At 48.3% G+C, this 106,621-nt stretch overlaps 4 protein-coding genes across 7 annotated transcripts; 3 read left to right on the top strand and 1 right to left on the bottom strand.

The window, feature by feature from the left end:
* Positions 1-5,402: 5,402 nt before the first annotated feature.
* On the top strand, positions 5,403-37,176 carry LOC117397439 (B-cell CLL/lymphoma 9-like protein). 4 transcript variants are annotated; one of them, XM_059009903.1, is made up of 9 exons: positions 5,403-6,311; positions 24,426-24,495; positions 25,099-25,489; positions 28,022-28,159; positions 28,805-28,982; positions 29,481-29,565; positions 30,168-32,697; positions 33,384-33,710; positions 34,174-37,176. In XM_059009903.1, the coding sequence occupies exons 3-9, from the start codon at positions 25,189-25,191 to the stop codon at positions 35,298-35,300; spliced, it is 4,686 nt and encodes a 1,561-aa protein (XP_058865886.1). In that variant the 5' UTR covers positions 5,403-6,311; positions 24,426-24,495; positions 25,099-25,188; the 3' UTR covers positions 35,301-37,176. The 4 variants fall into 4 exon arrangements, with proteins under 4 accessions (XP_058865886.1, XP_058865887.1, XP_058865884.1 ...); XM_059009904.1 differs by having other exon boundaries at positions 28,019-28,159; positions 33,384-33,617; XM_059009901.1 differs by having other exon boundaries at positions 28,019-28,159.
* An 882-nt stretch (positions 37,177-38,058) lies between these two features.
* On the bottom strand, positions 38,059-44,583 carry LOC131708040 (C-X-C chemokine receptor type 5-like). Its single transcript, XM_059009905.1, has 2 exons — positions 44,443-44,583; positions 38,059-39,974 (listed from the first exon to the last, which is right to left on the bottom strand). The coding sequence occupies exons 1-2, from the start codon at positions 44,476-44,478 to the stop codon at positions 38,865-38,867; spliced, it is 1,146 nt and encodes a 381-aa protein (XP_058865888.1). The 5' UTR covers positions 44,479-44,583; the 3' UTR covers positions 38,059-38,864.
* A 7,138-nt stretch (positions 44,584-51,721) lies between these two features.
* On the top strand, positions 51,722-64,952 carry LOC117397431 (probable ATP-dependent RNA helicase ddx6). Its single transcript, XM_033996298.3, has 14 exons — positions 51,722-51,833; positions 54,386-54,976; positions 55,630-55,693; positions 55,968-56,072; positions 56,789-56,918; positions 57,381-57,527; positions 58,893-58,987; positions 59,327-59,449; positions 59,584-59,712; positions 59,948-60,064; positions 60,182-60,245; positions 60,992-61,093; positions 61,275-61,460; positions 61,807-64,952. Exons 2-13 carry the CDS (start codon positions 54,774-54,776, stop codon positions 61,448-61,450), a joined length of 1,455 nt encoding a protein of 484 aa, XP_033852189.1. The 5' UTR covers positions 51,722-51,833; positions 54,386-54,773; the 3' UTR covers positions 61,451-61,460; positions 61,807-64,952.
* A 3,791-nt stretch (positions 64,953-68,743) lies between these two features.
* LOC117968883 (trehalase-like) lies at positions 68,744-86,179 on the top strand. Its single transcript, XM_059010222.1, has 15 exons — positions 68,744-69,081; positions 70,417-70,517; positions 76,535-76,682; positions 77,282-77,369; positions 77,456-77,556; positions 77,725-77,817; positions 78,963-79,079; positions 79,590-79,712; positions 79,896-79,945; positions 80,475-80,675; positions 80,952-81,169; positions 82,506-82,617; positions 82,849-82,961; positions 85,317-85,370; positions 85,691-86,179. The coding sequence occupies exons 1-15, from the start codon at positions 68,999-69,001 to the stop codon at positions 85,826-85,828; spliced, it is 1,740 nt and encodes a 579-aa protein (XP_058866205.1). The 5' UTR covers positions 68,744-68,998; the 3' UTR covers positions 85,829-86,179.
* The last annotated feature ends 20,442 nt before the right edge of the window (positions 86,180-106,621 follow it).

The following is a 106,621-nucleotide window of genomic DNA, read 5'->3' as shown; positions in this document are numbered from 1 at the left end:
CTTGGTAAAGCACGGTGAAGCATAGTAAAGCACAATGAAGCATGGTAAAGCTTGGTAAAGCACAGTGAAGCATGGTAAAGCACAGTGAAGCATGGTAAAACACACTGAAGCTTACTAAAGCACAGTGAAGCATGGTAAAGCACAGTGAAGCATGGGAAAGCACAGTGAAGCATGGGAAAGCTTGGTAAAGCACAGTGAAGCTTAGTAAAGCACAGTGAAGCATGGTAAAGCTTGGTAAAGCACAGTGAAGCATGGTAAAGTACAGTGAAGCATGGTAAAGCACAGTGAAGCATGGTAAAGCTTGGTAAAGCACAATGAAGCATGGTAAAACACAGTGAAGCTTAGTAAAGCACAGTGAAGCATGGTAAAGCTTAGTAAAGCACAGTGAAGCATGGTAAAGCTTGGTAAAGCACAGTGAAGCATGGTAAAGCTTGGTAAAGCACAGTGAAGCATGGTAAAGCTTGGTAAAGCACAGTGAAGCATGGTAAAGCTTGGTAAAGCACAGTGAAGCATGGTAAAGCTTGGTAAAGCATAGTGAAGCATGGTAAAGCACAGTGAAGCATGGTAAAGCTTGGTAAAGCACAGTGAAGCATGGTAAAGCACAGTGAAGCATGGTAAAGCTTGGTAAAGCACAGTGAAGCATGGGAAAGCACAGTGAAGCATGGTAAAGCACAGTGAAGCATGGTAAAGCTTGGTAAAGCACAGTGAAGCATGGTAAAGCTTGGTAAAGCATAGTGAAGCATGGTAAAGCACAGTGAAACATGGTAAAGCTTGGTAAAGCACATTGAAGCTTGGTAAAGCTTGGTAAAGCATAGTGAAGCATGGTAAAGCATGGTAAAGCATGGAAAAGCTTGGTAAAGCACAGTGAAGCATGGTAAAGCATACTGAAGCATGGTAAAGCACAGTGAAGCATGGTAAAGCTTGGTAAAGAACAGTGAAGCTTGGTAAAGCACAGTGAAGCATGGTAAAGCTTGGTAAAGCACAGTGAAGCATGGTAAAGCTTGGTAAAGCACAGTGAAGCATGGTAAAGCTTGGTAAAGCACATTGAAGCATGGTAAAGCTTGGTAAAGCATAGTGAAGCATGGTAAAGCACAGTGAAGCATGGTAAAGCTTGGTAAAGCACAGTGAAGCATGGGAAAGCACAGTGAAGCATGGTAAAGCACAGTGAAGCATGGTAAAGCTTGGTAAAGCACAGTGAAGCATGGTAAAGCTTGGTAAAGCATAGTGAAGCATGGTAAAGCATGGTAAAGCATGGAAAAGCTTGGTAAAGCACAGTGAAGCATGGTAAAGCATACTGAAGCATGGTAAAGCACAGAGAAGCATGGTAAAGCACAGTGAAGCATGGTAAAGCTTGGAAAAGCACAGTGAAGCATGGTAAAGCACAGTGAAGCATTGTAAAGCTTGGTAAAGCACAGTGAAGCATGGTAAAGCTTGGAAAAGCACAGTGAAGCATGGTAAAGCTTGGTAAAGCACAGTGAAGCATGGTAAAGCATACTGAAGCATGGTAAAGCTTGGTAAAGCACAGTGAAGCATGGAAAAGCTTGGTAAAGCACAGTGAAGCATGGTAAAGCATACTGAAGCATGGTAAAGCACAGTGAAGCATGGTAAAGCTTGGTAAAGAACAGTGAAGCTTGGTAAAGCACAGTGAAGCATGGTAAAGCACAGAGAAGCATTGTAAAGCTTGGTAAAGCACAGTGAAGCATGGTAAAGCTTGGAAAAGCACAGTGAAGCATGGTAAAGCTTGGTAAAGCATACTGAAGCATGGTAAAGCACAGTGAAGCATGGTAAAGCTTGGTAAAGCACAGTGAAGCTTGGTAAAGCACAGTGAAGCATGGTAAAGCACAGAGAAGCATTGTAAAGCTTGGTAAAGCACAGTGAAGCATGGTAAAGCTTGGTAAAGCACAGTGAAGCTTGGTAAAGCACAGTGAAGAATGGTAAAGCACAGTGAAGCATTGTAAAGCTTGGTAAAGCACAGTGAAGCATGGTAAAGCTTGGTAAAGCACAATGAAGCATGGTAAAGCTTGGTAAAGCATAGTGAAGCATGGTAAAGCACAGTGAAGCATGGTAAAGCACAGTGAAGCATGGTAAAGCTTGGTAAAGCGCAGTGAAGCATGGTAAAGCTTGGTAAAGCACAGTGAAGCATGGTAAAGCACAGTGAAGCATGGTAGAGCTTGGTAAAGCACAGTGAAGCATGGTAAAGCTTGGTAAAGCACAATGAAGCATGGTAAAGCTTAGTAAAGCATAGTGAAGCATGGTAAAGCACAGTGAAGCATGGTAAAGCACAGTGAAGCATGGTAAAGCTTGGTAAAGCACAGTGAAGCTGGAAGTAACGGGGAGCTGCTGAGACAAAGCTCAGACAGATTCCAGTGAGCGCTCCTGTAAACTAAAACGTACTCAACTTTAGCAGAGCAATTCAGGATTGGTTGTGTTTGTTTTCTTGTTAAAGAGTGTTGGTGTTCAGAGTCAACACTGTTTAGATCATTTAAACAGACCTTGTCAGGTTAGTTCAAGGCCTCCATCGTACGTCTTAATCTGTTCAACTACATGAAGGTTTGAAAGTGATGTGTGGGCAAGCATTGTGAAGCATTGTAAAGCATGGTAAATTGTGGTAAAGCATGGTGAAGCATGGTAAAGTACAGTGAAGCATGATAAAGCATAGTAAAGCATAGTAATGCTTGGTAAAGCTTGGTAAAGCATTGTGAGGCATAGTAAAGCATAGTAAAACTTTGTAAAGTGTGGTAAAGCATGGTGGAGTGTGGTAAAGCACAGTGAAGCATGGTAAAGCTTAGTAAAGCACAGTGAAGCATGGTAAAGCATGGTAAAGCACAGTGAAGCATGGTAAAGCATGGTAAAGCACAGTGAAGCTTGGTAAAGCTTGGTAAAGCACAGTGAAGCATGGTAAAGTACAGTGAAGCATGGTAAAGCACAGTGAAGCATGGTAAAACACACTGAAGCTTACTAAAGCACAGTGAAGCATGGTAAAGCACAGTGAAGCATGGGAAAGCACAGTGAAGCATGGTGAAGCATGGTAAAGCACAGTGAAGCTTAGTAAAGCACAGTGAAGCATGGTAAAGCTTGGTAAAGCACAGTGAAGCATGGTAAAGTACAGTGAAGCATGGGAAAGCACAGTGAAGCATGGTGAAGCATGGTAAAGCACAGTGAAGCATGGTAAAACACAGTGAAGCTTAGTAAAGCACAGTGAAGCATGGTAAAGCTTGGTAAAGCACAGTGAAGCATGGTAAAGCTTGGTAAAGCACAGTGAAGCATGGTAAAGCTTGGTAAAGCATAGTGAAGCATGGTAAAGCACAGTGAAGCATGGTAAAGCTTGGTAAAGCACAGTGAAGCATGGGAAAGCACAGTGAAGCATGGTAAAGCACAGTGAAGCATGGTAAAGCTTGGTAAAGCACAGTGAAGCATGGTAAAGCTTGGTAAAGCATAGTGAAGCATGGTAAAGCATGGTAAAGCATGGAAAAGCTTGGTAAAGCACAGTGAAGCATGGTAAAGCATACTGAAGCATGGTAAAGCACAGAGAAGCATGGTAAAGCACAGTGAAGCATGGTAAAGCTTGGAAAAGCACAGTGAAGCATGGTAAAGCACAGTGAAGCATTGTAAAGCTTGGTAAAGCACAGTGAAGCATGGTAAAGCTTGGAAAAGCACAGTGAAGCATGGTAAAGCTTGGTAAAGCACAGTGAAGCATGGTAAAGCATACTGAAGCATGGTAAAGCTTGGTAAAGCACAGTGAAGCATGGAAAAGCTTGGTAAAGCACAGTGAAGCATGGTAAAGCATACTGAAGCATGGTAAAGCACAGTGAAGCATGGTAAAGCTTGGTAAAGAACAGTGAAGCTTGGTAAAGCACAGTGAAGCATGGTAAAGCACAGAGAAGCATTGTAAAGCTTGGTAAAGCACAGTGAAGCATGGTAAAGCTTGGAAAAGCACAGTGAAGCATGGTAAAGCTTGGTAAAGCATACTGAAGCATGGTAAAGCACAGTGAAGCATGGTAAAGCTTGGTAAAGCACAGTGAAGCTTGGTAAAGCACAGTGAAGCATGGTAAAGCACAGAGAAGCATTGTAAAGCTTGGTAAAGCACAGTGAAGCATGGTAAAGCTTGGTAAAGCACAGTGAAGCTTGGTAAAGCACAGTGAAGAATGGTAAAGCACAGTGAAGCATTGTAAAGCTTGGTAAAGCACAGTGAAGCATGGTAAAGCTTGGTAAAGCATAGTGAAGCATGGTAAAGCACAGTGAAGCATGGTAAAGCACAGTGAAGCATGGTAAAGCTTGGTAAAGCACAGTGAAGCATGGTAAAGCTTGGTAAAGCACAGTGAAGCATGGTAAAGCACAGTGAAGCATGGTAAAGCTTGGTAAAGCACAGTGAAGCATGGTAAAGCTTGGTAAAGCACAGTGAAGCTTGGTAAAGCACAGAAGCATGGTAAAGCTTGGTAAAGCATAGTGACGCATGGTAAAGTACAGTGAAGCATGGTAAAGCTTGGTAAAGCACAGTGAAGCATGGTAAAACACAGTAACACTATGCTTTACAGAGCAACAGCATGCACCAGGGCAACCATTTCCTAATGCATGAAGAAATAAGTACATTACAAACCCATTATCTAATGTGTATCTCTCTGCCTCTCCTCTCTCCCTCTCCCCATCCCTATCTCATTCCCTCCCTCTCTCTGAAGGTGTGTGGATTAGAGAGGTGAGCACTCCATTCATGGCAAGTTATAGAACAGTATTAGGTGAGCCCTTATACCAGTTACCAAAGTATTTCTGCTCTATTCCCATGGTTATACCATGCATCTCTTACAGTTTTCCATGGTTATACCATGCATCTCTTATAGTTTACCATGGTTACACCATGCATCTCTTACAGTTTACCATGGTTATACCATGCATCTCTTACAGTTTACCATGGTTATACCATGCATCTCTTACAGTTTACCATGGTTATACCATGCATCTCTTACAGTTTACCATGGTTATACCATGCATCTCTTACAGTTTACCATGGTTATGCATGTTTTTTAAAATATGCTTTACCATACTTTGCTATAATTTACCATGCTTACCTGTGCTTTACCATGTTTTCACTGTGAAACTTTTATAAGGGTGCGCTAAACATGAGCGAATTGATCATATACTGACATGAGGCACAACGACCCGTCATAAAAATCAAAAAGGGTATTTCTGACTCGTAGAAAACACGTAGAAAATCGAATCATTGAATAATCTGAAATATTTTATTTAGAACATCTAATGATTGGTTGTGTTTAAAGTTATGGAACAATAAGCAGAGGGATGGGAATACACTTTACATATTTGTTAAGCGATATCTTAATGTCCACAATGCTAGAACCAACATCTAAAAAATAATTAAGACTGCTGCTAATTCCCTGTCGGGCCGCAGGGAGGCTGGTCTGGTTTGCGCTGCGCTGTGCAGGGAACAGAGCAAGCAGGGCCGTGGCGTTAACGAGACTGCCACGGGGGGAGGAAGGGAGGGAGGGAGCGAGGTAATACCCCGGCTCTTATTGTGACATGGCGGTTTCGTGCTAGCATGAAGACAAGCTGAATGATCCCGTTTCTCTAAATGATTATCCAGAGTAGCCGAAGCAAGAGAAACAGAAAGATTAGGTAGAGGGTGTATGTGGCCGGCTATTTAACAGCAGTGCCCACTGCGCGGCACCGATCCTTATTATCGCAGGAATTCAAAAAGGCGCAGGTCCGACACGGAAGAACAACACAGGGGATCATTTGTTCTTATAATTACATATTGCACGATAAGATTACCGACCGAGCACGGGGAGAGTCCTGCAACACCAATAACTGCAAAAGCAACAAAACACACGGCTGGTAATTTAAAAAAAACAACAGCCTTTTTCTTCTGAATGTGTGTGTGTGAAGATCGTTCAAGGAGGAGCGGTGTTTCTTCATTGCTCGGCTGGATGTTTTAAGTGAAAGTGAGTGCGGACAGTGTGGGTCTGTGTTGTAGGTTCAGCTGGTTCCCTCATTGAAAATGCTCTTCCCTTTGCCGTGAGCAGCCACTTTGCTGCCGTCGCTACTGGTACCCGCTTGGAAAGTCATGAGCACCAGGGACCGGTCTTCCATTCCGACCCGCACACAGCAGCACAAACACCGCCTAACCAGCAGCACCAGCACCGCGACCTGCCCGGGCCGAGCGGCGCCCCGCTCGGAGTAACACTCGCCCGGCGCCAGGCGCCTAAACAGGGGGGGGAACAGACAACGCAGCAGCGGTGACTGCGAGGGATGCCAGTGAATTCGTGCAGGCACTTCTGACACCGGCCTCAAACAGACATGAGGTGAGATTGTAAGAAGCGATATGGAACAGTTTGTATAATGGTGTGCGTTTCTGATTTCGGGTGCATGTGTGAGGTGTACGCGTGTGCGTTATTTAATATTACTGTGGTTAGTTCTTTCTTGTCAACCCCCCTTTGCCTTGCCTGCATTACTTCTATATGTGTGTGTGTGTGTTTGAATTGCAGTTGGTAATGTTTGAAGGAATTATGCAATACTGTACCTTATTTAATCATTTGGGGTCATTTGGCAGTGTTAGTTTGCAGTATATTTTATACTCATTAGATATCATAGGGTAATAATGTTGCATATTGTGTGTGTGTGTGTGTGTGTGTGTATATATAATATATATATATATGTGTGTGTGTGTGTTTATATATATATATATATAATATATATATATATGTGTGTGTGTGTGTTTATATATATATATATATAATATATATATATATGTGTGTGTGTGTGTTTATATATATATATATATAATATATATATATGTGTGTGTGTGTGTGTGTTTATATATATATATATATAATATATATATATGTGTGTGTGTATATATATATATATATATATATATATATATATATATATATATATATATTGAACACACACACAATGATGGAGGTAAATTAATTATATAATTGGAAACTTTCTTTGATAAACTGGAATATAGTACAGTATTTGGGGTAATAAAGTTTATTTTGTTATTAAATATGTTTATTGCATGTGAATGGGCCCTAGTATTAAGTTGTTAAGTTAAATAGGGTTTTAGTGTGTGTATGTGTGTGTGTATATATAAATAAATATAAATATTAGTGTGTGTAGGAGATGGACTGGTTGCTTGGAATAGAAATGGTTTCTCGCTTTGTATAACGGTGAAGACATTGCAATGCTAAAGCAATCTTGCACTACACGACTACACAGAGCACAGCCAGCCCTAAAACACAGTGTTTCGGACCCCTGTATCATGATCCTGCGCCTGTGAAAACCAGTCTCTCTGAATCAAGGCAGTGTTTCCTTTTCTTTTAAAGTGATCGTAGCTACAGCACCAGATTCTTTATATCGCTTTGAGTTTGATTACGGTTGACACAATTCACTCGACATAACTTGACCAACCAGGGACCGGGTTCCCCCTGATTGACTGCGGGCTTGCCCTGTAATGATGGGGTGTGGGCGGGGCTTCCCGCTTCAGGTTGGTGTGAGCCGAAGCTGGCCGAAGGTAATCGGTAGTCGCCGTCACTGCGGGCTGTGCGCTTTTAATACTGTCGTGCTAAAAGGACAGAATATCACTCTTTGTTTTGAACTGTGTTAATTGAAAATAGCCCCCGCCTTAGCATTAGTTAAAATTAAGCTTTCCCTACATACCAGAAAAAGTTCAGAAAATGTCTGTCTATCCCTTCAATGTAGTTCGAGAGAGCAACTGTAATTGTAGCTGGCATTCATTTACAGACTCGGTTTTAGCATTTGAATTTTGGCGAGAAGAGCGTATTTTCTGATATTTCGTCCCGGAGGACGGGTTACAGTCAGACAGGCCTGCGCTACAGTCACCCGCTCAAATAGAAACACAACGCAGCTCGATATTCAGGAAACGCTTCAGGACGGATCTGTGTGATCTGAAGTTTCACCAATCCCCAACATTGTTTTGTTCATGCAATCCAGATCGTTGTGCAACAGGATCAGACACACGCACTTTGTGAAAAGGGTTTTTCTGTGTGTAGTTCAGCCTAGTATATAGTGGATCTGAGAGCCAGCACATTCAATACAGTACAGTATAGAGAACTCAGTGCTGTGGATCTGAGAGCCAGCACATTCAATACAGTACAGTATAGAGAACTCAGCGCTGTGGATCTGAGAGCCAGCACATTCAATACAGTACAGTATAGAGAACTCAGCGCTGTGGATCTGAGAGCCAGCACATTCAATACAGTACAGTATAGAGAACTCAGCGCTGTGGATCTGAGAGCCAGCACATTCAATACAGTACAGTATAGAGAACTCAGTGCTGTGGATCTGAGAGCCAGCACATTCAATACAGTACAGTATAGAGAACTCAGCGCTGTGGATCTGAGAGCCAGCACATTCAATACAGTACAGTATAGAGAACTCAGTGCTGTGGATCTGAGAGCCAGCACATTCAATACAGTACAGTATAGAGAACTCAGCGCTGTGGATCTGAGAGCCAGCACATTCAATACAGTACAGTATAGAGAACTCAGTGCTGTGGATCTGAGAGCCAGCACATTCAATACAGTACAGTATAGAGAACTCAGTGCTGTGGATCTGAGAGCCAGCACATTCAATACAGTACAGTATAGAGAACTCAGTGCTGTGGATCTGAGAGCCAGCACATTCAATACAGTACAGTATAGAGAACTCAGCGCTGTGGATCTGAGAGCCAGCACATTCAATACAGTACAGTATAGAGAACTCAGTGCTGTGGATCTGAGAGCCAGCACATTCAATACAGTACAGTATAGAGAACTCAGCGCTGTGGATCTGAGAGCCAGCACATTCAATACAGTACAGTATAGAGAACTCAGCGCTGTGGATCTGAGAGCCAGCACATTCAATACAGTACAGTATAGAGAACTCAGCGCTGTGGATCTGAGAGCCAGCACATTCAATACAGTACAGTATAGAGAACTCAGCGCTGTGGATCTGAGAGCCAGCACATTCAATACAGTACAGTATAGAGAACTCAGTGCTGTGGATCTGAGAGCCAGCACATTCAATACAGTACAGTATAGAGAACTCAGCGCTGTGGATCTGAGAGCCAGCACATTCAATACAGTACAGTATAGAGAACTCAGCGCTGTGGATCTGAGAGCCAGCACATTCAATACAGTACAGTATAGAGAACTCAGCGCTGTGGATCTGAGAGCCACCACATTCAATACAGTACAGTATAGAGAACTCAGCGCTGTGGATCTGAGAGCCAGCACATTCAATACAGTACAGTATAGAGAACTCAGCGCTGTGGATCTGAGAGCCAGCACATTCAATAGAGTACAGTATAGAGAACTAAGCGCTCTGGATCTGAGAGCCAGCACATTCAATAGAGTACAGTATAGAGAACTCAGCGCTGTGGATCTGAGAGCCAGCACATTCAATTCAATACAGTACAGTATAGAGAACTCAGCGCTGTGGATCTGAGAGCCAGCACATTCAATACAGTACAGTATAGAGAACTCAGCGCTGTGGATCTGAGAGCCAGCACATTCAATACAGTACAGTATAGAGAACTCAGCGCTGTGGATCTGAGAGCCAGCACATTCAATACAGTACAGTATAGAGAACTCAGCGCTGTGGATCTGAGAGCCAGCACATTCAATACAGTGCAGTATAGAGAACTCAGCGCTGTGGATCTGAGAGCCAGCACATTCAATACAGTGCAGTATAGAGAACTCAGCGCTGTGTATCTGAGAGCCAGCACATTCAATACAGTACAGTATAGAGAACTCAGCGCTGTGGATCTGAGAGCCAGCACATTCAATACAGTACAGTATAGAGAACTCAGCGCTGTGGATCTGAGAGCCAGCACATTCAATACAGTACAGTATAGAGAACTCAGCGCTGTGGATCTGAGAGCCAGCACATTCAATAGAGTACAGTATAGAGAACTCAGCGCTGTGGATCTGAGAGCCAGCACATTCAATACAGTACAGTATAGAGAACTCAGCGCTGTGGATCTGAGAGCCAGCACATTCAATACAGTACAGTATAGAGAACTCAGTGCTGTGGATCTGAGAGCCAGCACATTCAATACAGTACAGGAGTGAGGGAGTGTGGCTGCAGTGGAGAGACAGGCCACTGGGACTGAGGGAGTGTGGCTGCAGTGGAGAGACAGGGCACTGGGAGTGAGGGAGTGTGGCTGCAGTGGAGAGACAGGGCACTGGGAGTGAGGGAGTGTGGCTGCAGTGGAGAGACAGGGCACTGGGAGTGAGGGAGTGTGGCTGCATTGGAGAGACAGGGCACTGGGAGTGAGGGACTGTGGCTGCAGTGGAGAGACAGGCCACTGGGAGTGAGGGAGTGTGGCTGCAGTGGAGAGACAGGGCACTGGGAGTGAGGGAGTGTGGCTGCAGTGGAGAGACAGGGCACTGGGAGTGAGGGAGTGTGGCTGCAGTGGAGAGACAGGGCACTGGGAGTGAGGGAGTGTGGCTGCAGTGGAGAGACAGGGCACTGGGAGTGAGGGAGTGTGGCTGCAGTGGAGAGACAGGGCACTGGGAGTGAGGGAGTGTGGCTGCAGTGGAGAGACAGGGCACTGGGAGTGAGGGAGTGTGGCTGCAGTGGAGAGACAGGGCACTGGGAGTGAGGGAGTGTGGCTGCAGTGGAGAGACACGGGGCACTGGGAGTGAGGGAGTGTGGCTGCAGTGGAGAGACGGGGGTCTGGGAGTGTGGTTAAGTCTCTTCAGCCCATTCTCTCTCTCTCTCTGTTTACCATTTTGCTCTAGTTGGCGCCCTTCCCAGAATGCTTTGGAAAAGCTGTGATCTTCGACCCTGAGCGCAAACTGATCCCCACTCGTGGGCAGGGTGTACATGCTGTCACATGCAGTGCAAATTAACCCTTTATTATTATTATTATTTATTTATTTAACCTAATTTACAGAGAAAGGTGCCAGGGTGGTCGTGCGTTTCCTGCCGAGCGAATGCTTTGTGAATACAGCTGCCTCTGTGTCGCTGTACCGCACGGTGCAGGCTGCCCAGTCCCCCTGCACCAAGGCTCTCATTGAGAGGAGACGCGACTCTCCACTCATGATTTCAGTTTGACGTTTTGAAAAAGTGACGCTCGTAAAGTTTAGCTCGGATTTCTGTGTCTCGGTCTCTCAGCCTGTGACTTTTACTCCTGTATAAAGATAGCACAGCTTTCTTTATATTTCCGAGAGAGGATGAAAGGAAAACCTGATCGTTCACTTCATTGTGCCCTTTTAAAATAATAATTTTTGTGTTTTTCTGTAGTGTTGAAACATTAGCCAGATTGATATGAATTCAGAAGGGTGGCCAATGTGAATACAGCCATCATTTTATTAAAGAAGGGATCTAACAGCGTCTGCAGGGTGGGAATAAGACTCCTGTTGCATAGCAGTTTCACCCATTCCAGGTTTTGCTATGAGCTTGTCTAGCTACAGTGTACAGGTCACAAGTTCAGGTGTGTCTCATTAAAACCAGGAGTGGATCAAACCACTATGCAGTGGGAGTCTTGCTTCCACCCCTGGTCTGCGTGTCACTTTAGGGTTGGAGCCTATTTATGGAACAGTTCCAAGGTGGACTGTATTGTTCTAAGGATCCCTGCCAGGATGAAATCCTCTGCAAAGGGGTTGTATTGGAGGCAATCGTCTGTAAATGCAGATCTCGCAGGTCACTCCCCTCTCCATGCAGCATGTCTGGGAATCACTAATCCAGCTGTCATGAAACATGGTATTAATTTAATACTTCGATCCTCCACTTTTTAGATAGGCCTAAATGAAATGAGATTCCTCTCCCTCTTTCCCTCGCTCCCTCCCAGCCCGGTAAACGCTCTTTGGAACTGATCATGTTTGCAGAAGCCTGTGTGATTGTTTTGTTCCCATGACAACCCCCCCTCCCTTTCAAAACACACACAAGCAGGATACTTCATGGAGCATGAGGACACACTGCCTCCCAGTCCCTCACCTCTAACCACTAGACCACACTGCCTCCCTCCCTCCCAGTCCCTCAGCTCTAACCACTAGACCACACTGCCTCCCTCCCTCCCAGTCCCTCAGCTCTAACCACTAGATCACACTGCCTCCCTCCCTCCCTCCCAGTCTCTCAGCTCTAACCACTAGACCACACTGCCTCCCTCCCTCCCAGTCCCTCAACTCTAACCACTAGCCCACACTGCCTCTCTCCCTCCCAGTCCCTCAGCTCTAACCACTAGACCGCCTCCCTCCCTCCCAGTCCCTCAGCTCTAACCACTAGACCACACTGCCTCCCTCCCTCCCAGTCTCTCAGCTCTAACCACTAGACCACCCCGCCTCCACTAGACATCAGTACACATTACAAGATCTTCAGATTTTGTCTCTGTGTGTTTTCTTGTTGTTTTTCAGCTGAAGAAACAGATTAATTGTTTTACACACTCACTCACGCACACACTCACACACACACACACACACTCGCACGCACACTAACTCCTGATGTAGAGAACAGGCCCTGGCAGGATGGAGCTGACCTGTAGTAACCTTTTGTTCTGAGTGAGTCCATCTCTCTCCCCTGCGACTTAGTGGAGAGATAAACAAGAGACTGACTTCGAGAGAAGGAGTGAGGGAGCAGGAGGACTGAGAAGGAGGGAAAGAAGGATAAGAGGAAAAGTGAAAGTGGTAGCTTTCTCACCCCCCTGCTCCTCTCCCCTCTGCTCCGGTCCCTCTCTCCCCCCTGCTCCTCTCCCCTCCCCTCTGCTCCGGTCCCTCTCTCCCCCCTGCTCCTCTCCCCTCCCCTCCCCTTCCCTCTGCTCCGGTCCCTCTCTCCCCCCTGCTCCTATCTCTCTCTCTCCTCTCTCTCCAATATATTTCCAGCGCTCTGTTCTGTTCGCAGTGTGCTGCTCTCGTGTGTCTCTTTTAGGAACTTGAGCAGATGGTTGGAGGTTTAAGAAGAGTAGTGGAGGGGAGGGGGGTTCGGAGTGAGTGAGGGAGGGGAAGGGGGGACTGGGATATTTATAGACTGGATTAACCCCTCGACTCCCCAGCTCCTGCACCGACTCAGCTGTGCTCTCCACTCCCTGCCCCCTCCCCCCCAATACTAAACTAATATTAAACACGTTTCTAGGTAGTGGACATGTTTTTAACTCCTCAGAAAAGCCATTGTAAGCTACCCTCCATCACATGTGCGTCCTCAATTGCTGCAGCATGTATTGGAGTGTAAGGCAGTGTGCTCACAGCATCCGATTGTAGACATGGCAGAGAAATATTGAACATGAACTCCATTGTCTCGCGTGGTACACTCACTGCTGTGCAAACACATCAAGGGTTGTAAGAACATAACAATACGTGACGCCGCGGCACATGAGAAACTCAAAGACGTCGCAGCCAGGATCGGGGGCCGCGCCTGGTTTTCAGTTTGTTCAGCTGCTTTAATTTTGAAGTCAGTTTTAACGGAGTAACAGCGACTTCAATTGAAGTAATGTGTTGCCACTGTGAGAATCCACTCCCTGCTCTAGCAAGCAGACTGTCTTCCTCAAAGAATCGCAGGCATGCTGCAACAAGACGGGGTGCATTCCTCCACCCTCTCTCCTCCACTCTTTCACTCGTCCACTCCCTCCCTCCCTCCCTCCCTGTCTGACAAAAGACTGAGAGTCAGGGACGCATCGGGCAACTGAAGCAAACTCATTGTGTTCCTAACTTGGCAAGTTCAGCTACATTTTCACAATACCACCCTCCCTCTCCTTCGTCTCCTCCCTTTCTCTCTCTCTCAGTGATTCTCTCTAAAAAACAGCTCAACCTCCTTGCCTCTCCTTCTGTCCTTCCTGAACACCAGCCTTCCCCCCCCCCCTCTCTCTCTCTCTCTCTCTCTCTCTCTCTCTCTCTCATAATTTCTTGTCTTCTGTTTCATCAGCTAGTGTTGCATTACAGTAGCAGTGTGGTTTTGTGTGTAACAAAACTACCCCAGTTGAACTTCCTTTGGGGGTGAGTTTTCAAAGTGGGTGTGTGTGTCTCCTTGGTGGGGTATATACTGTGGGTGTGAGCGAGGGAGGTCACCGACACAAACGGGCAAGGTGGGACGTCCTGGAAAGCCTTGTCGATTTGTCACAATCCGCATCAGAGCTTTAGAAGCTTCGAAACAGTTCAGTGACTCCTCTTTTTTTTTTTTCCTGTTCAGTTTCTTTTATTTCTAGTTGATCTGCTTTATCAAGCTGAAGTCCAGCGTTGCGTCCCTGAGTGGGAGCGAGGGTGGAGCCGGGAGAGCGGTGTAGTCTTACATTATTCTATCGGAGAGGCAGGGAGGGAGTGTCGCTGCGTCAGCCAGGCAGCCTCTCTGAGGCCCTTGTTTGTTTCTCGTTGTCCCGCTGGCGTGTTAAGGTTTTAAAGGTGAGGCTGTGGTCACGTGACGCAGTGACACCAGCCTTCCTGTATTGTTCCGCCTGGGTGTAACCTTTGTACCCTGTCGTGTTATGGGATGGATTGGTAGAAGCAGACTTTAAGGGGACCTGTGCTAGTCTGTCTGCTGAAGCCTTGGTTTGCAGTAGTATGAAGTAAGGGGGAGTCGTTGTCTAATTGCTCTAGCTGCAGCCTCACGCTCACCACATGGGGAAACTCTCTAGTTTTACTACTCCATCTCTTTCCCTCGGGAAACTACCGGGCTATAAATATCAGCCAGCTCTAAAAATAAGTAGCTGGTGCCGTAGCGAGCTACGTGATTTATTGCTAGAGTGCGGAGAGAGAGAGAGGCACACTGAGTCCCTCCCTTTCTCGCTGGCTCTCTCTCTCTCTCGCTGTGTGGTGTGTATGTGGTGGAAACTCTGGACATGCAGAGGCACACTGAGTCCTCTTTATCTCTCTCTCTCTCGCTGTCTCTCTGTGGAGTGGAGACTCTGCACATGCAGGGGCACAGTGAGTCCCCTCTCTCTCTCTCTCTGTGGAGTGGAGACTCTGCACATGCAGGGGCACAGTGAGTTCCCTCTCTCTCTCTCTCTCTCTGTGGAGTGGAGACTCTGGATATGCAGGGGCACAGTGAGTCCTCTTTCTCTCTCTCTCTCTGTGGAGTGGAGACTCTGGATATGCAGGGGCACAGTGAGTTCCCTCTCTCTCTCTCTCTGTGGAGTGGAGACTCTGGATATGCAGGGGCACAGTGAGTCCCCTCTCTCTCTCTCTCTGTGGAGTGGAGACTCTGCACATGCAGGGGCACAGTGAGTCCCCTCTCTCTCTCTCTCTGTGGAGTGGAGACTCTGGATATGCAGGGGCACACCGAGTCCCCTCTCCCTCTGGAAACAGATTTAAACATGTTTGTAACACATTGACACAGACAGGCACGGTGACACACAGACTGAGACGCACACAATGTGTCACGGGGAAGCACGAATGAGTCAGTGGTGTGCAGCTGGGCCAGCGTTTGCTAGCCAGGGAGTGGAGGAGTGGGAGGATAGAAAGACAGACATTACACCAGCTTCTGAGAGGCCCCTATGAGGTGCTCAAGGCCGGCGAGTTTAGTTTCGTTTCATTTAGAGGTGCACCGATAAGATTTTCTTGGCTGATACCGATAGCCGATGATTATCTACCGTTATCACCCATACCGATAATAAATAGACAGTGCAGGTAAACTAACAGAACAATTTAGGGCCTATATTTAAGCTGTTTTATAATTATGCATGTTAAACAATTAACAGATATCGTTTATTTGTTGTATTTGACAAAAACGAACAGGTGTTGCATTTACTTCAGAAAGTAAACACAGAGTAATGTAGTATTATACTGTGTTCTGGACAGCAATTTATAGATTTATTTTACGACATAGTCACACAAAAATAGCACTTTGCGTTGGCACTGATAAAAACACTTCTGTAGAAAAAATATATAACATGACCTTTTTTTTTATAGACTTGCTGTCAAGTGTTGCGTATTATAACTTCGACCTATACGGTACAGTAGAAAAAAAAAGGATTAAGACATGTCAACTACAACAGCGTTCATTAGATTCTTATTTAGCACACACTGCTTAAAAATGCAGGCCAACCTCAACTGTTCACGTAATCAAAAACATGAAACTATCCGGTTACGAAATTCAGTCAAACTTGAATTTCTTTTACTAAACAAGACGGCACTGTAATTAAGTCCAGCTTCAAAATGCTGCCTAATACACCCCCAACCAAAGCGGATTAAGATCAACGCACCGAGCAAGATAAAACAAGAATACCAAACGTAATTCCCACTTCACGTCTAGAGGGCCCGCAACTCCGTGGAAGTTAGGGAGGTTTGTCGTCGTTGCTGTTGTAGTCTTGGTTTTAAAAAAGTGCTTTTCAGCGAAACTGTTTGCGTTCAAGGATTTAATGGTGAGCTACGGAGCAGGACCTGAGGGGATGCCAAGCTGCCAGAGAGAGAGAGACGGAGCAGAGGCAGAATTGTAACTAACCGCGCATCGATGCTGCATTTGAACAATAATTTGCCTGGTTAATACTATTTTCTTACGAATAAGAAATACCCCTGTATTTATTACAGTTTTGTCAGCCTGAAACCAACTACAAAGCATTACTTAGGGTGAATGTTAGTCTGGTAACTGTATAGACTGCATTGTCCTGCTGTGAGAGCTGCGGTCATGTCCTGCTCTGAGAGCTGCTGTCATGTCCTGCTCTGAGAGCTGCGGTCATGTCCTGATCAGAGCTGCTGTTATGTCCTGCTCTGAGAGCTGCGGTCATGTCCTGCTCTGAGAGCTGCGGTCATGTCCTGATCAGAGCTGCTGTCATGTCCTGCTCTGAGAGCTGCGGTCATGTCCTGCTCTGATAGCTGCGGTCATGTCCTGCTCTGAGAGGTGTGCAGTGAGAGCTGCTGTCATGTCTTGCTCTGAGAGGTGTGCAGTGAGAGCTGCTGTCATGTCCTGCTCTGAGAGCTGCTGTCATGTCCTGCTCTGATAGCTGCGGTCATGTCCTGCTCTGAGAGCTGCTGTCATGTCCTGATCAGAGCTGCTGTCATGTCCTGATCAGAGCTGCGGTCATGTCCTGCTCTGAGAGGTGTGCAGTGAGAGCTGCTGTCATGTCTTGCTCTGAGAGGTGTGCAGTGAGAGCTGCTGTCATGTCCTGCTCTGAGAGCTGCTGTCATGTCCTGCTCTGATAGCTGCGGTCATGTCCTGCTCTGAGAGCTGCTGTCATGTCCTGATCAGAGCTGCTGTCATGTCCTGCTCTGAGAGCTGCGGTCATGTCCTGATCAGAGCTGCTGTCATGTCCTGATCAGAGCTGCTGTCATGTCCTGCTCTGAGAGCTGCGGTCATGTCCTGCTGTGAGAGGTGTGCAGTGAGAGCTGCTGTCATGTCCTGCTCTGAGAGGTGTGCAGTGAGAGCTGCTGTCATGTCCTGCTCTGAGAGCTGCTGTCATGTCCTGCTGTGAGAGCTGCGGTCATGTCCTGCTCTGAGAGGTGTGCAGTGAGAGCTGCTGTCATGTCCGGCTCTGAGAGGTGTGCAGTGAGAGCTGCGGTCATGTCCTGCTCTGAGAGGTGTGCAGTGAGAGCTGCGGTCATGTCCTGCTCTGAGAGCTGCTGTCATGTCCTGCTCTGAGAGCTGCGGTCATGTCCTGATCAGAGCTGCTGTCATGTCCTGATCAGAGCTGCTGTCATGTCCTGCTCTGAGAGCTGCGGTCATGTCCTGCTCTGATAGCTGCGGTCATGTCCTGCTCTGAGAGGTGTGCAGTGAGAGCTGCTGTCATGTCTTGCTCTGAGAGGTGTGCAGTGAGAGCTGCTGTCATGTCCTGCTCTGAGAGCTGCGGTCATGTCCTGCTCTGATAGCTGCGGTCATGTCCTGCTCTGAGAGCTGCTGTCATGTCCTGATCAGAGCTGCTGTCATGTCCTGCTCTGAGAGCTGCGGTCATGTCCTGATCAGAGCTGCTGTCATGTCCTGATCAGAGCTGCTGTCATGTCCTGCTCTGAGAGCTGCGGTTATGTCCTGATCAGAGCTGCTGTCATGTCCTGCTCTGAGAGCTGCGGTCATGTCCTGCTGTGAGAGGTGTGCAGTGAGAGCTGCTGTCATGTCCTGCTCTGAGAGGTGTGCAGTGAGAGCTGCTGTCATGTCCTGCTCTGAGAGCTGCTGTCATGTCCTGCTCTGAGAGCTGCTGTCATGTCCGGCTCTGAGAGGTGTGCAGTGAGAGCTGCGGTCATGTCCTGCTCTGAGAGGTGTGCAGTGAGAGCTGCGGTCATGTCCTGCTCTGAGAGCTGCTGTCATGTCCTGCTCTGAGAGCTGCGGTCATGTCCTGCTCTGAGAGCTGCGGTCATGTCCTGCTCTGAGAGCTGCGGTCATGTCCTGCTCTGAGAGGTGTGCAGTGAGAGCTGCTGTCATGTCCTGCTCTGAGAGGTGTGCAGTGAGAGCTGCTGTCATGTCCTGCTGTGAGAGCTGCGGTCATGTCTTGCTCTGAGAGCTGCTGTCATGTCCTGCTCTGAGAGCTGCGGTCATGTCCTGCTCTGAGAGGTGTGCTTTGAGAGCTGCTGTCATGTCCTGCTCTGAGAGGTGTGCAGTGAGAGCTGCGGTCATGTCCTGCTGTGAGAGGTGTGCAGTGAGAGCTGCTTTGTTTCAGCTTGATGGTTGAACCTGAAGGACAGGTTTGAGAGCTGCAGTGTGTGGGTGGATGTGTGAGAGAGAGGAGAGGGGGGAGGAGAGGAGTAGACAGATGACATCTCTTTTAAACTTGTGCCCTATTATTCTATAATATATGTTCGGGGGCTGAAGTAGAAATATGACCCCATTGACTTGTAGTTTATAAAGGATAATTTAAAACCTAAAGCTGCCCATGTCTCCAACCCCAACCCAAGCTCCAACCTTAACCCCAACCCTAACTCAAACCTTAACCCCAACCCTAACTCAAACCTTAACCCCAACCCAAGCTCCAACCTTAACCCCAACCCTAACTCGAACCTTAACCCCAACCCAAGCTCCAACCTTAACCCCAACCCTAACTCGAACCTTAACCACTTTGGTCCTATTTTAGTGGACTTTTAGACCCCAGGATTTCATTTTGTGGAAGCCAGCGAATGTCTCTCAGGGCCTCGTTGTGAACCAGCCGTCCCTGTGTCGACTGGTTGATTTAATTCAGCTTTCACTGTAGATGTATGAATAGCCGTTCTGAACCGTGTGCTGCCTGTAACCTGACTCCCAGTGACGCAGTCTGGGGGAGGGGGTTTCATGTTCAGGTTTGTGAGTCTCCGGCTCTGACCTGACTCAACATGCGCCACTTCCTGTGAGGAGGGGCCAGGGGTGTGGCCTCAGCTCTCCAGCGCTGTCATTACCAGCACCTTAATAATAATGAGCACTAGTCTAAACACTCCATTCTCAGCTCTCCAGCGCTGTCATTACCAGCACCTTAATAATAATGAGCACTAGTCTAAACACTCCATTCTCAGCTCTCCACACTGTCATTACCAGCACCTTAATAATAATGAGCACGAGTCTAAACACTCCATTCTCAGCTCTCCAGCGCTGTCATTACCAGCACCTTAATAATAATGAGCACGAGTCTAAACACTCCATTCTCAGCTCTCCACACTGTCATTACCAGCACCTTAATAATAATGAGCACGAGTCTAAACACTCCATTCTCAGCTCTCCAGCGCTGTCATTACCAGCACCTTAATAATAATGAGCACTAGTCTAAACACTCCATTCTCAGCTCTCCAGCGCTGTCATTACCAGCACCTTAATAATAATGAGCACGAGTCTAAACACTCCATTCTCAGCTCTCCACACTGTCATTACCAGCACCTTAATAATAATGAGCACGAGTCTAAACACTCCATTCTCAGCTCTCCAGCGCTGTCATTACCAGCACCTTAATAATAATGAGCACTAGTCTAAACACTCCATTCTCAGCTCTCCAGCGCTGTCATTACCAGCAACTTAATAATAATGAGCACTAGAAGTTGCAGTAATAAAAACTGAAACAGCCACATTATAAAACACCAGATTTCTTTCTTTCTTTCTTTCTCTCTCCTCTTTCTTTCTCTCCTCTTTCTTTCTTTCTCTCTCCTCCACTCTCTCCCTCTCTCTGTCTCTATCTCCCTCTCTGTCTCTCTCTTTCTCCTGCCTCTCCTCTCTCTCTCCTCTCTCACTCTCTCCCTCTCCCTCCCCCCTCACTCTCTCTCTCTGTTCCTCTCATCTCTCTCTCTCTCTCTCTTGTTTACCCTGACGGGTGCAATTAGCAGTCCGCTCTAAATTGCCTCCCTTCAGCTGCAGACAGGCTGGTCCCTGCAGTATAATTGAATACTGACCCCCTGCACTGGCAGACTCACCCCTGCCGGCTAATTCACTCTCCGGGGGAGCGGCACTGTGGCGGGGTTCTCCACGGCACAGAGAGAGGGAGCGGTGTGTGTCAGACTGTGTTTACAGCGGAGTGTCAGGGAGGACAGATTTGGGACTGTAGTTTTATAATTCTACAGTTCAGTCAACAAAGTTTGACATCAGGGTAGTCAATCCAGCGAATTCAGCAGGAAGGGGGTGAGCAGGGGGTGCAAAACTACATTCAAAAGAGAAATTGTGGGGCTCCAGTGCAAAAATATCTGTGTGTGTTCGAAAAAAACAAACCGTGGAATATCAAAGTAACTGCCCAGAGCAGGACTGCATTGCCAAGGACATGTTGTGTGTCTGTCCCTGTGCTGGACCCCAGCACGGTCCCACTCCTAAAGGACCGTTGGCAGCTGTTCAGTAGGAAAAAAAAATTAAACAGGTGAGGAAAGGGTTAAAGTTCGGAGCCCAGAGAGAGAGAGAGAATGAAAGCAGACTCCAGGAATGTAATTGAGTTCCTGTGGTTTGAGGCTCCAACACAGCCGATTGGCTCCTGTCTGAGGGGGAGGGGCCTGGAGTCCTGGGAACAGAGACTGTGATCACATGACTCCCGCTCGCCCCGCCCCCAGCTTCTATTCACAGATCTGTGCGGAATGGTGGAGGCGTTCTTATTTCATCAGCAGGGTACGGTGAGGAACAGGTAGGCTCAAGATGCTGTACTGAAACATAATACGAGCGAGAGGAGGCCACTCAGCCAATCGGTCTCGTCCGGTTCCTAGTTGCTGATCGGTCTCGACACTGTCAGCTCGGGTCTTAAAGGATCCCAGTGATTCAGCAACAGCAGTGTGGCCAGGTAACCCTACCCTCACCCCTGTCCCTCTGTCCAGAGTCAATCTGCATTTCATTTCCACACTGTGTGTCCTCTGTGCCTTGGTTTCTGTGCTGTGCTTAAAATATTGGTTAGGCTTAACTGTGCCAACTCCTTGTATGATCTGAAAGACTTCAGTCAAGTCTCCCCTAATTCTTCTTGGTTCGACTGCCTCGCCTCTCTTCTGTATTCAGAGTGCAGCGCAGTGTTGTGAGAGCTGCCTCGCCTCTTCTGTGTTCACAGAGTGCAGTGCAGTGTCGTGAGGGCTGCCTCGCCTCTCTTCTGTATTCACAGAGTGCAGCGCAGTGTTGTGAGGGCTGCCTCGCCTCTCTTCTGTATTCAGAGTGCAGTGCAGTGTTGTGAGGGCTGCCTCGCCTCTCTTCTGTATTCAGAGTGCAGTGCAGTGTTGTGAGGGCTGCCTCGCCTCTCTTCTGTATTCAGAGTGCAGCGCAGTGTTGTGAGGGCTGCCTCGCCTCTCTTCTGTATTCAGAGTGCAGCGCAGTGTTGTGAGGGCTGCCTCGCCTCTCTTCTGTATTCACAGAGTGCAGTGCAGTGTTGTGAGGGCTGCCTCGCCTCTCTTCTGTATTCAGAGTGCAGTGCCGTGTTCTGAGGGCTGCCTCGCCTCTCTTCTGTATTCACAGAGTGCAGCACAGTGTTGTGAGGGCTGCCTCGCCTCTCTCCTGTATTCACAGAGTGCAGTGCAGTGTTGTGAGGGCTGCCTCGCCTCTCTTCTGTATTCAGAGTGCAGTGCAGTGTTGTGAGGGCTGCCTCACCTCTCTTCTGTATTCAGAGTGCAGTGCAGTGTTGTGAGAGCTGCCTCGCCTCTCTTCTGTATTCAGAGTGCAACGCAGTGTTGTGAGGGCTGCCTCGCCTCTCTTCTGTATTCACAGAGTGCAGTGCAGTGTTGTGAGGGCTGCCTCGCCTCTCTTCTGTATTCAGAGTGCAGCGCAGTGTTGTGAGGGCTGCCTCGCCTCTCTTCTGTATTCAGAGTGCAGCGCAGTGTTGTGAGGGCTGCCTCGCCTCTCTTCTGTACAGCCTGATGATAATTGCTGTCCCACTGCTGCTGTTAACGTTACCACCGTTCTGATCTTTATGGCATTTTGTCGTGGATTCTATTGCTGTGCCTTTTAGTTCCTCGTTCTTTTAGACAGAAACAAACTGTTTTTGCGGCTTTTTAGGGTTTGTCCCTTCTTGTTTCAAAATTGTCAAAACTTTTAATAATTGAACAAAGGTAAGGTTTGTGTAAGACTTTGTGCTTCACTGGGACCCCTAACATTGCCTCTGAGATCTTTGAGAGTCCTGGATCCTCAATGGGAAAGGTTTTGGAGAGCTCTGCTCTGTTGAGTAGCTGCAGAATTGTGGTACAAGCGGGCTTTAGTGTCAAGTGAGAAACGAGTCCTTGTGACGGGCTGGGGTGAGTCTAGTGTGCTGTACAGCAGGCAGAGCAGTCCATGGCTCTTGAGCTTACTGTATGTGAGGCTTGTGATTTCGAGGTGCGGTATCGCAGGCAAGGCTGTTAATGGACTTGAAAAGACTGCAGGCTTTTGTATCGGGCTTTGGCAGAAGCAGTTCCAGTCAAAATAGCAAACTGAAGTGTTTTATAAGAGCAAAACATACGCAGAGTGTCTGCCATGGTGTAAACCCTGTTGTATTTTTGTCTGCTTTTGGTTTGTGAGCGGTTTGTGTTCGCCTCTCTTTCAGAAGTTCTTGCTGGTTGGTGTGGCTGGGTTAGTCAGACATGTTGGGCAGCTCTGTTTCACTGTGTGGTGTTTGCCACTCAGCGTCTCATGCAGCGTCGCAGCGTTTTTGTTAGACAGCCTGGGCCCTGGTTGGATGTCTTTGTAAATGTAATCGTGCAGCTAAGAAATGGATTGCTCTGTACAGAAAAGCAGCACACGTGTGAAGGAAGCCTTGGGAATTTGGTGTCACTATCAGATATGTTAATCCCTGGGAAAAGTTTGTGAGGCAGTGCGAGGGTTAACTAGGAATTCAGTCTGCAGTCGCTGTGCTGCCACCCCGTGGCCAACACTGGTATCGCATGACAAGTCAAACCACATGTAAAAAAAATAAATAATCTTTTACAGTTTAGTAAAGAACCGCGTTTCACAAAAGAGAAATTTAAATAAAACAAAATCCTTGTAATAGTGTCTACAAAATAGAGCCTGAAACAGGAAGTAAGGACGTTTTGAGATGTGTGCCCTTCTATGCCTAGGTCAGGCTGGTTTGATTTCGTTCTCAATAAGGTCCTATCCGTAAACATTTGGCAGTGATTTCTGGCACTCTGAGTTACAGCAGATCCTGACCTTGCAGTGCTTGTATCCCGCTGGTCTATTAAGGGGACTCTGGGTTTGTACCAGGTGTGTTTACTGCATCGAATTCACACATCAACGCAAAGCATTGCCTCCTAATGACTCATAGACTCCTCAACACCAGGGGCAGGGGCAGCGCCTGTGTTTCAATTTCAACTCCTTTAAGAGAAGCAGGACTGCAAGGACCAGAATGCACTGCGACGTGGGGAGTTAATGACTACAAGTACCACAGTACACTGCGGCATGGGGGCGTTTTGAAGTTTCAAAGTTAAAGCGCTATACAAACTCTGAACATTCAGAATTGAAACGTTATCAGAAGCATGCTTGAGGAATGTTGTCCTTGGTGTTTATGCTGCAGTAACTCTGGCGCTGTTTCATATTCTGTGTTTAATCCTAGTCATTAGTGTGGCTCACATGCAGCCTTGTGCACATTAATATTGGATTGTCATTCACTTTGATCTCTATGGGAGGGCTTCTGTTTAAGAGTTAAACACACCAACTGTGTTAAAGTAAAAAAATAACATTTACAAAGAGTTTTTAAAGTTTTTTGCATCTCTCTCTCCCTCTCTCCCTCTCTTCTTCTCTCCTCTGTCTGTGTCTGTCTCTTTCGCTGTCTCTCTCTCGCTCTCTTCTCTCTTGCTCTGTCTGTCTCTCTTCCTCTCCTCTCTCTGTCTGTCTCTCTCTCTCTCTCTCGCTGTCTCTCTCTCGCTCTCTTCTCTCTTGCTCTGTCTGTCTCTCTTCCTCTCCTCTCTCTGTCTGTCTCTCTTCCTCTCCTCTCTCTGTCTGTGTCTCTCTCTCTCTCGCTGTCTCTCTCTCGCTCTCTTCTCTCTTGCTCTGTCTGTCTCTCTTCCTCTCTCCTCTCTCTGTCTCTCTCGCTCTCGCTCTCTTCTCTCTCTTGCTCTGTCTGTCTCTCGCTCTCTCTCTCACTCTCTTCTCTCTCGCTCTGTCTGTCTGTCTGTCTGTCTGTCTGTCTGTCTCGCTCTGTCTCTCTCTCACTCACTTCTCTCTCTCTCTTTCAGAACGGAGGAATAGCAATGAAAGGCGTTGGCTGCCGGTATGCTTCAGAGTCTGTTTAAAGAGCCCATCGCAGTGAGTCTGGTTGTTACTCTTCCTTTTTATTCATCCCAAACATTTGTTACAAAAGTGCCCTGGACTAACCCAGGCTTCTGATTGGCTGAAAAGTACCAGAGTTCTGGAGAGCTGAGAATGGAGTGTTTAGACTCGTGCTCATTATTATTAAGGTGCTGGTAATGACAGCGCTGGAGAGCTGAGAATGGAGCGTTTAGACTCATGCTCATTATTATTGAGGTGCTGGTAATGACAGCGCTGGAGAGCTGAGAATGGAATGTGTAGACTAGTGCTCATTATTATTAAGGTGCTGGTAATGACAGCGCTGGAGAGCTGAGAATGGAGTGTTTAGACTCGTGCTCATTATTATTAAGGTGCTGGTGATGACAGCGCTGGAGAGCTGAGAATGGAGTGTTTAGACTCGTGCTCATTATTATTAAGGTGCTGGTGATGACAGCGCTGGAGAGCTGAGAATGGAGTGTTTAGACTCGTGCTCATTATTATTAAGGTGCTGGTGATGACAGCGCTGGAGAGCTGAGGACTGAGAATGAGGTGGCTGCAATATATTGGCATGTTATTCTCTCTCTCTCTCTCTCTCTCTCTCCTCCCTCCTCCCTCTCGCAGGTGATTTGAGACTCGTAGCGGAGACCGCAGAGCACGGTGGAAATCCGGCTCGCACCCCTCCACCCCCCTCCCCAAGTCCCAGCCAATCAAATGCACCCGGACAGTAAACTGACCAATCATGGCAAGCAAGTGAACAGCAGCGCCCAATCACAGCACCAGAATGTAAGCCAGGGGCCCGCCGGCAGCCTGGGGTCGAAGGGCGCGGGGGCGGGGAATCATGGTGGCGGAGGAGGAGGCAAAGCCAATCAGATCTCTCCGGGGAACTCGGGGCTCAAGAGCCAGGCAGGGGGGGGCGTTGGGCCCCTGAAGGGGAAGAGGGAGCGCAGCGTCTCCATCGACTCCGGGGAGCAGAGAGAGGCCCTGACCCCCAGCCTCGAACCCGACTCCAAAGGTAGGTCATTCAATCATGAAATCATTCAGCAAAAAACAGCAAAGCTACTGTTTGTTACCAGTCAGCATGAAAAACGTTTTGCAGAAGATTGGTTTCAGGTACACAGGGTCTAGAGATGTGACTGCGTCCTTCCTTTGACTGTCTATATATAATCCTGCCGCGATCGTCCCTGAGAGATTCTTTCATCCTTTTATTAGCAGCGCTAATGAGCTCAAACCCTGCTGACCGGACGTTCAGTAAATCTGTGATACTAATTGTGTGTGTGTGTGTGTGTGTGTGTGTAATTATGACTGCATAGCCTAAGTTGAAATACAAAAGAAAAGGAGATTTTTCTGCTATGGAAATTGACAAGGGTGAGGACAGTTACCCAAAGTCCACTTGCTGTACCAACTTTCCAAAGCAACCCCCCCCTGTGTAGATCAGGGGGGTCCAGTCACGGTCCTGGAGGGCCGTTCCACTCCAGCTTTAAGCTTTGCCCCCCCCAGTACAGATTGTGAATTATACATGCCAGGCAGAACTTGTTCAGCTAACTTGCCACATGCCCCAGCGAACAGGCTGACTCTCATGAAACGAATCCAGTACTGTTGCATTTGTAAAAAAAGTTGTTTTTGTTTTTTTAAAACCTGCAACACAGTGATTATGAAAAGTATTAAAATCAAGGGGCTGGTGCGGTATCTCCAGTTTCGTATCGCTTTTTCAATTTGAATTGTAATTGCATGAGTAAAAAAGCTCAGAGAATCTGGCCCACGCTGCAGACTTCAATATTATTAATATCGTAAGTTTTAATCTAACCATTCGGGGGGAGGGAGAGGAGGGGGAGGAGGGGGGGGGAGAGAGACGCATCTTTTTCTAATTCTGAGTGGAGAATAGGAGGGTTCTATGAAGCCAGGAAGAGTGCAGAGGTAGTTTTAATGCGCTGCTGCCGGGCAGCGCTGCGGAGTTTCAGTAAACGGTCGCTTTCTGATGCGCTGCGTTGGCTGCTGCTCAGCTGAGAAACTCCTACGCGCTCTCGGTGAAACAGTCAGCCACGTGCTTTCAGCAAAGTCAGCCGCGCACTCTGAGCTTCCTGCCGAGGAAGCGAGCGCACAGCTGCTCCAGACTCCTCGAGCTCTCTACAGCAGTGTAGCAGACTGTGTCATGAAAACAGCATTGTGAACCGGGCCCCAGAGCTGTCAACTACACTTTTTAAACTACAATCAAAAAGAATTACCCTTAAACTGTATAGTGTGTTAGTTTTTTGTTACTTTTTAATTTTTCTGTGTGAATAAAAGTAAGTGAATCAGTCGGTGAGATTCATAACAATGTCATAGTAAAAGCAGAGCTTTCTAAATACTGAGTTTCTCTGCCTCGCTATTAAACACAGAATAATGCGGGCAGTGGAAACACGGGGAACCTTCTGAATACACAGAAACAGCACTGATAGTTCCCGAACCTCAAATAAAAACCACACACACGCACCCCTGTTGTAGAGTGTGTACGTTATTAGAATTAGCGATTGTTATAATAACCAGTTAAAGTGTGCTGTAATGCAGGCCCTGCGAAATTCATGGGAGAATTAGAACAGGACTGATCTGCAGTTCAATCCTAAACCTCCAGATGTCTGTGTAGCCGCTCCAGCTAAACTGATCTAAACAGTAATTAAGGCATCAACCTAATTAGAAAACACCCCCTAATTACCAGGGACACTTATTGCCATTCTAGAAATAGCTTATTGTGAGAAATAAATAGATGCACCAACAAACTCAAACCGCATTTCTTTGAGAGATCGCACGCAGCAGTATCACCTGGTGTCTGCACTCTCCCTGATTGCAACGCGTGGTAAGGGACTAGTGGATCTGATGCAGTGGTTTGAAAAGCCGTAAAATTAGAGTGCATCAAACATATAATAAAGTTGCAGAATTAATAAATTCATACCCAGTACAGATGCCAGAATAAACAAACAGTGTGTGAAGACTTTCCACAAACTGTGAACAACCCTGATCAATTTTAGACCCACAATAATCTGTAGTTTGGATAAAGAACGCCTCCCGTTGGATTCTATTCCAGGGTTTGATGCACACTGTAAATCAGAAATGAAGGGATATCCGCGATATGCAAAAGGAATTTCTTTGACCAAATTTTGGAGAAATGCAGAATAACTATTTCCCATTTTAGCAAGAAAGGCTAATCGATATTTGTCAGTTCTGTGAATGCTGAAAGAAGTGTCTCTTCATATGTCCTCGTGTTCACAGAGTAACGTCAGTCCGTGAAAGAAAGCCGGCTGAACTAACGATGACGATGCTGAAGTTTAATAGCAAACAGAATCTATCAAAGATTCCAGTACATTGTTACATTATCTGTACTGTTCAGGGAAACAGGAAATCCATCAAAATAAACATCTCCCCTTCTGTTAACGAATTACATGCCATTTATTTTTTTTATGAAATGATTTGTGTAAAAAAATGCCTAATGGAAATGTGTGTCATTTGACTTTATTTGGGGCATTTGAATTTATTTGGGGAACACGGTGTGTTCTCTCCTCCTGTCCAGTAGAGGGCGTGATGCGCAGTAAGCGCCGCTGCGTTCTGGAGAAGAAGCAGCCCTACAGCGGGGACGAGTGGTGCTCGGGAGCGGAGAGCGAGGAGGAGGAGGACAAGCCAATCACAGCTGCCCCTGGCCCTGCCAAGCACCGTGAGTGCATTCTGGGATACTACTGGGGGACTGAAGGTGTAGATTTTAAAAAGAAAGCAGGTCAGGTGTATAAAGAAGTGAAATATGCCACATAAAGCTAGTCTCACTATTGAAGAAGGTCCCAGACTGCATTGAAAGAGACGCAGGAGGTGCTGGCTTCCTCTTGGGTTAGCTCACCTGCAAGCAGGCAGGCAGACCTGCAATTCCCCAGCCTTGTAGCACCACCTAGTGACGGACACTGGTATTGACGGGTGAGGGGAATCCTTGCTGTGCAGAGGCACTGGCTGGTGCTGCTGTCATTCAGCTTGGTACGTTGCAGCTTAATAAAATGTAATTTCAGTTTCTACAGTAAATTGGCCAAGTAGATAAAAAAAAAATAGGGCTCAAATAGGGTCTATTGTGATGCTTAAAGCACTGGCGGGTCTTGGTGCCCCTGCAGTGATTTCACCCCTGTCTGTGTTTCTTATTAATTGACCCCCATAACTGATATTCAGACAGTGGTGAATGCGCTGTGAAAAGATGCATTTCTTTTATAGTTGTTAAGAGTTAATTGAGTCTAATAGTTTACATCTCCCCCCCCCCCCCTCTCTCTCTCTCTCTCTCTCTCTCTCTCTCTCTCGCGCTCTCTCTCTCTCTCTCTCTCAGGAGGGGATCACTCGAGGGCAGGCCCCCCCCAGCCGCCCCCTGGTTCGAACCCGCTCTCCTCGCTCTGTGAATCAGCTTCCTCGGTGGTGCCGCTGGGCATGGGAGCAGGGCTTCGCGCTGAGCTGGGCTCCGGCCCCAAACCCCTGGTCTACGTCTTTACCACCAACCTCGCCAACAGGTCAGTGAGCAAGTCACTTCAGGAGTGCAGAAACAAGAGTGTGTATCGAGGAGGTCCTGGTACTGTACTGCTCTCTGTGTATCGAGGAGGTCCTGGTACTGTACTGCTCTCTGTGCATCGTGTATCGAGGAGGTCCTGGTACTGTACTGCTCTCTGTGCATCGTGTATCGAGGAGGTCCTGGTACTGTACTGCTCTCTGTGCATCGTGTATCGAGGAGGTCCTGGTACTGTACTGCTCTCTGTGCATCGTGTATCGAGGAGGTCCTGGTACTGTACTGCTCTCTGTGCATCGTGTATCGAGGAGGTCCTGGTACTGTACTGCTCTCTGTGTATCGAGGAGGTCCTGGTACTGTACTGCTCTCTGTGCATCGTGTATCGAGGAGGTCCTGGTACTGTACTGCTCTCTGTGTATCGAGGAGGTCCTGGTACTGTACTGCTCTCTGTGCATCGTGTATCGAGGAGGTCATGGTTCTGTACTGACCTGCTTTCTCTCCGCAGTGCTGCCGAGGCGGTGATGCAGGGCCGGGCGGATTCCATCGTGGTGTTTCACCAGCAAACCGTCCCGCGCACCAAACTGGACAAGGTCAGTCTCTGCACCCTCGCACTCTCGTACTGTCTGTCTGTCTGTCTGTCAGTCTGTCTCTCTGCTTCCCCCCCTCTCCCCCTCCCTCTCTCCCTCTCCCTCGCTCTCTCGATTTTGTTTCTTGCTTCCTGTTTCATTTGTTTTATCAATGGAAGCGTTTCATCTCTTAAACTGGGTTACAGCCAGCTATTTCAAGCTTCTTGTTTTACAGAACTGTGAAATGCACGGAGGACCGGTTACAACTAATCAAAGATGCATCTTCAGATGTGTAAAACAGGTCACAGCAATCGCAAACTTGAAATGCTTTATAACGTGAAATTTTCATTGCTTTACAACACAGCATGAAACTTTACACTAGTAATGCATTAGGAAAATATAATTGTAGCAAACAGTTTGCCTGGTTAATAATTCATCCACACCCCTCCCACGCGTCCCTTGACATTACTCTCTCAAGCATGTACAGTGATGTTTTTCCAATTATTGTCTGTATATATAGTGATACGTATTGTATTTTTACTTGACTCTCACAAATCTCTCTCTCTCTCTCTCTCTCTCTCTCTCTCTCTCTCTCTCTCTCTCTCTCTCTCTCTCTCTCTCCACAGTGCCTCCCGCCTCCCTCCAAGGTCCTTGGCCTTCCTGATCAGCTCCACGCTGCCACCCCTCCAGGCGGGACCCCCAAATCGCAGAGCGGCACCCCCAGACCTTCCTCGAGCGGGCAGCTGAACCCAGCCGGCACCCCCTCTTCCGTGGGACCCCCAGAAGGAGCGACAGACGAGCCCCCAGATGCCCTGACTCTGCCCTCGTCTTCGGGGGGCAACAAGAAAAGCAGCAGCACTAACAATCACAGCAACAACAGCCTCCCCCCGTCCGGGGGCAGTGCGACCAACAGCAGCTCCTCAAAACCACTTCCAGGATTGGTAGAGCCTCCCAGCGTCCCGCCCACCCCTCCTCCCCCTGCCCCTGCCCAGCAAGGAGATTCGGACCCTGGGAACGTGCCAGCCCAGAGGGGCGGGAACACAGAGGGTCTCTCCAAGCAGCAGCTGGAGCACAGGGAGCGCTCCTTGCAGACCCTGAGAGACATTGAGCGCTTGCTGCTCCGCAGTGGTGGGGGGGGTGGCGTAGTCGGTCCAGGAGGAGATCCCAGTACTAATAACAACAACAACAACGGGAGCTTGGGGCCAAACTGCAGTAATAACGGACCCAACAGCAGCCCCCAAGCCCCCCCTCCTCCTGCCCTGGGAGGGAACCCAAACCAGCAGCAGCAAGTCAAGAAATACGAAGAGCCTCTGCAGTCTATTATCTCCCAGACACAAAGCCTGGTTGGCGGGCTGGATGAGCCCGCCATGTCCCAAGGGGGTTGTGGGGGTCCTCCTCCTCCGCATCTCCAACACCCCCACCCTCCTCACTCCCACATGCACCCCTCCCACCACGGCCTGCCCCCCCACTCCTCCCCGTCCTCCCTGGACATGTGCCTGCTGATGAACCAGCAGGACGGGCTGACACCCGAGCAGATGGCCTGGCGCAAGCTGCAGGAGGAGTACTACCAGGAGAAGCGTAGGAAGCAGGAGCAGATTGGGCTGCACCCCCACCCGCACCCCAGGATGATGGGAGACGGGGGCCCCGAAATGGGCATGACTGGGATGATTAGGGGCCCTCCGCCTCCTTATCACAGCAAAGCCGGGGAGCCGCTGCCACCCCAGCAGCAGCAGTGGCTCCCAGGAATGGCAGGGGGTGGGGGCAACGGAGGCAGAATGCTAGAGATGCACCTTGAGGGAGGGGGTCCAAGGGGGCCTCGCTTCCATCCTGGCATGCAGAGGCTGGGGCCCGGGCCTGGGGGCGGGGGGTACCCTGGAGGGGGCAACCCTGGAGGAATGATGGGCCTGGATCCAATGGGCCCCATGAACCCCATGCAGAGGCCTCCGGGCCGGCCCAGTATGGGCTGGCTGGAGGACATGCCCCCGATGGGAGGAGGAGGAGGTGGTGGTGGCCCCCCAGTTGGTTTTGGGGGGTATCCACCCATGCAGCACCTGCAGGGGGACCCCGAAAGAATGCTGAACCCCAGGGCTAGGGAGGAGATGTTCCGCATGATGGAGAAGAGGCAGATACAAGGAATGCAGAGGCAGGCAGCCATGAACCAGGCGATGGAGATGGAGAGGATGCAGCAGCAGCAGCAGGGGGGAGGCAACGGGCCAAGGATGATGGAGCAAGCTGGGGGTCCAGGAGGGGGGTTCGCTAACTCAGTGGGGGACCCCATGGATTTTCCAGGGTCCCGGGCCATGATGGGGTCTCCGATGGGGGGTGTGGGGTGCGGAGGGGGTCACCAGCAGCCCCCCATGAGAGAATTGGTTGAGCATCAAATGGGGAACCTGAACATGAACATGAACGTGAATATGAACATGAACCTCAATCTGCAGATGAACCAGCAGCAGCAGCAGATGCTCATGACCCAGAAAATGAGGCTAGCGGGGGGTCCCCTCAACGAGCTTCTGCACCAGGAGGAGATGGCCCGATCCCGAGCACAGAACGGAGGGGGGATGGCCGGGAACAAGATGATGATGCCGGGTGGCGGACCCTTCCCTAATCAAGGACCCTTCCCTGGGGGCCCAGGAGGCTACCTGCCCCAGGACATGGGCAACCCCCAAACCCCGCAAGAAATGTTCAGCCCCGACCAGCAAGGGCCGCCCATGGGGGGCACCTCCAGACTGAGCCACATGCCCCGCAGTGGTGGGGGAGTTCTGGGGGGGCGCAGACCCTCTGACCTCACCATCAACGTTCACCCCATGAACTCCCCCGGCATGCCTCCCCACCACCTGAAATCCCCCACCGTCAACCAGGTGCACTCCCCCATGCTTCCCTCCCCCTCGCCGGCCGGCCTCAAGTCTCCCCAGCTGTCCTCGCTAGGGGGACCCCCCAATCCCGGCCCCCCGCCCTCCTCTTCCATGAAATCGTCCCCGCAGGTGCTCGGACCCTCATCTCTGGGGGTGCGCTCTCCCACAGGGGGGTCCCCCAGTAGGCTCAAGTCTCCCTCGGTGCCCGTCCCCTCCCCTGGTGCTTGGGCCCCCTCCCCAAAGACTGCACTACCCAGCCCGGGGGTGCCTCAGGGGGGTAAGGGCGGGAACGCCATGGACTCAGGTGAGAAGGCAGGGTTTTGGTATTGCGGTTCTAAATCTGTGGTCCTGAAAGCTTCTCACAAGGTCCATGAGAGGACTATGAGAACTATTCTCAAATTTAAATGGAAGTTATTTCAGTAAAAGTTATCAAATGGCCCAATAGCAGAGACTGAGAGCTCAGAGCAGTGCATTGTTAAGGCTTTCGTTCTTATGAACATGTGAAGCACTAACAAAATATAGCATTTTAAAATAAATTGTCCTGCGCTGGAGACTAACCACTGTGTAAACCAAGGCCTGCGTAAGCATGTGGTTAACATTCAAACTGTGCTCTCTTGTCACCCCTCATCGCAGTGCCTTCAAGGTCTATAGATGTGACTGCGTTGTATTAACTTACAAAGTACATTTAAAAAATATATATATTTAACAACAATTATAAACCAGTTAGAAGTAATATCGGAATTGTGTGTGTGTTTTTGTGTAATATTATTTAGTTTGAATGTCTTCTGTTTCAGTGTTCGGTGGCTCCCTCTAATCAAGCTGACAGCGTATTTTCTCTTGATCTCTGTTTGATAGCCCCTCTCGTGCCTGACACTGCAAGAAACGCATGCAACTGAACACTTAAACGTACAACGTCTTGACCATACCTCTATAAAGTGTTGGGTTTTGAACTAATCCCGTTTCTCTCTGCCCCCCTCCCCTCAACCACAGGCCCCCACCCCCCACGGAGCAACACCTGCGGAGGCATCAATCCCAGCATGCCGTTCACCTCCTCCCCGGGAGGCGCTCCTTCCCAGAACCCCCTGTCCCTCATCATGTCCCAGATGTCGAAGTACGCCATGCCCAGCTCCACACCCCTCTACCACGACGCCATCAAGACCATCGCCACCTCGGACGACGAGCTCCTGCCAGACCGCCCCCTGCTGCCCGGAGGGAACATGGCAGGTGAGAGCAGAGGGGCGCGGGTAGTGATCCTAGACAGGCAGGGCTGTCTAGTCATGGTCCTGGAGAGCTGTGATTCCACTCCAGGTTTAACAGGTGAAATGAGATCATGAACCAATTCAGGGGCTGGACAGAGGTTTCATTTGGTTCAGTTTAGAACAGGGTTGGAACAAAGACCAGGACTGGAAGGGCCACAGGGACCGACTGGAGACTTCATATAGTCGGTCATATGAGACCAGAGGGAAGTGGAGGTTTTCACATAGCCTTCAAAAGAGCGTTGAGGAACGCACGGCGCTGCCCCAGGAACTGGGGATTTGACCCAGCAATCGGAATGCAGACAGACACTAGTTAAGATTTCATTCAGCCTTCAGAGCAGTGCAGTGTAGCAAATAGAACTTAAAATGCAAAGGTTTCTAAGTATGTAGTGAAGATCAGGACTGGGAGAAAGACTCGCATGTGCCTAGAGGTTGAACACTTTTGTAATTTCTTGATGTATGTCGATGGATTTATATACATTCTCTCTCTCTCTCTCTCTCTCTCTCTTCTCTCCAACCCCCAGGTGTCGGGGGTAACCACCAGCCCCCTCCGATGCACAGCCCCATGGGAATGGTCCTGCCAGGGCAGCAGCCCCCTCTATCCCACGATCCCTCTGGGCCAATGCTACACTCCCCAAACCCTATGAACATGCCCAGCATGCACGGCGGTGGGGGGAACCCCATGCTCATGGCGGGGGGCCCTCAGGATCACATGGGCCCCCGGAACGGCTCCCCCATGCTGCCCCAAAACCAAATGGGTGGGGGTGTAACCGGAGGAGGGTTTCCCAGACTGCAACCCCCTCCCCACGGACCCATGCACTCCCCTGGGATGGGAATGGGAGCGGGGCTGCCTCAAGCCTACCCCCCCGGCATGACTCTGCCCCCTCCGGATGAGGTCATGGTGCCTCATCCAGGACAGATGCACCTCCTGAAGGGCTTGTCCCACCAGCAGCAGCAGCAGCAGCAGCAGCACAGGCCCCCCTCAGCCTCCTATCTGGGGGACGCAGACCTGAGCGATGTGATCCGCTCCACTCCGACGGGCATCCCCGAGTTCGACCTCTCTCGGATCATCCCGTCGGAGAAGCCCAGCAGCACCCTGCAGTACTTTCCCAAGAGCAATGAGTCCCTGCAGCAACAGCAGCCTCACCACAAGCAGCAGCAGCCTCCATCCTCCTCCTCCTCCAACCCCCATCTCATCAACCTGCAGAACATGATGGCAGAGCAGCAGCTGCCCGTCCAGCCCCCTCCCGGCCGCCCCCCCATGGGGGGTCCCAGATCCATGGGGGGGATGGGGGGCATGCAGATGTGCCACCCAGGCCATATGATGGGCAGGACAGCCATGCCCCCTCCCCAGCAGGGCATGATGGTGAACAACATGCACCCCCACCCGGGTGTCATGTCTCCCTCCCAGCACAGCCTCCTGGCCCAGCAGAACCTCATGATGATGCAGGCCAAGCAGCAGCGAAGCATGTCCGTCTCGGGAGACATGTACGGCCAGCAGGGGCATTTAATGTCCCCCCAGGGGGCTCTGATGGGCCCGCCGAACCTGCAGCAAGGCATGATGGTCCCAGCGCAGATGAGACAGCGGAGTATATCTCTGGATGGGCCTATGGGATACGGACCGGGCAGTATGGCTAACCTGCCCTTTTAACAAAAAAAAAAAATAATGCATAAAAAAAAACGGTTGTGAAAGACAAACGTTTAAAAAAAATATATATATATTGTGTTTTTTTTCATTTTTTTCTGTTTGGTCAATCCTGATCGTAATGATGGTATTTTAATTTTTTCAGAAAATAAAAATGTAAAAAAAATAACAGGGACGCCTTTTTAAAACCAGGATTTTAAAGACTCTTTGGGGGTGGGACGGGACTTGTACGGTTTTAAAACGAAATCATAAAAATAAAAATGAAGCCATTTCTTTTAACAGTTAACCGAGGGGCAGGGAGACAGAACTACCCCAATTCTTTTTTTTTTTTTATTATTATTCTTTTTTTTTTGGCTACCGCACTGTTGTGCAAGGGATTAGAAAAAAAAGTGCTGTAAATAACATGCTGCAATTTGTGATCGTTTTCAACTGTTCTGTATTCCTGTGTTTTAATAGAAGCCTAAAAAAAAAACTGTGTCAGAAATCCAATGAGTTGCGTGTGCACTTTCTTCATAGCGAATGGGATGAGAGGGGGAGTGAAACTGTGTGCTCCACTTCAAAGGGTTTTCAAATATGTATTTTACATTGTTAGTGCTACAGGACCCCAAATTAATATCAAGATCTCAGTGTAGACAAGCTATGTCATAAACGGTGGCTACTTCATTGAACAATTTAACTCTTCCAAAATGATATATATAATTATAGCTATCTGTTTCTTTGCCAAATGATGCAACTCATTTTGATTTAAATTAATTAAAAAAAACTATTTACTTATTTTTTTTAATAATTTCAATCAAATGCGTCCTCATGTTGTGTCCAAGTTTTCAAAGCTGGGGGGGAGTGGCCTCAATTCTGAGCTGGCACTGCTTACTTTCTCTGAGTTAACCAACTCCATGCTGGGGGATCGGGAAGCAGTGATACCTTTTAAAATCTTAACAGCAGTTCAGAAATCCTGGAGAGTGCTTCCAGCGCAGAACAGAGATTGGGAGCGGAGGATGCAGCTCGAAATGAAGGCAGGACAGGTTTAGGACAGAGTTACGTCTTCACAGAGTGGCTAGGGTATGGCGTGGGAGTCCTGTTATTGATGCTGACTCGCTGGGATACTTCAAGACTCGGCTTTGTACACCACAGTATATTTATTCTAATACCATATATAGTTTAGTAATATCAAATGGAGCTCCCTGTTGGATATGCTGTGAATATGCTATAGCTGATATTTCACCTCCTGGTCCTGAGCTGTGATTACTGAAGGAGCAGTTGAGAGAGAGACAGAGAAGACGATTTAGAGACATGATGCCAAGAAGGCAAGCTGTGAGCACTGGGGAGGAACAGGGGTTGTATGGGGGAAACAGCTGTGTGACTAATGTTTTATTCACATCACTCCATACCATGCTAAGTGTGCATGCGGTCTTCATATTTACATACCTGCCTGTGTGCATGTGCTGCGAGTGTGCCTGTGTGCAGAGGCTTGACACAGTAAGTAAATGTACACCTAGGGTTGAAACCACACCTGTCTATTTTGGAACCAAGCATTGCACTGGCAGAACGTAGAGTGGGCGTACTGCTGTGTGGCGCAGGGCAGCGACGCGCTGACTCGTGAGGGCGAGATCAGGAAGCCTGGTGTGCCGGATTGCAGCCCGTTCCTGGCACCGGATCTGTATGAGGGAGTCCCGGGAAGTGGGTTTACCGGGACGCTGGGATCGGTCGAGGACAGCCCTCGCGTGCTCCGCTGGGTTTATGTCCTGTGATTGGCCAGTGCAGAGTTGTGACACCCTGTTTTTCTTTCCATCTTTGCATTGCACGGGCAGTGGGAGCTTGATTCAAAACAGGCTCAAAGTGTTTACTGATCTGAGACGTTCTCATAAAGAAAAAAAAAATTTGTCAGGAACTGGGGTTCCAGCTGAATGCACTGTCTGCAGTACTGGTGTTCTGAAAATAACCTGCTCACATATTTACATTTTTTAATGGTAATGATTAAAAATAAAAATGTTCACAACTCACAGCTGTTTTAGGTTTCAGTGATAAAGAAGAACAAATACAGCATCTTATGACTAATATCCCTTTTGGAATTAACCAAGTAAGATCTTTTGGGGTTTTTTTATTTGACCACAAATGCATTTCTTCTCCTTTTCCTTCGCCTGTCCCTTGTTTCATGATTAACGCCTCTAACTGCTGTTTCTATGATTTCTTTTGAAATAATAAAGGGTGCTGTTTACGCCTAATTCTCACCACAGACGGGGGAAATACACGACTCGCTGTATAAAAACACCATAAAGCAAATTAAAAAAAACACTGGCAACCAGCGTTTCCAGACTAGACTGTCTAATGTGCATGTGTAAGGACAGCGTTGTGTGATGCAGTGCTGTTAGGAGGTGATGAGGTTAAACGCTGCAGAACCACGAAGGCAGACCGCACCCAGCTCCTTCGCACAGGTCTTGCATTGCTGCAGGGAAGGAATAATATAAAACAGCTTCTAGCGAGCAGGAACCACCTGCAAGGAGGAGTTTGATCAATCACTGCAGCCACGCTTTACGCGATGACCAATCTTCATATCAATTACCGACTTTAAAATATTTACTTTAACTCCATTACTTGTACGATGAATCACATTTTAAATCCATTAAAAAAAATAATATATCCGACCCTCCATTAAATCAAGCTTTCAAATGTTTCTCCCCATCGTAGTGCTTGTGATGTATTAAGAGTGTTAAATTTATTCATTTATATCAGAACACAAACACGTACACACGCGAACTGCAAGTAAGCATTCAATATTTATTCAAAAAGGATTAACATGAATCCAACACAAGGACTAATGTGTTGTTAAATAAGGGATGCAGCATTGCACCGAACACTAATCATGTGGATTCTAACCACACTGCAACCACAGGCATTCAGAACTGGCATGCAGGACGTTGGGTATTTGTTATAAGACCAAGTGATTCTAAATATGTTAATGAAGTTTTAAAGGACAAGATGAGAATTTTTCACCCAGTAATTTAATTCTGTTCCACGCTGTTATTTTTTCACATTAAAATAATTAAGAAAAAAAAAACGATTTTAAGTTGTACATGTGGGCCAACGTTGCATTTGGTACACATGGGGAAAGTAAGATTGTGGCAGCAGACAAGTTAATTTCTGCAAATGCATGGTCGTTCCATCAAAGGTGAGACCTCTAATATTAGAGAATTCTTTTTTTTGGTTGCCACTTATAGGCAAACATTTCCATCTACAGTCCCTATTGCAAGCCTCTATTTGCTGCAGCTAAGCCCCTATTGCAAGCCTCTGTTATGATATTTGCTGCAGGTAAGCTAGCTTCTACAGGAGCTGCCACAGCTAAAGACTATCCCGTCATCATCCTATTGAATCAACTTGAGCACTGACACATCTAAACATCTGTTTCTGATGTATAATGATCTCAACTGAAGAAATAACTAATATATCAATCTGAATTGTGTATGGAGCATATTTGTACAGTTTTTGTATTTTTTGTTTTCCAGCATGTAACACAGGACTCGTGTAGTTCTGCAAGCCTGGTAGTTTCTCTATACAACCCCCCACACCCCCTTCCTAAAAGTTGTATCCTGCGGTGGTGCTGGTGCTCGCTCCCTCGGAGTAGGACATGCGCGTCCGTCCCAGCTGGCTCAGTGACTCGGCCCGCTCCGCTCTCAGGCAGCCCACATCCCTGAGCAGTCTGAGCAGGTCCTGGCGGAACCTCACTCCCACGAAGGCGTAGAGGATGGGGTTGAGACAGCAGTGCATGTACCCGACGCTCTCCGTCACCGTCACTGCGTGGCTCAGCGCGTCGCGGAAGGAGCAGCTCTTCTCCTGAACCACGTCCAGCATCACCAGGGTCTGCAGGAACAGGGCGACGTTGTAGGGCAGCCAGCAGAGGCCGAAGACCCCGGTGACGAGCAGCGCCAGCCGGATGGCGCGGTGCTTGTCGAAGCTCTGCTGGCTGCGGCACAGCGTCGCCACGATGGCGGAGTAGCAGTACACCATGGCGGCCAGGGGCAGGAAGAAGCCCAAGATGTGGGCCAGGAATCGGCTGGCGATGTCCCAGTTGTAGCCGTGGGTGCCGTAGCTGGTGAAGCTGCAGGATAGCTGGTCGCTGCTGTTGTTGTAGCCCGCGGGGGAGACCGAGAGGAAAGCTGCATTGGGCACGGAGAAGCAGAAGCAGAGCAGCCAGACCGCGCCGCAGATCAGGTGCACAGTGTGAGCCTGCCGCCCACGGCACCTCTTCACAGCGTGCACCACGGCCAGGTAGCGGTCGAACCCGATGCAGCCCAGCAGCAGGCCACCGCAGTAGAAGTTGAGCTTGTAGACCACGCCCACAACCTTGCACAGGAAGGGGCCGAAGACCCAGCCCCCCAGGGCCTGGACCAGGGAGAAGGGGAACGCCAGCAGGAGCAGGAGGTCTGCCAGAGCCAGGTGAAGGAGGTAGAGCTCGGTGACGCCCAGGGAGCGCCTGTTACGCTTCAGGATGACCAGCACCAGCCCGTTCCCGCACACCCCTGTCAGGAAGACGATGGTATTGACCACAGGTAGGAAGATGGTGCGGAAGCGCTCAATGCTGGCAAGGCCGAGGGGGGAGTCGTCCTCGCATGTGTACTCTGCATCCGGGTAGGACCCCGAAGCATATGTGTCGTTATACTCGTCAAACATGAGCAGATCAGAAACCTGTAGACGAGGGAACAAAGGATTGTCAGGGGTTGCTGATTGTAGAAGGGGTTAGTTTTGAATCTTTAATCCAGTTTCACTTAACTCTTTAATGTGAATGTAACAGGGCAAGGAGCCAGGTACAGTTATGATTTGTTTATTTTGAGAACTGGGTCTCCCCCTCCGCCCCTGTGCAAGTTATTGTTTTGTATTTATTTGTTTTTGTGTTTATGTATTTATATGACGGCGAAGTGCCGCTGGCTTTGTTGTTGTTTCGTTTTTATTTTTAAAACGTGTTCTGGCAGAGGCGAGATTGGTGCTCGTCCTCTGCCAGGAATAATTTAAAAACCTTGTGCAGAAGATGGTCACCTCCATAAAAGCCTGCAGCTCTCTGCACTCGGGGTGGGTGTTAGGCGTGAGAGCGAGAGGAGCGAAACAGAAACGAAACGAAACTTCATCTAAAATTAAACCTAGGGGAACAGTGGAGGCTATTGCTCAGCCTGACCTGGGTTTGTTTATTTTTGTGTTTGTGATTTTGTTTTGTTTAAAGCTTTTATTTCGCTCTGTGAGCAAGTCTTTTTGTTAAAACCTTATTTATTTTTGTATTTTTTAAATCAAACGGCGCACGCCGTGTCATTTTTTTTGAACTGCATTACTTACTTGGTGTCAGTGTTTTTCCCTTCCTGCTTCTGGCCTGATGTCACAGTGAACCTCAAATGAATCAGCTTTGACTCTAGCACGATGTGATGAGTAATTCCTTTTACAGAAGCGTTTTGTAGCAAAAGTTTTGCTTTTGTAGATGAGGAAAAAAAGGTACAGGAAATAGATGTCTACAATTATTTATTTCAGTAATTTTTTTTGCAAAACTTCAAAAATGCTAATTCATACTCTGACAAAGAAAATGAAATTACTAGCTAGTTGAGGCACCAAAGATTCTCAATCGGATTTAGATGGGGACTTTGACTAGACCATTCCAGAACCTTGATTTTAATCTTCTTTAACCATTCTGAAGTAGATTTTGATGTGTGCTTTGAATCGTTGTCCTGTTGGGACGTCCAGTTGCGCTTTAAACCAAGTTTTGTAGCGGAGGGTTTCAGATGATTGGCCAGTATCTTTTGGTATGCTATAGAATCCATTTTACCATGTACTGGAACTACATTTCCTGTGCCATTAGAGGAGAAACAGCCCCCATAGAAGGGTATTACCACCTCCATGCTTGACAGTAGGTATGGTGTTCTTTTCTTTGTACGCCTCACCAGACTTTCTCCAAACAGAACGACTATCAGCGTGACCAAATAGCTCGATTTTTGTTTCATCACTCCACAAAACCTTTGACCAGAACTCGAATCCATCATTCATATTGCATTTTGCAAACTTTAAGCGATTGTCCTTGTGACGTTTTCCTAAGAGTGGCTTTTTCCTTGGCCTGCGACCATTGTGACCTTCACCATGCAATACTCGACCTATGGTTGAAATGGAAACCCCAGTCCCACTTGCAGCCAATTCACTTTGAATATCTTTGACAGTCAATCTCAGATTGTTATTAACCTTCCTCACAATTCTTCTACTTGTTCTTGGTGAAAGCACCTTCTTTCTTCCAGACCGAGGGAGTGTTGTGACAGTACCATGATTCTTGTACTTCTTGATAATAGAAACGATAGTTGAAATTGGGATACTCAAATGCTTGGAAATCTTCTTGTATCCTTCTGATAGGTCTTCAGATAGCTCTTTACTTTTTTCCCATATTGGTTTATTGGTAATGACAGAAATCATCCTATTTCTAACCCTTTTATACTTTCTAAGAATGTACACCTACAATCCAGCATGTTCTAGGCTTTTCTAGAATTAGGTTCTGCATGATCATATTGAAATTTCTAGCACCTTATCATAGCATCAAAGGTATGAATACATTTGAATTAGCATTTTTGGAGTTTTGCAACTTTCTTTCCTCATCCACAAAAGCAAAACTTTTGCTACAAAAAATTGCTTGTTTTAGAGAAATTTCTAGAAATGATAAATTTCCGTTGGGGGTGTGTAGACTTTTGACTACAGCTGTATATATAAATGCTCATTTATTTTAAGGAATGCAGATGTAGTTTGTGTCAGCGTGCTCTTGTCATTCTGAGATGAGACATGCCCGTCCCCTCCCTTGTGTATAGCACTATGACCACAGCGGAAACTCACAATGACGCGCTGAATCCCTTTCACTGGGACAGCTGTTCCTGCAACCCCTGCACACGCACCTGGGAGCTGCCCAAGAGCCTCCCTCTATATTTCGCTCTGCATGTGAGGTTGTGTGTGGTACAGAGAAGAGGGGTTTACAAGTCAGTTCTGAAGTCGTAAAATAGCTTGCGCTGTTAATGTGTTCAGTAAAGCTGTGATGACAGTAATCTTTATTATTTAAGCAAGGATACTGATAAGAGGTGTTTTTTTTCTGCAATTGCAGGCAGAGTTCTAAACAAGGAAGTCTCTGACTAAGTTTGCAAAGCTGCTTGCTGTTCCTTGTGTTCGGCCTTGCTGTGCTTTGCTGTTTCACACCTTGTTGTGAGAGGGCTGCAGATTCACTCAGAGAGGCGCAGCGAGGTGTGAGGAGAGAAGCCAGGAGAACTGTCTCCATTTTCATAACTTCTGATCCACCCGTAAGAAAAAAACAACCATGTTACACCTATCAGACAGACAGACAGACAGACAGACAGACAGGCAGATAGGCAGACAGACAGACAGACAGACAGACAGACAGACAGACAGACAGGCAGGCAGGCAGGCAGGCAGGCAGGCAGGCAGACAGACAGACAGACAGACAGACAGGCAGGCAGGCAGGCAGGCAGGCAGGCAGGCAGGCAGGCAGTAGATTTGATCTCTTATTAAGGAGCCAGGAAGAATTGAAACTTACTGTATTGATACCTTTAAATTAGTTTAAACAAAAAATCAACGCAGCTGAGACATGTTTTTGTTTTGGCCGAGGCTTCTAAAGTGTTATTATGTTTTTGTAATTTGATTAACATGTTTGTATTGGTTGTTTTCATTTGAATGCGGGTTTTTTGTGTCTGGTATGCCACTTTCGTGACCAGGTCTTCCTTGAAAAGAGTGATTTCTAACCTCAGTGGAACTTTCCTGCTTAATTAAAGGCTCAATAAAAAAAAAAACACACAGCTGTACTTTTGAGGCTCACAGTAGCAGAACGCCTCCTCATCGCCTCCTTCACACCGAGTGCTTCAGTTAACGAATCTGTCCTGATCTGGAAACCAGATAACAATTTAATCAGCAGCTGCTGCTCCGATTCTGATTCGATAAGCTCCAGCTGCATGCATTTCTTCAGTCAAAGCAGATTTATTTGTCCGTGCCAATCCCAATAATAGTAAGAACAGACGTCACCCTATTTATCAATTAACTGCGATAAAAAATCGCTCTCTGTCAAGACCTCCACTGTTTCGTCTTCAGAGAGAGGGAGGTGAGGGCACAGAAGCAGCTGGTATTGATTGCATCTGCACGGGCAGGAATAATAAACCTAAGCAATAATTAATACATCCAAATCAGTATTTTTTATAATACATTTTTGTGTAAATTATAGATTGCTGAAAAATCTACTTTGAATGCAGTATCTAAGCCACAGAGCCACCTCTGTGTATGCAAATCTAGTATCATAACTGAATAAGCACTTCTCTGGGTAGATCTGAAAACTGACACAAGGACAGACAGACAGACAGACAGACAGCCAGACAGCCCACCCACGCTGTATAACTTGAGCTAATGGAGCCTCTCAATTAGTTTCATCGCCATGGTACAAGCAGCTCTCTAGATGTAAGCAAAACTCTAGAATTACATAGATGGACCCAAGATTCATATAACCCAAGACAGATTCTAATAGATTTTGTGCTAAAAAAATGTCCAAGTTTCATCACAACTAAATAAGCAGTTCTTTCTCTCTCTATACAAATGCAAATCTGTGCAACTCTAAAATGGCAATCCAACAGACAGACAGACACATTATAAGTTAAAGCAGGTTAGCAAGCTTTTTGTAAATTTGAGCAAGTGCTTCTCCAGGCTAGTTGCAAGCTTCCGTACGTGCGCCTGCAAAATAAAGGATTAATACAAGAGACCAGCACACTGCAATGATAATACCATCAGCACTATCTCTCTAGTTGCAAGCTTCCGTACGTGTGCCTGCAAAATAAAGGATTAATACAAGAGACCAGCACACTGCAATGATAATACCATCAGCACTATCTCTCTGAAAGCAGGCACAGCTCGGATACAGAACACAAGGTTTGCCTATTGAAATGTGGTCCATTTGCCCTGTAGTTTTGCAGTTGCCTGTGTTTTATGCTGTACAGTGCACTGCATGCATGGCATAAGCACAATACATTTCCATGCTTTTAATCTAGTCTGATACCCCTTTAATAGAATGATAACCACAGTGAACATGCAAACACATTGATTAACCTCTCCACACTGAGAGGGTTCCAAATAAGCCAATGGTCGCACTTACATCTAACGTGATTTTGGTTGTGTCGTATCCGTCCATCGCCTCGTCTCCTTTGTCCAGTCTTCTTTTGACCCCAGAAGTGAAGCCCTGTGCCCCTGAGTGTCTGGCAGCTCTGTGGCTCAGTCTGATCTGTTTGTTACAGTGTTGTTCAAACCCAGCCGTGTGACAGCGAGCACAAGATGTTTCCTGTTCAGCTGAGGAAGGGGAGGGAGGATTTTATTTATGAATTTTTTGATGTTTTTAGGAGGGGGGGTGTTGACTTGGTAGATAATGTAATGGAGAGTATGATAAACCAGGTAGAGCTTCCAAGCCTGCCCTGCCCTGGAGGGAGCACCCTTTCACTTAGAGGGGCGAGAGAGGGAGGGAGGGAGCAGTTCAGTCTCCATACCTCAAGCCTGGCCTGCCCTGGAGGGAGCACCATTTCTCTTAGAGGGGCGAGGGAGGGAAGGAGGGAGCAGTTCAGTCTCCATACCTCAAGCCTGGCCTGCCCTGGAGGGAGCACCCTTTCTCTTAGAGGGGCGAGAGAGGGAAGGAGGGAGCAGTTCAGTCTCCATACCTCAAGCCTGGCCTGCCCTGGAGGGAGCACCATTTCTCTTAGAGGGGCGAGGGAGGGAAGGAGGGAGCAGTTCAGTCTCCATGCCTCAAGCCCACCCTGGACTGGAGGGAGCACCCTTTCACTTAGAGGGGTGGGGAGGGAGAGAGCAGTTCAGTCTCCATGCCTCAAGCCTGCCCTGGACTGGAGGGAGCACCCTTTCTCTTAGAGGGGTGAGAGAGGGAGGGAGGGAGCAGTTCAGTATCCAAACAAAGACTTTAACCAAATAGTTTTTTTTTCAGAATCTGCTTTTCACAGACTTGTATACGTCAAATGCACAGAGTGGAGGTGAAACTGGGATGTCATTTTGGTAAAATAAATAAAAAAAACAAAGAAATAAATAACATATGAACTCAACAGGGGAGGACCAATCAGGAGTTTACTTTTAGTTCTTGAAAGATGTCACAGTGTGTGCTTCTGCAAATCACGTTCAAAAGCAAGGTCCGCTAACGTAACCCTTTCATGCATGGGACGGAGACCTCATATGGGGACAGAAAAAAAAAACGAAATCGTCTTGTCTTTATACAGGGACATAAGGAAGACGCAAATGCATGACAGCCTCATATGATGATGCGGTATTCCCCCCCTTTGGAGAGTGGTAGCCCGTGTTTCATCTCAGCATTTGGAAAACATAATTCCAGAAAGCTTCGAGCTTGCAGATATGATGATGGGAATAAAATGAAATATAAAATATAAACTTTCACATGAAAATAAGTGAGTTAGGTAGTGTGCTGGACCGAGCTGCATCACAGGGATAGCATGTGCAGAAATACACAGGAGAATATTGTCTACTGGACTAAAAAGCACTGCGGTCAAGCTATCGGACCCTTTCAAATTCGCGGTCAAGCTGTCAGTGCTAAAAAAAACAATTTAGACAGTAGACACCCCCCCCCCCCCCCCCCTCCCTCTATACTGTCATTATTTAGAGTTGCAAGATACGTTACTGTAGAATTCTGGAGAAATTACATCCCAAACTTGGCTCAGAAAACAGCACTTGGTGAATTGGAGAATCTGTCATTATGGAGATGCAATAATAAATAAATTGTCCGTGAGAAATAAAACTGTGCACATATATTACACTTACCTGACTAGCATTATTATGAATTTCAAGAGAAATCACTGTAGAATTTTGGAGTAATGATGAATCAAAATCGGGCCTGACAAAGAAAATGCACAACTGATGAATCTGTCATTATGGAGACGCAATAAATCAGAATGGCCCCATTGTCCATCAAAAATAAAAAAGAAATACACTTACTCCACTAGCATTAATCTGAATTTCAAGATATAATACTGTACAATTTTGCAGGAATGAGGCACCAAAATCGGCTCAGACAGAAAAAAAAACACTGACGCAATAGATTATTATTATTATTTGTTTCTTAGCAGACACCCTTATCCAGGGCGACTTACAATTGTTACAAGGTATCACATTATTTCTTTTTTTACATACAGTTACCCATTTATACAGTTGGGTGTTTTACTAAAGCAATCTAGGTAAAGTACCTTGCTCAAGGGTACAACAGCAGTGTCCCCCACCTGGGATTGAACCCACGACCCTCTGGGCAAGAGTCCAGAGCCCTAACCACTACTCCACACTGCTGCCCTATGAATTGATAAATGGATCTTTCACCACACATTTGCAAGAAGGTAAAGGACAAGACTCGCTTCAAAAAAAACACCTGGTTCAACTAGTTTTCTGGACTCGTTCTGAAGCAGATTTGATATTGTTCAAAGAATATATCAACGATTCTAATTCTCATTTAAAATGTACTATGGAGTACAGAAGACCAAAATGAATGTTTTGGACTTGGTTCTCTCCATTGATAGTGAAGGACATTTCAACACGTCCATTTGACCTTTTGACTGATAGAAATACACTGTCTAGACGGCCATAAGGGGTGTAAGTTTTGAGAGAAAATGTTTCGTGAGAAAAAGTCCCTAGCTCTTGCCTAGTCTATGAAAATTCGAGGTGTTGCTGCTTCACAGAAAAGGTGTTAAAAGAAAAGACAGCGATAGTTCTGCTTTTACAGAAAGTGGTGCAGTGACCAGAAAGGATCGGTTTGTTTTCAATTGTCGAAAATGCAGTATGCAACTGTACTGTATGAGAAAAACTATCTATCAACAAGCAAGCAAGCTCTTCTCTTCAGGTCAAGAGGGACCGCATCTTTTTCTGTTCTCCTCTTCACCCTCAAACAGCAAGGCTGGTCCCAGCTTCCCAGTCAGCTCCCTGCACTGCAGGCATGCCATGCTTCCCATGGCTCTCCAGTCAGCTCCCTACACTGCAGGCATGCCATGCTTCCCATGGCTCTCCAGTCAGCTCCCTACACTGCAGGCATGCCATGCTTCCCATGGCTCTCCAGTCAGCTCCCTACACTGCAGGCATGCCATGCTTCCCATGGCTCTCCAGTCAGCTCCCTACACTGCAGGCATGCCATGCTTCCCATGGCTCTCCAGTCAGCTCCCTGCACTGCAGGCATGCCATGCTTCCCATGGCTCTCCAGTCAGCTCCCTGCACTGCAGGCATGCCATGCTTCCCATGGCTCTCCAGTCAGCTCCCTACACTGCAGGCACGCCATGCTTCCCATGGCTCTCCAGTCAGCTCCCTGCACTGCAGGCACGCCATGCTTCCCATGGCTCTCCAGTCAGCTCCCTACACTGCAGGCATGCCATGCTTCCCATGGCTCTCCAGTCAGCTCCCTACACTGCAGGCACGCCATGCTTCCCATGGCTCTCAAGTCAGCTCCCTACACTGCAGGCACGCCATGCTTCCCATGGCTCTCCAGTCAGCTCCCTGCACTGCAGGCACGCCATGCTTCCCATGGCTCTCCAGTCAGCTCCCTACACTGCAGGCATGCCATGCTTCCCATGGCTCTCCAGTCAGCTCCCTACACTGCAGGCACGCCATGCTTCCCATGGCTCTCCAGTCAGCTCCCCACACTGCAGGCACGCCATGCTTCCCATGGCTCTCCAGTCGGCTCCCCACACTGCAGGCATGCCATGCTTCCCATGGCTCCCCAGTCGGCTCCCTACACTGCAGGCACGCCATGCTTCCCATGGCTCTCCAGTCGGCTCCCTACACTGCAGGCATGCCATGCTTCCCATGGCTCTCCAGTCAGCTCCCCACACTGCAGGCACGCCATGCTTCCCATGGCTCTCCAGTCGGCTCCCCACACTGCAGGCATGCCATGCTTCCCATGGCTCTCCAGTCAGCTCCCTACACTGCAGGCATGCCATGCTTCCCATGGCTCTCCAGTCAGCTCCCTGCACTGCAGGCATGCCATGCTTCCCATTGGTCCCCAGTCTGTGCTGTTTTCACAGTCAGCGGGTATTAACCAGGGTTATGATAACGTGTTCTTTAGTAATGTATATATATTTAACTAAAACTTATTTCTTTTTATTTAGATTTTATAATTCAGTGTTAAGTGAATTCATAACTGTTGCATTCTTACCTCTGAGAAATAAAACCATTTGAGCTGTTGCCAATTTTAATACAATGTGTTTTTAACAATAGGTTGGATTTTTCCATTAGTAGCCCATGATTCTTATTAATGGACCATAAAAAGTGGTTGGCTAAGGATATATCAAGTCTAGAGGATTTTTAATAGGCTAGTATGTATTTTAAGATTACATGCCTAGAGTAAGATCGTTGCTGCTTGTAAATTTATAGTTGAGTAATGTGAGCATTTATCAACTATAATTGGGGCAGCAGTGTGGAGTAGTGGTTAGGGCTCTGGACTCTTGACTGGAGGGTCATGGGTTCAATCCCAGGTGGGGGGGACACTGCTGCTGTACCCTTGAGCAAGGTACTTTACCTAGATTGCTCCAGTAAAAACCCAACTGTATAAATGGGTAATTGTGTGTAAAAATAATGTGATATCTTGTAACAATTGTAAGTTTCCCTGGATAAGGGCGTCTGCTAAGAAATCAATAATAATAGATTAGACAAGGAGGCTACCTGAACTACCTCCACACCTCGCCAATCAAGGGTTTAGATCAACTCCGTGACATTACCAAACAAAAGTTTAGGCTCAATCTACCAAATTCTTGAATCCATCCATCTATTCTACCAAATTATTATTTTTTTTGAATGAACTCTATTAAGTTCACCTGACTAATGGTTTGTCCCAACCTGGAATCTTTGAAAAGCTTGAGGAGTTGATGTTATGTAAGGATATATTCTTCAGATTCCGAAGTATCTCCGGTTTGTTCTGAAGGCTTCATGCGTGCTCACTGTGGTTTACAACGATCTGGAGATATGACCTAAAACTGGCACTGCTGCATATACCTGTATCTCACACAAACACACAGGGAAAGAAAAACAAGCTCTGCAGATTTATTACAGCACTGGAGGCTGCCAACCTGGAAAAAAACAGTTGACTAAAATAATGCTGATCTAAACTTACTGAGCTATATTATTAGTCAACAACACTGTAGCACCCGCTTCTTTACATATTGCACCTCAAGACTGCTGCTGTAGCGAAAGCGATTTCTTATCGTATCTAATCCAATATACGTTATCTTCAAATCTTCTGTTATAACTCAGGTGACCTAATTACTGGTGATCCAATTCGCTTCATGCAGCAGCTGCTACTGTAGGTGTAGGTGATGAAAGGTGTTAACCACATGGCGTGCTTTTCTGTATGGAGCCAGAGAATTAGCTCCGTTATAAATCGGAATTTGCGATTCAGGATTTGCATAAACTTGTTGTTCCAAACTAAAGCCGCCAAAAGAATCGCACATGACCACAAAAAGCCTTGCACATGCATGTACCGCAGTGCAACAGTTTGTGAATGGGGAATGTCATTAAAATCGGGCTATTTAAAATGAACTTCATCACAAGATGTGATGCAGACAGGCCCACCGAGAGGGCGGGGATGACGGGGAAATTACCCCGGGCCCAACGCCTCGAAGGGGGGCCCTGATAAAGGGGGAACTTTTTATTTATTTATTTATATATATAAAATATTTTAAAACAACTAGCCCTGCACAAGACCCTTTGCGTTCCCCACCACCACATTAAAATGAAACACTCCCGTCCTGCACACCGAGCCGACGTGCTTCTGTGGTGTAATGATTGTGTATCCAAGCGCCGTCAAACACAGTCAGTGATTTGAACTTTCGCATTTCATATTTTACTACACCAAAAAGCTGAAAAAAAGGCACAGCAGTTTTATGTATTTTTTTTAAAGACTTTTAAAAACTTTAAAAGAACCCTAAAGTCGCACAATATATACCACAGTATGAATTATTCTATTATTAAGATCTATAATTTGCTCAAAACAACGTGACGCAGCAGTTTGTTAGAAAAATGGTATTGTGTAAACTAAAGTACTTTCTTCAGCTGGTGGTAAACACAATTGGAGAATGATTTGTATTGCTTAAAATACAAATCTATTTACCAGACAGGCTATTAGTTAAGAGCAGAGATGAGTGCTTTATTTTTTGCACGGGATAAATAAAATAGCAACACCATTAAAATGTAGTTTATGCTAAAAACGTTTGATGTTAAGTAAGCTTCCGATTAATGACTATTACACGTGGAGTTTGTACAAAAAATATATTTAATCACTTACCTAAAAAAAAGTTTGAATACTGTAAATAACTTAAACATAACTGCTTTGAGAAAGAGTAAACTATCCTGCTGCAGATTTTAATGGAGATATTGAAACTAATACGCGTCGTTGACAGTTTCCTTCAAACCCATTATGAATTTTTAACATGCACAGCAACGACATAAAGTTACAAACGGAATTTAAATGAAAAAGTGAAAAATTGGTTATATATATATATATATATATATATATATATATATATATATATATATATATATATGAAGACATAAAATAAAAAGATAAGATGAAAATAATAATAATAATAGACAAACAAACAAAAAAATGAAAAAAATGAAACCCTGCTTACTGGATGGTTCTAAACATCAATCTCCTTCACAGCAATTTCAATTTAAACATGCAAGCTTTCACACGGTCGGGGCTGTCATCTGGTATGATGAGGTTTTCAAGGGCGTTTGAATAGTGCCATGTATTTAAACCACCTTTGCTCATATTTTTCAAGTTTGTTAACCATCTTAAAGGAAAGCCCTTCATAGGCTGCAGTATTACTCAAATGCAGCTTCCATTCTTGCACAGAAGGAGCACCGGCAGACCTGCACCCCTCCACTGGAGGTTTCCTCCCAGTCTAGAGCCGGGCAGTCTGGATCCATTCTGCATCCTGAGGAGGAACATGGTCCAGTCTAGAAGGATCCTCTACGGGAGGATCTTGAGCAGTCTCCTTTTGTTGTGGCTTGCTTGTGCAGTGTTCTGACTTTTTAAAAAAAGTGTAAACCGTGGTTAGCAATGAAGTTTGGCAAACATTTTAAATCTGCCTCTTGAAATTCAAGCTTAAGCACAAACTGCGTAACACACAGCCTTGGAAAAATGTCACAGTTACGTCGTTAAATTAAAAAAAAACAGCTAACTGGTTAATAATGAAGGCGTGGCTACATTTAAAAAATGTGGATAAACAAACAAAAAAAATTAATTAAAATGCCTGCTGATAGTGTTAATTTTTTTTGGCTTTATGAGAGAATTTGAGAACACCGAAATGGACTTTGTAAAGGTTGAGGTCATTTTAAATGTATTGATTATTATAATTAAGCGGTGGTCAGCTGACTGAACGGGGAGGGTTTAAATCAGGAAGGAAGCCATCTTGAAGTTTCAGTTTATAGAAAATAAAACAGACACGAAAATAAAAAACTGAATGAAAACCTAAAGAAATACGACAACTATCGCAGAAATCCGCGGTAAGGACGCTTTAGTCGCACCTTGGAGACGTTTCTGGTGCTCGGGCTGACTTTTGTTAGGTGAAATTCAAGTGTTTATAATATATATATATTTATATATTTTTTCTTGGTGTGACGTTGTTGGACGTTGTCATCGTTTTCGGTTACGATGTTTAAACAGTGTTTAAATGTATTTTACTAAGCTGCCGGTGATGTGCCTATGCAATGTTTATGCAGTTTGAGACGTATTTAAATGTTTTGGTCTTTGGTTTTAAACCTGAAGACGTGTTTTTTTTTTCCCGATATGGTGACATTTCAAAGATATGTCGGTATGTGTTTAGTTTTGAATTTCCTACGACACCAGGCTGGATTTCATGTTATGATTTATTTAATATATATTTTAAATCGTCATCGGCTGATTGTTTTCTTTTTACAGCGGTTCAATATTTTTCTGTTATAGTTTACACTTGTTTCAGTTTGACCCTGTCGCTAAGAAATTACTAAAAACTCAATGTATCATGGATTTTATAATTCAGTGGCTTAACTTGGCGTTTTATAAACACGTTAAATTGTCCTGTATAACATTTAACTGTATAACACAGTCTGTTACATGTTGACCAATCGTACGTTGTTTTTTGCAGTATGTCTATTTACAGAAAACAATAGAAACGTCAATATTGCTTTCGAGAAGTAACAACTTATTAACTGTACTGTAAAATTGCAATATACACAAAACGACGCCTGGTTTGAATTGAAAGCGCTTGCCCGCCCCCTCACTCCAGTCCTTCCGCAGTCTTCGTCATGGATTTCAAAACGTTAGGTTTTTTGTTTTGCATCGGGTCAATTCGATGCCTTTACAGTTAATTTGTATTATTAGAGGGCTCTTGTATTCAAATAAAGCCCTTGCAAGATTAAAACATTGTTTTACTTTTTAAACTATTAAATATTATGAATTTATTTTATTTTTTCCCCCCCCATGTGGTCCCTTTTGCAAGTCCAGTCTCCACCATAACATAGACAATAGTGGGTTAGGCCTTAGTTTTGCTTTTTAATATGCAGGAAGAAAGGGGTTTTATTGTGATTTGACATGAGCAACGAAGACAGGTTAAAAATAATTGAATCTCTTAGAATAAGGAAGGGAAAGGAGACTTGATTTGAAGTCTTTAAAATCATAAATGGTCTAGATAGTTAACCGGAAAATCTACTTCAAGTTTAGCACAGAGAGAGCAAGAGTGCATAAGGAATCCGTCTAAGTGTAGAAGAGAAGGTAGGACTAGGACACTGTTACAGTTATAAATGCATGAAATGCAATTGCCTGATGCATGAAATGCAATTGCCTGATCAGCTAGGCTCTTCACCGTCGGGTGCCGAGCCTAGCTGATCAGGCAGTGCTTCTGAAGGAGCCTCCTGCAATCTGTAATCCTGTTTATCATTGATCCCAGACGGGATTACCCCCTTGGCTGTTGACTACAGTCTTCCACAGATCTGCCGTTCAGTGAGCTCTCCTTGTGGGGTTCACTCACGGCTGTGTCACAGTGTGGTCTTGCCAGAGCAGTCTTGTATTGGTGAACTAGCTGGAAGCGGTTTCTATCGCCATGCGTCAGTGTTGCTGGGATGCTTTTGGAGGGTGAAGTTTAGGGGAAGCATGATGGGATGGCATCAGATAAGGGCCTTGCTCTGGTACAGTACCCTGTAGATCAGCGGTCACAACCCCAAATCTGACCACGGGCCACCATGGCAGCCTGCTGAGGGTGAATGGACAGCCACCAGGAAATCACACTTCACTTGAATAGTAGGACTAGATTAACAAACATGTAACTACAAGGTATTCAGGAGTTCAATATTAATGTATTTTATTAACAAAAAATCCTGTGTTCAACTGTAACAGCAATTTATTTCGGCAAGTTTGTGCATTAATTTGGGGACCTGCTTGCAAAACAGTAGACCTACTGATTTTTAGAAGTGCTTGAATTAGGAACATTAGCATAAGGAATGTGAGATTCAGCTGGGAGTGGATCTTCAGAGCTGCTGTCAAATCTGTCTGCACAATCCTTTATGTACTGAATTATCAAAATCCACCCTGCAACAAGCGAGTCACAGTGCCACTCGTAGCGGGAGAACAGAAATAAATATAATAGCTGTTAATTGATCAATAAAACAATAGACAATGCTCCCGGGTCCCAAGCTCTGCCCTACTCTGGCACTGACTGACTGCTTGCTGTGCCTGTAAGCAGTGCTGAACTGGGAGGGAGCTGCGTGGCATTACTGGTTGTGAACAGTATGATCTAGCCCAGCATGGGGAACGTGAAGTCATTTTACAGCACAGCCGGAGAAACTGACGCTCCAGAAACGGAGAATGAAAGGGACACGGCTGGCAGACACTCGTGCAAGAGAAGTAGTTCAGTCTATATATAGAGATGTGTATTGTATACACACTGCTCTGTCATGTTGGAGTTTTGTGCCCCCTGGTCACCCTGTGCTGTGCACTGCGCTGCTTCATGCCAATCTCATGCAATCTCTCTTGCTGAAGTTGCCCCTCCACCCCCTTATTTTATTTATTTTTGCCCTTGCAGGTTGAAGAGAACAGTGGCAAACCGCCAGAGGCTAGAGCAGCGAGACGAGAGTGGATTTTAACACCCCAGTGATTTGTTCTGACTTCACAGAAGCTGGGCCGTTTGACTCTCGGACTGCTTCACAGAGAGAGACTGTAACAGGTGCTGGCCTGCATCGCAATATTGGGGACTCAAACTTCTATTGAGCGACAATTTAAAACGAGAGATCATTCAAAGGAAAAATCTCGACAAAAAACTACTACAGAAATCTCTTTTTGGAGAATTGTATACATATACATACATATAAATATATATAAAATAAGATTGCAGGTTTTTTTATGCTGCAGACTTTTGGAATTAAAACGTTGTATTAAAGATTTTGTAAAAACAGAGACTCTATTGTATAAGGATGAGCACTGCGAGAATGGAGACGCCAGTGATTCTGGGTTTGTCCAATCAGAATGGGCAGCTTCGAGGCCCCGTGAAGCCCCCAGGGGGCCCAGGGGGGGGTGGCGGAGGGGTGACCCCCACGCAACAGACCAACCAGATCAAGAACGCCAGCGTGAACAATGGGAACCCCTATCCGGCACAGACCCCCAACAGCACCATCAAGTGAGTAGTGAGCGAGGAGACTGGACTGGACTGACTCCCCTCTTCTCTCTCCAGGGAAAACTGAGGGGGGTGCGGAATGCTGTGTAGAGGCTGTTGGAAATCTGGACTCCTTGGTTCTTAACCTTGGTCCTCACGTACTCCCCCTATTAGTCCAGGTGTTTGTCTCTTCCAGGATTTTGATTTGTTTTAATCAGGCATTGCTTTCCTGTGCACATTTAAAAAGACCGCACTTGCAGACGGCCTGTGAGACTTTAACTAGAGTGCCGCTACAGTGATTGCTCTAGTCTGTGCTCCTCACCCCAGAATATAAACTGGTGTAACACCTGGTTGAAACTACTGAAGTAGCCATTCAAGCACCTCTAGATTTGAATGGGTTAGCAAGAACAGATTTGTCTACAGCTGCAGTGAAGTTAGACTATTTAGAAATACTACATTTCAGTAGCAAATGACTTTGTCAATGTTTTATTGAATTGAATTTTATTTTGGTGCTTCTGAAGCAGAAATCCCATGTTTTTAAATTTGATTGTTGTGTGGGCCTCTTGAAGCGCTGTTTTGAAATGGGTTTGAATGTAACTTTGTTTTCAATGCGTTTTGTAAATTTGTGTTTGAGTTCTCCACCAACATGCTGCCTGTCCCTCTCCCCTCCCCTCCAGGCCAGGTGATGACTGGAAGAAGAATTTGCAAGTCCCAACCAAGGATATGAGAATGAAAACTTCGGTAAGAGAAACTAACTTAGAAGCCATTCCCCCCCTAGGAAACCTCTTTTCACTTTGACGTTAAATACTAAACTTTTACTAAGAACACGTTTGCAGTCTCAGCTTAACATGAAGTTATTGATCTGATCTAAGAGGGAACGGGGATGGCGTGCGGCTGTACTGCAGTCTGCTGTACCTGAATAATTGAACAGTAGTGTGTTTTTTAAAAGCGACTCTCTGGTGGAATTGATACCTTAGCCCACAATCACAACTCTCACGCCTGCCTTGTGTTTCAGGATGTGACGGCGACAAAAGGCAACGAGTTTGAAGATTACTGCCTGAAGCGGGAGCTGCTGATGGGAATATTTGAAATGGGCTGGGAGAAGCCATCGCCCATCCAGGTGAGGGGCAGCACCGGGTGGGTTGTGGAAACCAGAATATGCTGGAGTTCGGGGCAGCAGTGTGGAGTAGTGGTTAGGGCTCTGGACTCTTGACCGGAGGGTTGTGGGTTCAATCCCCAGTGGGGGACACTGCTGCTGTACGCTTGAGCAAGGTACTTTACCTAGATTGCTCCAGTAAAAACCCAACTGTATAAATGGGTAATTGTATGTAAAAATAATGTGATACCTGTATAATGTGAAATAATGTATAATGTGATATCTTGTAACAATTGTAAGTCGCCCTGGATAAGGGCGTCTGCTAAGAAATAATAATAATAATAATAATAATAATAATAATTGCAACTCCAGCTCAAGGGTGTAGCCAGTCCACGTTTTACAGTTAACCAGAGCGTCTTTTTTTAAAGAGTTAAAATAAGGTATACAGTGCATTTAACTTATTTTAAAGTAGAATTTAAAACAGCAACACACAGATATACAATGCTGGAGGCTGTGAATGCTATTATGGGCATAACTGGGGAAGAGATTCAGATTTCGGTCCTGGTTAAAACAAAAACCTGGATTGTTTTACTGGAACAAAGTGCTCCAGAGAAGGGAGGAGTTTATGTTGCTCGGTTCAGCACATGGATAAGATCCTTGGGTTCTCCCGTATTTGCCAGTGTGCATGCTGGTGCACAGCCAGCACCGCCCCGTGGTAACTTGAGTGTGTGTTCCTGCAGGAGGAGAGCATTCCCATTGCACTGTCTGGTAGGGATATTCTGGCCAGAGCCAAGAACGGCACAGGAAAGAGTGGAGCCTACCTCATCCCCTTACTGGAACGCATAGACCTGAAGAAGGACTGCATACAAGGTGAGGAGACTCGGTGACGTTTTCACTGAAGCGTTTGAGTCAAGCGTTGAGTTCAGAAGCGAGAGCTGGAAAAGCGTGCGTTAACCCTGGCTGAAACACGTTTAAGCATTATTTGTGTAAGCAGGATTCAGCTCCTTATGTTGAGGATAAAGGACATGTTTTTTTCTGTCTCCTGTTTGACTGGCTGAGGTTTTGCTTCTATCATGGGAACGACTTGACTGAATTTGCATTCTACAGTGAATTGTATTCTACCAAGTGGTCGATTTTTAATAAATGTGACTTGGTTATGATGAATACACTTGAGTTTCGTCTTGTAATAGAAGGAAACCTGGTTACAGCGCATTCTTTGATGTAGGCTGTCTCTCCTCTCGTGAGCTGGGGATTGTGTGGGGTATCACTGCTAGTCTGAAGAGTGGGGGTAGGATACAGTGTCTCTGACCTCCTGCCACTTTCTGTCCGCAGCTTTGGTCGTGGTCCCCACCAGGGAGCTGGCGCTGCAGGTCAGCCAGATCTCCATCCAGGTCAGCAAGCACATGGGCGGAGTCAAGGTGATGGCTACCACGGGAGGCACCAACCTGCGCGATGACATCATGAGGCTGGACGAGACTGGTCAGTCCTGCTGGAGATGCAAAACTGATTCTTCACATGAACTGCTAACTAGCTTTGTAGCACAAACCACTTTGTTTTCTTGTCTTGCCCCACCAAAAGGTGCCAGTCATGCTTCAGATCTTGATGGGGATTTGATTTTATTTGCACCCTGAAGTTGTAACATTTGTTGAACCCTGAAAGGAGCTGGTGAATGAATTGAATTCAAGAAGGGTCCCTCTCACCAGTGCTGTGTAGTGCACGTGCAGTCCTGACTCTCTCAGTTCACACTGTCGCTCCTCCTCCTTGTTTCGTAGTGCACGTGCAGTCCTGACTCTCTCAGTTCACACTGTCGCTCCTCCTCCTTGTTTCGTAGTGCACGTGCAGTCCTGACTCTCTCAGTTCACACTGTCGCTCCTCCTCCTTGTTTCGTAGTGCACGTGCAGTCCTGACTCTCTCAGTTCACACTGTCGCTCCTCCTCCTTGTTTCGTAGTGCACGTGCAGTCCTGACTCTCTCGGTTCACACTGTCGCTCCTCCTCCTTGTTTCGTAGTGCACGTGCAGTCCTGACTCTCTCAGTTCACACTGTCGCTCCTCCTCCTTGTTTCGTAGTGCACGTGCAGTCCTGACTCTCTCAGTTCACACTGTCGCTCCTCCTCCTTGTTTCGTAGTGCATGTGCAGTCCTGACTCTCTGTTCACACTGTCGCTCCTCCTCCTCCTTGTTTCGTAGTGCACGTGCAGTCCTGACTCTCTCAGTTGACACTGTCGCTCCTCCTCCTTGTTTCGTAGTGCACGTGCAGTCCTGACTCTCTCAGTTCACACTGTCGCTCCTCCTCCTTGTTTCGTAGTGCACGTGCAGTCCTGACTCTCTCGGTTCACACTGTCGCTCCTCCTCCTTGTTTCGTAGTGCACGTGCAGTCCTGACTCTCTCGGTTCACACAGCTCCTCCTCCTCCTTGTTTCGTAGTGCACGTGCAGTCCTGACTCTCTCAGTTCACACTGTCCCTCCTCCTCCTTGTTTCGTAGTGCACGTGCAGTCCTGACTCTCTCAGTTCACACTGTCGCTCCTCCTCCTTGTTTCGTAGTGCACGTGCAGTCCTGACTCTGTCTCAGTTCACACAGCTCCTCCTCCTCCTTGTTTCGTAGTGCACGTGCAGTCCTGACTCTCTCGGTTCACACTGTCGCTCCTCCTCCTCCTTGTTTCGTAGTGCACGTGCAGTCCCGACTCTCTCAGGTCACACTGTCGCTCCTCCTCCTTGTTTCGTAGTGCACGTGCAGTCCTGACCTGTCTCAGTTCACACTGTCGCTCCTCCTCCTTGTTTCGTAGTGCACGTGCAGTCCTGACTCTGTCTCAGTTCACACTGTCGCTCCTCCTTGTTTGTTCTGCAGTGCACGTGGTGATCGCAACACCGGGCCGCATCCTGGATCTCATTAAGAAGGGGGTGGCCAAGGTTAGCAAAGTGCAGATGATTGTACTGGATGAGGTGAGTTACAAATACCGCAAGCTGTTTGTGATCATCTAACCACTATACCCCAAAGTTCATTGTTCCAGCTGCAGCCCAAGATCAGGGTTTTATTTTTTGTCCCGGTTTTAAACTGTTGATGCTAGATTACTTTCAGAAAATGTTTATTTTGTAGGAACTGTTCTGTTCCAACCAAGTTGCACCTAAATAAAATAAGATGCTTTTATGTTTTAATGCATGATAAAACTGCAGCCTCTATTCTGTGCGTTTCTTTGTGAAAACGGAATGTGTTCTGTGTGTCGGGACAGCGCAGTTTTGATATCCGTGTAATCCAGCCTCCCTCCTCTCCCTCTCTATCAGGCAGACAAGCTGCTCTCCCAAGACTTTGTGCAGATAATGGAGGAGATCATCGGCACTCTGGCCAAGAACAGACAGGTCCTGCTGTACTCCGCCACCTTCCCCACCAGTGTACAGAAATTCATGGTAAGACTGGCTCAGCTCCTCAGGCTTGTTGCTCCCCTTGTAGCTGCTGTAACTTTACATGATTTATGGGGGGGTGGGGGGGGTGACCACTGTGTGACCAGCCCCTCACTGCGCTCCCTTCTCTCCACCCCCAGAGCACGCACCTGCAGAAGCCCTATGAGATTAACCTGATGGAGGAGCTGACCCTGAAGGGGGTCACGCAGTACTATGCCTACGTGACGGAGAGGCAGAAGGTGCACTGTCTCAACACCCTGTTCTCACGGGTGAGTCTGCGGGGGAACCCGAGCGAGCAACATGAAGCGTGTCTTACAGAAAACCAGGAGCCAGTGCCGACGCTTCTAGGCTGAACAAAAAAAATTGTTCAGGTCCTGTGTAAAGAAAACTGTTTATTTATCAAACTTCAAGCTCCTGATCTAAGCCATGAACGCCGGTGGTCTTCAGATTTTAATTGTGTTTTATTGTTTTAACATGTAATTCCTCCTGCCCTCTGCCTCTCAGCTCCAGATAAACCAGTCTATAATCTTCTGTAACTCGTCCCAGCGGGTAGAGCTGCTGGCTAAAAAGATTTCCCAGCTGGGCTACTCCTGTTTCTACATCCACGCTAAAATGAGGCAGGTAAGAACGGAGCGGCGAGGGGATCTCTCCCTCGGAGGACCGGGTTTTTAACTGTTCATTAAGACGCTGGGTTCTGTACTGGCTGGGGATTCATTCTTTTCATGTGTTTTTTTTCAGGAGCATCGTAACCGTGTGTTCCACGACTTCAGGAATGGCCTGTGTCGCAATCTCGTTTGCACTGGTGAGTTTCTCAAACTTCTAGGACTGTTTTGAAGGTTCGTTCGCTAGCCAGGAATTCGACGGAGGTTCGTCGGGTGGCATTCACGCACTGTCAAAAAAAACAAAAAAAACACACAAACCAGAATTGGAAGGTCATCGCACAGAGGCAGGCACCTCTACAGTGTCCAAGAAACAGGCTCAGAAAGACAGAAACCTCTCCTTTTTATCTACAGTTTGCAGAAAGACATTCACCCAGTCCTAAGTATTTCGTTGAGCTGTGTTTCGTTTCAGACAATGAGCATTTATCTAACAGACTAGGATGGGACCAGGGGACTCGGTGTTACACAGATACATCGGGGTACCCTGCTGCATTGAGCAAAACAAGTTGTATAAAGGTTGCAACCCTACATTTTTGGGTTCATAAATAAATTGGCGTGAGCTGTATGAAGATCCCACCCTGTTCTACAGCTGGAATTTAAATCCCAGTTTAGAACTTGTATGAACTGGAAAGCATTTTTATTTTAACAAAATGTACACAAGCAGAGATTTCAAAACCAGTGTATTTTAATTCTGTTCTTTCACCAGTAAGTCTGTGTAGCAGTGTTCCAGATTGTCAGCTGCAGTCCTCGACAGGGCTTGGAGGATCACTGGCCTGGGTTTCTCCAACGCACAGTTCATCTTGCGTGTGTTTTGTAATGCAGTGAGGACTCTCCTCTGTGCAGTTCATATTGCGTGTTTGTAAAGTGAGGTCTCTCCTCTGCTCCACAGACCTGTTTACTCGTGGTATTGACATCCAGGCTGTGAACGTGGTGATCAACTTCGACTTCCCCAAGCTGGCGGAGACGTACCTGCACCGCATCGGCAGATCCGGTACGCAAGAGAATGTGCAGTTTAGTTTTTGGTTTTGAACCACATCAGAATATCATTGACGCGCATTATAAAATAACATGCTGTGAACAGGTTGTAAGGTAGTGCACAGGTTTACTGATATTAGCCCTGTGGGGGATTCCTGTGTTGGTGGTTTGTGTCACTCTGCCCTGTCTCTGCTCAGGCCGGTTCGGGCACCTGGGTCTGGCCATTAATCTGATCACCTACGACGACCGGTTCAACCTGAAGGGCATCGAGGAGCAGCTGGGCACGGAGATCAAGCCCATTCCCGGCAGCATCGACAAGAGCCTGTATGTGGCGGAGTACCACAGCGAGACCGGGGAGGAGGACAAGCTGTGAGGAGCCCCAGGTAAGGGACCGGACTGGGGGCACGGGGAGCTGGGAACCCTGCAGACTTGAGCGATGGGACTGGCTGCTGCTGTTCCGTTTGGAACGGGATGCGCGGGCGGGTAGAAAACTACAGTTTGGGTGCCGTATATTCTGGAGAGAAAGGAACAACGGTAAAACATGGCCCCGTTCTATTGCATAGTGTTCTATACATTGTACAGTTCTCAGCCATGTCAGCTGGCAGTCTCTTTAAATAAAGGACTAAGTAAATTGAGCTAAAAGGCCAACAGTGATTTAGAAGGCTCGTTTTCAGTGTTCAGAGTGTAGATGCTTCTGAATTACAGAAACCTGTATTTGTTTTATTTCAGGAGTACATCGCCATCTGATGAACTGAATTTTTTTTTTTTTTGTTTTGTTTTTGAGCTCGTGTTTGACACCATTTTCTTGGGGATATTGTTCTTCACTTCTCTTTTGGACTTGTAAAAGAGGAAACGCATCATTTCATTTTTTTTTTTTTTTTTTTGCTGGGAGATTGAGCATAAAGAGGCATACTGTGGAACTTGCCTTCTCTCTCACTTCGCTCCACACTGCGTGCATCAGGCCGAGGTCTCAGAAGCACGAACAGAACCAGACTGTTGAGCAAAAGCACTTGGAGGAGCAAGGAAGGAAGGGAAGGAGGATGGGACTTGAAAGCAATTCTGCAGCAGAGTACAGAAACCTGCTAGACTCTTAGTGAAACCTCTCCTTACCCTTCATTTACATGTGAGCGTTGTCATACCAATGCAGCCAATCTGAACTTCTCCCAACCCCTCCCTCATTTTTTTTTTTTTATTTTTTATTTGAAGGCTTTTAGCTATTTGTATGAAGTGCCTTACGAAGCAACAGAACCACTGAATAAGAACCCTGCCTGCTCACTTCGCTGCCCTGCTGATGCCCAATCTTCCCACCCCAGCAGTTAATTTTGTATTATTTTACATCAAACGTGCATCTAGGGCAGGCTGGAACTTTTTAAATAGAAAAACCAGTAACAGGAGAGGTTGAAATTGAACTACCAATAGAAGCTTGCTTGCCATCTGTGTGTGTTGCAAAAATACTGCACGCGCATCTGACGGGTTTCTGAAGAAACGGCTAGGGCTAAATATTCATGATTTGTTTGCAGAAGTTTATTTTATATTTAAAAAAAAAAAAAAATTGGCACACTAAAACAACTCATTTTTTGATGCTCAGTTGAAACACTAACAGGAAATATCTTTTCAGCTGCAACATTAAATAAGATTACGAGCGATGGCGATTTGTAAAGTAATCTGTGTTGAAGTCCCTGTGCTTTCTCATGCCCCTGGAATCTGTGTCACACGGTGTAAACTTTGTAAATGGTGTTTCGTTTTTGTTTTTTGTGTGTTTTTGGTTAGGTTTTATATTTGAACACAAGTTGCCAAGGCTGGAGCATTTGCTGTGAGAGTTGGTTGCATGCCCAATTTGGGGATGAAATAATTCTTACAAGCAGAGAGAACACTACATTTACTATCTTCACCTAAAACAAGTGAAATACACTCTGTCCTTCGTTTCCGAAATGGTCTGACCGCATTTAAACCAGAGAAACTTGCCCACCCCACCCTGCCTTCTGCAGTAGAAATAACATTTAATATAGCTGGAATAGATCACTTTCAGTCTTGACCAATGGGGTGTCCTGTGACCTTTTTGGACGTATTAAAAAAATAAACCAGTTCTCTGGAGTCGTGCAATTAAGATGCCTTTTACAGTAGCCAAGTAAACTACCTAAATTAAAATATTTAATATATACCTTAATGTAAAGTCCTGCTGGCTGGGAAGTGTGTTTTATCCTGGTAAGAATGTACTCTTTGAACAGACATTGTGGCACATCCAGTATTTGGCTGCTGAGCTTTTTTCAGTCAAATACAGTAGTATGGGTGGAATAACTAGGAAGCATCTAAATAGATTCTCTTTCTCTCCTTTTACAGCTAAGAAATAAGACATATTGGGGAGAGGAGACTTGGTGGAGAGTGATACTGTCTTTGCTTGCCAAGTTGAGTTTCTTTGCCTCGTTTTAATCAGTTTTTTATTAATATTTCACCCCATTCAGTGTTGGCTTGCAGCCTTGTCCCTCACAGCATGCTTGATTGGCCTGATCGATATTAATATGAAGAGATTTGTTTTGTGTGTTTTTTTTTCTCCCCAGCCTTGGCTCTTTAAGCACTGGCTGCTTAAGAGGCCCCTGTATCCTGCAGGCTTTCTCTTCCATGGCTTTCTATACAGATCTCAAGCTGCTGTCGCTGCCCACCTAGAAATATGAGACTTGCAAGGGCTACTTAAACCCCAAAGTCTTGTAAGCATTCAAACACATGACTGTGTGCAATATCTAAATCTATGAAATCTAATCGAGTGTTGGGCTAAGCAGTCGCGCCTGTAAGAAGCTAGTGCACTTGTGTGCTGGATTTGGGACTCTGAAGTGTACGCTGGTGCCTCTTGGGTGAGCTTTCTAAAGATAGGATTTTTTATTTTTTTTTTTCATGTGCAAATGTATTTGAGTTTACAAACATGCTGCACAAAACAACTGCAGTTTGTAGCTGCATCAAAGTACAGACAAGCGGGAAAGGGCAGCAATGTTCAGACTGCCGACTGAATTGGGGCATGGAACCCCTGTGTCTGGGGTTTGGGGTTTGGGGGGTGGGGTGGGGGGGGGGGGGTTGAACTAATCTGTACCCTGTACTGCAGCGGAGCTGTGACTACAGAGGGGTCGCCACTGTGAGTATTGGAACACGATCTTTTGTAAATATGTACGTCTGAGAAACGGAGGAAACAGCTTGTGTGTGTTTGCACGCCTGGCGAACAGGAGCTGCAAAATCAATAAGGGAGAGAGACTAAAGCCGTCGGGCTCGCTGTGCAGACTCTAATAGACTTTAGATCGGTACAATGCTTCACAGACCCTCAAACTTGGCTCTTACAAAAGAAAATGTGGGGGAGGGAGGGAGGGGGAGGGCAGTAATAATAATAAACTAAAGTATTATTGTGCAAGCTTATCCCTCCAGCACAGTCTCACCACCCAACGACTCCCTTCCCCCTCTATTTGGGGTCTGTGCTAGTCTAGCTAGGGTGTGAGGCTCTGAGCGGAGGGTAGCTCATTTATCTGGGTATTAATAAAGAAGTGTCCTTTTTTTGTTTTTAAAAGGTGCTTCTGAAGTCTGGATGCTGTAAAGGTTTTGGAGTGGTGCAGTGTGTCAAACGAAACATGAGAGCCAGCAGGAAGGTCTAGACCTCGCCATGAGATCATGCAACTCCCACCCCGGCACGCAACACTCCAAACCTTTACAGCATCTCCACACTGGAAGGGTTAACCCTGTTTCTCCCTCCGGAGTTTGAGCCCTGACACTCGAGACATTTCCACTGGAGTTTATTGAGGGGGGTTAAAAAAAAAAAAAGAAACTAGTGGACATTTCTGAGCATGTTGAGGGAGAAAAAGGGGTTAAAATAATCTGCGCAAGATAGCAGGTGAGGGTTTTTTTTTTTTTTATAGTTTGGTGGGGTAGGGCATCTAAGTTTTAAATGAGTCAATTTGGATGGAGGGAGGTGGGTTAATTTTTTTGTGGTTTTGTTTGGGGGGGGGGAATGAGATGGAGAGACTTTTTTTTTTTTTTTTTTCCCCCTCTAGATTCATCTTGGGATGACTTCTCATTCTTTTGAACTTTTTTTTTGGGGGGGTGGGGGTGGGGGTGGGGGTGGGGAGATGATCACGAACCTGCAATAAAGAAATAATTTTAAAACTATTGACGTCAGGAATGACTAGCCCAGCTGCTTCGTTGCACCTGACTGTGTAACCTGAAAAACATTTCCTTGTGAAACTCTCCACAGCTACGAATTTAAGCATGTGTGTGAGATCCCTTTAAAACTACAGCAGCACTGAGACTACAGCTGGGGTAATCATTTGGAGTGGTGTGGACATGGTTTTATTTTAATTTTTGGGGATTTGGGAGGGAGGGGGTCTGGTGTTGAAGTGACTGGTCATTATTGGTGTTTTTATAGTGATAAGCAATGACGTTTCTGCATCATGACCATATGGGGGTGGGGGGGTGGACAACAATACAGAATGACCCCTGAGAATAGAGGTGCTTTTCAGATTATCACTTCATGGTTTTATGTTGGTATGCCCCAGAATTGGCTACTGGCAGCGACTCGAGTCAAATCAGACTGCAGGCTGCCGTTCAAACAGCTCTCTTGAGTCTTTCTTTTTTTTAATTTGCTCTTAATGTCACTTATTGGGAAGAAAACCTTCCAGAAAAATAAACCAACAAAACCTTTTTTTTGTTTTAAATAAATAAACAGAAGAAATTTAAAATCTGGCCAGTCCTTTAGAGATTTAGAATTGGGCAAGCTTTTTTTTTTTTTTTTCCAGTGAAGCATTTTTTAAGTTATTTTTCCTTTTTAAGAAAAAAAGTCAAATGTGAAATGTAAGATGATGGTTTAAAAATACGAAGAAACAGTCCTAATAAAAGAAATGTTAAGATCTGAAATGAAGAAGAAATGTGAAGGTTTTTGTTTTTGTTAAATAAAAGCTTACTGGAATCCTATCTGCTGTGTGTGAGAATGCTTTTTGCTTGAATTGGTTTTTACAGGTCAGGACAGCATGACTGCACGAGAGGTCACTCACACTGCTGACCTGTAGAGAAGCTTGTGGGTACAGATACCGCATGCTTCACTCACTCGACACTCTCGTGACGTGTGGACACACTGAGGGCACACTGGCGCGCTCAGTGCGAGCTGGTTCGGTAACTCGCGAGCGATTTGATGTGCCGAAGTCACGATCTGTGCGGAAACACAACCTCCGACCAAGAAATACAGACCCTTTTTGGTTATTTCCTGGTGGTACCCAGGGAATTCTGCTATCTCCAAATGCATTGAGTCAGTTACTGTCAGGTAATGTATTAAAGTCTCCCCCAGGAAAGAAATGGGATCAAATAATTATTTTAAGCAACTTCCATACTAAATTCTGTGCTCCCTCTCTTAATTGGTCTTTCATTCCTCTGCTTCATGTTGATCATTTGACTTCATCATGCAGGTTTACCTGTCTTGAAGGATGATCACCCGATCTGAAAGAACGTGGTGCTGGGTCATTGTGACAAATCACCCAACACGTTACACCCTATCCTCTCCAATTTACACCAGCCTTGCTTCCAATAAAAGGGCTCCTCCCTCAAGTCTGTAGCACAGAGTGTTTTTGAGCTCCAGGTTGGTTAATGTTAAGGGCGGGTTCCATCAGCCACATTTTGACTTCTCTAACATTTGACCCCTTTACCTGATCAGTCTGAAAATGCTTGGAACAACTCCAAGAACCAAGTTTGGTGTAAATCGGAGACAGTAGGATTTAAAATCCAACTTTTTGGGGGTGATTTGTCATGGAATGACCCAGTGATCAGTAATACACATTGCTGGCTGCGCTGCCCTTAAACACGGTAGATGCGGCCCAGTGCTTTATCAAACCCACCACCCTCCACACTGCAGCCCAGTGCTTTATCAAACACACCACCCTCTACACTGCAGCCCAGTGCTTTATCAAACACACCACCCTCCACACTCCAGCCCAGTGCTTTATCAAACACACCACCCTCTACACTGCAGCCCAGTGCTTTATCAAACACACCACCCTCCACACTCCAGCCCAGTGCTTTATCAAACACACCACCCTCTACACTGCAGCCCAGTGCTTTATCAAACACACCACCCTCTACACTGCAGCCCAGTGCTTTATCAAACCCACCACCCTCCACACTGCAGCCCAGTGCTTTATCAAACCTGCCACCCTCCACACTGCAGCCCAGTGCTTTATCAAACCCACCACCCTCCACACTGCAGCCCAGTGCTTTATCAAACACACCACCCTCCACACTGCAGCCCAGTGCTTTATCAAACCCACCACCCTCCACACTGCAGCCCAGTGCTTTATCAAACCCACCACCCTCCACACTGCAGCCCAGTGCTTTATCAAACCCACCACCCTCCACACTGCAGCCCAGTGCTTTATCAAACCCACCACCCTCCACACTGCAGCCCAGTGCTTTATCAAACCCACCACCCTCCACACTGCAGCCCAGTGCTTTATCAAACCCACCACCCTCCACACTGCAGCCCAGTGCTTTATCAAACACACCACCCTCCACACTGCAGCCCAGTGCTTTATCAAACCCACCACCCTCCACACTGCAGCCCAGTGCTTTATCAAACCCACCACCCTCCACACTGCAGCCCAGTGCTTTATCAAACACACCACCCTCCACACTGCAGCCCAGTGCTTTATCAAACACACCACCCTCCACACTGCAGCCCAGTGCTTTATCAAACCCACCACCTTCCACACTGCAGCCCAGTGCTTTATCAAACACACCACCCTCCACACTGCAGCCCAGTGCTTTATCAAACACATCACCCTCCACACTGCAGCCCAGTGCTTTATCAAACCCACCACCCTCCACACTGCAGCCCAGTGCTTTATCAAACACACCACCCTCCACACTGCAGCCCAGTGCCTTATCAAACCCACCACCCTCCACACTGCAGCCCAGTGCTTTATCAAACCCACCACCCTCCACACTGCAGCCCAGTGCTTTATCAAACCCACCACCCTCCACACTGCAGCCCAGTGCTTTATCAAACACACCACCCTCCACACTGCAGCCCAGTGCTTTATCAAACACACCACCCTCCACACTGCAGCCCAGTGCTTTATCAAACCCACCACCTTCCACACTGCAGCCCAGTGCTTTATCAAACCCACCACCCTCCACACTGCAGCCCAGTGCTTTATCAAACCCACCACCCTCCACACTGCAGCCCAGTGCTTTATCAAACACACCACCCTCCACACTGCAGCCCAGTGCTTTATCAAACCCACCACCCTCCACACTGCAGCCCAGTGCTTTATCAAACCCGCCACCTTCCACACTGCAGCCCAGTGCTTTATCAAACCCACCACCCTCCACACTGCAGCCCAGTGCTTTATCAAACACACCACCCTCCACACTGCAGCCCAGTGCTTTATCAAACCCTCCACCCTCCACACTGCAGCCCAGTGCTTTATCAAACCCACCACCCTCCACACTGCAGCCCAGTGCTTTATCAAACACACCACCCTCCACACTGCAGCCCAGTGCTTTCTCAAACCCTCCACACTGCAGCCAAACACTTTTTTTTTTGTCTAACCACTGGGCTACTGAAACCCTCTTCCCTCCACCCACAGCAGACTGGAGCATTAGCCAGCGTGCTGCCCCAGTCCAATGCAGAGGTTTCCTACAAGGGCAGATGACAAGACCGCTCTGTTGAGAGGAGCTCGACATGCAGTAACCGAAACGAATGCCAGGCCGTGTTTATCTGTGCAAACCACATGAGCAACACAGACTCCTATTGGTTGTGTTGCGTCTCGTTATTGTTTTTGCCACCCTATTTAATAGCTCGGAGACCTTGGTGGTTTAACCCAAGATAAAGCAATACAGCTGCGTGTCTGCTTGCAGTGACCGTGTGAGTCCTCGCTCTCTGTGTGTGTGTGCGCGCAGTATGGCTGTGTTTCAGATCTGGATACCTGTCCTGCTGCCCCTGCTATTGGAGACCACATGTGCGCTCCCTCCACCTTGCCACAGGTAACACGGAATCGCCTTCGCTGTGCGCTTTGTGGTAAAACACTAATATAATTAGGCGTAGTTAAGTGTTTTGCAATGTAGCTTTGCGGTGCAGTATAGTGCACCCTGATATTAACCGCTTGAGACGGCTGTGTCGTATGGAAATGACGTTGCGTTAGAATGAGCTGCAGTGTTTAATTGTTCTTATAAACGCAAGTGGAGTGGATACCAGCTTGTAACGAGACCTTCGCTATCCAAACTAATTGGAGCCAGCGGAGTGGTTAAGAAATTCAGTTGAATTGAATTATTTATACGTCTGCAGTTATGTACTGTACTCTAAACGGGAGAGAGAGAGAGAGAGAGAGAGAGAGAGAGAGAGAGAGAGAGAGAGAGAGAGAGAGAGAGAGAGAGAGGGGGGGCTGGTTCTGTGTTTACAAAGTAGACAAAGCGCTGAGAAAAGCGCTCTGTTTAAGTGGGGTTCAGTAATGGTGTGGCACGCATTGTGTGAGATCGAGGCTGTTTTTAATCATGCTCTTTAACAGGCTTTGTTTTTGCTAACTCATAAACAGCACTAGTTGTCTGGACTTTGTGCTCTGAAGAACTGTTTGAGTTATCTATTATTACAACAGTCTATGATACCGGGCCGCTTATCGTGTTATTGAAATAATAAATAAAATAGCTATATTCAGCTAAAAATCCTGATGCTGTATCTTGCACCCTGTAAAGCTAGTCTAGATACTGAACAACAACCACTGGAGGATTAAGATCTATTTTGATAGCACTGGTCTGTCTGCATTGCTATTGCAGTGCCCCTGTCTGTCTGCATTGCCATCGCAGTGCCCCTGTCTGTCTGCATTGCTATCGCAGTGTCCCTGTGTGTCTGCATTGCTATTGCAGTGCCCCTGTCTGTCTGCATTGCTATTGCAGTGCCCCTGTCTGTCTGCATTGCCATCGCAGTGCCCCTGTCTGTCTGCATTGCTATCGCAGTGTCCCTGTGTGTCTGCATTGCTATTGCAGTGCCCCTGTCTGTCTGCATTGCTATCGCAGTGCCCCTGTCTGTCTGCATTGCTATCGCAGTGCCCCTGTCTGTCTGCATTGCTATTGCAGTGCCCCTGTGTGTCTGCATTGCTATTGCAGTGCCCCTGTCTGTCTGCATTGCTATCGCAGTGCCCCTGTCTGTCTGCATTGCTATCGCAGTGCCCCTGTCTGTCTGCATTGCTATCGCAGTGCCCCTGTCTGTCTGCATTGCTATTGCAGTGCCCGTCTGTCTGCATTGCTATTGTAGTGCCCCTGTCTGTCTGTATTGCTATTGCAATGCCCCTGGCTGTCTGCATTGTTTCTCTCTCTGCCTCTCAGTCCCATCTACTGCAGTGGAGCCCTCCTGAAGCAGGTCCAGCTGGCCAAGCTGTTTGATGATGACAAGCACTTTGTGGATATGAAGTTAAAGGAGCCTCCGGGTGAGTGCTGTGTAGTGGCTTCTAGCTTAGATGTGTGTTTGTTTGTTTGTTTGTTTGTTTGTTTGTTTGTTTGTTTGTTTCCTCGACGTTGTGTCTCAGTAGATCTGGGGTAAGACTCTTCTGTAGAACTGTAGAAGGTGTAATTGATGAAAGATGAAAGGTTTTATTTCCAGTACTGCATCCACACAAACACTCAGTCCAGTGACTCCCGGTGTCTCCCGCTCCCCTGCCCTGCCCGCTATTTAGAAAGCAAGCCAGCCAAGCAGCAGGCAGGTTCATGTCTGTGCCCTTTGGCCCTCATGTGGCAGATCATTGCTACCATTGAAGGTGAAAAGATGAACCATTTTATTTCCTATTTCAAACTCTTTTTTTTTATTAATATGACACATCAAACAACAGACCCACAGTTCCCAATGATTTTGGCTAGAAGCGCCATACCGATCACTTATAGAAGCGCCATACCGATCACTTACAGAAGCGCCATACCGATCACTTACAGAAGCACCATACCGATCACTTACAGAAGCGCCATACCGATCACTTACAGAAGCGCCATACCGATCACTTACAGAAGCGCCATACCGATCACTTACAGAAGCGCCATACCGATCACTTACAGAAGCGCCATACCGATCACTTACAGAAGCGCCATACCGATCACTTACAGAAGCGCCATACCGATCACTCACAGAAGCGCCATACCGATCACTCACAGAAGCGCAATACCGATCACTTACAGAAGCGCCATACCGATCACTCACAGAAGCGCCATACCGATCACTACAGAAGCGCCATACCGATCACTTACAGAAGCGCCATACCGATCACTTACAGAAGCGCCATACCGATCACTTATAGAAGCACCATACCGATCACTTACAGAAGCGCCATACCGATCACTTACAGAAGCGCCATACCGATCACTTACAGAAGCGCCATACCGATCACTTACAGAAGCGCCATACCGATCACTTACAGAAGCACCATACCGATCACTTACAGAAGCGCCATACCGATCACTTACAGAAGCGCCATACCGATCACTTACAGAAGCGCCATACCGATCACTTACAGAAGCGCCATACCGATCACTTACAGAAGCGCCATACCGATCACTTATAGAAGCACCATACCGATCACTTACAGAAGCGCCATACCGATCACTTACAGAAGCGCCATACCGATCACTTACAGAAGCGCCATACCGATCACTTACAGAAGCGCCATACCGATCACTTACAGAAGCGCCATACCGATCACTTACAGAAGCGCCATACCGATCACTTACAGAAGCACCATACCGATCACTTACACCATACCGATCACTTACAGAAGCGCAATACCGATCACTTACAGAAGCGCCATACCGATCACTCACAGAAGCGCCATACCGATCACTACAGAAGCGCCATACCGATCACTTACAGAAGCGCCATACCGATCACTTACAGAAGCGCCATACCGATCACTTATAGAAGCACCATACCGATCACTTACAGAAGCGCCATACCGATCACTTACAGAAGCGCCATACCGATCACTTACAGAAGCGCCATACCGATCACTTACAGAAGCGCCATACCGATCACTTACAGAAGCGCCATACCGATCACTTACAGAAGCGCCATACCGATCACTTACAGAAGCACCATACCGATCACTTACACCATACCGATCACTTACAGAAGCACCATACCGATCACTCACAGAAGCGCCATACCGATCACTCACAGAAGCGCCATACCGATCACTTACAGAAGCGCCATACCGATCACTTACAGAAGCACCATACCGATCACTTACAGAAGCACCATACCGATCACTTACAGAAGCGCCATACCGATCACTTACAGAAGCGCCATACCGATCACTTATAGAAGCACCATACCGATCACTTACAGAAGCGCCATACCGATCACTTACAGAAGCACCATACCGATCACTTACAGAAGCGCCATACCGATCACTTACAGAAGCGCCATACCGATCACTTATAGAAGCACCATACCGATCACTTACAGAAGCGCCATACCGATCACTTACAGAAGCGCCATACCGATCACTTACAGAAGCGCCATACCGATCACTACAGAAGCACCATACCGATCACTTACAGAAGCGCCATACCGATCACTTACAGAAGCGCCATACCGATCACTTACAGAAGCGCCATACCGATCACTTACAGAAGCGCCATACCGATCACTTACAGAAGCGCCATACCGATCACTTACAGAAGCGCCATACCGATCACTTACAGAAGCGCCATACCGATCACTTACAGAAGCGCCATACCGATCACTTACAGAAGCGCCATACCGATCACTTACAGAAGCGCCATACCGATCACTTACAGAAGCGCCATACCGATCACTTACAGAAGCACCATACCGATCACTTACAGAAGCGCCATACCGATCACTTACAGAAGCGCCATACCGATCACTTACAGAAGCCCAAAACCGATCACTTACAGAAGCGCCATACCGATCACTTACAGAAGCGCCATACCGATCACTCACAGAAGCGCCATACCGATCACTTACAGAAGCGCCATACCGATCACTTACAGAAGCGCCATACCGATCACTTACAGAAGCGCCATACCGATCACTTACAGAAGCGCCATACCGATCACTTACAGAAGCGCCATACCGATCACTTACAGAAGCGCCATACCGATCACTTACAGAAGCACCATACCGATCACTTACAGAAGCGCCATACCGATCACTTACAGAAGCGCCATACCGATCACTTACAGAAGCGCCATACCGATCACTCACAGAAGCGCCATACCGATCACTTACAGAAGCGCCATACCGATCACTTACAGAAGCGCCATACCGATCACTTACAGAAGCGCCATACCGATCACTACAGAAGCGCCATACCCATCACTTACAGAAGCGCCATACCGATCACTTACAGAAGCACCATACCGATCACTTACAGAAGCGCCATACCGATCACTTACAGAAGCGCCATACCGATCACTTACAGAAGCGCCATACCGATCACTTACAGAAGCGCCATACCGATCACTTACAGAAGCGCCATACCGATCACTTACAGAAGCGCCATACCGATCACTTACAGAAGCGCCATACCGATCACTTACAGAAGCGCCATACCGATCACTTACAGAAGCGCCATACCGATCACTTACAGAAGCGCCATACCGATCACTTACAGAAGCGCCATACCGATCACTTACAGAAGCGCCATACCGATCACTTACAGAAGCGCCATACCGATCACTTACAGAAGCGCCATACCGATCACTTATAGAAGCACCATACCGATCACTTACAGAAGCGCCATACCGATCACTTACAGAAGCGCCATACCGATCACTTACAGAAGCGCCATACCGATCACTTACAGAAGCACCATACCGATCACTTACAGAAGCGCCATACCGATCACTTACAGAAGCACCATACCGATCACTTACAGAAGCGCCATACCGATCACTTACAGAAGCGCCATACCGATCACTTACAGAAGCGCCATACCGATCACTTATAGAAGCACCATACCGATCACTTACAGAAGCGCCATACCGATCACTTACAGAAGCGCCATACCGATCACTACAGAAGCGCCATACCGATCACTTACAGAAGCGCCATACCGATCACTTACAGAAGCGCCATACCGATCACTTACAGAAGCACCATACCGATCACTTACAGAAGCGCCATACCGATCACTTACAGAAGCACCATACCGATCACTTACAGAAGCACCATACCGATCACTTACAGAAGCGCCATACCGATCACTTACAGAAGCGCCATACCGATCACTTACAGAAGCGCCATACCGATCACTTACAGAAGCGCCATACCGATCACTTACAGAAGCGCCATACCGATCACTTACAGAAGCGCCATACCGATCACTTACAGAAGCGCCATACCGATCACTTACAGAAGCGCCATACCGATCACTCACAGAAGCGCCATACCGATCACTCACAGAAGCGCCATACCGATCACTTACAGAAGCGCCATACCGATCACTTACAGAAGCGCCATACCGATCACTTACAGAAGCGCCATACCGATCACTCACAGAAGCGCCATACCGATCACTTACAGAAGCGCCATACCGATCACTCACAGAAGCGCCATACCGATCACTACAGAAGCGCCATACCGATCACTTACAGAAGCGCCATACCGATCACTTACAGAAGCGCCATACCGATCACTTACAGAAGCGCCATACCGATCACTTACAGAAGCGCCATACCGATCACTCACAGAAGCGCCATACCGATCACTCACAGAAGCGCCATACCGATCACTCACAGAAGCGCCATACCGATCACTACAGAAGCGCCATACCGATCACTTACAGAAGCGCCATACCGATCACTTACAGAAGCGCCATACCGATCACTTACAGAAGCGCCATACCGATCACTTACAGAAGCGCCATTCTAAAAAAAAAAAAAAAAAAAGGTGTAATTTACTAAAAAGCAGACTAAATAGCAGCAAGTATAACTATTTTGACTGCACTTGTTTCTCCCTACAGAGACTACAGATTGTTTTTGCAGTGTTTTTATGGGATGGGGTACTTCAAAAGAGCTCAATGCAGTGAAGCTCAATGAGACACGGGCAGCTCAAGATAAAGAGCTCAATAAGACACGTGCAGCTCGAGATAAAGAGCTCAATGAGACACGTGCAGCTCAAGATAAAGAGCTCAATGAGACACGGGCAGCTCAAGATAAAGAGCTCATTGAGACACGGGCAGCTCGAGATAAAGAGCTCAATGAGACACGTGCAGCTCGAGATAAAGAGCTCAATGAGACACGGGCAGCTCGAGATAAAGAGCTCAATGAGACACGGGCAGCTCGAGATAAAGAGCTCAATGAGACACGTGCAGCTCGAGATAAAGAGCTCAATGAGACACGTGCAGCTCAAGATAAAGAGCTCAATGAGACACGTGCAGCTCGAGATAAAGAGCTCAATGAGACACGTGCAGCTCAAGATAAAGAGCTCAATGAGACACGTGCAGCTCGAGATAAAGAGCTCAATGAGACACGTGCAGCTCGAGATGAAGAGCTCAATGAGACACGTGCAGCTCGAGATGAAGAGCTCAATGAGACACGTGCAGCTCAAGATAAAGAGCTCAATGAGACACGGGCAGCTCGAGATAAAGAGCTCAATGAGACACGTGCAGCTCGAGATGAAGAGCTCAATGAGACACGTGCAGCTCAAGATAAAGAGCTCAATGAGACACGTGCAGCTCGAGATAAAGAGCTCAATGAGACACGTGCAGCTCGAGATGAAGAGCTCAATGAGACACGTGCAGCTCAAGATAAAGAGCTCAATGAGACACGGGCAGCTCAAGATAAAGAGCTCAGTGAGACACGTGCAGCTCGAGATAAAGAGCTCAATGAGACACGGGCAGCTCGAGATAAAGAGCTCAATGAGACACGTGCAGCTCGAGATGAAGAGCTCAATGAGACACGTGCAGCTCAAGATAAAGAGCTCAATGAGACACGTGCAGCTCGAGATGAAGAGCTCAATGAGACACGGGCAGCTCGAGATAAAGAGCTCAATGAGACACGTGCAGCTCAAGATAAAGAGCTCAATGAGACACGTGCAGCTCGAGATAAAGAGCTCAATGAGACACGTGCAGCTCGAGATGAAGAGCTCAATGAGACACGTGCAGCTCAAGATAAAGAGCTCAATGAGACACGGGCAGCTCAAGATAAAGAGCTCAGTGAGACACGTGCAGCTCGAGATAAAGAGCTCAATGAGACACGTGCAGCTCAAGATAAAGCCATTCATTGTACAGCTTAGTTAAATCCAATTTTTTGCATGCATGAACCCGCTGTTGATCAAGCCAGTCCCTCAGTCTGGAGCAGTTCTGTCGAAGTATCTTCTGTGTTAAGCTTTCTGAATTGCACCCCAGTTGATCGTGCCCCTTGTCTTTGTGTGCACCCTGAAGCTTGTCTACCTGACTTGGTTTCTTCCGGTTTTGTTTTTGTGTGCCGGCAGAGAAGGTGCTTTCCGCTTTTCACAACCTGACGTCGGGGGCCCCTGGGGGGAAACCCAGTGTGGCCCAGCTCCGAGAGTTCCTCGACTCCTTCTTCGAGGCCCCCGGGCAGGAGTTTGAACCCTGGACCCCGGCAGACTGGCACAGTGGGTAGGTGGCTCTGACTCGGGGATTGGGGTGGGTATAATCTCACAGGTACACGGGCATGTCAGAGCAAGGGAATGGTACACGCTCCGAAGAATCCCACGAAGCACTGAAACTCTGGTGCTGATCTGTGTGCTGCTGTGCAGTGAAGGCCACTCGTTAACTCCCTTAACTGCAACTCAGAAGCTCAGTCATGACGAGGCACTGTGCCGTGGCTGTGTGTCTCAAATGAGAAATCAACCACCGCTGTTAAGGATCTGTCGAGATTCCTTGTCTTGTGTGTGGATGCCTTCCTGTGCCTAGAACACAAGGCACAGTCCAGGTTAAGATGCAACAACATCTCTCATCATTCATGGTAGTTGAGGTCGTTGTTCTACTGAAAGGCTGGAACTGCTTTGCTTTGGGGTTTGGTCATTTCTCATAACAATAAGTGAGACTCCACACACGGCGTATTCATCCACAATATAACACCGGCCTCATCAGTGGAACTTCAGAAAGAGAATCGGAACACTCTTTTTGATTGAGTGCTTGAAGTTCTGGATGAGTTACCTTTGAAAGTGTGACCCCCCCCCCCCCCCCCCCCCCTCCTCCCCTCTCGTTCACAGGCCCCTGTTCCTGGAGAGAATCTCGGACCCGAGTCTACGCAGCTGGGCGGCTGAACTGCACGCTCTCTGGAAATCCCTGGGGAGGAAGGTACGCAGCCAGCGAGGGTTAACTGTGGGATCCTTTAAGAGCAGCGTGACAGACAGCAGTCACGCGTGTGTCGTGTGTGTTCTCAGGTGCGTGCTGATGTGAAGAATCACCCAGAGCTCTACTCCCAAATCTACACCCCTAACCCCATCATCGTCCCGGGAGGGCGCTTCAGGGAGCTCTACTATTGGTGAGTAACCTCGGAAGGGGGCGGGGCAAGGTGACATCATTGAGGCAGACCGTGTGGCTGATTCCATCGGTGCGTTCTTGTGGCTCTCGTGGTTCTAGCGCTGGTGTGTCGGCTGCATGATCTTGTTTTTCCCTGTTCCAATCCTGCTGACTAATTCCCGCTCCACAGGGATTCGTACTGGGTGATCAACGGCCTGCTGCTGTCGGAGATGAAGGACACGGCCAGAGGGATGATCGATAACTTCTTTCACCTGGTCCGCAGGTGAGACACACCCCGCGCTTCGGGAAGAACCCTTCCCGCAGCCAATCAGGTCAAAGAGAAGGACGGCCCTCGCAGAGCGAACAAACAAGGTGGAGGATGAACAGCTTCTAGAGCTGCTCCAATTCAACTTTATCTGATTTCAAACACCAGCATGTTCTGATGGACTTTCATCAGCGTATGGCTGTGTACCTGTCTTCCGTATCTCTCTTCTGTAAACAATTAATGTGCTGGAATGTTACTCATTTATGCTTCTAAGAGCTGAAGTAACAACAGAAGATAGTTCCACATTAATGATTAACAGAAAAAAACCTTGAATACCCCAATAATTCAACTGATTAGCCCAGTTAAAAAAAATATATATATTATTTGACTTAAATAGTAAATAAGAGAGTCTGTTTTCTAATACATGTAATTACACAGTACAGTTTACTACAGTCATTCACCACAACAACACATTCCTTCAAAGTGAAATGAGAAAATGTGTGTGTGTGTGTGTGTGTGTGTGTTCTCAGTCGGGGGGTGTCACTGATGCACCTCTGTGTGTGTGTGTGTGTGTGTGTGTTCTCAGTCGGGGGGTGTCACTGGCGCTCCTCTCTGTGTGTGTGTGTGTGTGTGTGTGTGTGTTCTCAGTCAGGGGGGTGTCACTGATGCTCCTCTGTGTGTGTGTGTGTGTGTGTGTGTGTGTGTGTGTGTGTTCTCAGTCGGGGGGTGTCACTGGCGCTCCTCTGTGTGTGTGTGTGTGTGTGTGTGTGTGTGTGTGTTCTCAGTCGGGGGGTGTCACTGATGCTCCTCTGTGTGTGTGTGTGTGTGTGTGTGTGTGTGTGTTCTCAGTCGGGGGGTGTCACTGGCACTCCTCTCTCTCTCTGTGTGTGTGTGTGTGTGTGTGTGTTTTCAGTCGGGGGGTGTCACTGGCACTCCTCTCTCTCTGTGTGTGTGTGTTTTCAGTCGGGGGGTGTCACTGATGCTCCTCTGTGTGTGTGTGTGTGTGTGTGTGTGTTCTCAGTCGGGGGGTGTCACTGGCACTCCTCTCTCTCTCTGTGTGTGTGTTTTCAGTCGGGGGGTGTCACTGGCGCCCCTCTCTCTGTGTGTGTGTTCTCAGTCGGGGGTGTCACTGGCGCTCCTCTCTGTGTGTTTTTGTTGGACAGGTACGGCTTCATCCCAAACGGTGGGCGTGTTTATTATGAGCAGCGGAGCCAGCCCCCCTTCCTCACCCTCATGGTGGAGAGTTACTACCAGTCCACTCTGGACAAGGAGTTCCTCAGGTAGATCCCTCTCTCTCTCTCTCTCTGTCTCTCTCTGTCTCTCTGTCTCTCTCTCTCTGTGTCTCTCTCTGTCTCTCTCTCTCTCTCTCTGTGATTCTGGTTTTGTTTTTGTCTTTTACTAGCGCTGGTACGAGCATAGGTTTGTCATGTCTTTAATTCTAAATTAGCTGGAAACACGAGTTCTGTATAACTCATACTGTATTACAGTTAAGTAGCAACTGGAGTAAAATGGTGTCATTTATTTTCGATGTCATTTATGATGTATTTTTGATACAGTCAGAGCTGCAGAACTCTCTTGTAGTGTGATAACTCGTGTCAGAACTGCACACCACACACGGATACAATAGTAAGCATGTCTGAGCCCGTTTTTCTTTATTTTCCAGTACCAGACTTCCAAACTGTTTCATTATTTATCCCAGGGTCGTCTTTCTGTAAAGTTAGCCTACTCACTGAGAAAGCTCTTAAAATCGAAATCCTCTCCCCCTCTCTTCCTCTCTCTCCACCCCTCAGAGGTGCCGTGGACCTGTTGGAGCAGGAGTACTTGTTCTGGATGAGAAACCGCTCCGTGTCCATTGAGATCCAGGGCGCCCTGCACACTCTGAACCAGTACAGCGTGCAGGCAGGGGAGCCCAGGTACAGCACAGCGCTCTGTAACATGCAGAATAGCCACAGGACACTAGTCTGTGTGCAGAGTACTGTCAGCAATGGGGAGCCTGTGAGGGTATTGATGATATTATAATATGTGGCACTGTGGGGATGGTTTAGACTGGGGTGACTGGTCCGAAGCAATGGGACTGAACTGTGCTGTTTTTCCAGACCTGAATCGTACTCGGACGACTGGGAGCTGGCTGAAGGTTTGACCGAAGGTAATGCAGCCCTCTTTCCTGCCAGTGCTGTGCTGGACTACCTGTCTGATCAGCTCCCCTCTGTCTGTTCCAAGCCCCCTCATTAGCTGACTCTCCCCTCCCAGTCTGTTCCAAGCCCCCTGATTGGCTCTGTGTCTGTTCCAAGCCCCCTGATTGGCTCTCCCCCTATGCGTGTCTATTCCAAGCCCCCTGATTTGGCTGACTCTCCCTTTCAGTGTGTCTGTTCCAAGCCCCCTGATTGGCTGACTTCCCCTCTCAGTGTTCTGTTTCAAGCCCCCTCATTGGCTGAGTCTCCCCCTCTGTGTCTGTTCCAAGCCCCCTGATTGGCTCTGGCTGTTCCAAGCCCCCTGATTGGCTCTCCCTCTGTCAGTGTGTCTCTTCCAAGCCCCCTGATTTGGCTGACTCCCTCTCTCATTGTGTCTCTTCCAAACCCCCTGATTTGGCTGACTCCCCCTCTCATTGTGTCTGTTCCAAGCCCCCTGACTGGCTGACTCCCCCCTCTGTGTTTCTGTTTCCCCATCTCTCCCAGCTGGGAAGCAGGCCATGTGGGCGGAGCTGCAGTCGGGGGCGGAGTCAGGCTGGGATTTCTCATCCCGCTGGTTCATCGACGGCGAGGGACAGAACCGGGGGACGCTGCGGGACACCAGGACGAGACTCATTGTCCCCGTCGACCTCAACACGCTGCTGTGCCGCAACGAGAGGACCATCGCCTCCTTCCACCGCACGCTGGGTAGCGAGGGGGGCAGGGGGGGTGTGAGAGTCTGATTCGCTGGCCTCTCCTTCCTTTCATCTCTGGAGACCTGGCTTCTAATCCAGCTGCTCGGGTGCATGTGAAAGCAGTTCTGTGCTTTGCATCTATCCAAGTTTTCTGCACGGAGCACTATATAAGAATCCGTAGTAACTCTGTAGTGAAAGGGGATAAAGAAACATTTCATAGCGTGGTAGCATGATTAGTGAGACCGTGCCGTGCCAGACTGACTGCACTTTTGCACCCGTGTCTCCGCAGGTAACCTCGAGATGGCTGAGCAGTTTGAGCTGGCTCTGGAAAACCGAGTGAAGGCGGTGAGAGCCGTGTTCTGGGACGAGTCGCTGGGCGCCTGGTTCGACTACAGCCTGCAAACCAACTCTTCTCACCAGGCCTTCTACCCCTCCAACCTGGCTCCACTGTGGGCTCAGTGCTTCTCAGAGCCCAGCGCGGGGGAGAGAGCACTCCGGTACCTGCAGGTCAGTGTATCAGCGTGGGCTCGGTGCTTCTCAGAGCCCAGCGCGGGGGAGAGAGCGCTCCGGTACCTGCAGGTCAGTGTATCAGCGTGGGCTCGGTGCTTCTCAGAGCCCAGCGCGGGGGAGAGAGCGCTCCGGTACCTGCAGGTCAGTGTATCAGCGTGGGCTCGGTGCTTCTCAGAGCCCAGCTCGGGGGAGAGAGCGCTCCGGTACCTGCAGGTCAGTGTATCAGCGTGGGCTCGGTGCTTCTCAGAGCCCAGCGCGGGGGAGAGAGCGCTCCGGTACCTGCAGGTCAGTGTATCAGCGTGGGCTCGGTGCTTCTCAGAGCCCAGCGTGGGGGAGAGAGCGCTCCGGTACCTGCAGGTCAGTGTATCAGCGTGGGCTCGGTGCTTCTCAGAGCCCAGCGTGGGGGAGAGAGCGCTCCGGTACCTGCAGGTCAGTGTATCAGCGTGGGCTCGGTGCTTCACAGAGCCCAGCGTGGGAGAGAGAGCGCTCCGGTACCTGCAGGTCAGTGTATCAGCGTGGGCTCGGTGCTTCTCAGAGCCCAGCGCGGGGGAGAGAGCGCTCCGGTACCTGCAGGTCAGTGTATCAGCGTGGGCTCGGTGCTTCTCAGAGCCCAGCGCGGGCGAGAGAGCGCTCCGGTACCTGCAGGTCAGTGTATCAGCGTGGGCTCGGTGCTTCTCAGAGTCCAGCGCGGGGGAGAGAGCGCTCTGGTACCTGCAGGTCAGTGTATCAGCGCGGGCTCGGTGCTTCTCAGAGCCCAGCGCGGGGGAGAGAGCGCTCCGGTACCTGCAGGTCAGTGTATCAGCGTGGGCTCGGTGCTTCTCAGAGTCCAGCGCGGGGGAGAGAGCGCTCTGGTACCTGCAGGTCAGTGTATCAGCGCGGGCTCGGTGCTTCTCAGAGCCCAGCGCGGGGGAGAGAGCGCTCTGGTACCTGCAGGTCAGTGTATCAGCGTGGGCTCGGTGCTTCTCAGAGCCCAGCGCGGGGGAGAGAGCGCTCCGGTACCTGCAGGTCAGTGTATCAGCGTGGGCTCGGTGCTTCTCAGAGTCCAGCGCGGGGGAGAGAGCGCTCTGGTACCTGCAGGTCAGTGTATCAGCGTGGGCTCGGTGCTTCTCAGAGCCCAGCGTGTGGAGAAAGTGCTCCGGTACCTGCAGGTCAGTGTATCAGCGTGGGCTCGGTGCTTCTCAGAGCCCAGCGTGTGGAGAAAGTGCTCCGGTACCTGCAGGTCAGTGTATCAGTGACGCAGGGTTAGAAAATAGTCTTCCTGTCTGTCCTCTACTGAAACAATGTCCCCGCACCCCTGTCTGACTGTCCTCTTGTCCCTCTCTGTCTGTCCCAGGACAGTGGGATGCTGGGGTACCGCAATGGCGTCCCCACGTCCCAGATGGAGAGCGGAGAGCAGTGGGACTACCCCAACGCCTGGCCCCCCCTGCAGCTCATGATCATCGAAGGTAAGACCGGGGATCTGTGCTGGAGTTGTTTTACTCCAGTACACCGCGGTGTTGTATCGGAAAATACCAGCTTCTGAACAGCATGTACCCACATGGACCCTTTAATGAAAGCTATTATGATTAGTGGTAGTGGTTGTATTGAATATTGATTAGTACACACTGAGACATGTGTTATCCAGTTGTAACTACAGTGTGGTGATTTGAACCCCTGCCTGCCTGCCTGACTGACAGGGCTGATGAAGCTGAGCTCGGAGAAAGCAGAGCAGGTGACCTTTGACCTCGCGCAGAAATGGATCCGAACCAACTGGGCGGCTTACCAGCGAGACAAAGCCATGTTTGAAAAGGTAAGCGGGTTGGGACAGCGTTGGAGGTTCATCAGCAGCTCAGCGGCAGATCTTTGCTTTATTTGAGATGAAAGGCGCACAGCAGGCTGCTTCTGTCTCCTATTCACAGAGCGAAAGCTGCTGGTGCTTGAGATAGGAGCCCCTCTGCACTGCACAGTGTATTGAACAGAAAACACACATGCTTGATTCTTCAAAAAGCATTATATAAATCTGTCAGCCTTTCTCTCCCATGTTAGACACTGCTCTGGCCTTGTAGTTTCAGTAAAGAAGGGGACTGCAGAAGAGGCAGTGCTGTGTGCAGTAAACCCGTCCTGCCTGCTCTCAGCAGTGCTGTAACCTCAGCTCCGTCTCTAAGTGTGAGCAGGATAAACGCCAGGAAAGCCGCAGGCTGTGAGTCGGCTGCTTCTCCTCGTCGGCTCTCTTGTGTGTGTTCTTTGAGGAGGCGGTGTGTGTGCTGTTTCTCCTCAAGTCTGCGCAGGTCCTGGTGACTCAGCCTCAAGTCACTGCTACTCAACACTTAATACAAGGACTGACACCCACCTATTAGCATACACAGGAATGTGCAGCTCCAACCCCAGACTCATACTGTGGCTGACGTCGTCCCAGCTCGAGGCTGGTGTGGGCGGTGCTAAATGGATTATGTAACGTCACATGTATGTTTTTTCTACTGGGTGATTCAGAAAGAAGAAACTATGAGAAAAAAAAGCACATTGTTACAGAACAATTGATCTCCACTATGTGTTTCAGGAAAAGTAAAATGTGCTGGAGTTGAATCATGAATGTGACTCTCCTCTTCTCTCCCCTGCCCTCCTCCCTGTTCTCCCCTCTGTTCTCTCCCCTCCTCCCTGTTCTCTCCCCTCCTCCTCCCTGTTCTCTCTCCTCCCCTCTCTTCTCCTCCTCTTCTCTCTCTTCCTTCTCCCTGTTCTCTCCTCCTCCCTGTTCTCTCCTCGTCTCTCTCCCCTCCTCCTCCCTGTTCTCCCCTCTGTTCTCTCCCCTCCTCCTCTTCTCCTCCTCTCTCTTCTCTCTCTTCCCCTCCTCCTCCCTGTTCTCCCCTCTGTTCTCTCCCCTCCTCCCTGTTTTCTCCCCTCCTCCTCCTCTCCTCTCTCTTCTCTCTCTTCTCCTCCTCCTCCCTGTTCTCTCCTCCTCCTCCTACTCTCCTCTTCTCTCTCCTCCTTCTCCCTGTTCTCCCCTCCTCCTCCTCCCTGTTCTCCCCTCTGTTCTCTCCCCTCCTCCCTGTTTTCCCCCCTCCTCCTCCTCTCCTCTCTCTTCTCTCTCTTCTCCTCCTCCTCCCTGTTCTCTCCTCCTCCTCCTACTCTCCTCTTCTCTCTCCTCCTTCTCCCTGTTCTCCCCTCCTCCTCCTCCCTGTTCTCTCCCCTTCTCTTCCCTCCTCCTCCTCCTCCCTGTTCTCTCCTCTTCTCTCTCTCTCCCCTCCTCTTCCTCCTCCTCCTCCTCCTCCTCCTCCTCCCTGTTCTCTCCTCTTCTCTCTCTCTCCCCTCCTCCTCCTCCTCCTCCCTGTTCTCTCCTCTTCTCTCTCCCCTCCTCCTCCTCCTCCCTGTTCTCTCCCCTTCTCTTCCCTCCTCCTCCTCCTCCCTGTTCTCTCCTCTTCTCTCTCTCTCCCCTCCTCTTCCTCCTCCTCCTCCCTGTTCTCTCCTCTTCTCTCTCCCCTCCTCCTCCTCCTCCCTGTTCTCTCCTCTTCTCTCTCTCTCCCCTCCTCTTCCTCCTCCTCCTCCCCCTCCTCCCTGTTCTCTCCTCTTCTCTCTCTCTCCCCTCCTCTTCCTCCTCCTCCTCCTCCTCCTCCCTGTTCTCCCCTCTGTTCTCTCCCCTTCTCCTCCTCCTCCTCCTCCCTGTTCTCCCCTCTGTTCTCTCTCCCCTCCTCCTCCTCCCTGTTCTCTCCTCTTCTCTCTCCCCTCCTCCTCCTCCTCCTCCTCCCTGTTCTCCCCTCTGTTCTCTCTCCCCTCCTCCTCCTCCCTGTTCTCCCCTCTGTTCTCTCCCCTCCTCCTCCTCCCTGTTCTCTCCTCTTCTCTCCCCTCCTCCTCCTCCTCCTCCCTGTTCTCTCCTCTTCTCTCCCCTCCTCCTCCTCCTCCTCCTCCCTGTTCTCTCCTCTTCTCTCTCCCCTCCTCCTCCTCCTCCTCCTCCTCCCTTTTCTCTCCCCTTCTCTCCCCTCCTCCTCCTCCCTGTTCTCTCCTCTTCTCTCTCCCCTCCTCCTCCTCCTCCCTGTTCTCCCCTCTGTTCTCTCCCCTCCTCCTCCTCCTCCCTGTTCTCCCCTCTGTTCTCTCCCCTCCTCCTCCTCCCTGTTCTCTCCTCTTCTCTCTCCCCTCCTCCTCCTCCCTGTTCTCCCCTCCGTTCTCTCCCCAGTACGATGTGAATGGAGACGGGAAGCCAGGAGGAGGTGGAGAGTATGATGTTCAGGTGAGAGGCTGTGTTACTCCTGCAGTGTGGAAGTGCTGCTGTCTCATGAGTTGCAGTGAAGTTCAGTTGACAGGTCACAGTGATCAAAGCAAGTCATGTTAGTGTGTGTGTGTGTTTTAATTCAGCTTGTCAGTGTGAAGTGCTATTAAACTCTGTGGACATTAATCTCTTGACTGATAAAGAGACGAGAATGAACCCAACATGAAACCAGGCCGTGTAACCCTGTACCTGCCGTCCCTTCTCATTGGTGGATTGTGTTCCTGTCTCTGATTGGCTGTCCTGTTTGGGTTCCTGTCTCTGACTGGCTCTCTGTTCTCTAGCTGGGGTTCGGCTGGACGAATGGGGTGGCCCTGCAGCTCCTGAATCAGTTTGGGGGGCAGCTGACATCAGGATGCCCTCCACTGCACACCTGCCTCTTGGTGTGGCTCGTTAGCGCCGCCCTGGTGTTCTTCATGTGAACTGCAGCCGCTCCAAGGACCACACTGCACCTTTCCGCTGATAGAAAATAGCCGGTGCTGAAGACTGCGTTTGCTGTCACCTCAGTGGGAATATCCAGGCGAAACATTTGAGTTTTGAGATGTACAGATTTTTACTATGATCAGATAAGCCATCAATGAATCACAAACCCGAGGGTCTTGAATTGCAGTTTTACTGCACTGTAAGAAGAGCCTGATTTTAACTGAACTATCTCGATAATTGAAATATAGTATTACCTTTTCTGATTAAGCCAATAGTTAGCCACTAAGTGAAAACTCTGTGTTGAATAAAATGAAAGAAAATGTGAATCACAAATAAAAAGTTACGCAATGGCTCCCTCTAGCGGTTGGTGATTGTAATGGCCGGTGAAATAACTCGTCCCATCTCCAGTGCAAGGAGCTGGGGGAAGGCTCCACTCAAAGCTGGTCATACGAAAGTACATTCTGCAGTCGCTCTCTATTTTTTTTTGGGGGGGGGGGGAGGAGGAAGGGGGGGGGGGGAAATTTTTAAACTATTACCAACAAGAAAACAACCGTCTGTTTATTTAAATTCACACACACAACAAAAACTATTCCTTGAACAGAAAGGAAAAGACAAAGCAATGGTTAAGCTGCGTGTCGGTTTGGGTTTCCCTGAATCACAAGAAGAAACGTACGTCGCCTGCGCTCCGCTTTGAACGTGTCTGGAGTCTCTGCAGCGCGGAACATGTTGTTACTCAACCTGGCCACAAGGTGGCAGCAATGTTCTTATTAACAGGCTTCGCAAGATGAAAAACGGCTGGAGACCAAAACTCTGCAGTGTCCCTCTGCCGTTTAGTCACGTTTAGTTTTACGATCAAATAGGTTTCATACATTATTCAATAGTACAGCGTCCTGTGCACTGAGCTGTGTGTTTGCAAGTGTGCATACGAGTGTATCTCTGGCTGCTGTCATGCAAATACATTTTCTACTAGATAGATGCAGCCATTGAACACATATGAAGTCTTTCAATCGAAATAAAATCGAGCTGAAAAGCTGATGTAGTCTGTTTATAGGGAGCATGCCGTGGTTTAGACGCCAGTGCTTTGTCAATGACATTGTGAGGACAGATCTACACTCAGCGACGTTATCAGTGTAGTCGCTGCTAACAGGTTCCTATGGGGATGCGATTAATCAGTACTATGATAATGCTGACAGACCGGTTTACATTCTGAAGATTATATATCCGGATATATAAATAACTGATACAGGAAAACCGGCTGTGTACCAAAAGGAGGAAAATCAAAAAGAGGTCATGACGGTACATTGACGTGAATAATTGATAAGAAATCTATTATAATCAGGACGTTTCAGACTACAAGTCCTTCTTCATCTGGATGGAAAAAGCAGCGCCTTCATCCGTATACATCAATTATATATATATGTGATTAATAACAGGGCTTGTGACGCGGTAGCCTCCCAGCCCAGATGGTGATGTCAGGGCCAGAGACTCGCACACAGAAAGCTGCGAGGCTAAATGAGCAACACACAGTATCTTTCTTGAGTGAAAACAGAGGTTTCCAGATTTAACGCCCCCCCGTCCTGTTTGTGGCCCCCACATGCCCCCCCCCCCGGCCCCCGGCCCCCGGCCCAGGCAAGGAAGGCGGCTCAGAGGGGGCAGTGCGTGCCTGCGTTGATTTAATGATGCGTGGCACCTGCCTCCGCTGGCAGTAATGGCTGTCAGGTGAGCGGGGAGGGCTGTGTGGAGGCATGCAGGACATGTGTTACTGCGCAGAGCCCTGGGGGGCTTTGCTCTGATAGAGTTACTCACGCTGACATCCAGGGGGCCCAAAGGAGAGCAGGAAAGGCATCAAAAACAGCTGTGATCCCCCCCCCCCCCCCCCCCCCTCGGAGAAATCTCCTCCATTCTTTATTCTACTGTCGCTGGGAACACTGTGGGGGGGAATTATATATATATATAGAACTGAGGCACCGCAGAGAGTGTAACAGTGTACATGCTGTGAAGCAGAGCTTTTACACACAGCAGTGCCCCCCTCATCTGAATGGAGTGGGGGTCCCAGCCATGCAGCTGTGTCCTAAGCCTTGTATCCAGCTAGCTAGTAGTAAAGATTCAGATACCCAGACAACCGACCCCGCGAGGTCATTCCGGTAAATCAGTCCTAACGGGAATCCTTTCGTAAGTCTCACTTTCCCTCCTATATGTTACCTACTAGGAAAAACATTTTTAAAAAATCAGTCGAATACAGGTTTAATGTGTTTCGCAGGTCGTGTGTGTATCATGCTGTCTGATGCAGGTGTGTGTTTATCATGCTGTCTGGTACAGGTGTGTGTTTATCATGCTGTCTCTGGTACAGGTGTGTGTTTATCATGCTGTCTGGTACAGGTGTGTGTTTATCATGCTGTCTGGTACAGGTGTGTGTTTATCATGCTGTCTCTGGTGCAGGTGTGTGTTTATCATGCTGTCTCTGGTGCAGGTGTGTGTTTATCATGCTGTCTCTGGTACAGGTGTGTGTTTATCATGCTGTCTCTGGTACAGGTGTGTGTTTATCATGCTGTCTCTGGTGCAGGTGTGTGTTTATCATGCTGTCTCTGGTACAGGTGTGTGTTTATCATGCTGTCTCTGGTACAGGTGTGTGTTTATCATGCTGTCTGGTGCAGGTGTGTGTTTATCATGCTGTCTCTGGTACAGGTGTGTGTTTATCATGCTGTCTGGTACAGGTGTGTGTTTATCATGCTGTCTCTGGTACAGGTGTGTGTTTATCATGCTGTCTCTGGTACAGGTGTGTGTTTATCATGCTGTCTGGTACAGGTGTGTGTTTATCATGCTGTCTCTGGTGCAGGTGTGTGTTTATCATGCTGTCTCTGGTGCAGGTGTGTGTTTATCATGCTGTCTGGTGCAGGTGTGTGTTTATCATGCTGTCTGGTACAGGTGTGTGTTTATCATGCTGTCTCTGGTGCAGGTGTGTGTTTATCATGCTGTCTCTGGTACAGGTGTGTGTTTATCATGCTGTCTCTGGTACAGGTGTGTGTTTATCATGCTGTCTCTGGTGCAGGTGTGTGTTTATCATGCTGTCTGGTACAGGTGTGTGTTTATCATGCTGTCTGGTACAGGTGTGTGTTTATCATGCTGTCTCTGGTACAGGTGTGTGTTTATCATGCTGTCTGGTGCAGGTGTGTGTTTATCATGCTGTCTCTGGTACAGGTGTGTGTTTATCATGCTGTCTCTGGTGCAGGTGTGTGTTTATCATGCTGTCTCTGGTGCAGGTGTGTGTTTATCATGCTGTCTCTGGTACAGGTGTGTGTTTATCATGCTGTCTCTGGTGCAGGTGTGTGTTTATCATGCTGTCTCTGGTGCAGGTGTGTGTTTATCATGCTGTCTGGTACAGGTGTGTGTTTATCATGCTGTCTCTGGTGCAGGTGTGTGTTTATCATGCTGTCTGGTGCAGGTGTGTGTTTCTCATGCTCAGGGTCTGCAGGTTGTAAAGTTGCAGGGCTGGTGTGAGAAAGAGAGAGTGAACTCTTGTTTTAGATCTCCCTTCCGACCGGTGAGGACGCTGGGGAGGAGGAGCAGACAGAGCCACGGTGCGCAACGTCACAGACCCGGTCGGGAAGCGCGGTGGCAATCGCGCATTGGCTGACGGCGGTTGCCCTCGCTGACCAATGGGGACGAGACGGGGCGTACAAAAGGGGGCGTGGCCCAGGGTTCTGTTCCTTCTGGCAAGGTACAGTGTGTGTGAGAGAGAGAGAGAGAGAGAGGGCGAGCGAGAGCGCATTTTTACTGCAGTGTATACGAGCAGGGGAATAAATAAACGGAATCAGGAGAGTTCTTATTGTGTGTTTGAATATACCTGCTAACCCCTTCACCCTTTGTCTGTCCATAGAGCACTGACGGGACGCTCCGGGAATACTTTGGAGGAGCGCGGACCCGGAAGTGCCGGACTGTGTGCAGTAATTCATCTCGGGGGGAGTGAGGAAGGACGGACTGTGTTTTTGTTTGATTGTCCTTGCGTTTTGGTTTCATTTTCATTTGGGACTGCAACCCCTTTCTTTCCCTTTGTTTGTCGGGTTACACATTGTTGTGTATCCCGGCGCTGTTATTATTATTATTATTATTATTATTATTATTGTTGTTTGGCCGGGATACACAGCAATGTGTAACCCGACAAACAAAGGGAAAGAAAGGGGTTGCAGTCCCAAATGAAAATGAAACCAAATCGCAAGGACAATCAAACAAAAACACAGTCCGTCCTTCCTCACTCCCCCCGAGATGAATTACTGCACACAGTCCGGCACTTCCGGGTCCGCGCTCCTCCAAAGTATTCCCGGAGCGTCCCGTCAGTGCTCTATGGACAGACAAAGGGTGAAGGGGTTAGCAGGTATATTCAAACACACAATAAGAACTCTCCTGATTCCGTTTATTTATTCCCCTGCTCGTATACACTGCAGTAAAAATGCGCTCTCGCTCGCCCTCTCTCTCTCTCTCTCTCTCACACACACTGTACCTTGCCAGAAGGAACAGAACCCTGGGCCACGCCCCCTTTTGTACGCCCCGTCTCGTCCCCATTGGTCAGCGAGGGCAACCGCCGTCAGCCAATGCGCGATTGCCACCGCGCTTCCCGACCGGGTCTGTGACGTTGCGCACCGCGGCTCTGTCTGCTCCTCCTCCCCAGCGTCCTCACCGGTCGGAAGGGAGATCTAAAACAAGAGTTCACTCTCTCTTTGTCACATATCCCACCGCTCAGAGTGGAGCCGAAGGAACACTCGGCCAAATCTACCATTCCCATTACTCCCCCCTCCCGGGAAAAATAATCCGCATTTTGGTGATCTTTCCCTGCACGATGTACCATATGATACATATAAGGCTGCAATGCCAAATACCACCGAGTTATTCGGGCATTGCTATCCTTCATAGTGCTTAACCATCTGAGTGGGGCGTGGTCCGTGACCAGATCAAATGAATGTCCCAGCAAGTAATATCTGAGGGAGTGGGTGGCCCATTTAATGGCTAGGCACTCTTTCTCTACCACCGAGTAATTGCGCTCCCGAGGAAGCATTTTCTTACTAATGTAAAGAATCGGGTGCTCCACCCCGTTAACTCGCTGAGACAAGACCGCCCCCAAACCAACCTCTGACGCGTCGGTATGGAGGAAGAATCTCTTGCTAAAATCTGGTGATATTAGCGCAGGAGCCTGGCACAGTTTTTGTTTAATGGTCTCAAACGCTCCCTGACACTCTGCTGACCACTTAACTAAATTTGGTGCACACTTTTTAGTGAGGTCTACCAGGGGATTGACCACGGTGGCGTACTCGGGGATAAAGCGGCGGTAATAACCAGCCAATCCCAATAGTGACCTCACCTGGGACTTGGTTTTGGGGACCGCCGCGTCCACCAAAGCCTGGACTTTGGTGGCCACGGGTTTCACCCGTCCATTTCCCATGATAAATCCTAGGTACTGGGTCTCTAATTTAGCAAACGCACATTTCCTTAGGTTGGCTGTCAGCCGGGCCGCCCTTAGAGACTGAAGGACGGCTGTAAGTCGAATTACATGCTCTCTCCAGGTGGAGCTATATATAACCACATCGTCAATATACGCTGCTGCATACTCACGATGGGGATGTAACACCTCGTCCATCAGTCTCTGAAAGGCGGCGGGCGCACCATGTAGCCCAAACGGCATGGTTTTAAAATGGAACAGCCCATCCGGAGTTGAAAATGCCGTTTTTTCACAGGAATTGCGGGTCAAAGGGATCTGCCAATATCCCTTCGTCAGGTCCAGAGTTGAGATAAACCTGGCCGTTCCCAGTCGGTCGAGGAGTTCGTCGATCCGAGGCATGGGGTAGGCATCGAACTTGGCGATAGCATTGACCTTTCGAAAGTCCACACAGAAGCGATTAGTGCCGTCCTTCTTAGCCACTATAACAATGGGACTGCACCACTCGCTTCTGGAAGGCTCAATGACCCCAAGTTCAAGCATCGCCCTCACCTCGTTCTGGACGCCACTCCGCCGGCTTTCTGGGATCCGGTAGGGCCTCTCCCGAACAGTGACACCTGGCGGAGTAATAACAGCATATTCAGTAAGGTTAGTTCTGCCGGGCACGTCAGAAAACACATCCCCAAATTTCCCAATCAACTTACGCAATTCCACCTGCTGATCCGGAAGTAACTGTTCCCCCATTGAAATCTGGCTGGGGCTAGGGGCCTCTATGCAGGGTCCTAAGTCATCCTCCATCTCGCCTGGGGCTATGAATAAGACCTCCCTTGCCTTCCAGGGCTTTAATAAGTTGACATGGTAAATTTCCGTTTTATTTCGGCGATCAGGCTGTCTAATTTCGTAATTCACTAATCCTACTGCCCGTATCACTTCATATGGCCCCTGCCATTTAGCACACAGCTTTGACTCCAACGACGGAAGAAGCAGCATTAACTTATCTCCTGGCCGAAAAGTTCGAATTCGTGCATTAGTATTGTAATGCTGCTGTTGCTGATGTTGAGCCGATCTAAGGTTGTCTTGAGCCAACCGACCGATTAAATCAAGGCGATCCCGCAGTAGGAGCACATGCTGCACTACATTTTTAGAGGAGCTTTATGTTCTTCCCATCCTTCTCTCAACAGATCGAGGATGCCCCGTGGCTGCCGGCCATATAACAGCTCAAAGGGGGAAAATCCCGTTGAGCTCTGAGGCACCTCTCTCACTGCGAAGAGTAGGTAAGGAAGAAGAGTAGCCCAATGTTTCTGCTCCTGACTCACAAACCGTCTCAACATGTGCTTCAATGTTTGGTTAAAACGTTCCACCAGACCATCCGTTTGGGGATGATAAACGGACGTCCTGATGGGACGTATTTTTAGAATTTTATACACCTGCTGTAGCGTTTTGGACAAAAAGTTTGTTCCGTGATCAGTTAATATTTCTTTTGGGATCCCTACTCTAGCCATAATCTGACTTAATTCTTTCGCAATTGCAGTGGCACTAGTGGACCGCAAAGGAACTGCTTCCGGGTACCGCGTCGCATAATCCACCATCACTAATATGTGCGTGTACCCGGAATCAGAAGGCAGCACTGGCCCAACTATGTCCATTGCAACGCGTTCGAAGGGAGTGGAGACAATAGGCAGTGGGACCAAAGGGGCGGGGCGCACTCGACCCGGTGCTACTCTCTGGCATTCCGGGCAGGTAGCTACATATTTCGCCACTTCGGTGTAGAGTCCGGCCCAATAAAATCGAGCCAGTATCCGGTCCCTCGTCTTGTCAACACCAAGGTGTCCTGCAAAGGGGACGTCATGCGCCAGCCTCATGACCTCTGGTCGACAAGACGGGGGAACCATCAACTGTTTGACAGGCTGTCCTGTGCCCGGGGCTGGGTTTACCCTATACAGTAAGTGCCCCTCCACCACAAAATGGGGATATACCAGCGTCCCGATGCCGTCAACATCCTTACCCTCAATAGACCGAACCTGTTCCCAAGCGTGCACCAGTGTGGGATCGTTGTTCTGCTCCCACACTAGGTCCGCGCTTGAGGCCCACATGTCCGGGATATTGACAGGGGCTGGAGCAGTCTCTACCCTCAAGGGTCCAGTAACCTCGCCCGTCCGGTCACACTGGGTGCCCACCCCCTTCGATTGGCGTTTGGGAACATCACAACCTTCCCCCGCCAGGCCCCAACCGTGTCGGATCGATGCGCCCTCCCACTTTTCCCTCCGTCTCTCCTTGTGCGTTTTCCTAGGACGAAAAAGTGGAGAAAACAGTTCTGCATGGAAAGGGAACATGGTGCCAATTACTTCCTTTTCCCGGGGGTCTGCCGTGCCTACACGTGTGGTCGAGGCTGCCGATATTTTTACTAAATCCTTGTATCGCGGCCAGTCTCGGCCCAGAATGATTGGATGTGGTAACTTTTCGGCCACCCCCACTACTAGGTGGCGCTTTATCGGTCCTACCGACAGATATACTTTTAGGGTGGGGTATGTCGCCGTATCTCCATGGATACAGGAGATCGCCACCTGACCTCGTGGCTGCCACGACATACCGCCAAGGAGAGCTGTCCGAATCAAAGTCTGCTCACACCCTCTTCCCCAGCACAACATCAACAACACACGGGCCCTCCCGACCATTTCCCCATTCCTTACCTGTCTCTGATGCCAGATGACACGCAGCCACGTCGCACTCCATGGCGGCCGGGCAGTATCTGGCGATGTGTCCCGGCTGCTGGCACCTAAAACAGACTGGTGGGGCAGAGGGCAAGGGCGGTACATACTTGTCCCGCTGCTGGTATGACAGCGGGGCGGGGGAAACCATTCTACCCCAGCTGGGAGCCAACCTCTGCCTCCATGGTAAGGAGCTTGGATGGCCCAACGGGGCCGGTGGTCTGGCAGGTCTTGGTCCAGGGGGGTTTGGTGGTGGTCCCTTAGTAACGGAGGAGGAGGGGTAGTTCAGCAAGGTGGTCTGGGCGGACATGAGGGAGTCCTCGAAGTTCTCGGCCAGTGCTACGGCCTGGTCCAGGGTGGTGGGGTTGTGCCGGCGTATCCAGGCCTGCGTTTCGCCTCCGACCACATGGAAAAACTGTTCCATGACAATGGCTTCCCCCATCTGAACCCCAGTTTTCTAGCTGGGGTTTAGCCATTGCGCCATGTGGTCGCATAGCCGTTGGGCCACCACCCTGGGTCGTGTGTTTGGTGGCCGCCGGAACTCCCTGAATCTGACCCGGTGGGTCTCCCCCGTGATGTTCAGACGGCGGAGGATAGCCTGCTTCACCAAGTCGTACTGGGCCGCGTCTTCATCAGTCATAGCCCGATATGCGGCTTGCGCCTCCCCAATCAAGCAAGGGCCCAGTTGGCTCGCCCAGTACTCCCGGGGCCAGGCTGCGGTGGTGGCCAGCCGCTCGAATGCCACAAGGTAGGCTTCGGGGTCATCCTCCACCGTCATTTTCTGGGCCCGGGCCTTCGGGGCAACCATCACGGGGCCCGTTGTTGCTGCTGACGTCATCCCCATCCCGACCCTCTCGATAAGGGCCGTGTATCGCTCCTCCCTCCTCCGTTCCTCAACCTCCCTTCGGCTGTCCAAAGCCTCCAACACCGCCGCAAAACTGGCTGGATCCATCCCACTTCTGACACCACGTGTGACAGGTTGGCTGAGGGTGTGGTGTAAAAGATCGCTAGACCAGTCCAGGTTTGTTGGTAAAAACTCCGGGTTTTTAATCCACAACACGGGAAAAATCCAACAATAATAACGCCGGGATACACAGCAATGTGTAACCCGGTCAAACAATAATAATAATAATAATAATAATAATAATAATAATAATAACAGCGCCGGGATACACAACAATGTGTAACCCGACAAACAAAGGGAAAGAAAGGGGTTGCAGTCCCAAATGAAAATGAAACCAAAACGCAAGGACAATCAAACAAAAACACAGTCCGTCCTTCCTCACTCCCCCCGAGATGAATTACTGCACACAGTCCGGCACTTCCGGGTCCGCGCTCCTCCAAAGTATTCCCGGAGCGTCCCGTCAGTGCTCTATGGACAGACAAAGGGTGAAGGGGTTAGCAGGTATATTCAAACACACAATAAGAACTCTCCTGATTCCGTTTATTTATTCCCCTGCTCGTATACACTGCAGTAAAAATGCGCTCTCGCTCGCCCTCTCTCTCTCTCTCTCTCTCACACACACTGTACCTTGCCAGAAGGAACAGAACCCTGGGCCACGCCCCCTTTTGTACGCCCCGTCTCGTCCCCATTGGTCAGCGAGGGCAACCGCCGTCAGCCAATGCGCGATTGCCACCGCGCTTCCCGACCGGGTCTGTGACGTTGCGCACCGCGGCTCTGTCTGCTCCTCCTCCCCAGTGCCCTCACCGGTCGGAAGGGAGATCTAAAACAAGAGTTCACTCTCTCTTTGTCACAGCTGGTTACAGTCTGACGCTCTCCCTCCCCTCTGGTTGCTGTTTCACTTTGTCCCTGTGCTGCACTTCTTGCATTTCTCTTGCTATCCACTTCTCCCCAAGCACTGTGCCTTCCCCCCCCCTCTCTCTCAGCCAAGCTGCTGTCCAGATGTTGGAGGGACCGACCAATCAGCATCCCAGATTACAGGATTGCTTAGTGAACGGGTTACCCAGAGTGCCGCTCAATTAATAAGCAGGCCATCCGTTTGAACCACAAACCCACAAACCCACAAACCCTGACCGCACGGGCGCACTGAGGGGGCAGCACAACCCCGCTGTCTGTCTCTTCACCAAATTTGTTTTTCGTCAAAAATAACCCGAAGTACCGGCATCCCCATCACCATTGAGCTAATTCAGTCTGTCTCGAGCGTTTTCAATGAAACAGCAGTCAGCACTCCAACCCAACACAACCAGGGAGACAGACTGGCTTAGATATTAGAGATGAGGACTGAGCTGTAATGAAGGGTTAGGAGGGAGGCAGTGTGGGCTAGTGGTAAGAGCTGAGGGACTGGGAGAGGAGGGAGGCAGTGTGGGCCAGTGGTGAGAGATGAGGGACTGGGAGAGAAGGAGGGAGGCAGTGTGGGCTAGTGGTGAGAGCTGAGGGACTGGGAGAGGAGGGAGGCAGTGTGGGCCAGTGGTGAGAGATGAGGGACTGGGAGTGAAGGAGGGAGGCAGTGTGGGCCAGTGGTGAGAGATGAGGGACTGGGAGTGAAGGAGGGAGGCAGTGTGGGCCAGTGGTGAGAGATGAAGGACTGGGAGTGAAGGAGGGAGGCAGTGTGGGCCAGTGGTGAGAGATGAGGGACTGGGAGAGAAGGAGGGAGGCAGTGTGGGCTAGTGGTGAGAGCTGAGGGACTGGGAGAGAAGGAGGGAGGCAGTGTGGGCTAGTGGTGAGAGATGAGGGACTGGGAGAGAAGGAGGGAGGCAGTGTCTGTCTCATTGTTAGAATTTAAAAACACAGAAAGTCCAATGCAGATGCACAGATGGAGAATAATTTACAAACAACTCTGCTTGTTTTGTTTGTTATAATGTTCAGATTGCACATGTGTGTGGCGCTTGATAATGTGTGTGTGTCAGGGTGTGTGTGTGTGTTTGTGTTAGGCTTGGTGTCCATGTACTCAGTACAGTCTGTTTGTGTGTGTGTCTCAGGGTGTGTGTGTGTGTTTGTGTTAGGCTTGGTGTCCATGTACTCAGTACAGTCTGTTTGTGTGTGTGTCTCAGGGTGTGTGTGTGTGTTTGTGTTAGGCTTGGTGTCCATGTACTCAGTACAGTCTGTTTGTGTGTGTGTCTCAGGGTGTGTGTGTGTGTTTGTGTTAGGCTTGGTGTCCATGTACTCAGTACAGTCTGTTTTTTTCACTGAACACAGCCTCATTATTATAATTGACCCCACATTGCATATCCAAGTTGCCAGGAGCCATTCATATTGTGCTTTTTTTTTCTTTTTCAGACAAGCTATTTACCCGTTCCAGATGGAGACAGTTCAAGTTTACTTTTCAAAACCTTAATCCCTCAAGGGCCTCTCTCAACCCCCAGCTGGATTCAAACTGACGTCCCAAACCATGCCATCCCGGCTGGGGGAGGGGGGAGGCAGTGTGGGCTAGTGGTTAGAGCTGAGGGACTGGGAGGCAGTGTGGTCTAGTGGTTAGAGCTGAGGGACTGGGAGGGAGGCAGTGTGGTCTAGTGGTTAGAGCTGAGGGACTGGGAGGGAGGGAGGCAGTGTGCTCTAGTGGTTAGAGCTGATGGACTGGGAGGGGAGAGGCAGTGTGGGCTAGTGGTTAGAGCTGAGGGACTGGGAGGCAGTGTGGTCTAGTGTTTAGTGCTGAGGGACTGGGAGGCAGTGTGGTCTAGTGGTTAGAGCTGAGGGACTGGGAGGGAGGGAGGCAGTGTGGTCTAGTGGTTAGAGCTGAGGGACTGGGAGGGAGGGAGGCAGTGTGGTCTAGTGGTTAGAGCTGAGGGACTGGGAGGGAGGAAGGCAGTGTGGTCTAGTGGTTAGAGCTGAGGGACTGGGAGGGAGGGAGGCAGTGTGGTCTAGTGGTGAGAGCTGAGGGACTGGGAGAGAGGGAGGCAGTGTGGTCTAGTGGTTAGAGCAGAGGAACTGGGAGGCAGTGTGGTCTAGTGGTTAGAGCTGAGGGACTGGGAGGCAGTGTGGTCTAGTGGTTAGAGCTGAGGGACTGGGAGGGAGGGAGGCAGTGTGGTCTAGTGGTTAGAGCTGAGGGACTGGGAGGCAGTGTGGTCTAGTGGTTAGAGATGAGGGACTGGGAGGGAGGGAGGCAGTGTGGTCTAGTGGTTGGAGCTGACGTTCATGATGTCATGGTTACGCACTCTGGTCCCATTCCAGTTGGGGAATGACGAGTAGTTTGGACCAGCCTTCCAGCCCGTCTCGCTGTCTCGTCGTAACCGCGGAGATGCATATTTAATGATGTGATGATGATCTGAGATGGTGATCTGGAAAACCACACCGCTGTCCTTTCACAGGGAACGGGAAGCAGGGCTGTTAAGGTAACGAGCTGCTGCACTCCGACCAGTTTAAACAGGCCATCAGATTACTGTTCTGGCGTCACGCTGCACAATTCAATCATTGTGTGTTTTGTATGCGTGTGCCAGCGTGTTTCCTGCTTCCTCATATTGGTGCTGAATTGTGCTTACCCATAAGTCATCATAATAATGAGACTTCTTATTACAGAATCTTGTACTGTACTATTAAACACAGCATCCTGACTTTGCAACGTCGATGATATCTATCAAGGAACTGCCAGGCTGCATTCAGTGAACCAGCTGTCTGCTCTGAAGCCTCTGAGACAGAATAGAAGGGTGCTACCTAAAGACGTAAAAAAGGCATTTGTGTGTCTCATTGTGTGTGTGTGTCTCTGTCAGTGTGTGTGCAGACAGTGTGTGTATCTGTCAGTGTGGACAGTGTGTGTGTGTGATTCAGAGAGCAAGGACAGGACCAGGGCAGACAAACTGCAACCAGCAGAGAGCAAGGACAGGACCAGAGCAGACAAACTGCAACCAGCAGAGAGCAAGGACAGGACCAGAGCAGACAAACTGCAACCAGCAGAGAGCAAGGACAGGACCAGAGCAGACAAACTGCAACCAGCAGAGAGCAAGGACAGGACCAGAGCAGACAAACTGCAACCAGCAGAGAGCAAGGACAGGACCAGAGCAGACAAACTGCAACCAGCAGAGAGCAAGGACAGGACCAGAGCAGACAAACTGCAACCAGCAGAGAGCAAGGACAGGACCAGAGCAGACAAACTGCAACCAGCAGAGAGCAAGGACAGGACCAGAGCAGACAAACTGCAACCAGCAGAGAGCAAGGACAGGACCAGAGCAGACAAACTGCATTACCAACCAGCAGAGAGCAAGGACAGGACCAGAGCAGACAAACTGCTTTACCAACCAGCAGAGAGCAAGGACAGGACCAGAGCAGACAAACTGCAACCAGCAGAGAGCAAGGACAGGACCAGAGCAGACAAACTGCAACCAGCAGAGAGCAAGGACAGGACCAGAGCAGACAAACTGCAACCAGCAGAGAGCAAGGACAGGACCAGAGCAGACAAACTGCAACCAGCAGAGAGCAAGGACAGGACCAGAGCAGACAAACTGCAACCAGCAGAGAGCAAGGACAGGACCAGAGCAGACAAACTGCAACCAGCAGAGAGCAAGGACAGGACCAGAGCAGACAAACTGCATTACCAACCAGCAGAGAGCAAGGACAGGACCAGAGCAGACAAACTGCAACCAGCAGAGAGCAAGGACAGGACCAGAGCAGACAAACTGCAACCAGCAGAGAGCAAGGACAGGACCAGAGCAGACAAACTGCATTACCAACCAGCAGAGAGCAAGGACAGGAGCAGAACCAGGAGGTGGGAGAGAGAGAGGGTAGAAGAGGGAGCGAGTAGAGAGTAGTACAGGAGAGAGAAGGTAGAAGAGGGAGCGAGTAGAGAGTAGTACAGGAGAGAGAGGGTAGGAGGGGTAGGACAGGGGAGAGGAGAGGAGAGGGGGAGTGAGAGAGTGTATGCACTGAAATGGGGGACCAAAATGTGTTAATTTGATCAATTTTAGTGGGTTAACGACAGACAGATTTATATGCTGTGTTAGGATGCCTGCAGCTGAAGCTAACTTTCTGGGGAAGGTACACAAACAAGACAGTATAATTAATTTATTTATTTTTTCTATAATTTGTTCTCATTTTTGAAAATCCTTACTCCTAAAGATTCTTGTCCCTGGTGCCCTGCTCAGTAAGTGCCCAGTATATAAACGCTGCACGCTAGATTAAAAGCACAAACTGTTCCACATGCTTGTTCAAGGCCTCCCTGCTCTTAATCTCTCAGCTGTGTGAAGCCAGCACATGAAAGACTGAGATCCAGACTGACGATCTCAGTCTCCCTGTCCTACTGGCACCAGCACCCAGACAAACAGCCGACCTGAGATCAGAGACACGCCAGCGTTTAACACCGAGGCCAGAGACACACCAGCCTTTAATACAGAGGCACTGAGATCAGAGACACACCAGCCTTTAACACAGAGGCACTGAGATCAGAGACACGCCAGTCTTTAACACAGTGCCCCTGTCTGTCTGCATTGCTATCGTAGTGCCCCTGTCTGTCTGCATTGCTATCGCAGTGCCCCTGTGTGTCTGCATTGCTATCGCAGTGCCCCTGTCTGTCTGCATTGCTATCGCAGTGCCCCTGTCTGTCTGCATTGCTATCGCAGTGCCCCTGTCTGTCTGCATTGCTATCGCAGTGCCCCTGTCTGTCTGCATTGCTATCGCAGTGCCCCTGTCTGCCTGCATTGCTATCGCAGTGCCCCTGTCTGTCTGCATTGCTATCGCAGTGCCCCTGTCTGTCTGCATTGCTATCACAGTGCCCCTGTCTGTCTGCATTGCTATTGCAGTGCCCCTGTCTGTCTGCATTGCTATCGCAGTGCCCCTGTCTGTCTGCATTGCTATCGCAGTGCCCCTGTCTGTCTGCATTGCTATCGCAGTGCCCCTGTCTGTCTGCATTGCTATCGCAGTGCCCCTGTCTGTCTGCATTGCTATCGCAGTGCCCCTGTCTGTCTGCATTGCTATCGCAGTGCCCCTGTCTGCCTGCATTGCTATCGCAGTGCCCCTGTCTGTCTGCATTGCTATCGCAGTGCCCCTGTCTGTCTGCATTGCTATCGCAGTGCCCATGTCTGTATGCATTGCTATTGCAGTGCCCCTGTCTGTCTGCATTGCTATCGCAGTGCCTGCACTGCTGGTGTTGCACAGCGTGATCCAGTACACACTGCTGGTGTTGCACAGCGTGATCCAGTGCACACTGCTGGTGTTGCACAGCGTGATCCAGTACACACTGCTGGTGTTGCACAGCGTGATCCAGTACACACTGCTGGTGTTGCACAGTGGACTGATCCAGTAGAGTTTGCAGAGTGAATCTATGCACAGTGCCGCTGCTGTTGAGCGCTCAGTGTGAGTGTTTGCTTTGGCAGTGGAGCGCTCCCTGCCTGTCTCTTTCCTGCTATTTAAACTGTAATGTGAGAATCTCATTTATTATAGAGCCGTGCGATTTCCTTTCAAACAGCATCTCTCTGTATGTACCGCGCATCTCCAGGGTGAGAAACACGATCGCCCACAATTATTCAGCCTGTGAATTATTTAGGGAGATGCATTGGACGATTCAGGACAATTTACTCTCCCATTAATAAATGTCTGAGATTTCATTCGGTGTTGACAGCTATGACTCATTCAGCGTTGCTAACAACTCACTCAGCCTCCCTCCCTCCCTCCCAGTCCCTCAGCTCTAATCACTAGACCACACTGCCTCCTTCCATCCCAGTCCCTCAGCTCTAACCACTAGACCGCACTGCCTCCCTCCCAGTCCCTCAGCTCTAACCACTAGACCGCACTGCCTCCCTCCCTCCCTCCCAGTCCCTCAGCTCTAACCACTAGACCACACTGCCTCCCTCCATCCCAGTCCCTCAGCTCTAACCACTAGACCACACTGCCTCCCTCCATCCCAGTCCCTCAGCTCTAACCACTAGACCACACTGCCTCCCTCCCTCCCAGTCCCTCAGCTCTAACCACTAGACCACACTGCCTCCCTCCATCCAAGTCCCTCAGCTCTAACCACTAGACCACACTGCCTCTCTCCATCCCAGTCCCTCAGCTCTAATCACTAGACCACACTGCCTCCCTCCCAGTCTCTCAGCTCTAACTACTAGCGCACAGTGCCTCCCTCACTCCCTTTGGTTCAAAAGCCAGTAGTGTATATCCTGGGTTGAGCTGGGGAGAGTCACCTGCCAGGCTAGAAGCAGCAGGACCTCGCTGCAGCAGAGTAGACAGGAGGGCTTGGGGAGCTTGGCTGTGAGGGTCCTGCTATAAAGTGGATTCCCTGGCCAGGGGAAGAGGAGGTGTGCTGATGGGAAGGAAGCCTCTGGAGCTCGCTAAGTGTTTTTCCTCTCTCCCCGCTGTGTGTGGTCCCCTTGGCAGCGTGCTGACTAAGAGGTCATCTCTGGGTAGATTTGGGCTGAGTGCTCACAGCTGCATGAGACCGTGACACCTCCAGTACTGCAGCGAGCATCGCAGTGCAAAGAGACAGGTGATTATTTTTGTTCTGTTTTTTTGTACAGAGGATAATTTTAGCAAGCTGCATCCTGCAGGAAATTACTCATTTTTTAATGGCTTCTTCCAGTTCTTACTTTCTCTGTCCAATGAGCTACTCAAACCCACTGCCTTCCACACTGCAGCCCAGCGCTTTCTTTATCTAACCACTGAGCTCCTCAAACCCCCTGCCTTCCACACTGCAGCCCAGCGCTTTCTTTATCAAACCACTGAGCTCCTCAAACCCCCTGCCTTCCACACTGCAGCCCAGCGCTTTCTTGATCAAACCACTGAGCTCCTCAATCCCCCTGCCTTCCACACTGCAGCCCAGCTCTTTCTTTATCTAACCACTGAGCTCCTCAAACCCCCTGCCTTCCACGCTGCAGCCCAGCGCTTTCTTTATCTAACCACTGAGCTCCTCAAACCCCCTGCCTTCCACACTGCAGCCCAGCGCTTTCTTTATCTAACCACTGAGCTCCTCAAACCCACTGCCTTCCACACTGCAGCCCAGCACTTTCTTTATCTAACCACTGAGCTCCTCAAACCCACTGCCTTCCACACTGCAGCCCAGCACTTTCTTTATCTAACCACTGAGCTCCTCAAACCCCCTGCCTTCCACACTGCAGCCCAGCGCTTTCTTTATCTAACCACTGAGCTCCTCAAACCCCCTGCCTTCCACACTGCAGCCCAGCACTTTCTTTATATAACCACTGAGCTCCTCAAACCCCACTGCCTTCCACACTGCAGCCCAGCGCTTTCTTTATCTAACCACTGAGCTCCTCAAACCCCACTGCCTTCCACACTGCAGCCCAGCGCTTTCTTTATCTAACCACTGAGCTCCTCAAACCCCCTGCCTTCCACACTGCAGCCCAGCACTTTCTTTATATAACCACTGAGCTCCTCAAACCCCCTGCCTTCCACACTGCAGCCCAGCACTTTCTATCTTTCTTTGTCTAACCGCTGAGCTGTTCCTGTTGATTCTCTTTGTAGATGTTGAAGGTCATAGTCCAGATGGGTGGGAGGTCTCTGCACTTCAACCTGATAAGCAGAGATCCCCCCCCCCCCCAATCTCGTTCTATTTCATTTATCGTGCTTCGTTTTTTCCACGTCTGCTTTCCTCTCCTGCACAGCAGATGCAATCTGTCCCTTTAAAGTTCCCTCACATGTGGAACTGGAGTAGAAATAAGTGCTATGTTTCACTGCGAAAGAATTCAGAGATGACTGCAACTTCAGGGCCTTTTATTCCTTCTAATTACAAGCCAGTGTGGTTTGACATTTGAAGACTTAATATATTTGTCTTCATTTATTTTAGAGTTTAAGACTCCTTAACCATTTGCACCACTTTATGACTGCCAACTCTATATACTGTAACAGTGTAAGAGTCCCCAAGTCTCCCTCAATCTGTACCCCTCTATACTGTAACAGAGCCCTCGACTCTCTCTCAATCTGTACCCCTCTATACAGTAACAGAGTCCCCGACTCTCCCTCAATCTGTACCCCTCTATACTGTAACAGAGCCCCCGACTCTCTCTCAATCTGTACCCCTCTATACAGTAACAGAGTCCCCAAGTCTCCCTCAATCTGTACCCCTCTATACTGTAACAGAGCCCCCGACTCTCTCTCAATCTGTACCCCTCTATACTGTAACAGAGCCCCCGACTCTCCCTCAATCTGTACCCCTCTATACTGTAACAGAGCCCCTGACTCTCCCTCAATCTGTACCCCTCTATACTGTAACAGAGCCCCCCGACTCTCCCTCAATCTGTACCCCTCTGTACTGTAACAGAGCCCCCGACTCTCTCTCAATCTGTACCCCTCTGTACTGTAACAGAGCCCCTGACTCTCCCTCAATCTGTACCCCTCTATACTGTAACAGAGCCCCCGACTCTCCCTCAATCTGTACCCCTCTATACTGTAACAGAGCCCCCGACTCTCCCTCAATCTGTACCCCTCTATACTGTAACAGAGCCCCCGACTCTCTCTCAATCTGTACCCCTCTGTACTGTAACAGAGCCCCTGACTCTCCCTCAATCTGTACCCCTCTATACTGTAACAGAGCCCCCGACTCTCCCTCAATCTGTACCCTTCTATACCTCACTGTATCTACTGTTTTGCATTAGATGTATTGCTCGGTTCTATAAGACCCTTTTTGGGGACACACAGAAAAGCCAACACTTGCCAGGCAGCTTTCTTCCACATTTCTTGCGACTCCATTCCAGAGGGATCACGTTTTCATCCTTTCATGTCTCTGACAAGCTTCCAGCCTCTCCACTGGAAACCCTCACAAAATGCAAGCGAGGTCAAAGCTAATTGGAATTGTTTTTTTTGTTAGGCAATGCAAACAGAGTGCACACGTGGGAGGCTTGCACAGATGTTTATTCTGTGGGTAAATACACAGACACCCAGATAAACGGAACACTTGTTAATCCTGGGGTTCAAGGTGTACCCTTCAACTGAGCACAGTAGTACAAAGCAGACCTCCGTGCTGTGTTATGCATATAGATATATATATACAGTGCCTTGCGAAAGTATTCGGCCCCCTTGAACTTTGCGACCTTTTGCCACATTTCAGGCTTCAAACATAAAGATATGAAACTGTAATTTTTTGTGAAGAATCAACAACAAGTGGGACACAATCATGAAGTGGAACGAAATTTATTGGATATTTCAAACTTTTTTAACAAATAAAAAACTGAAAAATTGGGCGTGCAAAATTATTCAGCCCCTTTACTTTCAGTGCAGCAAACTCTCTCCAGAAGTTCAGTGAGGATCTCTGAATGATCCAATGTTGACCTAAATGACTAATGATGATAAATAGAATCCACCTGTGTGTAATCAAGTCTCCGTATAAATGCACCTGCACTGTGATAGTCTCAGAGGTCCGTTTAAAGCGCAGAGAGCATCATGAAGAACAAGGAACACACCAGGCAGGTCCGAGATACTGTTGTGGAGAAGTTTAAAGCCGGATTTGGATACAAAAAGATTTCCCAAGCTTTAAACATCCCAAGGAGCACTGTGCAGGCGATAATATTGAAATGGAAGGAGTATCAGACCACTGCAAATCTACCAAGACCTGGCCGTCCCTCTAAACTTTCAGCTCATACAAGGAGAAGACTGATCAGAGATGCAGCCAAGAGGCCCATGATCACTCTGGATGAACTGCAGAGATCTACAGCTGAGGTGGGAGACTCTGTCCATAGGACAACAATCAGTCGTATACTGCACAAATCTGGCCTTTATGGAAGAGTGGCAAGAAGAAAGCCATTTCTTAAAGATATCCATAAAAAGTGTCGTTTACAGTTTGCCACAAGCCACCTGGGAGACACACCAAACATGTGGAAGAAGGTGCTCTGGTCAGATGAAACCAAAATCGAACTTTTTGGCAACAATGCAAAACGTTATGTTTGGCGTAAAAGCAACACAGCTCATCACCCTGAACACACCATCCCCACTGTCAAACATGGTGGTGGCAGCATCATGGTTTGGGCCTGCTTTTCTTCTGCAGGGACAGGGAAGATGGTTAAAATTGATGGGAAGATGGATGGAGCCAAATACAGGACCATTCTGGAAGAAAACCTGATGGAGTCTGCAAAAGACCTGAGACTGGGACGGAGATTTGTCTTCCAACAAGACAATGATCCAAAACATAAAGCAAAATCTACAATGGAATGGTTCACAAATAAACATATCCAGGTGTTAGAATGGCCAAGTCAAAGTCCAGACATGAATCCAATCGAGAATCTGTGGAAAGAACTGAAAACTGCTGTTCACAAATGCTCTCCATCCAACCTCACTGAGCTCGAGCTGTTTTGCAAGGAGGAATGGGCAAAAATTTCAGTCTCTCGATGTGCAAAACTGATAGAGACATACCCCAAGCGACTTACAGCTGTAATCGCAGCAAAAGGTGGCGCTACAAAGTATTAACTTAAGGGGGCTGAATAATTTTGCACGCCCAATTTTTCAGTTTTTTATTTGTTAAAAAAGTTTGAAATATCCAATAAATTTCGTTCCACTTCATGATTGTGTCCCACTTGTTGTTGATTCTTCACAAAAAATTACAGTTTCATATCTTTATGTTTGAAGCCTGAAATGTGGCAAAAGGTCGCAAAGTTCAAGGGGGCCGAATACTTTCGCAAGGCACTGTATATGAAATGGTTAGGTTAACCATAGGATTTGTGACTGCATTATAAAATACTAAACGTAGCGTCAAACACTCACAGTCATAAACATTTCAGTGTCTCAGCTTCTCAAGCGATTGCAATGGAATTCAGCTTATACACATGAA

This window comes from Acipenser ruthenus, chromosome 40 (assembly GCF_902713425.1).
Source record: "Acipenser ruthenus chromosome 40, fAciRut3.2 maternal haplotype, whole genome shotgun sequence".
Lineage (NCBI taxonomy): Eukaryota > Metazoa > Chordata > Actinopteri > Acipenseriformes > Acipenseridae > Acipenser > Acipenser ruthenus.
Note: the sequence above shows the minus strand (reverse complement) of the source record. Positions and strands in the feature narration are given on the sequence as shown.

What these genes read in the sequence shown, in the direction of transcription:
- LOC131708040 (XM_059009905.1), bottom strand. Translation starts at nt 44,478, where the DNA reads ATGGACGGATACGACACAACCAAAATCACGTTAGAT. An exon ending in CAACCAAAATCACGTTAGAT is followed by an intron (nt 39,975 to 44,442) that starts GTAAGTGCGACC and finishes CCTCGTCTACAG; the next exon opens with GTTTCTGATCTGCTCATGTT.
- LOC117397439 (XM_059009901.1), top strand. Translation starts at nt 25,189, where the DNA reads ATGCACCCGGACAGTAAACTGACCAATCATGGCAAGCAAGTGAACAGC. An exon ending in CGCGCACCAAACTGGACAAG is followed by an intron (nt 29,566 to 30,167) that starts GTCAGTCTCTGC and finishes CTCTCTCCACAG; the next exon opens with TGCCTCCCGCCTCCCTCCAA. An exon ending in CGGGAACGCCATGGACTCAG is followed by an intron (nt 32,698 to 33,383) that starts GTGAGAAGGCAG and finishes CCTCAACCACAG; the next exon opens with GCCCCCACCCCCCACGGAGC.
- LOC117968883 (XM_059010222.1), top strand. Translation starts at nt 68,999, where the DNA reads ATGGCTGTGTTTCAGATCTGGATACCTGTCCTGCTGCCCCTGCTATTG. An exon ending in GGAAATCCCTGGGGAGGAAG is followed by an intron (nt 77,370 to 77,455) that starts GTACGCAGCCAG and finishes GTGTGTTCTCAG; the next exon opens with GTGCGTGCTGATGTGAAGAA. An exon ending in CTGGACAAGGAGTTCCTCAG is followed by an intron (nt 79,080 to 79,589) that starts GTAGATCCCTCT and finishes TCCACCCCTCAG; the next exon opens with AGGTGCCGTGGACCTGTTGG.
- LOC117397431 (XM_033996298.3), top strand. Translation starts at nt 54,774, where the DNA reads ATGAGCACTGCGAGAATGGAGACGCCAGTGATTCTGGGTTTGTCCAAT. An exon ending in AGAAGCCATCGCCCATCCAG is followed by an intron (nt 56,073 to 56,788) that starts GTGAGGGGCAGC and finishes GTGTTCCTGCAG; the next exon opens with GAGGAGAGCATTCCCATTGC. An exon ending in CCAGTGTACAGAAATTCATG is followed by an intron (nt 59,450 to 59,583) that starts GTAAGACTGGCT and finishes CTCCACCCCCAG; the next exon opens with AGCACGCACCTGCAGAAGCC.